This window comes from Sinohyriopsis cumingii, chromosome 17 (genome assembly GCF_028554795.1).
Source record: "Sinohyriopsis cumingii isolate HCF-2022 chromosome 17, ASM2855479v2, whole genome shotgun sequence".
NCBI lineage: Eukaryota > Metazoa > Mollusca > Bivalvia > Unionida > Unionidae > Sinohyriopsis > Sinohyriopsis cumingii.
Window position 1 is genome coordinate 64,138,014 of NC_142977.1, and position 144,179 is coordinate 64,282,192.

Sequence of the window (144,179 nt, forward strand, 5' to 3'; positions counted from 1 at the left end):
TGTAAATACTCCTAACTGGCCCACCACAATGGTTTAGCCTCCCTTAACAACTTCGGGTCGGTTAGAGAAAAAAATAAATGCATAGTGTGAATGATTACAATGTTTACTTTTATGATGAAAAATGCATAATGTTACCTGTTACATTGTGCCATAAATGGGTATAATTGTTAAATGGGTTCGTAACAGTGTAGGTACAGTAAGGGTATTAAAAAAGACATATACATATATGCCACGCATGTACATGTAAAACTAACCATCAAAGCATCTTTGAGCCGAGCTCTCACAGAAATCCTCTCAACTGACTTATGGACTCGCGTTTATATATATATATATATATATATATATATATATATATATATATATATATATATATATATATATATATATATATATATATATATAATTGCAATGCCAGTAGCTGGTAAAAGATAAATAGAGTCACGTCTACAACATAAGATAAACCCTGCCAGTTAAGGCAGACACGAAGAAAGCATTGAAAGCAAACAACATTCTAACAATTTTTAAAAAAATAATTGAATACATTTGGCTTCCATCGGTTGAAGGACTGGTGTTATGATAACATTATTACGATCAAGCAGGACTTGCCCAAGTGCTATAAATAGCTACGTAACAGAAAACCCCAAACATGTATTACTACGCTCAATTAAGGTTTCTGTTTTTTTAATAATGCAAACAAAATAACATAACGAATAATGGAAATTTCAGTTATAAGAGTCTAACGCTGTTTTTTCTGAGTTTACCGTGATATAAGCTATCAGTTGCCGACTCACACAGTTTACATAACGCCGTCATATATATATATATATATATATATATATATATATATATATATATATATATATATATATATTCACATATTGTAGATATTTGATATGTCCATCAATTGCGAAGCTCTGATGGTAGCAAGGACTTGCTTCATTTTTGGTTCATTTTTATTATCCGATATTTTCAACACGTTTTGTCCGAAGCGAAAGTTGTTCGAACTCACGCGTTTACGGTTTATGTGCAACCCTTATTGCTTACACCAGGTAAGGTGATAATACGACTTCCAATGCGCACATCAGAAACTATAAATTGTATTTAAGGGACATTGGTACTGCACAGCGCAGTACAGGTGGGTGTGGTGGTGTTCTGAAATGTGCCGTAATGCCTAACAATTATGGTAACAGTGATGTTCCATTTGTTTCAATAACATATCTGCAACATTTAGCAGTGGGTAGGTGGAAAAATAACTAATAATTACAATAACATTCCATGCCTTCCTATCCAGATACTTTGATGCAGTGAACAGCAGTATGAAGTCTGCATGTAGTTAAACACAGATGTCATTGTCACTATTGAATAATCAATTTAGCTGCAAGGAGAAGTAGAGTTTGCAAAAAGTCACGAACGTTGGTTGTGTAAGGTAATACAGGGTGTCGGCGCTAATGAGCAGTTAGATCATGGATATTCCCGAAATTGAGGTCTAGTTTCAGTTTCATTTCTACGTGACACTGAGAATGATTGCCATTTGTATTCTCAGGACGAACGAGTGCAAATTAGGATAGGGATTATGCCCATTATTTGCATAAGTTCTTGTATACGTGACAACTGTTTTGATTTAAATAGCTTTATAACTATTAAAATGGACTCACATAGTTCTCATACGCATGAGGAAGTAAAAATTTCTCTATATTAGTCTAACAAATATTGATTCGTTATTATCAAACGTATCTAATGTAAATACTCCTAACTGGCCCACCACAATGGTTTAGCCTCCCTTAACAACTTCGGGTCGGTTAGAGAAAACAATAAATGCATAGTGTGAATCATTACAATGTTTACTTTTATGATGAAAAATGCATAATGTTACCTGTTACATTGTGCCATAAATGGGTATAATTGTTAAATGGGTTCGTAACAGTGTAGGTACAGTAAGGGTATTAAAAAAGACATATACATATATGCCACGCATGTACATGTAAAACTAACCATCAAAGCATCTTTGAGCCGAGCTCTCACAGAAATCCTCTCAACTGACTTATGGACTCGCGTTTATATATATATATATATATATATATATATATATATATATATATATATATATATATATATATATATATATATATAATTGCAATGCCAGTAGCTGGTAAAAGATAAATAGAGTCACGTCTACAACATAAGATAAACCCTGCCAGTTAAGGCAGACACGAAGAAAGCATTGAAAGCAAACAACATTCTAACAATTTTTAAAAAAATAATTGAATACATTTGGCTTCCATCGGTTGAAGGACTGGTGTTATGATAACATTATTACGATCAAGCAGGACTTGCCCAAGTGCTATAAATAGCTACGTAACAGAAAACCCCAAACATGTATTACTACGCTCAATTAAGGTTTCTGTTTTTTTAATAATGCAAACAAAATAACATAACGAATAATGGAAATTTCAGTTATAAGAGTCTAACGCTGTTTTTTCTGAGTTTACCGTGATATAAGCTATCAGTTGCCGACTCACACAGTTTACATAACGCCGTCATATATATATATATATATATATATATATATATATATATATATATATATATATATATATATATATATATATATTCACATATTGTAGATATTTGATATGTCCATCAATTGCGAAGCTCTGATGGTAGCAAGGACTTGCTTCATTTTTGGTTCATTTTTATTATCCGATATTTTCAACACGTTTTGTCCGAAGCGAAAGTTGTTCGAACTCACGCGTTTACGGTTTATGTGCAACCCTTATTGCTTACACCAGGTAAGGTGATAATACGACTTCCAATGCGCACATCAGAAACTATAAATTGTATTTAAGGGACATTGGTACTGCACAGCGCAGTACAGGTGGGTGTGGTGGTGTTCTGAAATGTGCCGTAATGCCTAACAATTATGGTAACAGTGATGTTCCATTTGTTTCAATAACATATCTGCAACATTTAGCAGTGGGTAGGTGGAAAAATAACTAATAATTACAATAACATTCCATGCCTTCCTATCCAGATACTTTGATGCAGTGAACAGCAGTATGAAGTCTGCATGTAGTTAAACACAGATGTCATTGTCACTATTGAATAATCAATTTAGCTGCAAGGAGAAGTAGAGTTTGCAAAAAGTCACGAACGTTGGTTGTGTAAGGTAATACAGGGTGTCGGCGCTAATGAGCAGTTAGATCATGGATATTCCCGAAATTGAGGTCTAGTTTCAGTTTCATTTCTACGTGACACTGAGAATGATTGCCATTTGTATTCTCATGACGAACGAGTGCAAATTAGGATAGGGATTATGCCCATTATTTGCATAAGTTCTTGTATACGTGACAACTGTTTTGATTTAAATAGCTTTATAACTATTAAAATGGACTCACATAGTTCTCATACGCATGAGGAAGTAAAAATTTCTCTATATTAGTCTAACAAATATTGATTCGTTATTATCAAACGTATCTAATGTAAATACTCCTAACTGGCCCACCACAATGGTTTAGCCTCCCTTAACAACTTCGGGTCGGTTAGAGAAAAAAATAAATGCATAGTGTGAATCATTACAATGTTTACTTTTATGATGAAAAATGCATAATGTTACCTGTTACATTGTGCCATAAATGGGTATAATTGTTAAATGGGTTCGTAACAGTGTAGGTACAGTAAGGGTATTAAAAAAGACATATACATATATGCCACGCATGTACATGTAAAACTAACCATCAAAGCATCTTTGAGCCGAGCTCTCACAGAAATCCTCTCAACTGACTTATGGACTCGCGTTTATATATATATATATATATATATATATATATATATATATATATATATATATATATATATATATATATATATATATATATATATATATAATTGAAATGCCAGTAGCTGGTAAAAGATAAATAGAGTCACGTCTACAACATAAGATAAACCCTGCCAGTTAAGGCAGACACGAAGAAAGCATTGAAAGCAAACAACATTCTAACAATTTTTAAAAAAATAATTGAATACATTTGGCTTCCATCGGTTGAAGGACTGGTGTTATGATAACATTATTACGATCAAGCAGGACTTGCCCAAGTGCTATAAATAGCTACGTAACAGAAAACCCCAAACATGTATTACTACGCTCAATTAAGGTTTCTGTTTTTTTAATAATGCAAACAAAATAACATAACGAATAATGGAAATTTCAGTTATAAGAGTCTAACGCTGTTTTTTCTGAGTTTACCGTGATATAAGCTATCAGTTGCCGACTCACACAGTTTACATAACGCCGTCATATATATATATATATATATATATATATATATATATATATATATATATATATATATATATATATATATATATATATATATATATATATATATTCACATATTGTAGATATTTGATATGTCCATCAATTGCGAAGCTCTGATGGTAGCAAGGACTTGCTTCATTTTTGGTTCATTTTTATTATCCGATATTTTCAACACGTTTTGTCCGAAGCGAAAGTTGTTCGAACTCACGCGTTTACGGTTTATGTGCAACCCTTATTGCTTACACCAGGTAAGGTGATAATACGACTTCCAATGCGCACATCAGAAACTATAAATTGTATTTAAGGGACATTGGTACTGCACAGCGCAGTACAGGTGGGTGTGGTGGTGTTCTGAAATGTGCCGTAATGCCTAACAATTATGGTAACAGTGATGTTCCATTTGTTTCAATAACATATCTGCAACATTTAGCAGTGGGTAGGTGGAAAAATAACTAATAATTACAATAACATTCCATGCCTTCCTATCCAGATACTTTGATGCAGTGAACAGCAGTATGAAGTCTGCATGTAGTTAAACACAGATGTCATTGTCACTATTGAATAATCAATTTAGCTGCAAGGAGAAGTAGAGTTTGCAAAAAGTCACGAACGTTGGTTGTGTAAGGTAATACAGGGTGTCGGCGCTAATGAGCAGTTAGATCATGGATATTCCCGAAACTGAGGTCTAGTTTCAGTTTCATTTCTACGTGACACTGAGAATGATTGCCATTTGTATTCTCAGGACGAACGAGTGCAAATTAGGATAGGGATTATGCCCATTATTTGCATAAGTTCTTGTATACGTGACAACTGTTTTGATTTAAATAGCTTTATAACTATTAAAATGGACTCACATAGTTCTCATACGCATGAGGAAGTAAAAAATTCTCTATATTAGTCTAACAAATATTGATTCGTTATTATCAAACGTATCTAATGTAAATACTCCTAACTGGCCCACCACAATGGTTTAGCCTCCCTTAACAACTTCGGGTCGGTTAGAGAAAAAAATAAATGCATAGTGTGAATCATTACAATGTTTACTTTTATGATGAAAAATGCATAATGTTACCTGTTACATTGTGCCATAAATGGGTATAATTGTTAAATGGGTTCGTAACAGTGTAGGTACAGTAAGGGTATTAAAAAAGACATATACATATATGCCACGCATGTACATGTAAAACTAACCATCAAAGCATCTTTGAGCCGAGCTCTCACAGAAATCCTCTCAACTGACTTATGGACTCGCGTTTATATATATATATATATATATATATATATATATATATATATATATATATATATATAATTGCAATGCCAGTAGCTGGTAAAAGATAAATAGAGTCACGTCTACAACATAAGATAAACCCTGCCAGTTAAGGCAGACACGAAGAAAGCATTGAAAGCAAACAACATTCTAACAATTTTTAAAAAAATAATTGAATACATTTGGCTTCCATCGGTTGAAGGACTGGTGTTATGATAACATTATTACGATCAAGCAGGACTTGCCCAAGTGCTATAAATAGCTACGTAACAGAAAACCCCAAACATGTATTACTACGCTCAATTAAGGTTTCTGTTTTTTTAATAATGCAAACAAAATAACATAACGAATAATGGAAATTTCAGTTATAAGAGTCTAACGCTGTTTTTTCTGAGTTTACCGTGATATAAGCTATCAGTTGCCGACTCACACAGTTTACATAACGCCGTCATATATATATATATATATATATATATATATATATATATATATATATATATATATATATATATATATATATATATATATATTCACATATTGTAGATATTTGATATGTCCATCAATTGCGAAGCTCTGATGGTAGCAAGGACTTGCTTCATTTTTGGTTCATTTTTATTATCCGATATTTTCAACACGTTTTGTCCGAAGCGAAAGTTGTTCGAACTCACGCGTTTACGGTTTATGTGCAACCCTTATTGCTTACACCAGGTAAGGTGATAATACGACTTCCAATGCGCACATCAGAAACTATAAATTGTATTTAAGGGACATTGGTACTGCACAGCGCAGTACAGGTGGGTGTGGTGGTGTTCTGAAATGTGCCGTAATGCCTAACAATTATGGTAACAGTGATGTTCCATTTGTTTCAATAACATATCTGCAACATTTAGCAGTGGGTAGGTGGAAAAATAACTAATAATTACAATAACATTCCATGCCTTCCTATCCAGATACTTTGATGCAGTGAACAGCAGTATGAAGTCTGCATGTAGTTAAACACAGATGTCATTGTCACTATTGAATAATCAATTTAGCTGCAAGGAGAAGTAGAGTTTGCAAAAAGTCACGAACGTTGGTTGTGTAAGGTAATACAGGGTGTCGGCGCTAATGAGCAGTTAGATCATGGATATTCCCGAAACTGAGGTCTAGTTTCAGTTTCATTTCTACGTGACACTGAGAATGATTGCCATTTGTATTCTCCGGACGAACGAGTGCAAATTAGGATAGGGATTATGCCCATTATTTGCATAAGTTCTTGTATACGTGACAACTGTTTTGATTTAAATAGCTTTATAACTATTAAAATGGACTCACATAGTTCTCATACGCATGAGGAGGTAAAAAATTCTCTATATTAGTCTAACAAATATTGATTCGTTATTATCAAACGTATCTAATGTAAATACTCCTAACTGGCCCACCACAATGGTTTAGCCTCCCTTAACAACTTCGGGTCGGTTAGAGAAAAAAATAAATGCATAGTGTGAATGATTACAATGTTTACTTTTATGATGAAAAATGCATAATGTTACCTGTTACATTGTGCCATAAATGGGTATAATTGTTAAATGGGTTCGTAACAGTGTAGGTACAGTAAGGGTATTAAAAAAGACATATACATATATGCCACGCATGTACATGTAAAACTAACCATCAAAGCATCTTTGAGCCGAGCTCTCACAGAAATCCTCTCAACTGACTTATGGACTCGCGTTTATATATATATATATATATATATATATATATATATATATATATATATATATATATATATATATATATATATATATATATATATATATATATAATTGCAATGCCAGTAGCTGGTAAAAGATAAATAGAGTCACGTCTACAACATAAGATAAACCCTGCCAGTTAAGGCAGACACGAAGAAAGCATTGAAAGCAAACAACATTCTAACAATTTTTAAAAAAATAATTGAATACATTTGGATTCCATCGGTTGAAGGACTGGTGTTATGATAACATTATTACGATCAAGCAGGACTTGCCCAAGTGCTATAAATAGCTACGTAACAGAAAACCCCAAACATGTATTACTACGCTCAATTAAGGTTTCTGTTTTTTTAATAATGCAAACAAAATAACATAACGAATAATGGAAATTTCAGTTATAAGAGTCTAACGCTGTTTTTTCTGAGTTTACCGTGATATAAGCTATCAGTTGCCGACTCACACAGTTTACATAACGCCGTCATATATATATATATATATATATATATATATATATATATATATATATATATATATATATATATATATATATATATTCACATATTGTAGATATTTGATATGTCCATCAATTGCGAAGCTCTGATGGTAGCAAGGACTTGCTTCATTTTTGGTTCATTTTTATTATCCGATATTTTCAAGACGTTTTGTCCGAAGCGAAAGTTGCTCGAACTCACGCGTTTACGGTTTATGTGCAATCCTTATTGCTTACACCAGGTAAGGTGATAATACGACTTCCAATGCGCACATCAGAAACTATAAATTGTATTTAAGGGACATTGGTACTGCACAGCGCAGTACAGGTGGGTGTGGTGGTGCTCTGAAATGTGCCGTAATGCCTAACAATTATGGTAACAGTGATGTTCCATTTGTTTCAATAACATATCTGCAACATTTAGCAGTGGGTAGGTGGAAAAATAACTAATAATTACAATAACATTCCATGCCTTCCTATCCAGATACTTTGATGCAGTGAACAGCAGTATGAAGTCTGCATGTAGTTAAACACAGATTACATTGTCACTATTGAATAATCAATTTAGCTGCAAGGAGAAGTAGAGTTTGCAAAAAGTCACGAACGTTGGTTGTGTAAGGTAATACAGGGTGTCGGCGCTAATGAGCAGTTAGATCATGGATATTCCCGAAATTGAGGTCTAGTTTCAGTTTCATTTCTACGTGACACTGAGAATGATTGCCATTTGTATTCTCAGGACGAACGAGTGCAACTTAGGATAGGGATTATGCCCATTATTTGCATAAGTTCTTGTATACGTGACAACTGTTTTGATTTAAATAGCTTTATAACTATTAAAATGGACTCACATAGTTCTCATACGCACGAGGAAGTAAAAATTTCTCTATATTAGTCTAACAAATATTGATTCGTTATTATCAAACGTATCTAATGTAAATACTCCTAACTGGCCCACCACAATGGTTTAGCCTCCCTTAACAACTTCGGGTCGGTTAGAGAAAAAAATAAATGCATAGTGTGAATGATTACAATGTTTACTTTTATGATGAAAAATGCATAATGTTACCTGTTACATTGTGCCATAAATGGGTATAATTGTTAAATGGGTTCGTAACAGTGTAGGTACAGTAAGGGTATTAAAAAAGACATATACATATATGCCACGCATGTACATGTAAAACTAACCATCAAAGCATCTTTGAGCCGAGCTCTCACAGAAATCCTCTCAACTGACTTATGGACTCGCGTTTATATATATATATATATATATATATATATATATATATATATATATAATTGCAATGCCAGTAGCTGGTAAAAGATAAATAGAGTCACGTCTACAACATAAGATAAACCCTGCCAGTTAAGGCAGACACGAAGAAAGCATTGAAAGCAAACAACATTCTAACAATTTTTAAAAAAATAATTGAATACATTTGGCTTCCATCGGTTGAAGGACTGGTGTTATGATAACATTATTACGATCAAGCAGGACTTGCCCAAGTGCTATAAATAGCTACGTAACAGAAAACCCCAAACATGTATTACTACGCTCAATTAAGGTTTCTGTTTTTTTAATAATGCAAACAAAATAACATAACGAATAATGGAAATTTCAGTTATAAGAGTCTAACGCTGTTTTTTCTGAGTTTACCGTGATATAAGCTATCAGTTGCCGACTCACACAGTTTACATAACGCCGTCATATATATATATATATATATATATATATATATATATATATATATATATATATATTCACATATTGTAGATATTTGATATGTCCATCAATTGCGAAGCTCTGATGGTAGCAAGGACTTGCTTCATTTTTGGTTCATTTTTATTATCCGATATTTTCAACACGTTTTGTCCGAAGCGAAAGTTGTTCGAACTCACGCGTTTACGGTTTATGTGCAACCCTTATTGCTTACACCAGGTAAGGTGATAATACGACTTCCAATGCGCACATCAGAAACTATAAATTGTATTTAAGGGACATTGGTACTGCACAGCGCAGTACAGGTGGGTGTGGTGGTGTTCTGAAATGTGCCGTAATGCCTAACAATTATGGTAACAGTGATGTTCCATTTGTTTCAATAACATATCTGCAACATTTAGCAGTGGGTAGGTGGAAAAATAACTAATAATTACAATAACATTCCATGCCTTCCTATCCAGATACTTTGATGCAGTGAACAGCAGTATGAAGTCTGCATGTAGTTAAACACAGATGTCATTGTCACTATTGAATAATCAATTTAGCTGCAAGGAGAAGTAGAGTTTGCAAAAAGTCACGAACGTTGGTTGTGTAAGGTAATACAGGGTGTCGGCGCTAATGAGCAGTTAGATCATGGATATTCCCGAAACTGAGGTCTAGTTTCAGTTTCATTTCTACGTGACACTGAGAATGATTGCCATTTGTATTCTCAGGACGAACGAGTGCAAATTAGGATAGGGATTATGCCCATTATTTGCATAAGTTCTTGTATACGTGACAACTGTTTTGATTTAAATAGCTTTATAACTATTAAAATGGACTCACATAGTTCTCATACGCATGAGGAAGTAAAAATTTCTCTATATTAGTCTAACAAATATTGATTCGTTATTATCAAACGTATCTAATGTAAATACTCCTAACTGGCCCACCACAATGGTTTAGCCTCCCTTAACAACTTCGGGTCGGTTAGAGAAAAAAATAAATGCATAGTGTGAATGATTACAATGTTTACTTTTATGATGAAAAATGCATAATGTTACCTGTTACATTGTGCCATAAATGGGTATAATTGTTAAATGGGTTCGTAACAGTGTAGGTACAGTAAGGGTATTAAAAAAGACATATACATATATGCCACGCATGTACATGTAAAACTAACCATCAAAGCATCTTTGAGCCGAGCTCTCACAGAAATCCTCTCAACTGACTTATGGACTCGCGTTTATATATATATATATATATATATATATATATATATATATATATATATATATATATATATATATATATATATAATTGCAATGCCAGTAGCTGGTAAAAGATAAATAGAGTCACGTCTACAACATAAGATAAACCCTGCCAGTTAAGGCAGACACGAAGAAAGCATTGAAAGCAAACAACATTCTAACAATTTTTAAAAAAATAATTGAATACATTTGGCTTCCATCGGTTGAAGGACTGGTGTTATGATAACATTATTACGATCAAGCAGGACTTGCCCAAGTGCTATAAATAGCTACGTAACAGAAAACCCCAAACATGTATTACTACGCTCAATTAAGGTTTCTGTTTTTTTAATAATGCAAACAAAATAACATAACGAATAATGGAAATTTCAGTTATAAGAGTCTAACGCTGTTTTTTCTGAGTTTACCGTGATATAAGCTATCAGTTGCCGACTCACACAGTTTACATAACGCCGTCATATATATATATATATATATATATATATATATATATATATATATATATATATATATATATATATATATATATATTCACATATTGTAGATATTTGATATGTCCATCAATTGCGAAGCTCTGATGGTAGCAAGGACTTGCTTCATTTTTGGTTCATTTTTATTATCCGATATTTTCAACACGTTTTGTCCGAAGCGAAAGTTGTTCGAACTCACGCGTTTACGGTTTATGTGCAACCCTTATTGCTTACACCAGGTAAGGTGATAATACGACTTCCAATGCGCACATCAGAAACTATAAATTGTATTTAAGGGACATTGGTACTGCACAGCGCAGTACAGGTGGGTGTGGTGGTGTTCTGAAATGTGCCGTAATGCCTAACAATTATGGTAACAGTGATGTTCCATTTGTTTCAATAACATATCTGCAACATTTAGCAGTGGGTAGGTGGAAAAATAACTAATAATTACAATAACATTCCATGCCTTCCTATCCAGATACTTTGATGCAGTGAACAGCAGTATGAAGTCTGCATGTAGTTAAACACAGATGTCATTGTCACTATTGAATAATCAATTTAGCTGCAAGGAGAAGTAGAGTTTGCAAAAAGTCACGAACGTTGGTTGTGTAAGGTAATACAGGGTGTCGGCGCTAATGAGCAGTTAGATCATGGATATTCCCGAAACTGAGGTCTAGTTTCAGTTTCATTTCTACGTGACACTGAGAATGATTGCCATTTGTATTCTCAGGACGAACGAGTGCAAATTAGGATAGGGATTATGCCCATTATTTGCATAAGTTCTTGTATACGTGACAACTGTTTTGATTTAAATAGCTTTATAACTATTAAAATGGACTCACATAGTTCTCATACGCATGAGGAAGTAAAAATTTCTCTATATTAGTCTAACAAATATTGATTCGTTATTATCAAACGTATCTAATGTAAATACTCCTAACTGGCCCACCACAATGGTTTAGCCTCCCTTAACAACTTCGGGTCGGTTAGAGGAAAAATAAATTGCCATAAATGGGTAAAATAGTGTAGGTACAGTAAGGGTATTTAAAAAGACATATACATATATGCCACGCATGTACATGTAAAACTAACCATCAAAACATCTTTGAGCCGAGCTCTGACATAAATCCTCTCAACTGACTTATGGACTCGCGTTTAAATATATATATATATATATATATATATATATATATATATATATATATATATATATATATATATATAGATATATATATATATATATATATAATTGCAATGCTAGTAGCTGGTAAAAGAAAGTAACATTTCCATTGGTCAGAATGTTACCACGTGATCAAAATAAATTGCGTTTACTTCTGTATAAACTGTAAGGAGAACTACTTTTCTAAGAATACCCTCTTCTATAAATAGAATCACGTCTACAGCATTAGATAAACCCTGCCAGTTAAGGCAGACACGAAGAAAGCATTGAAAGCAAACAACATTCTAACAATTTTAAAAAAAATAATTGAATACATTTGGCTTCCATTGGTTGAAGGACTGGTGTTATGATGACATTATTACGATCAAGCTGGACTTGCTCAAGTGCTATAAATAGCTACGTAACAGAAAACCCCAAACATGTATTACTACGCTCAATTAAGTTTTCTGTTTTTTTAATAATGCAAACAAAATAACATAGCGAATAATGGAAATTTCAATTATAAGAGTCTAACTCTGTTTTTTTCTGAGTTTGCCGTTGTATAAGGTGTGAGTTGCCGACTCACACAGGTTACATAACGCCGTCATATATATATATATATATATATATATATATATATATATATATATATATATATATATATATATATATATATATATTGTAGATATTTGTTATGTCCATCAATTGCGAAGCTCTGATGACAGGTAGGACTTGATTAACTGCTCATTTTTGTTAAGTGCTATTTTCAACACTCTTTGTTGGAAATGAAAGTCGCTTGAATTCACACGTTAACTGTTTATGTGGATTTGTTTTATTGATTACACCAGGTTATTTGATAATACGACTTCCAATGAGCACATCAAAAACTATGAATTGTAATTAAGGGATATTGGTACTGTGCGATGCCATACAAGTAGGTGGGGTTGATACTTTGAAATACGTTCGGGCGTTATTAGCTGAGTCGGCAACTGACAGTTTATACCACGATAACCTCAGAAAAAATAACGTTAAACTCTTAAAAGCCTTTCTATTCATACACACATGAATGCAATGAACAGCAATATGAAGTCTTTAGTACAAGTGGGTAGGAGATGGTACTTTGATTGTAAAGAGATGGCTACAAATTATGGTAACAGTGATGTTCCGTTTCTTTCAATAAAGTATACTGCAACATGTAACAGTGAGTGTGTGAAAGAATAACTTAATTATGTAGCGAAAGTGAAATGCTATTGACACTAATGTATAATCCATTTAGTGGCATTGCGAAATAGATTTTGTATAGACGTTGAAGATAGTAAATATGTTCTCTGATCTGCATACACTGTTTGCAAATGAAATGGGTCCCAGTCAGTTCCTAAAAACCTTGACATTACGTTCCAAGAAAATGTACGAAGGCATGTGTTGGCTTTAGCCAGCAATTTATGATGACGACACTAGCATAACAATACGTGTATTTTGGAAATCATAAGGACACCAGTTTTACTCCCAAACAATATGATGATTATCCAAAATGAACAGTGTGAAATACATTTTATCTAATCATCTGTCTTTCAGTTCATTATGTATATCTATCTCTATGTCTATTCACTGGAATTGGTAGTTCATTTTTCTGTACTTTATGAATTCATGAGTTAAAATCTCTAGCCACTTTCATAGTATCCTAATAATGGGTTCGCGGCAAAATGTACAGAATGTAAGACTTGGTCTTTTCTATCCTCCTTTTGAAGACGACCAGCCACATTAAGATGCCTCCTGTTTTCTAATGCACTCCATTTTTTGTGTGCAAATGATACTCTGTACAACGATTGAAACTAATTTAATCAGTGTTTATGTATCATACGCCAAACGACATAAATATATATTTATCACAAATACTAAACATGTTACTAAATCACCATTAGTATGTATATATTTGTACGAAAGGTGTCAACTCTTTCCCTGTATGTGGCCTATTCGACACACCATATAATCTATTGAAGAAAACAGTATAGATATATACATGTATTTATTTAGGCTAAGAAGTTAATGTCAAGTACTTTCCATTGTCTTTAGACTGGTTTTAATATCAAAGGGCTGGTGATACCTTAAGTTAAAAACTTAGGTGGATTAATATTTAGAAAACTGTGTGATATAAAAGAAGAAATAACAGTAAAATGACAGAAAACAAACGTTTAAGTTTTGTGATAGGGAACAGCAGTACATGTAGGTTATTTAGTTACGAGGTAACTAGAGCCTTGCCATGGACGAAAGCTGGTTCAATGGTACACCTTTCCTCTTAATTTAAAAAGCCCCACTAAATCAATGAAAGGAAAATAAGAGCAGGATAATGTGACTGAGTGGTACATGATGCTACATTTCTGTGGCATGATGTCCCGATGCTGGACATCACTATAAACTGCCACACTAAGGACATTGTAGCCGTATGAATAAATTGTTAAAGCTACGTTAAAAATAATCTAAATCATACACCCATTCCTCGCTAAATACAACTTTTCTCTCATGCCAAATCAGCATTATGTTACAATACACAACCAAACGGTGATAGCTAGTTAAATAAATAAATCTAGCAATAAAGAAAAGAAAGAAAGAAATAACCCCGTAAGAAAATATTGATGAATCCTATTGTCATTAAATTTTCAACAACATCAAAACTGCATTCTTGTTTTTCCATTACTATACCGCGTAAGAATATGATAAAAAAATTTCACCTTGTCATGGCGAGTAAATGGGAGCTAAGCCGACCCAAGTTTGGTCTGGCCTGGCCTGGTATCGAACCCAATTACATTGGATTACCTGCCAAGCTTCCCTTGTGAGTACTGTCATACATGTACATTTTATTTTGATGAATGGTAGTTCACATCATCAAGATGGCCCCGGGTAGCCGATTCTCCCCAGACACTCTCCGTTACAGAACACTCACGTTTAACCTCCTCATGCGTTGGTTCAAGACATGACTCATCCAACGTTGGTATGTGAGGAAGCTTGTCAGTAGGAGGGCTTGCGGGTTCTTCAACAAATATGATTGGCTTTAATTTTCACCTTGTCATAAATGCGAGCTAAGTCGACCCAAGTCTATATTGATCTGAAAACCTGCTTTAGACCCCAGCCCATTCTCAAACCATATCAAGCCAAATCGATCATCAGATTAACTTTAGCATTTTTACATCATGTTATTTCACTGTACCCTAGAGTGTTATTGTATATCGGGTCGAAACGTTAGCGTTAGGCAAATAACTAAGTAAAAGCACACACTTTCAAGATACTATATATCTCTATATATGTCACCCAATATCGTAGTGAGACCGAAAATTATTTTGTACATAGCATATAATTGTCCTAATGATGAGAAATTTGTATGTGTGTATGTATGTATGTATGTATATATATATATATATATATATATATATATATATATATATATATATATATATATATATATATATATATATATATGTGTGTGTGTGTGTGTGTGTGTGTGTGTGTGTGTGTTTGTATGTGTGTGTGCGTGTGTGTTGCACACAGTGTAAGACTACTTTAAAAATGGGGAGAGGCACCCGGATTGTCGATCAGAGTTGACTGACCATTATTAGTACGAAAGTACATGTCGACTACAGACTGTTTAATCAACTTCAGGTTTTCCAACAAAATAAATCATGTACAACACAATTTTAAAGTCTACATCTGCCATTTTTTTAAAGCCAGCAGAAAATTACAACATAACATACTTGTATTTTCACTCTCATGAGATACTATCGGCTCGACCTCTTACTTCTTGATAAATAATAATCAAGTGAGCTGACTCTTTTATAACATCATTGAACATTAGCAGATGACAAACTGGTTAACCGATTTGTTACCGTGATATCGATTTTAAGACGATGTAGAATCTATCTGAGAACATAGAATACGGCCAGGTTTGGAAACAGTGATATTCAGGGGTGCAGTAGTGTACTCGCCAGCAATTCAGAAATCAACCGGTCATGTAGCTATAGTAACCTATGGTCATGTAGTGTATATAAGGTAAGCTGACAATAGGTGGATGCTATGCAGAAAATTGCCAACAACTTCGAATACCGAGATAATATAGAACCCGCGTTATCATAGGAAGGAAGGATACCACTGTAATATGTACTTACGTCCATAAAGTGTCTTATTTCAGGCAAGTATGAATGACCACAATTGTTACTCGCAGATGCCAGTCTGTATAGACTATACAGTGCTTAATGTCGAGTTCCAGGTAATGACAGGTTAAAAATAGCATAAAAGGCCATCGTTCATCGAGTTTTTCACTCTAGTATTTGTCTTGATCAATTTTTAACATCGTTATCTTGTAATAGCAGAATCAACTTTAAAGACAAAATTAACCATGCTAAAATTGGTAAAATTGTCTAATAATTTCGGTGTACATATATCATAGATGTTATTTTTCGATTTTTTTAAATATAAATAAACATGTTTGGACTTCTTTCTTTCGGGAATTTGAATAAAATCCGAACTGCCTACATCTTCATCTAACAAATGAATTTATTTTTTATATCCCTTTTATTTATCCTTCTAAAATCACTACAAAAGTATTACTTTCTGAGCGAAATTCTCACCTCTCTCCGTTTTGTAAAGAAGATTAATAGATAAGTAAAAAATATATACATTGAACACCCATATCAAGCATGACTCAATACTAACCATATTAACCCTGAATACAAGATATAATAAGATATGCGTAGTATTTTAATATTTTGTGCTACTTAGTTGCTTTAATGCACTTGCATGTTTTAGTTCTGTACATCTAAATTAAACATTTTCATGTACTTTCCTATTAGAGCAGCATGCGTGATTCTTACATTCCCGGCCTAGAACCTCCCCGTACCGTAATCCTGCACGACTGGCTTCTAAGGTCATAAGCCCAAAGACAGGAGGAGGTGTGAATTAATTGGCTGCCTAAGTGGGGTAAAAAGATTTGTTTTAAATTTTATATATATATATATATATATATATATATATATATATATATATATATATATATATATATATATATATATATATTCTCACCCATGCGACAGAGAAATTTACTTGTTTTGCTAACCTTACTTTTCTTGTCTAGTCATCTCATACCAATCGTCTCAGTCAAGGTGTCCACGCGCTCAGAACTACTTAAAAATAAAGAAACCCGTGTTGTCTTATACTCTGCCTGACGAACTTGTACTAAAAATCAAACGACAACAACAACAGCAACAAATCTATAACAAAAACTTAGTAACTTAAGGTAAATCCATCTTTGAGAACACACAATAAAAACCATTTCGCGAGAGACAAAGACACAAACGAACACGATGTCGAACATTTTGGTATTATGCTATTTCGTTCCACACAGCATGGTCAATTTTATCTATATGCAGGCCTAGCTCACTACATTTTTCAGGTCAGCGTCACTAAATGTAGCTAAAGCTACCTGACTAGTTTTAAATAATATGTGTAAAGAAATTATATACTGTTAGCTACATTTAGTGACGCTGACCTGAACAATGTCTGTGCTACAGATAGATTAAAATTCTAAAGACTATTGACCTATACATTTCTTAGCCTCCCAACTTTCCTAGCAACCAATGAAAACTTAGTAACAGCTAGAAACGTGTTATATAAAACATGCTTTATTCTAATTTTGTTAATCATATACGATGTGCCCCTGTTGAATAAAAAATATAACTACAATATTTAAAGACAAAGAATGCACTTACCAGCCAGAAGGAATCATTTATCCGCCAATGCCTTAATCGATAAATAAATTTCACTGTAGCACTTCCCATATTTCTACGACAGAAAAATAAATGTTCAATGAATCCGTGAAATTTAAAGTTTAGCACATGGTTATCCGCTAGAGTCCGTTTTGTTGAGGGTCTTTTTTTACACCGGGGGTAATTTTACAATCAATATTAAGAAAACACAAGTGTGTTACACACAGTTTCAAATCCTCCAAAGAAAAGACTAGTTATATACGATAGTGACGCAGATCTCTAATTACTCATGAATAATCTAAAGAAAGATGTTACTCTTCGTTGCAGCTTGTCCTAAGTATAACTACAGTAGAGCTGAGTAGCCAATATCGTTTTATTATTTACAACATAACTTTTCAAAATTTGAATTGATGAAGAAAAAAAAAGTTTCTTGCAATAAATATTAATTCTTTATTGTCAATTTCATATAACATCCATATATTAAATGTGATAATACCTCATTATTATTCGACGTTTTATGCTGTTATTTTTCTTTTGCTCACGCATATAAACTGTGTACTTCGGACGCAACGGTCACACCACAGCCCTTATTAACATATTTATATGAATGCGCAGCATGTAAACGCTAGTTCAGAATTCTTTTTACTTTAAAGGAAAATATTGGGTGAGAAAAATAATCTACGTTGGGATTTGGACCGAGATAAGGAAATTCCAGTCACAGGTTTATATTATATGTCTCCCCAGTCGGGCAAGCCTCGTGTTGAGACAAATAATATAAACCCTTGACTGGGATTTCCTTGTCTCGGCCCAAACTCCAACATAGGTTCTATATATATATATACACCATGCACAAAATACGTGAATTATTTCACAAGAGAGCATGGCAATTCCAAGATCTAATTTCTTACTTGTAGGTAGATGGGTACTATTGATAAAACATAATGTCATAGTGCTGTCTATTTTTAACATTTTGAGAAAATAGATCAAGTGATTCAATATACGTATATGCGCATTATCTAGTTTAGAATAGATCATTATTTAAACAACTACATTCGCTTCTCAGTCTTGTACGTTAAGCTTTAATCACGAGTTAACAGACAAAGTAATAAGAAGGAATTATCTGTTTATCCCGATTCGGGTAAATGTCGAAAAATTTATTTTAAATATAAAGGATGCTTATAATTCCCAGTGTTAATTAATTATCTAGGGGATGTTCTTGGCATCTGTCCGTCTACGGCAGACGATGGCGTAGTTGCAGAGTAAGCTTTTGTTTATCCTTCTTTCTAGCTCTCTTTTCAGCTTGTTTTATTCTCCTCTCTTCCTCTGCGTTTTGAACTCCCTGCCTGACAGCTGGACGCCAGCTGGAACGGTTGTTTGCACAGCTCTCCCAGTCATTGACATTGATGTTTGCAGCCTTCATATCCTTCTTGCAAATATCTTTGTAGCGCAGATGTGGACGTCCAGTTGGTCGTGCACCTTCTGTTAACTCCCCATATAACAGGTCCTAGGGGATAACTTTTATTAAAACATCTACTCAAACATTTTGTTAGTATCATCATTTGAAAAGTTTATTTACTGTGGCACACAAGAGCCCCTAGCATTATGCCATGCCTCAAAAGTACTCAGCGACTTATTCTTGCATTTCTGCTATTTTGAATCTCAGTTTCCTTTATAAGTCATTAAGATTTATGTCACTTACGTGTTTTTCTGAAACTGTGGCTGCATACCATCCTTGGTCTCTATCTCTTAGACCTTTTCCCAATCCATTTAAGAATCACCATTTCTTCCAAGAATGTCTCAATGCTTTTCAAAACATTAGTCTGGATCTGGTAGTTTCCATGGTTAGTGATAAGGTAAAATCCTTCACATTTCCCAAATTCCCAGAGCGTTGAATATCTGAGATCAGGTTGTGTCGTCTACTTCGTGGGTATGCCATATAGTGTTATTTTCTACTTCGTCAATTTTAATCATTGTAAGCACATTTTAAAATTTAACACTGGTTACGATTAATTTAAAATTTGCTATTACAAACTCGTGTGCAATTGTAGCCAGCAAGTACATTTCTATAATAATCTAACTACTAAGATCCAGTAATAAGGGAACTGTATCGCGTTAAGTTATTGCATATCCGTGTTTTAATATTTATTCCAAAACAAAACAGGCATAATACGTGACTGGACAAGTCTTTCTCGCCGCTTTTAAATATAAACCTCTTTCTTTGCGTTAGCATGGTTTTGCAAATTGACACTGATGCTCTATACTTTAATGTTAAATGAAAAGCAGACATAATAATGTGCAAAAGATTGAGTCAGTTAACATTTTACTCCGAGAATAAATGTCGTTTACTTGACCTTCAAACAACGTCAGGAACTACGTCAAAAATAGATACAGTGTTTCTATTATCAGGCATATATGGAAAGATTCAGGTCAAACTGAATTTTCTGGAAAATATCAAATTCCTAGTAAACAAAATTACATCACATTGACGTGATAAGGAAATAAATAGATTCCAAAACTCACAAAGAATCAAATCAAATCAAACACAAATTAAATCAAATATAAATCAAATATACGTAACACCCACTACAGCAATTTGTATCATAAAAGAATCACTCAGATAAAACCTCTTATGAAAAAAGGCACATGCACACTCTTAAACAATCATAATTTGATTAGATTATTTCTAAGCACTGACCAGATGATCTTGTTAAGGCGAATACATATTTTAAAAAAAGAAAAGTGCACACCGGATGTAGGGAAAACGTACTGAGATAAACATCTATACAAATAGCAAAACTCAATTAATAAAATGTAGGTTTAGTGAGGTATACATTGCTATGAGACTAACTGGAGAGTTCCACGGTATAATAAGGCTCTGTGTCTTATGTTATGGTAACTGTATTGTAGTTTGTTAGGCATTTAAGTGATCTGGAATTTCTGGTTCACCTTTTCGGTTATGGTAAGTAATTATTCCTATGGTATACCAAAACGGTTATATTACGTACATATCTTTCTCTCGTATTCTTGTCCCATTATTGATCGCAGTTAAGGTGCCCTAGTCGTTAGATCGTCCGCCTCAATTGCGATAGGTCACGTGATAGAACTCTGGTCAAGTCATACGAAAGACTTATAAAAATGCCATTAATAGCTGCATCGGTTGGCGCTCAGCAAAAAGAAGTTAGTCTTATGACTGGACGGCCTGGTATTTGGATAATGTGACTTGGTGGGACATCATACAACATGTCTGAGGCATGATTTCTCAATGTACACATCGCTATAAACTGCCACACTGCAGACATCGAAGTGATATGACTGTATGAATGTTAAAGCTAAGTTAATAGTCCAAATCACACACACACACACACACACACACACACACACACACACATATATATATATATATATATATATATATATATATATATATATATATATATATATATATATTGATCATATATGTTGTTACATCCATAGTTTAGTCAGACTTATTTATAACTTTATATATCAATATTATATGTTGATAAATTTCATACTTTAGTAATCTACCTGTTGATAGATCCATATATCAATCATATATATGATAATTTCCTGACATTTGTTTATATCCGTTGACATATGTTATCATTAGTGATTATTTGCTGAAATGCCTCTTTAATCGGTTCCAGTTGAAAACGATATCGGATTGTTATATCTCCTTTGTGCAAATGAAACTACTAACATTATTTTAATGAGTAATTAGTCAAGCTTTATATTTACTGTCAATGTGTCAATGTCTATAGCCATTTTGAGTAAATATAGCAATGACGTCACATTTTGCATCTGGGGATTACCCATTGACGGAAAGGAATTATAACATGTTCATATCGGTCATTTGGAATTAAAGAAATAAGCAAATGATATAACAACTACTTTTTTATGATACAAGGAGAACAGTTTTAATTGTTTGCGAATATTGCTTTTCGTCAGCTTGCTTGCAGGACGGAGAAAATCAATAGAGTTAAAAGAAGGAGTAATGAGGCCTACATTACTCGAAAATCTTGGGGATAGATCTAGATTTGTTTTCAAAATATCCATCAAACCATAATTATAACTTTCATTTCTACAATAGACATTGAAACAAGCAACCTTGCATTGAAAAAAATAAAAGTTGAATTATGAAAACAGCTTTTACAAATACATTCAACATTTTACGTGCACTTCATCAATATCTTAGATTTATTTGCATCGGCCAAGGAAACTGATGCGTATTGGGTGTAATGCCAGCGTGTAATGTAAAGGTTTTTGCTCCTCCAAACAAAAATGTAAGAGGATAGTTCCTGGGAAGAATATGTATTTGAGTTAGTACATAGCATTACATCATGGGGGTTCATTAAACGTCGATGCGCCATCATAGTGCCTCAAGAACAAATATATTTCCTGTAGTCACGTAATGCATATCGTAGAACTAAGAATATGCATATTGTCCTAAAATATATTGTTGAAATCAACCAATCAAAACTCGCTTATGTTTGATCCCTAACAAAATCCACCCATGATCTAGAACAAAACTTAATATGACCTATTTTAGATATTGCTAAACACTTCTCCACATGATCTCTTTTCTAAGTTGCATTACTGTACAGTTAACAGTCACAGGAACAGAACTGAATACCTATTACCTATTGTAGACGTCAATGCAACCGCTACATACAACAGCACCATTGGAAATGGTAACTGGGTCTTGTCAATTACTCACTTAAAACAATTCGTATTACATTCACGTTTATTTGAGAAAAGCATTGGACCAAGCCGATTCCTTCAATTGTGTATTCTCTATATTTGCATTAACTACATGGTGACTATATTGGAACAAAAAGATAAAGTCTTTAAAGACAAAACAGCTGCGCAGGCACAGACAATGGTTTATGTAAGTAAATGAACAGAAGCGTATTAGTAACACCCGATCCCCGTCTCAATACAGTGTGACGCACTCTCTCTCTCTCTCTCTCTGATATCTGACCCCATGATGCATTTCTGATAATATTAAAATAATAAGCATGACATTGTTACACAAAAATAATAAGCATGACAGATGTAAATAAGACAAACACATCAGCATCAGCTTTTGTGTATTTTACATATATACATATACATTCATGTCCTGTTGACAAAGATATGTTTTGATTTAAGAACTTTTATTCAAACTTCCATGTACAAGGACACATTTTACCTTTTCTAACATGGTACTTACAAAAGTACAACTAGGATGAAAGGGGTTCAGAAAGTAGATGAAAACAAAATACTAATGTCAAACATGACCCAAGTCTTGTTAAAATTAAACCACGCCCTAAGTGTCATTTAAATGTATGATGAGGGTCAAATATTACAAAACGGTAATAAAGCTCGCCATATGGATCATTTTGATATAAAAGAATTAAATCAGTCTGTGGGCAACATTTACAGTTACGTTCTCAGTAAAATTCATTACTCTGTAATGCGTGGAAATTTCTATCCTTCCAAAACGTCTAATAACTTTTCGTTAAACTTTAATGATCGCTTGAGATATTTGTGCTGATACATAATCATTTGGGATTTTGTATTCTAATTCTTCACCACATGAAGTATATTTACAGCATTCCAAGTGCTTCCAAAAGGCTCGCTGGTTTACCCTTTGATTTGTACTTCCTGAAAAATGAAACACGACATTTGTAATCCTTTGTGACAAGCATATAATGATAAATTAGGTCCTAAATAAGCAATTACAAAATAAGAAAGTAACAGGAAGTGTAATACTTAAAGAAACCTTCCAGCTTGTAAAAGGAGCAAATCGTGGCATCCTATGTGAAACTTCTGAGCTTTTAAATGCGCGGAGAGGGGAAGGCACGGTCATACAACTTTTCGTGAAACACCATATGGTCACAGAAAAAATCAAGACGACTATCAGCTTTGATATTTTATAAACACTTAACCCAAATTAAGCAAAGCTGACATTCTTATAAACGTTTCTTTTGACGACATCCGGCACTTAGATCTTTTAAACCGTTTCAAGTATATGCAGTCGTTTTCCTCGTTATATTTTTGTTTTCCTTTTTTGTCTGAGGAAAGTCCTCGATACATAATCCCATTAATTATAAAATGGATTAGTTTTCCATTAAAAGTATTTTACAAAAATGATGATCATGATTTTTACTTTGTTTACTTAGTGGAGAAAGCAATAATTCACACAGTATTTTGCTAGAAAATGCCCGTCAATGCCGCGAAATATCTTTCAACATGTTACAGTTGCCCAGCATCACTTTGAGCACGTGTGCATTTTGTTGAGTCACATGTCAATCGACATACTAGAAGGCCCAGAGGTTGTTCCAGACCGCAAAATACGCTTTCAGAGAATTATACTTGCTACGTACTCTGTAATTCACATCAACGTTATTTAGTCAAATTGGCTTTCATTTTTCATTTACAATAAACTGCATCTTGAAGTTTCATTTATTGTTAAGCTGAAGAAAAACATATTTTTCTGAGAAATTGTGAATCGAACTAGCAACATTCTCGTCAAGAGCATGGATTTATAATTGATTTGTCCACTGACACAAATTAGAAAGCAAATGAAAGCATAAAAAATGTATAATGTATATATTAAATGTATTCGATATGCTTAAAATTCTAGGTGGCCACATGGACTGGCTATTCATTGTGTTGCCCAGTCAGGCGTGAAACTGGATGACATATGACCGGCAACCAGCGCCACGCTGTTAGACAGGGTGGCTCATTTGGCCATCGTGTCTAGCCTCCAATTTCATGTACTTTGCACAAGGCCGGTACCTCCCAGAAAACTGACTTTATAAGGGTGCTTCATTTATTTCTTACGTAGGAATTGTTTTCTGAACCTGTCGACTACGAATTTTTATCTGCATTTAATGTCACCAGTTTTAACTACTAATATCGTATTACAGAGGGAAAATATTTTAGGCGGATACCGAGTTTAAGTCCATTAACCTTTGATTTAGAAATCCAAGGATTATATCACTGTCGCTAATTCAGTCAATTGCTATTACGTCATGTCTAGTGTATGTAAAGATTAGTTTTTGCTGTTCTACCGATTCCAATACAGCTGGTTTGATTTACACAGCTATCAATATTTATAATCTAACGAAAATAGGATGTCTGACTAGTATTTCCATAGTAGGGTACACAAGAGCTTGGCTTCGTTCCTGTGACATCTAATCGAAAATCTAATAGTAATGAAAATAACCAAGCCATTGTTATATTTCTTTTGTTGCTTATTCCATTATTATGGAAAATGGTTTAGCAACGAGCAAATGACATGTGGGGCAGTTTGCATTCCAGTTCATCAGCTAATGCATTTTGTTATATTTGTTGTACGTGGGTAGAGACCAGCCAAAATGTTCCTATTATTTTGAAATTAACTAGTGACCCAGTTTGTTTTCTTAGCATCTACTAATACATCTTGCCTACGTTGTGCCTCTGGTGTCAAACGATTGCTTTCTGAGATTGTTAAGTCGCAATTTTTCTACTCATTGCAATTACAGGGATTTCTACCCAATCCTCAGTATAAGTAGCTCTGTTTGTGATAAAAACATTGATGTGAAACTAATTCGTGGACGCATTATAGACGGCGTACGTCGACTACCGCAGTCAGCCATTTTGGCATTTCGAAACATTTCATATAACTACAAGTTGTTAGCTCTGTTTTGTAAAGCCCTTAAGAGCAATACATTTGATTGGCAAAGGTCTTAAAACATGAAAACAAACTTTAAAGACCACATTGTGCAAATGCTAATTTTTTTTCTCAAAAAATATATTGACAAAAAATGATATTTGAAGGATAAAATGAAGTAACAATCATTAAATTTTTATAAACAATCGTGATTTTGCATTATGTCCAAACAAACATTTAGGCAAAAAATGGCGTTTAATTTTCTTAAACGTCAAAACAGCACTTTACACCATAGAATATCATTCGCAAATTACCACTTGTGAAACACACACACACACAAACACACAACACATGCAAAATTTTCTAGAGAAGTACAAATGTAAGCTTGTGATGATATACAAATATATACTAGTCTCTTACTACATCGCCAAAGATAAATGTTTTCCTATATTGTTTTGGTGGTTATACTGCCCAAGTCTAAGGCAAAGGCAAAGGCATTTACTCTACCAAAGACGATATTTATGGAGAGATCGCAATAATAGATTTATTACAACCCATGACCATATGTGGGTTTATATAACGTCGGCGCTTGGAAATAGTGCTTGCAATAGGAAGCATAATCCATTTTGTCATGTTAAGCATCACGTTGAAGAGGGAATTTGGAATACTTGCCTAAAACATATATTTGCAGTCAGCCAATCGGAAATCGATTTATTATCATGTGACGTACTAAGCATTTGTGGAGCTTGATTCCTTACAATATCCATCCACACTAAAATAAATTCTCATTATAACCTACCTTCGCTAATGTTAAGCAAGTATCCAACGATCAATTTACCAAACACGTTTCATCGCTGTACATTTAACAGTTTCACAGAAATTCAGATGAATGCATACAGCCTAGCATATACATCAGTGCACTCCCTGCACACCACATAGCCATTGGAATGTAACATGTTATTCTAGCTGCTTCACAGAAAGGCAAATATACATGTATAGGAATACCGATTAATCAGTTACAACAACAATTTATTTCACACTCGTGTTTTTTTTTTAAAAGCATGTCATCATACCAAATCTTTTCACTTATGTAATCTTTGATATTACAATTCTATACAGGGTGACACTACTGAAACAAGGGGTGAAGTCTTACAAGTTACAACAGTTTTGCAAACATATGCTCCTATTTATATCAGATTGGAACCCTGTTGACAACTCCCCCATTCAATACATGGTGACTCCATCCTGTTTTCTTGCTAATTTGTGTACCTCTGACACGTTCAGTCTCAAGTAACAACTATCAGCTAATGAAAAGAAATTCATATATATTACCAGTGTATGATTTAAATACTATATTGGTTATTTTATTGTCCTTTACAGACAGTAAATATTTTGATTGGTAGTTGTTGTTTACTCCGGACTGGAATAGATAAGTGTCAACCAAAACAAGACATTAAAGTTTAAAGTAGCATAATTACTCTTTGATGTTCTGGACCCTTTTACTCTCAAAACTGGATTAATGTAGATAAAGGAAAACGAATCAAAGAAACTTTGTATTTTAAATATTCACCAAAACACTTGAATGGTAAATGGAGGCAAAGATCGTAGTAGTAAAGGTAATGGTAACGGTAGCAACAGCAGTAACACTTGGAATTGGCATTTATTTCTATCATTCTAAAACGTTTTCGTTAAACTTTAATTCTTGCTGGACAAATTGTGTTCGAAGCAGAATCTTTTAACATTTGCTGGATAAAAGGTATCGATACAGAATCCTCTTATCATAAGGACTGTGCAGCTGTCCCGCAACACAACATTTAATTTGTATATTATATGTCGTAAGCAATGAGCTGTACTTTATGTAAAAAATCAATTTCGCAGCACAATTAATCGGAACAATCATCACAAAATTGATATGAATTCCTTATGTATTTTTGTTTTCTTCAGCAAGAACATTATTCTGTTTAGCAATTCTTAAGTTACCTGATCTATTGTCGCTACCTTGTTTGAATTTCGTTATGCCATAAACACTACAAAATGCATTCTATTAGACTACAAAACAAATGCTTCGTTTGTTTGTTATTAATACTTTCTATAGTTTGAGATAAAACACACCAGAATGGCATGGCTGCTACCATACCAAACTAATAGAGCTTCTGAAAGAGGAGATATTTTGAAACTTTGCGTACATATGTTTAAACTCCTCAATTCTTAACGTTGTGGCACAATTGAGTAAACACTATAAGATTTACGAGATATTGAAATTGAGTCATTTATATACAGAGAATTATTCAGCTGAACAGTGTAAGACAATGGGAAGAGAGGTAGAGTTAACAACCAAATGGTCCATTTGTGCGACATATTACCACATGGTGCCTCACCTTTATTCTTTTTCAATCTCGCGCCTGAAAGAATGATTACTTTTCATCTGATGCATGAGATATGTTTTCTATGTGATATCGGAAAGGCTATTCTGCTTTGGACGAACTTGTACATAATTCTTTTTCTTTAAGAATATATGCAATAAAATCTGTTTAAAATCGAAACCGACCAAAATCACCAAGTTGACCAATGAAGTAGATTCATGTAGTTAGCAAACTGTGACTACGGTAAAGCTTCACAATTTTGCTAGTAAAACCTATTTTACTTTATAATACCAGAAAAAAGATTATTAAGTAATTGACATAGGCATGCACTATTAAAATTGCTTCAAATTTCAGTCACTTATGGTGAACAAAGTTTTTGGTATGCACTGGGGACATATGATGCCGCTGAGTTTTATTAAGTCTTTCCTCGAAAACAAATGATCCTGTAATATATATGAAGTTAAAAGTGTTGTATGGTCCACTGCATTTTATACTAAATATCAAATTATTAATGGTGATATATGCATTTCTTCAAACGAACGTGATGGTTCAACGTAGTATGGATTTTAACAATAATATTAATAATAGTAATAGTAATACTAATAACTACAATATTAGTATTAGTAGTAATATTAGTATTACTATTAGTATTAAGGTCATAAGAATTAATGTATGTTTACAAACTTTCGTCCTCGTCTAACAGTTTTCTTCAGTGCTTCCAACAGTATGTAAATATGTATAACTATTTCGTTTCTTTAAAGAGCAACATAATATAGTATAAATTCTGGAACATTTTATTTATAATCAGTAGATAATGTGTCAACTATTTGTGGACACGTTTGAAATTAAATAGTGTAAGGTAGTAGCAGGTTTATTTTACAACAAATGACGTTCTTGTCTGGTCGTTTGTTGTCACGTTTGAACAATCGGCTTGTTCCCTTAACCTTATTCGTGAATGGCTTTGGTAAAACAGGAATAGCATGAAGGTAATCATGCGTTTCACGCCAGACAATGTATGTAATAGGCGACATGTTGGTAGACAAGGTGATATGTGCATACGTTTAGGTAAGCTATTACTGTACCAACATGATGTGTCTTATTGCTCTATTTGTGTTTGTTTTGGTTTTTTATTCAGAATAAAATATATAACTGTGAGACCGATTTTATTATCTGGGAGATTATGTAATGTAAGTTAAAATATTTAACGGACAAGAAAAAAAACTACTAGAGACATGGCAATCGAATGCCCTCTAAAATGCAAGGTTGGATTGTATCTTGTTGTAAAGTTTGTTTTGCTTTTGTTTTAGTAAATTGGCGTATATATGAATTTACAGATTCAGTGATGGTTACAATATGAAACCTACTAACATAAACTCTCATAAATAACCCAACCAACACATTATATAGACAAAAACACATATTATGCAGCGGTACATACGAAATGTTGCAGGCAACAATTGTATAACTCTGTGAAAGAATATGTACACTAGTAGTTTTGGACCGCTATTAACCGTTTCAAAGAGGGACTGTAATGTACTGCCATAAAGGAATTAGACAAATTTCATGTTATTGATATAAATGAATAATGAGAATGGTTTTTAACAAATCTAGTGCTAGCCACGGTAACAGTTTAACAGAGACCTTGACGTTTAACTGCTTCATGACTTGGTATATACTGCATAACTGCATTTCGATATCATGGCTTTAGCAGGCAATGCTTGCTGGCACCATTTAGTCCTCTGTTTTAATGAATGCGCTGTCAAAATGTCGACCATGGGAACAAACAATGTATCATACCTACACTCCACTTTGGTCTCTTTCAACAAATGCTTCGACACAGCGTATATCGCTTTCCTAAACCCTTTATCCTCAAGGTAGACAACCCTTTTAATTCCAGACTCGATCATCAATTTTGAGCAATCGTTGCACGGATACAGTGTGGTGTATACAGTGCAGCCGCGTATGTCAGATCTCATCTTGTTGACGATGGCGTTCATTTCTGCATGGCAAACTACAGAAAGAGAAATAAGAAGCTGCTTAAAATGAATATATTGTGTCTTGGCGTGAATCCTTCTTAAGATAAGGCGTATGATATAAAGATCATATCTGTGGTTATTAATAAAGAACAAGGACCTCAAAATCAAAGCAAGACCCTAGTGGAGAAAAGTGTGTGAATTGCGCGAAAGTTTAGGGTAGTTTATAAATGGTTCTTCCTTTGATAGTTATCGCTATCACTGGAGAGTTAGGTTTTCTCTTAATAAGACTAAAACTATTTACAATGTTTGACTCGACCTGATCTGGGAGCCCAGTCTAGTACTTCTGTGCAAGACCTCATCGTATTAACCACTAAACCTCCATGTGCGACAATTGTTAGATAAACAACAACAGCTTGGTATTGCTCTTCTGAGCCCTCATTGAGGCATTTTGCTTCAATGGACTTAAAAGCTCAAGTATAGACATCAATTTTGCTGTTGTGCATCGGAAACGTACAGAAGTATTCTTGTTACGTTGGAATAAACCCGTTTATAGACATTTTGCATGAAAAGTACTTTTATTTGAACATTCTAATCTATAAAATAAACTACCCATTGCTTCGTATGCTTCAGAGGCAAAAAACTCCTTTGATTCAATTTGGCTAAGCCTACTTTAACTTATACTGCCCAATAGACCAACTGTTGGACTCTAGCACTATGTTTTTCCAGGGATCTGATCCTCCTATTTGCTACTTCATTAAAGGCTATCATAGTTCTTACAATAATTCACACAAAATTGTTATAAATAAGTTATTGGAAACTAGTTCGGTCTATTAAAGGGAGATTTTAAAATGGACATCTTCAGCACAGGTTTAATTGTCCAATCCTCACTTAAAAAACCTAGAATGGGTGACGTTTTAAGTGAACATTATTAATTTGACATTTACCTCTCTTGGTCAATTCCAGTTTCCATATCCGTAGAGGAGGTTTCATTAGAATGACCAGGTACAACGACGTATGCCAAATCGATTTAATAAACAATTTTCTGGCACGAAACTCTCATGATTAACGAATTATTTCCCTAAAATTGACATGAAAATAAAAATAGCCTAGAAACCCTGGGCCGTTATATAAACATGTGATTACTTGGAATGATTTCTAATTTAACCCAAACTTCTTGAGTCACATCATGGAGACGATGATGGTAAAACATGTATCGTCACGAATTCTGGAAGACTTCTGGAACAACAGGATAAGGTGACAACATTTCTCTTTATGAAGATGGTCGAGACATTTGGAAGAGTCTATTGGGAATACGGAGAAAAAAAAACATCAATATGTCCAGATTTTTCTAAGAGCAAATGGATAACCAAAATGAGCGTTCTCCAAAAAAAAGTCATATCTGACGGAGATGGTGGTAGTGATAGTATCATAAAAAAATATATAAGAAACCCCTACATTAGTAATGTTTCTAAGTTCTCATACAGTCTTTAAGGCACATGATGTTTTGATGCCGTGGTGATCGCCAGGTCAATACATATTGGTCTCTGTTAAACGTTCTACACTTTAGAGTCAGGACTAAAGTGTTGCTAAATAACACTAAAGTTGTCTTGTAGGCAACTTGAATAACTTTGCTGTCATTTTCGAATACGTAATCATTCTTTCAAAATTCATCAAAATGCATTTTAAAATAATTTTACAATCAACATCTCACTTTCTTGTCTATATTGTAGATTATTTAATGTCATTTTAAAAAAATAAAGGCAAAATCTTTTTTATTTTCCTCATTATTTCCTCGCTTTATTAACGAATGTACACGCGATACTATTATAAATAACATTTCATCGAATTGGTATACATTCTACCCATTTTAGTCGAACATGTTCGACGTTAAGAAAACTCGTGGGCCACTGGCCATCATAATTGTGTGAAATAAACCTTGGTCTACCGGCTCCTTTGACATTCTAAATACTATGAAAAAATCATTGGTCAGCTAGGACACCAAGATTGAAAGAATATCTGCTACAAACCGTTGGTATCTACACAATCGACCTTTAAAACTTGTTTATGAAAAGCCTGGACCAATAGTCTTCACAATTTGATGGAGAAAAAACTCAGCCCTTCAAACCTTTTGGTTATAAAATCTGAAGACTCATGGGTCAACAATCCCCTGACGGTTTCCAGGTCATATGACTATTGATTTTAACCATGGCATCTGCTTCTAAAAAGAGTTCACATAGCAATTAACATCTGAGAGACTGTCTATGAAATTTTAATAAAACCTGATCCACTGGCATTCAGAATAATTGCTATAGCAATTAAAATCCTGAGCCATCTAGTTGAGTGGGAGTCTATTTTAATGAAATAAATCTGGGACTACAGATGTCAAATATGAACGCATAACAGCAAAGACACATTAGCTGATATAAACCAACTAGTATTATACCTTAATCTGGTCATGCAATCCAGCTGAACACAATATTTATTTTACAAATACATATAGTAAATAAATTTCGCGAGAAAAAGATATATTTCGCAAAAAATGAGAAGCTGTTATTCATTTTCTACAACTAAACCATACTATTTGATATTGCATATTGAATCGAAACGTACAGTGCACAGTGTGGTATGATTTAGCAAAATCGTTTAAACTAAACAGTATTTATGGTAACATCGGAGTGTGGAATATCTTGTTGGCATTAAATAGATGACAGTATGCAATAGTTAACTTAATCAATATACAAGTTTCATATATACCTTCAGATAGTTAAACTGTTGTCTGAATGCACAATACTAATACAATATTCTTAATCACTTAATCGAACAAGCCACACCCCACAGTTTTGAATAAATTTATATTTACTTGTATTAACATTAATCTACCAAAGCATGATTGGAAATACTTAAAACAGAATAGTTTAAGAGCGATTTGGTCCAATTGTTTATTATAAAATGTAAACTAAAACAACATGAAAAGAAATTACTATAAACTAGACAAATGGCGGAATAGGAAATGGCATTTACAATAGAATAACGTGTACTATTTCTCTCAAACGATAAAAGAAGATGAAGTTTTGTTCTTTCTTCCAGATGGTAACGCAATAAGAAAGGCACAGAACCTTTAAATCAAAGTAGTAGATAATATATTGTTACAACCCAGGGGTCTTTACTTGACCGAGCGGAATAAAACCCTGGCGCGATTCCCGCTAGAAGTCACAAGTTTACCCCAAATTTCCAAAGACTTCTATACATCTTAGTTGTAAATTGGAAACCCCGACTTGTCCGTTCTATACATAAATTTAACTCTAATCAATGCAAGACCACATACCTCAAAACTTGCCAAATATATATCAACCGCACCTCTGCATGGTTTATATTCGATAGGTTTCCGTACCGCCAGCATTTCACGCCGTAGAAACTATACAACTATCCTCTAACAAAGGGAAATGGTTTACCTACGCTACCTTAGGCCAGTCAATCCACGGTTTCCAGGCACATTTCGCAAATACAATGCATCACATTTGTCACCATGGCGACATTAACGGTATCTACTAAGTCTCCTCTTGTTGATTATATTGTGTAATTTACAGGTTTCCTACCGTAAATACTGCCACTGCAGCAACACCAACAATGTTCACCACTAGATTTTAATAGGGACTATGGTAAGGCAGGGTCACTCCTTCGGTTTTGACCTGAATTTACTGATATCGAACCATGGCATAATGGAAACCCACTAACATTTTACTCCGTGACGTTTGCTCATAGTAATTGACTAATTATTTCGGGCAAAGGGATATTTATATTGCACCTAATTCAATAATCAGACAAGTAATAAAAAAAAATCTAAGAATTCATTAAAACGGGGCGCTATAACCAAATGCGCATACTCCAAATTTATTACAATATGATTTCTAGTTAAGGTACTCAAGTGTAAAATACAACAAGCATTTCACGTTATGTTTCTACTGTTCGAGACAAATACAAAATACATTTTAATATATTTTTTAAGTGAAGAAAGGTATGAATCCGAACAACACACTACAATTAGATATCACCAATATATTTCAGATTCAAATGTTACACAATAATAAACAATTGGTGTAGGAGGCATATATTTGATGCTCAGTAATCATGCTTGTTTTTATTTTGTTTTAACTTAGACAAATACTCGGCACTATTTTCCATACACTTTTTGAATTTATTAATATACGAATCCACCGTGCCATTTGTTGTAGCTCCTACCTGCCCTAATGATAACCAGTTTATAAAATGTTATATGGTTTGGTGAAGATTTGTTGCTATAAGCTGGTCTTAACCTTTCACCGACTAGTAAATTTTCTATATCTTTTAACTCAATGTTATTCATATTTTCTCTGATATTATTTTTATATATGTTTTAAATGTCCAATTATGTGTGCTTTCTCAACCTCATGACTGTGTTATACCTCACTTAAATGAGATTGTTAGCTGGTGCTTTTTCTTTAAGAATATCATCATTCGTGTTCTATATATCGTTCCCATTCATGCAAAGGTCGGTTGTTACGGCTAATATTTGTTTAAAAACATTCAACTAAATTTCTTAATTTTGTAAAATTATAACTGAGAAGGGAGCTCCAAAATTATAATATTAAAGATGCTCGTAAAGTTTAACTTGGGAAGCAGCTTGGAAAATGTTCACAGAGATTACAATCCAAAGCAGAAATTTTCAAAACTATTATGGCAATTTAGAAAACAGAATATAATGAGCTGAATAACCGTTACATGCATGGCGTTAAAATATTCTACAACAGTTATTACGTGATAGCTGTTTTTATAACGGTATGCGTTATAAATTAGAAATAAATACTGGAAAGTAATCAGACACGGCAGGCCCTTCTAGCACGTGCACCAAAGAACTAAATAAAAGAAAACGATTTCCAGAAACGTTGATTAACAATTTTACCTTTTGGTAAATAGGTTAGTTAATTCTCGAGTAATGACAGTTATATTAGTAAAACTCAGTGAACAAAACAACATAAATAACACTCATTAACGTGCGATATTTAAATAAACGTTTTAGCTATTCTTTAAATAGCATATACATGGAGGAAGTACTAAACTTGGTTTTTCCAATTTCTTTGAGCCAGCTTAATATTGACTATCTAATGGTACAAACAATACAGACAAGATAATTGAATATGAAATGAAATGGTAGATAAATCACCTAACGGCTATGGTATTTAATTAAAGAAATTTAACATTAGAGAGGTGTAAGAAAAAGGTATACAAAGCGTATAATTTTTTAAGCTGCATGGATGTTGGGATGGCAGCTTTTCCGGTAGAACTGGTGTTGCAGCGACTAGTTTAGGTGCTGCGGCTACCAGCAGCCTTAGATTTATTATACCTATGACGTTTACAGGGTTTATCATAACTTACCTAGAGATTCTCATAAATGTGCGCATGTCGATGTTGCTGGAGGGGGTGGTCAGCTGCCATTTCAGTGGTTGTTGTGGCGAGTAGCCTTGGACTTATAATACCTCTAACTTGTATAGGGTTTGGCACCACTTTTCAATGGTTTCTTGAAATTGTTTTCTTGTTGCAGCTTCTAGTTTATGAATGCGGCGACCAGTAGCCTTCGGTATCTTATACTTCTAGCTTTACAAGGTTTGAGGCAACTTTATTACGGTTTGTTGCAAAAGATTTAGCAAACAACTATACAATTAATCTCGAAAATGCCCCTTGCTAATTTACTTAAAGCACTGGAAAATCACCATAAATTTGCCTCACCATTTTTGCTTTATATTTCTCTAAGCTATATATATATCACTCATTGTTATTCTTGCAAATGAAATATCCTTTTGGAGTTTAAAATATTTCATCATTACACAGCTTTTTGTTTTATGTCTGTCTAAAGATTTTCAAAGACATCACCATTTACTGACTTAAAATCCTTTTTGCAACTTGATGGTTACTTTTTATCTCAGAGATATGTTTAGTTATTTACATAATTTTAACCACTTCGTTTGATAGAATGTACTTTGTCTATGATTTGCTTGTGCTTTAATCCTAACTGCATATTCAAATTTAATTAGTGTATGACATCTGTTTCTACGTGCTTAATAATTTGGCACTGAACGTTGTGTCCCATTTTTACGATTCGTCAATTTATTTTATAGTAGAGACACATTATTCTCATTGGAAATTAGGACGATATTTCAAATTGATATAATTATATAAATCATTCGCTTTGAGAATCGTCACTCCACGACACCAATTTTCTAATTCCTTCTTCGTCTATCCATTTAAAGTTTGTAACTGTGTTGGTTGGCATATGGCCCAGTGATACAAACATTTGATATTTTGGTACATAAATTATGATATACTCATTTAATTAAACGCGTGATCAAGACTATTTCAACATTATATGTTCAATCTCTATCTCTGTATCACACACCAAAATTGGAACTAATTGTGTGTCTTCCTTCATGTCCGCTTGTAGACATTTGTATACGCATCACTCAATGTTTTATAAATCACAATTCGTTTTTAATTTAGTTCATAGTGCAAAGCTAAAAATATTTTTGGAGGGAAGAACACGTTTCATATGTCGTATGAATTCGTCTCGGCATGGGGACTTCATCATATCCCTACGCTATAACAATCTCGTTTTTCGTCAAACTCTAAACAAACAATGTATGAAGTTGTGTGTTCTTGGCCTTGATGTATCGAGGTTTTGTTATCGTTATGGTACTCATGATGAGCTTAGCATATCTATTAGGCGTCATGTCCATTCCGCTCTGATTATTGATTCGATCATATCATAATCCCTAACCAAATCCTAATCGACTTTACCTTTTTTCAAGCTGGCTTCATGAAGCTGTTCAGGTGCTCAAATATTTTGCTACATCTACTGTATAATTCCACATACGCTTTAAACATTTTTTGTATTCCAAAGTCACTGTTGGCACTTTGTATTCTCTGACTTTGTCATGTCCTCCCGCTAAAAATAACCTTTGCGGTTTGTTTATTATTTGCACATCGTTTACATCATGAGTACATTCTATTTCGTCGATATATTTGATCAAACGCATAACATGCAATTGTTTCTATGTATATAATGTAAATTTAATATGTTGCATATTAATATTGCGATGTTTTAGGGATAATTAGTCAAAGGCTGCTTTCGTGAAACAACTTTTTCTTTGGGCTCCCAGTTATTGATAGATTCGTCATTTATTTTCTTTGCTGCCAGCACATAATTTTGCCATATATAGTTTTACCTTTTAAAGTTTTTATTGATTTTCAAGAGATCTTGGTTATTTAAGAGAAATTACTTTTGGAAAAATATTCCATCATTTTTTCTCCTTAAAGTCTTTTAGTTATTATACTATTCGGTCTCGGTAAAATAGTTCATTGTGTATACAAAAATCTCTTCCATGAAATTATAATATACCATAATATAGTTATATTTTCAAATCCCCACTTACTCTTCTATTGTAACAGATGAACGTTCAATACGAATCTATAGCTAATTACGTCAACTGATATTAGTTATCCATTTTCCTCCTCCTTTGCTTTAATTGGCGAGATGTCCATAGATCATTGATATCCTCTAATATATTCATTAATAAGATTTTGCTATTATATATGTTCTGGTTTCATCTTTTTACAAAATGTTCAAGAACCATATTTAATTGTCCTGACAATAAGATATTGTAATCACGTCTGAACAATTGTCCATTACTATGCCAAAACAGACAGAAGGTTGAATAATGAAATATTTGCAAAACAGAAATAATCAAATGGAAAACACCATGAACTAAATGTTTTTGTTAAGGACTGATTACATAAGACCTTGAAAATAAAAGTACTGTGGTTGTAAATATGGTGCATTTGTTTGTTTTAATAATTTAATACGGATACTTAAGAACTTTCAAGTGATGAAATGTATTGAAAGCAAGTGTGTGTGTGTGCGTGTGTGTGTGTTTGTGTGTGTGTGTGCGTGTGTGCGTGTGTGTGTGTGTGTGTGAGGGAGAGAGAGGTGAACGAGTGTATGTTTGTCTTAGATTTGTAACGAACCTTTAACAATTTTGCACTCATATCGCTACGATGTCTGCATTGTGGCAGTTCATACTAATGTTCAGGACTGTGACATCATGTACCACCTAAAAACAGGCCGACCAGTCCTAAAAGTAACCTCTTAATGCTGAACGTACATTCTGGCAGCTGCTAGTAGAATTTGTATTAGTCTTTGGTATGACTCGGACTCGATTCGAACCCGAGATCTTCTGATACCGAGACGGGCCCTCTAACCACTTATGCTACCGGAAAGGTCGACACACACACATACATACATACATACATACATACATACATACATACATACATACATACATACATACATACATACATTTAGGACTTGTCGATTAATGTAGCTGCTACGTACAGTATTTAGTTCATATTGTGTTTTATATATGTTGTGGACTAATTCTAATTTATGTTAAAGTGTTATTGCATATGGATCATTTTACAAATTGTAGATTTGGCACACCTATGATATTTAGAAAGAAACAATAGTGTGTGTGTGTGTGTGTGTGTGTGTGTGTGTGTGTGTATAAAAACTAGCTGTTATATCGCTGGATCAAATACTTCTCTTATCATGCCAGCCTTTTTGAGGACCACTAATTCTTGTTTATTTTGTTATAAGAACTAATTTATGTTCTAACAACAAACTTGGCAATCGCTTGCTCGGTTTTCTGTTGTTATGGAAATAGTTTTACTACCACTAGCCCAGGTTTTTCTCACACAATTGGACGATCAACGGATTAAGGTGGCCCGGGTATTATGTGTTTATAGCAACTCTTTTGAAGGAAAATGTCACAGGCATTTTAATAATTAGTCCAATGAATCAAAACTGAGAAGGATAGTGGTGCTGCATCGATGACCCTGTTGTTATAACTACTAAATTTGAAAGTCAGTGGCCTGGGTGGAACAGAGATTTTTCATAAATCATTTTATATCCGGTGGCCAGGTTTTCTCATAAAAGTTATAATAGTGGCTATGTATGAGGTAAAGAGTTTTTATTAAAACTATGAAGGACAGTGACCTAAGCACCTCGGAATTTGTTCACAATATTCTGAAACAGGTTCCTTTTTGTAAAATTTTGAAAGCATAAAATGTAGGCTAAAAGCTGAATAAAATTTAACACTTTCGATGAATAATTTGCTATGCTAGGGTTTGTGGTAAATCTTTGATGAATATGAGAGAGAAGGGGGGGGGGGAGAGAGACAGACTTACCATACAAGTGTTTGCTTTTCTTTTTAGGAATCTTCACCCAATTAAATTTTTCATCATTCTTCACTAAGCCCTGATCAGGCATTCCATTATACCCTATTCCAACAATGCGTTTGTTAGAATTTACGATGCACGCTCCAACCTGTCGAGAAGAGATTGTTTAAAAATATTTAATAGTATCGTATTACATCATGGCATATTATATCATAACATATCATACCATACCGAGAGCTCGTTCATCCGATCGACGATAGCGATCATTTTAAAGCTTAGCAAAAATGAAAGCAAGAAATGGAAAAAGGTTATCTACGACAGAGTGAAAAGCTACTCAAGTTACAGATCTACCTTTTTATCGGGGTCCTTGCTTCTCTGTGCCGAGATGATGGCCACACCCATAAAGTATTGTTCCCAGTCAATACCAGCTTGAACTTTCTTCGTTGTAGCTAATCCGGATCCAAAAAAATAAGATTTAAGAAAACAACGATGAATATCACGTTATAAATGTTCACTTTTCATTTCACATTCCTTAGTATTCAGAGCTGACATACTTTTAAAATATAATGTCTTTTAATTTTTCTTTCTTTTTATAATTTTCTAACTAAAGACAATTTTAAAATTATGTTTCATCTTAGGATTATTTTTCCAGTTTTCTTTCCTTCCCGAAGGATGAGGACTTCGAATTTATTGCATTCAATGGTTCTTGTTTATGCCTCTACTATTTTTCAAATTGTATATGAAATTAAAAGTATGTACACTACCGGGACTGTTTTGGACGCCGATTTTCAAATAGAGCTCTGAAACAATGTATTTCCCTTGCTACGATAGACAAAACAAATCAAAGTAAATTATATATATATATATATATATATATATATATATATATATATATATATATATATATATATATATATATACACAAAGCTAGTTAGTTATTTACTTAGTGATAGTTATATATGCCCATTGAATTATATTATTTTGGCACTACTGAATTATTCAAAGGAGTTCTGATCATTGCCATTTTAACAAGTCTTGAAAACAAATTACAAAATGTATAGATATGCATCTACCATTATTGTAATTTGTATTAATGACTGTATATTGTAATAATTTGCTATAGCTGGTGTTGGTGTACTTACATAAGTTATATTGTAACATGTTAAGATCGTAAAATTGCGTAGGCTCTAAAATAGATGATTAGGTATGTGTTTACAGTAACTAATAATATTATTATCAGTGAATATCTTGTAAAGATTCGTACTTTTTCCCATCGGACATGTCGGTCAGGTGGTATCTTAGAAGAATTACGTTAATTCCCATTGGATATGTTAAATCATGTGAGTTATACATGTTGGAAATTTGCGATTTCGCACGTAAGTAGTTGAAGTGATGTGCGTTCGAGACCCTTCTGCTAGCATAAAAAGTATGTGTATCTGGAAACCTTTAGTCATTTTTATTTCTTGTGTTCTTGTTGCAAAATCAAGTCTGCAGGCATATTGTATTTTGTATTTACATAATATTTGAGAGGTAAAATATTTTATGGGTTATTAAGTGGAAACAGAAGGTTCCCATCGGACTCTAATATTGGTTTGGTACTATTGTGAAATACTCAAAGGAGTTCTAAACAACGCAATTTTGGCGGACCAATTTATTATTCGATCTTAAATTTACGAGAAACATTTCAATTTTTATACTTTGTTACAACCCTTTTCAGGATTATTTTGTGATCAATTTAAAATAATGTATGTTCCTCTGAAAGTTTTATTTTATAACATTCATAATTAAATTGTTTGTTAAGTTTTACAAAACTTGTTGGTAATTGTTCCTTTCTTTTACTTAGTATATAACTATAAAGTCGTAACAATGTATATATGTATATATATATATATATATATATATATATATATATATATATATATATATATATATATATATATATATATATATATATATATATATATATATGAATTTGTGCTTCTACTGCAATAAATAACATGTGTATGCGCGTGAGCCCGAAGATTGTAATCAGTGAAAGTTATCAATGTGTGACCGTACAAGAAGACAACAGACATGGGGTATAGGAGGCCATGACTGATATCAGTAACCTACAAAACCACCATTATTACATACATTACAGTGGTACATTATTCTGAGACTGATACGTTACAAATATAATACTTGTTTTGGTGTTTATATTTATTTTTTATTGAGGGAAATTACTCGAATTTTAAATGATAAATAACACATAGATCTATATAGTATTTTGAAAGAAATCATGGAAATATATACTGATGGCAATATTCTATCAGATCCGTCGAGTATATGTAACGTTTCAATACATAAAAAATTGCTGTTTTGTTGGAATGTATCAAATAGACTTGTCAGAGGCAAATAATATGTATTTGATCTTTCGGGCTTATATTCTGAATATTATTTATGAATTAAATAACTTTGGAACTATCTAGGTGCAGGAACGCTATAAACCTGGCCAATATTATCCAAAAAATGAGATCACGTTTTCTGATACTGTGCAAGAAAAATTAAAGGCGCTAACCTTGTAAAGATCAAAAAAAAAAAAAGATGAATAATACAACTATTATGATGACGTCGACATTGAAATAACAAGCAATGACAGTAAAGATTACCAAGGAAAGTCAATTAAATAGACTTTTTTATTGTTACTATAACAATGGCATCTGAACTCATCAATCTGCAGAATATATATGAACCTTATTACAACAATAAAGATGCAGAGCAGTTCAGGCACTCGAAAACTTTTCAGAAGCTGTTGCTGAAAACAATGAAATAACAGCTATTAAGGATATTAATATGGTCGAAGACATTTCACGTTCTTGGATACACACGTACAAAGTCTGGTGGAATACTGAATGAGTCACTGGGGTTAATTTGACCTTACACACTGTTAATATATATTTTATTCCGATGCTGATTTGATCACAAGTACTATCGCGATAGTAAATTAAGATTTGCTGAACCTATACGTGTAATTGCTGAACCTGTCATTACAAAATCTCCCGACACTGGTGAGGAAACGGATGCCGAAATAAATCAAATAATAACACGGATTGACGTGATTGTAGTTTCTGATTCTGGCAAAATAATTTACACGATTCCTTGTCCGAATTTGGAATTAGAGAATGTTTTTAGTATATCTAAGCATCTAAACAAGACGACTGTCATTCAAGTAAGACAAAATGCCCAACAGCGTGGAATATGACTACCAAACCGTCAGTGAACATATTTATGTTATTAAGAACCATTTTTGAATCGGATCAACCATAGCCACAACTAAATGTCCCAAGTATTCTACAATCTGTTGTAACGGCACAACAACTCAAACAGTCGACATAATTGCCTTATTAGGTCATACAATTGAATTGTGTCCAAACGTGAGGCAGATTCATAAAATTGCAACAAGATTAAATAATCGAAAATCCTCTATGAGCTCTGAAAGTCGAATTTTCACGAATGGTCGATAATGAACAAAAACTGTCGTCGTATTGTATATGTTATTGCTGTTGAGGTTGCCGAGTATGTTTGCTGTCGCCATATAACACATGCCGATGCTGTAACGGAACCCAAATTTAAGATTCACAAGCGCTGTGGTGAATTAGAAAAATTTGGTTGCTATCATCACACAAACATACAAACCAGGCAAAGGCGCTAGACAACTTCTATCAAATAAGATTCCTAGAATTATATCTGTGCTACAACGCTCTGATACCTCAGGAATTAAAGTGGATATTGTTCTCAATGCGAATTTAACAACGCCGCTTAATGGTGATAATGATCGATTAAGATCACAAGGCCGTGGTTTCATTATCGTCCTCTCATGATCTTAATTCGCTACGACAAAGAGGCTTTCAATGATCAAATCAACAACAGTATTTAAACATTCTTAACCGGTTTGAAAAATACACCAACATACAAACAGGATGGACTCATAACAGATGCTTGAGTGCTGAAGTGCATATTTCACAGTTACAATTGATACTCTGATCGAGTTATATTCCAACGCCAGCGAATATTTCACTACGTTCATTGATAAATGAAACAACTAGGACCAGCGATGTTTTGAAATGGCGAAGTTGTTGCCGTTATATCTTACAAGCGAGAGAAGCCTGGAAAGAGCACTAGGATGAATTCAATCTTGGTAACACTGAATTTACTCTACATATTAGTAAATTTGAATGACACACCATTGATATAGTTGTTAATGTGTTTGTTTGGAATAAAGATCTCCCACCGATTCAATTATTTCAACATGCAAAAAAACAATGCTGCTGAATATTGATTTCATTTTTATTATTACATGATTCAGAGTCCGAGTATCAATTTGTGTTGATCTAAACTTTCCAATGAATGAATATTTCCATGCAGACGTTGCATACACTTATGGAACACTCAACAATTGCTCTCTGACAACGACTTTTATGGCGGTGGAAACATTTTAAGGCCGCAACGTACATGACTGTGTAGATGGGACAAGTTTGCCGAAACTCTAAAGTCTCCGATTGAGGCATTTTATTCATCATTGTCTAGCGACAATATTTACACCAGCGATGGTATTTCCACCAAGGACGATTAACATGCGTATAATGTCTGATAAGCGTTTAATTGCATAAACATTCGTGACTATGGTGATCTGGGCCCGGTATCACTAAACATCTTAAGTGTGTTTTTCGACTCAAATTTTGAGATTTTCCTCAATATTTGAGATTTTTCTCAAATCCGGTTTCACAATGAACAAATGAGAAAAATCTAAACTCAAAGTTGAGAACTGTCCTCATTTATCTGAGGTTATGGTTATGCTCCCTCAAGTGGAGACGCTCAAATATGGCGCTTGAACGACGTTATCGTCGACGTCATCAAAGGATTCGATTAGAAAGGAGAATTATAAGGGATAGAGGTAACCCAATGGACGTCGATGACACTGTTTTGTTCGCTCGCTATAGATTTACCAGACTTACCACCCCTCCACAAGGTGCTTGTGGCCTTACGCTTTTTCGCCACTGGCGCTCACTTCAGGCTCATCGGAGAGTCGTTGGGTGTGAGTGTAGCCAGTGTAAGCAGATGCATATTTGAAGTGGCAAGAGCATTAGAGAGACAGGCAAAGAAGTTCATAGAATTTCCCAGACATGAGGCAGCATCAGTTGTCAAGCAGGGGTTTTACAGGATTTCTGGTTAGGTATTTTCCATTTATTTTATTTTACTCAAAATATTTTCAACTAAAAATTATTTGTATTTGGGCACGATATGTTGTTGCTCTCGGATGTGGTTGAATAATTTCGTTACACTGCTACGCACGTGTATAATTAGACCCTGCACATTATCTTACGTCAAAAGGAATGGATATTGTATAATTTTTCCCCCAAAAAAACTAGAGTTAGAATTGCTCACTGATATTAAAATGAATATATTTATTGTGTGCTGACATCATGGCTGAATGTCGATGGAAAGTCATCGATATATGCGAGCTAACAATCCAAATAACAAAGGTGGGTATACCCCCTCTGACTCAAATAGCTAAATAATCTATATTGACTCCAATAAAACTGATGGAAGGGCAATAACGTATCCGTTACATGTTGGACATCACGCGATTGAATTATTCGTATATGGGATGCATATACGTTAACGCACTGATGTGATCCATACCCGTTCACGCAGTCAAAGAGATTCTGGTAGTAGTTCAGTATTTCCATGAAAGAGTTGCAATTCCTCTCAAATAAATGGATTTCTTGAAAGAGCATTCCGATCTGATATTATAAATAAATCAATGGACTATAGTGGGTGAGTAGCACGACTTTGTCCTCAATCTAACCTAACCGGATGTTTATAAATATCGAATAAAATTATTTCCGATTGGTTCAAACCACGGTTGTGAAAGCATTATATAAGAAACGCTTCCAGTACTTTGTCGACTGGTTTTCATCCAATTACACTTGCCAGTTTATTATTTAATACATCTATGACTAATGAAATTCATATTACCTATTCACGAGATCTCTGTGGACTTATTAACAATTCTTGTGCGTATTGATGTCTGAATAAACGTTCTGCATGTGTAGGAACTGTACCACAAGAGCTTGGTCGCTATGTATCTTAACATGTTGAACATGAACCCGTGCTTTATGTTCTGCTAACAGTACAGCAACAAATCCCAGAAATTCTTTACCTGGATCAGCTTGTATTCTGTGTTTGTGTGTGTGTGTGTGTGTGTGTGTGTGTGTGTGTGTGTGTGTGTGTGTGTGTGTGTGTGTGATTTGGATTTTTCCCCTAACTTTAACGATTTTCAGTCATATTGCTACGATGTCTGAAGTGTGGCATTTTATAGTGATGTCTAGCACAGGAGCATCATGCCGCAGACAAGTCACATCATGTCCCACATAGTCACAGTATCCTCTTAATGCTGAGCGCCATGTGAGGCAACTGCAAATACCGTCTGTATACGTCTTTGGGATGACTCGGCCGGTGTTCGAACCCACGACCTCTACTAGTACTAATCCTTGCCATGATAGTGCTGAACGTGCATAAATACATTTAAGTGCATCGGTGACACTTTAGAAGCTAATGGCTCAGCTTCTTTACATCTTCTTGTCATGTGTACAATGGTTAGTGCTTACTTGTATATGCATCCACCTATACGATTATTTGAATGAGAAACTGATCCGCCTGATGAACCTCATAAGGTGTTTCTACGTTCATGATTAATTGTCATGGATGAAATCTATTACACCATGTTGATGTATACGGATATCGTTTTGACGTTTATACATCAAGTGATGACGGTAACATGCATCAACAACACAATTTATATGTCCTCCACAAGCGTCTGGTTGGGTGTTAAAATCAAATCCTATATCAGACCCACAGTAATTATATTCTTGAATGTGATTTCACTCTGGTATTTTCTCAATGGAATTCCTGGTACTTTAATCAATACCGCAGCGACACAATCACCGGTGTCTTTAATGAATTTAATTTTTCCTCCACATTGAACAGACATTTCCTTCATCGTGGCTATATTATTATGCGGTTGAATCCTGGTTGGATTTGTACTTCGATTTGTCATGCGACATCTCACACAATATAAAAACATTATTGTGTTTTATACACCAAATGTGCTGACACTTAAGATGGCATCACAAAAAAGGAAATTCAGCGTCAATGACATTGCAAGTTGCGCATAAACTGTTACAGCATAGTTCCGGTGAAATTGGAAGTTCCTTGTTTCCAAACTCAGTTCGCAAACTCGTCTTTGGTTAGCAAAATCTAAACTATCGTTGAATATAATTTTGAAGTAGTGAATATTGAATCGATTGAAAGGATCGCACCGTCAGAACACGATCGACCGAGTTATGTTATATTCAGGTATTTGAGAAGGAATGTGTCCACGGTTGATTTCTATTACACGATCGATGAAACTCCTGCCATTGATAATCTTGATTCAAGTGAGAATAATCCTGAGCAAGTTTTGAACTCCAAATCTTCCTGGGAGAATTTTTCCCGAGGCCGATAAAAATATACCGTTACGATTTATTTAACACAACCATACGATATGTGCCTGAAGTGATCCGCAAGCACTATAACATGTTGATACAATTTCGTAGTATTTACTCGAATGGACTCTCAAGCATCAATTGGACATAGTGTGCCACCGATTACGCGTAAAGCTGGTCGTGAACAATATGAACTGATTCCTAATGCTATAGCCGGTCATAAAATTGTCAAAGGTATGTTATATTCCACACAAATTGCACGAGAAGACCTCACTGTGGGCTTTGAGCACGCTTTTTCACCACTGAGTAAACCACAAAGGAAATTGTTGAACATTCCCATCTTATTAAAAATTCACAAGTATAACCGTGGAACATGTGGCGGAGCATGAAATCAGAAGAACCGGTACTAATTTGTAAGATAGCTAAATGCACTAAGGCTACTAAACATTCCACGTGGACAGCCTCAGAAGCTATTAGATGATTGCCAAATGCAATTGTGAAAATGAAAGAAGATATCTGAAAGACTGTGATATTATGAGTGTTATAGCAAATGGCATCCGTGTACTTGTTGAAGATGTTAGAGAGGTTATTGACAGCATACCAAATGTGTCACGTAAATACAAGTCGCAGATGCAAACACCATCTCAATATTTTAAAGAACAAGTTCGCAAAGAGATTTTAGTGAATCTTATGCATGTCACTCATTACAGTCCCTACAACTAAAAAGATGATCTGGTAAAATTATGATAAGCACACGTTCACAGAACGGCCTAAAATGATATTTAATGAATTTACTTGAAAAATAAACTGAATGGATGAACGGCGGGATCGCTATATAAAAATATTTACTGTGTTTATGAACTGAAAAACTGTAGAAATTGGGAGACCGTTTGCTGGTCTTGGTGTAAATAACTTGTGTGTTTTCGGTCACATCCTGAATATTATTGAAAAGTAAATAACTCGTTTGTAGTGGTGACACCCTGAATTTATTGAACTTCCCAAGGGAGCACGTGACATTGCGTCGATCATTGAAGACATTCAACTAAGAATTAAATTGCTAACCCGCAAGGAATCTAAACTGTTATGCGTGACCATCTACCCACACTGAGTTATGTCATGTCAATCGAATCTACACCGAATACGATGGACATTAAACGGTCATTTCTCGACTGGCCTTGAATATATTTCCGATGACAGCAGATTTTTACTCATGGAATATCATATCATCTAACACTGTCAAAATTACCTCAATGGTTCAAATCAATTTACCCTGTGCTGCCATCAGTGCTTGTTATGACAGTGAAAACTCCTCAGGTGTGCACTCTCTAGGCTACATGCTTGTTTGGTCTTTTACTAGATGCGGAGCCAGATGACCTATCATCACTTTTTGCCATTTCGCTATTTTATCTTCCATGCCATAATAGTCGTTTGACAGATATTTGTTTAACCCTTGTAGATCAGAATAGGCAATTTGTGGGTCTTCGGGGCAAAACACTACCGATACAAATGTACATTGAAAAACGACCTGATATTTCAAAATAATGACACTCGTAGGTGGATGTGTGATACAGTTTGTGTTGTTGACGCGATTATTCCATTTTAAACAGTGATTACAGAAATGGCCTCATCAATGTAATCAGCCTCTACACCAGTCATTACAAACGTTGCAATGCTAGTCGTTGATAACATGAAAAACGTTTCTGTTGATCGGTTAAATAATTTGAGATTGCAAGCCGTTTATCTAATCCGAGATCGACTACGAAAATTTGTGACTTGACAACCAAAAGTTGAATCAAAATATTATTAAAATATCCATCAACAGAATGAGAGAATCAGTTGTTAACATCACCATTGAAGACGCTCAACAATTTTTGTCCGATTAGGTAAATGCCAATTTAGCAATAGAGAGCGGATATAGTTTGTTGCGCAAATGGTATTTGGAAGAATCGATAACGTACACCTTCACCATAGTTTAGTTCTAAACCTCCGATTTCACATTTGACATGTGTGCGCCTGTATCGGTAGATCGAAGCAAAAACGATTTTCAGTAGTATTTCTAGGGTCCCTGATCAACAGAAAATAAAGTTAAAGTACAAGAAACTTATATTCTTCTTTGATGTGACGATTTCTAGTAAATTGAGTGTAAACGTACACATTTAAACATCTCCGGTGACGATTACCCCACAGTTTGATTTGTTAACAATGGCGTTATGAAGTTGTTCAACCGTGCACGCATTATATAGACGGAAATGAAATTGGTTCAATTCTCGACTACGATGCCACGACAATTATTGAACTCACCAGATACAGTGATTATTATGCAAGATCCGCTTGCCCAACTAAGATGTTCATCAATGACACATCTGATAATGCAGATTCTCAACCATATACAATTTGGCGACCTCTACACCTTGAACGCAACGTTGATGCATACATACACACTATAGTCATAGGTGCTAACAACGCTTTTAACAATGGAATTTGCGCAAAATCAGTCACAGCATAGTTGAGCTTCATTGCAATTTCCGTTTACGATTCCTCTCATCCATATATTCATGCTTTGCATGGATGTTCGCATTTTTATTTCTGGAGTCTAACGTACAGTCTCGAACAGTGCAGCGATGCAGTTTGGCAGTGCGCTCGTATCGCTGCTAGTTGAGTTGGGTTGTCAACATTAACATTATGATGCCTGTAATATCCACTTCACTGATTACAGAAGAATGTGTGTTCTCGCTTGTGAAATCTGGAACTTTGGCAACGGTGTCATTTCTCTATATACCATAGATTCGCGCCCACCACGCGATAATGACATTCAGTTTGCATCGCAAATAAGTACTCAGCATGGTCTTAGTGCAACAAACACGTGTTCTTGGCGTTCAAACTATAGATTGGTATGAAGACACAACCCGTAGCAAGATGACAGTTGACTACTTAACAGTGACTTAAGTTTCTCTGCGGTTAAACGGTCATCCTGTACGTCTAAGCAACTTTGCTTGTCTATGCAGAAAATTATACTGTACCGGTAAATCACAATCGGTGGTTTCACATGGATCGACATCTAACCGTTCGAGCTTGTTTGCAAATTTTCAGCACGACTTCATTACGTTGTTCCCAATTTATTTATTTTCATTTTAAGATCTGGATTTGTTTATACAGTCCATTAGCAGCATGCATTTTCATGTACTTGTATAATTTGCCAGGCATGTCTGCAGTGAGACAGTTTATAGTGATGGTTAGCACTGGGACATCATGCCGCAGACATGTAGCATGATGTCGCACCCAGTCACATTATCCTGACACCAGGCCGACCAGTCCTAACACTAACCTCTTAATGATGAGTGCCAAGCGAGGTAGCTGTTAGCACCTTTTTTTGTAAGTCTTTGGTATGACCAGGAGTTCCATGGGATAAGTATCCAGGAGAAAAACATCTTCCTGGATATAATTATTGTGGTCCTGGAACCCGACTTGATAAGCGACATCAACCAAGACATGGAGAGTATCCAATAAATGATATTAATCAAGCATGTAACGTTCATGATGTAGCCTATAAAAATACATATCTACAACAGTGACATATTGCAGATGTAAAGTTGATTCACTCGTTAAATTCCATACCAAATAGCTCTCTCCGAGGAAAGCTTGCTGGCTTCCTAGTAAACATCTCCGAAGAAAGGTAAATTATTGCTAGGGGTCGGTAGTTAATCAACCGATTATTATAATGGAATCGATTTATTATAGTCCAAGAGGATATTGGAAAGGTAGAGCAACGATTAATAAACTTGCTGATGCAGTGAATGTCACACGTTATGTTGCTGCAAATTGGTTAGCACGACAAGCAATATAGCAAATTTATCAATCACCACCTAAACAAATTTAGTACTCACATTATGATGTCAGCACTCCTAGTCAAGTTCATCAAGCGGATATTTTGATTTTACCTCACGATACTTTTAAATTGGTAGACGTTAAGTTTCGCGTATTTGTATGTGCATGATTGACGTCAATTAGTCGTAATCATGTAAACTGTTGAACGGTTTAATCGAACACTTGCTGAGCGGTTATCTGGATATCAGTATGCGAGGGGAAAAATTCACAAAGACAAAAGATCTCGTGAATGGTTTGCAAGATTACCAAGTGTGATAGCTGCGTTAAATAATGAAATTATTCGTGCGATTTATATGACACCTACCTATTCACTAACAGCAACAACAAAAAAAAACATGTACCAATACAACGACATAAATTTTCAAAACAACCATTACTAGGTAATATGACTGTCAGATATTTATATGAACCTGGTGAACTTGAAGATGGTATAAATGAGCGACTGATCCTATTTGGAATATTACGACACGTAAAATTTCCAGCGTGGTTACATGTACGGTAGACCGGCAATCTACAGACTAGATTCAACTGCTCTTCAACGTAGATTTGTACGTGAACAATTACAAGTAATTTCTGAAGACACAATTACCAATGCATTCACTTTTGTGAATTGACACCTCGACGTCGATTACATTCAAGACAGGTCAGCGTCACATTCTCGCTTGTGTGACCAAGACTACTATTAATTCTATCTATAGTAAATTTTCTTGGATTATTTCTTGAATATTGCCACAACATTACTGTGTTACAGCTCTCACACTGATTATTATATTGTTCTTGCAGCGTCTTGATACATTGAGCATCGAGATCAAAGTTGCGCTTACTTTTGTCACACTGTTTATAACTCGTTGTTTTTTTACTATATCATCGTTAGTTTCTTGAGTTTCATTATCATATTCTTTGAAAATAGTAACCCCCGCAGCTGAGATATTCTTCTAATTTGAGACACGCGAGATAAACTAAATTTGACCACTCCATACGATCATCAATAATCCAAATTGTAGTATCCGACATTGTTAATCCTTGTGACAAATGAATCGTTATAGCAAACCCTTGCGTCCATTTTGCCCATTGCTAACGCGCTCACAACAACACTGACACGAACTAACATAATATCATTTAACACAAAATTTTGTTTCTCCGACGATCCAGTAATTTCAAGGTTGATATTTTGTTGTCGCGTATCTGCTGGTCGATAACACAATGGTACGGGTAAATTTGAAAATTTGTCTTTATGTAACAAAAATAATTGTTTCTGAAGTGTATCACGAACTATCTTTCTACTTGCAAATATCAAATCATCTGGTCTCCATAAATTACAATGATCGTTTATAAGAATTTCTGAAATTATCTCACGCATTAATTCACACTGAATTTTATTTGGTTGTAGTCTGACTAATTTCTTAATCTCTCCTAATTCTGGACAAAGTTCTCTATGATCATCATTTATTTTTTTCATACTAATCAACAAAATTCTTTAACCATTTGTGTGGAGACGATCCAACAAAAGGTGGTAGTTGACTATGATCGCCGCACATTATTACAGAAGTATTTTTTTCTTCTACAATCAATAAAAAAATGTTGTTAGTGTTTCTAGCGGCACTGTACATATTTCATGCCAAATAATACTCCTTGGAATACATGTTACACTCATTCGTTCACAAGTCCATGTATCTCCTTCCATCCTAAGAAGCTGTGATAAGCAGGATATTTAACTCTTCGTTCGTTCATTTCTCTGGCGAGTCTATTTGAAGGGTTTAACACAATTATGTTAACACATTACAAAGTACGGCGACGAAATAATTCGATGTCACGTGTTGTTTTTTTTATAAATATTTTTGAATTCAACGTCAAAAGATTCAGAATAAATAAGTATATTTTCTTGTTTTATTCTCAATTCGCCCCATGAATCATAATCGCCTTCATGTAGTTGTTCTAAAATCCTGCATATTTTTATTGCTAAAAATGAAACTGTGGCGACGCTAATAGCAGCATCAGAAAATCTGTTTATCATCGATGATAAATTTATCGAAACGTACGCAAGCATTGAAGATCTCAAATGAATAAACTTCGGCGAGGACTCACCATTAAAGTAACTAACAATTATACCTAATTTAGTTCCGTCCGATAATTTAACATTATTTCGACTTATAAACGTATTTTTCTTCGTTGTATCAACAATTATAAACTCTAACTCAGTATCATTGGCTAGTTTATTTTCAAAATCAGTTCTATCAGGATTTTTATCAAGGGAATATTTCTGTTGCTTTGGTAAACAAACATACTTGTTTCTGCGAACTGTATTATATAATTACTTCACTTACAACTAACGATAATAATATTTTTGGCATGTGCATAAATCGTAATAAAACTATTGGTGCCCACATTTTTCTCTGAAAAGTGTTTGCCAATCCAAATATAACAAATCATATGGATATCTTCGGCAAATTTAAATGACCTGATACAAGCGAATCCAGTCAGTTCAAAATCTGGTAATGGTCCGTTAATTGCAACTTTGGTCATCTCGTGTGTTGGATGTCCAAATAGTTTAAAATATTTCGAACATTCTCCCATTCCAATAACAATTCCGGGATAAAATGCAGCCAAAGCAATCGAGATAATATCTTTATAATAGTATCTGGTGTTATACAATAGACCGCGTCCATATTCGACACAACTCGATATTGGATCATCGAGACAATCAAACCTCGTACGATTCCACCATGTTTTCTCTCTTCCAAAATAAGTCGCGACTGATGTAATCGTAAAACAATTACTGAGCTTCTTTTCATGATCGTCATGTTATATTTCAGCGCAAGATTTTTCATTTCTTTATGGAGAGATTCTCTGCAATGAATATCTCCATTGATCATAATTTCCATTATCTGAACTTTGAAATAACTATACTGATACAGAATCATTCTTATTTATTCGTTAATAAAATCAAATATATCTCCTTGGTAAACTCTAACGTTTCTATCTTTTGGAAATATTTTTATAGCAGAAGTCCAAGCATGTGCATTACGATCAATTATATTTATATGAGCTCCGTTCGATAACTATTTTGGCTCGTATATTACCTCTCCTGTTATTGTTTTTGCTGTTATTGGAATTCATTGGTTTTAGATCATGAACGCTGGGTTTATCATTCAGCAGATATACTGCATAAATAACTGCAGTCACAGGATACGCTTGTTAATAATACGGTTTGTCAATACCATTCGACATTCCAGGTTTGGTAGACACGCAGTTAGGTCTTCTCTGTGAGGTTGGGGTTGTTCCAGACTCTCTGGTTAAGTCTGGCCATCACTGCTGATGCTTTGGCAATCCTGCCGTTCACCTCAGAATCAATGGAGAGTGAGCTGGAGATGTTAGACCCGAGGTATGTGAAGTTCTCGACAACTTCCAAGTTGTACCCATCGATGGTGACAGAGGGAGGGGAGTCTGCGTCCTGCGCCATGACGTTTTCTTCAAACTGATGGTCAGTCCAAATTCCTTACAAGCATGGGAGAGGCGGCATACCAGCTGCTGCAGTCCATCTTCCGTGTGTGATGTCAAGGCTGCATCGTCGGCGAAGAGCAATTCACGGATGAGTACGACAGTTTTATTAGTGTTACGTTAGCCGCATCAACTGTCTTGGGTCACTAGATGCTTTTCCTGCAAGTACCACGGTGAGTTTAGCGCCAAATATAACTTTTCTAACATTTCTACAAAATCCAAATATATGCGATAGTGGAATTATACTTGAAGAAATTTCAAATAGATTAAACATTGATTTGTGTGTCGCGAATTCTAAGTTGAAATCGTCATTCATCAATGTAATTGCGTCCCCAGCTGCATTTAGTCTCACGTTGCTACTTTCGGGGTGATCAGTGGTATCCTTTGCAAATATTATTGACGGACCCCCTGATCTCGAGTAATCATCGCTGTATCTTGCAAGACAAAGTATAGTCGTGGCAACATCAACATTTTTGAGACACGATTCAATATTTTTTCCGTCAATCAAATATATGGCGCTGTTAAATAATGCCGTAACACCATTGTTAACAAAACCAGGTCGATCTAAAATTCAATATCTTCTTTTCTTACTTTTGGTTTTGTTGCAAGATTTTTTTTTCTTCATTTCACCTGCATCAGATCGAACTTCGCCAATACCTTCATGATTTCTTCTTCTCTACCAGGTGGCTGAGCATCCACTATTTCATTTGGAAGTTCTTGCAAGATTTTTTTGTTTTCTTAGTTCTTTCTGCTATTTTTCTAGTTTCTCTAGCAGTTTGCTCTAACGTCGGAAGAAGACCTTCGGTAGCCTCTGCAACTCTTTCAGTAACTTTCAACACAGGTTTAAATAATTGTTCTGAACCTTCTGCAAACTCAACTTGAGATTCTTGACGTTCTTGTAATTTTCATCTGACAGAATCACGTACAGGTAGATTTTTATGCATTGCATCTATTTCGTAGTATAAGGTCCCATTATTGATATAATGATGATTTAATTGATCACACACACTTCATCAACAGGGCGGGTGCGACCACAAATGAACATCACGGTGGGTAAACAAATCATATACAAATATAGAAAAACACGAACGACAAACAAAATAAGCTAATTAAAGAAACTCTAGATTATTAGAGGCTTCAGTTTGACGTTATTGAACTTGTATTTTCCCTTTTTTGTTTTTGGAGAAGTTTTATTTTTCATAAATGGAGTTTCAAACAAGTGGTATGTCCACTCTCCTTGTATCCCCGCTGCAAGAGATATATAATGGCTTCAGAAACTGTCTTAATTACATTTTCTTTTTTTAAAAGCGTGTTTTGTGTAGTTTTGTTAAAGTCATAACTTTGTCTTTAAACATACGTTGCAGTTTTCATACTTATCTCGTGTGATGATGTAATCAACGCCCGCACGCCAGTGCAGAATTCGGAAAAGGTTTTAAAAAGAACAGCTGACTGCAATGTATTTGTATAAACTAAACTATACCCGCAGTCATGAAACAACACGAAACTTAACTTACTGGGGCAGTATGAGTCTCTGAAAATTGTATTTCATTCCCCTAATGTTGACCATATTAATTTTAAAGAAAATGGTTAGATTTTAATTGCGGAATTACTGTTAAACGAGCATTGATGTGATGTTTAATTTGTAAAGTCTATTGCCGGTAATTTACAGCTTCTATCAGAAACACAATTGAATTTAAACATGTGCAAGAAATATATATAAAGTCGCATTTTGCATCCGTATTTGTATACCTGATCAGCTGCATAATCTCTGAACATAATACAGTAGATAGCAACAGTGACGCGTTTATCGCAACAATTTACAAGGTGTGTAAATTTTGTTATTGCAATTATTTTGCCACAAAAATGAGTAAAGCATAAAATTAAATGTCGATTTACTTTATGATGCACATATTATTAAGAAGAGTTGAAAACTGTTCATAGTTGAATTAATTCCGGGATGTGTTGACTTTGAGACGATTTGTTGTATGAGGATGATAAAAATCCAGTTTGGTTAATCAGATATTTGAATTCCATCTGTACCATGGACAAATATGCCTCTATAATTTGAGCATTGTTTAGTATGCTGTTGTTGATTCAATTACAGTTTTGCTCTCATGGAAAGGGAATAACTTACATGTACATTTATACGTTAAAGTATAGAAAACCTGAAGCAATTGCCGCACGGAACCAATTAGGCCTAGCGCACGCCAGTCACATATTCAAGACTCTTTGTGGTACAATCTGAAATGGCGGAACAACTAATGAAAATCCAATATGTATTCAATTTCATCTCAGCAAGCATTTACGATAGTACGGTAAATGCTACCTTAAATCTCAAGGGGTTACATCAAAATTGCAATAATTAGAAATGGAATGGTTAGTTAGGAAACGAACTTTGAAATAGGTATTTATACTGATTTGGAAACAAGTAAAAAGCCATATCTGGTGTAGCTTGTCTAGCATCCGAAATTTTTGACAGAAAATGAAATCCTAGTGGCTACTAAATTGTACAATAACTTGTGTAATGATCATATCAAGATACATAGACCGTATTGGATGTGGCAGAAGAAATAGCAGTCTAGTTGTTGGATATTTCTATGACTGGAGCATTGCTTGATGTAAAACTACGCTGGATGCTTCATTGGGCGGGGAGGCTGGTCTGTTTGTTTTGCCTTTCTGTCTGACGTTGACTATCATATGGTGCACTACTAGTAGTACTAGAAACCTTTCGTCATTGTCCTTGAGATTATATGAATCTAGAAGTTACCATTGTATTTGTCTGCTCAAAAGGAACTATACCAAAAGAACATCTGATATGATTTGAGAACATACTAGACACAAAAATCTTAGATTGGCCGATTTTTTCATATCGATCTATAATATTTTGTTTGGTAAATTCTTGAAAAAAATTGATTTATTCGGATGGATTTCAATCCGGCAAACCTACATTTTCTTCCTGATGAACACTTTCAGCAATATTTATTTTCCATCTGCTTCCAGACGGTTCACATCGGTGATTCGGGGATACTTCTCCTATGCTGTGTACGCGCGTGTGTGAATGTATTTGTGTATGTGTAGGAGGTTGACATGGTGACTCATTAAATATAAGGAACTCCATTTTACGTGCCATAAACATACATTAAGAATAACATGGCATTTAAAGTGTTGGTATAAAGTAAATTGATATACCAATACTATTGGTATATCAAATGTGATCCGCCCATGGCGCAATAATACGAATATATAAACATTCTTTCAACCAATGATCAATTTCTACTCATTCATTAATCATAAATGACATAAGAAAATAACGAAACAAAGTATTAATAGTCCCAGTTTTCTAAAGGATATTAAAATGGTGCACAATTTGTCGGAATCCTTTCTTTTTCTCATTCCCCTCTAGTGCGTAAATGACAAAATAAGCACAAACCTGGAGTGAGAGTGGAAAACATATTGCGCTGGACGAAAACATTAAAACTGAACTTGTATCGAGTATCCTACAGTAATCTGATTCGGTCATAACGGTATGTTTACGTTTTCCTCAGGATCTTTCTACAATGTTCATAATACCAATGATACATAGTTGCAATAACCAGTGACACTATGCCTATATGTTAAATTTGTCGGTTACGATGCACATATACTGTATTGTTTTAATCATTTGTTCTTGTTTCTTGAACTATTATAATATTCTAAAAATCGATTATTAAATATTACATATAAAGCTGTCAAAATGGTCGCCTTTCTCTCTCTCTCTCTCTCTCTCTCTCTCTCTCTCTCTCTCTCTTTATATATATATATATATATATATATATATATATATATATATATATATATATATATATATATATATATATATAATCGTAGCTAGATACGGGCGAAAATCCATGAAAATACGAACGTTTGGGATTTCCTCTTGTGTCATACTTCTGGTCCTATGAATGATGGTAATGTTAGTCAAGCCGTCCAAAGAGGAGAGAAAAAGAGAGAGAGAGAGAGAGAGAGAGAGAGAGAGAGAGAGAGAGAGAGAGAGAGAGAATTGTATTGTATAGTCAATATATTAAAATATTTTAATAACCTCCTGTTGGTTCGTCATTTCACTTAATATCTATCCAACGCTAATTTCCATATGCCAGTACGTGAATGCTTGACAGTACAGGTTCAGTGCACTAGAGGATAACCGTGTTTGCAGTGCACTACTTTCTTCATAAAAAAACATTTTTCATGTTCAAATCATGAGTGTGTCTTATATTGATTTCACAAATGTGAATAAGAATAGAAATAGAAAAAGAAATCAATCAACTTATCACTTTTCATATGTGATTGTGAACAAGAAGAAAAATCGTAGAACTACACTTTTTAGCGGACACACTCGCAGGGATGTGAGGCGTTCATTCACTCGGTCAAAGTGCAAAAATGTGTATATGTGTGTGATATAAATAATATATATATATATATAGTATGTACGCTGTATCTATGATATACCACTCGTTGTATAATTTGTGTCACTAAAAGGAAATCAGGCAAGCCTCGTTTCCTTTCAACGAAAGATTTATACATCTCGTGGTATATCATTGATACAGCGTACATATATATATATATATATATATATATATATATATATATATATATATATATATATATATATATGTGTGTGTGTGTGTGTGTGTGTGTGTGTGTGTGCGCGCGCGTATATAAATACAGGTTAAGAAGACATTACATTAACCAAAAATAACTAACCTCTGAAAAGAGATCGGCTTACAAAGACACAGTTTCAAGTGACCTAGAGTTGTCTCTAAAGATTCCAGAGTGTCCATGAGAAGGATTGCCACGTCCCCACAAAAATTCCCAACTTCAGCATCCTGGGCGGTTTAGTGGATAAGAACGGGATATGAACCTTATATCTAGATGCAACTAATAAAGGTCGCAATGTGGGGGTTCATCTGGCCGAGGTTCGGTCCTAGGGTCGGGCCAATCTCATTAAAAAAAAGTTAGTAGTTTGAGTCGCGTCATCTATTCCTCCTCTATTCTACTCAACATCCCGGAGTTCATTCTGACTACTCCGCTTGCCTATGAGCCTCAGCTGACCAACTCGATGTCCCTCCTGAGCTGGCTCGTTTCGTAATTTTCCTAGAGCTTATCTACAAGCTCCATAATTTCTTATCCTAACGAGCTAAAGAAAAGTATCATATAATGCAAAGTCAATTAAGGGCATCGGTTGCATCATTGCCTATTCGATCAGGTTGTTCTGTTCAAGAAACATTATGTAACTGTTCGGTTCATTCCAGACGTATCCATTCACGTCTGGGTTGTTCGAGCAATAGGTTCGGTAGATCGCCATGCTATAGAAATCTTGCTGCAAATATCAGATTCGATAAAATCAGTCTTGGATTTAGACAGCAGCGTATCCCAGGCCATTACCGGTGACAGGTCGTAAAGTGTAGCATCCAGCATGCATGTTCGCATAGCGGTATCGCGAAGAGTTTAAAGGACATCCATAAGCAATAACATATCCGTGCACAAATGCAAATCGTGGTAGTCACCGAAATTTTGACAAACAAATGCGGATACGTCGGCGGAAATGCCTGCTCGGTCAGCCACAAATCAAAGGCCACAGTCGGTGGTAACATAGTTTCATATAACATCTCCCAATTTTTCATGTATTCGTCGAGATAGACTCCATTTCGCGTAAGCAACTTCATAGCCTCTGGCAGGACCACAGAGCTTTATCGGCATGTAATCGTGCAGTGGTTGTCGCTAGAAGCTACGCTACTTAACTCAGCAAGATTGGCAACAAATTTATCTAGTCTGGAATTCAAAAAATGAATCGAGTCAATACTCGTATTGTTGGAAATGGCATTTGATGACATTGGGATTCTTTCATTGATTAAGTGACCATTTTACGATGCAGCTTATGAAGCACAAACGGAAATGATATTACGTTAGGAGAATTCGCAGCTGAAGAGTGAATGCATTGTGTGTGGCTCCAATGTCAGTGGCAGTGATGTGGCAGTTATCGCGAACTCACGAAGCTCAATTTCCTGAGACATCTTCGACTAATTTTTAAACATAGCCATCATGGAGTCACCGTGGAAAACTCGCGAATGATGCTTTCACATACCTTCCTATTTTTTATAAAGGCTGATTCCTCTCCCAAATATTATGCCAAAACAGAAAGTTTAAAAACTGATTGACAGTATTTTTCTATATGGAGAGAGAGAGAGAGAGAGAGAGAGAGAGAGAGAGAGATTTCCTCACCTGCGACCAAAGGTGCCTTGCCTGTGGTTTTCTTTTTCCTACTCGAACGAGTGGCTTGGATAGATTTATTGACAGCAGGCCTCCCTGTATATAATAAATAAACTCATGCAACCTCATGTAATTGCTTATTCGGCATTAAATTTTAAAAGTATCTTTTTACTTTATGTTTTCGATCATATATATTATTACACGTCAATAGTGTCGGCCAAATACTTTTACTAAGACAGTATTCCCGAGTACGTGTATATTCAGAGCATCTGATGATGGCGGAAATGGAAAATCACTGACATCTCCGAGACCAGATACGGAACGAGGACATTAACGGCCATGATCAGCAGGTAGTGAAAATCGACTAAATGAGTACTTCTCTTATATGCTGACACAGTTATGGTTTCGGGATTTCGGATAATAACCATTACGTGCATACTTTCGTAATAATAGCAAGATAATAGCGGTTTTATTCGGGGTACTCATCATGACGTTATCGTCATATCGCAAGCGAGACAGCTAAACAAAGTTGACCTAAGATGCCCTTGCACACGAATGTACAGACATCTTTAAGAAGAAGAAGAGGAATATGACAAGGAGTTGGAGAGAAAAAAAAAACATTTAATTGTGAAGCAAATAAGAAAGGGAGTGAAAACAAGACGCTGTGTGCTACAAGACATTTTGGCGAGGTTAAAGAATCTGTGACAAATGTATAAGACTTCTTTAGCTAAACCAAGAGAAAGAGACCTCCACGTACCATGATTTCTAAGCCTTCTATTACTATATCTACTCTCGAATAGATGCCAGCATCAGCAGCAGTTACATTTACCATTACTAAAGCAGCAGTAGCAGCCACATAAGGAGGAGTAGGATTTAGTTGTGGAAAGAGATTGAGGTAGTTAAAAGCTGATGAAGTCAAATCAGTACTTTTTAGACCTAAAGTCCAATGTATTTTAGCCATATTTTAAGACACCACGACAATCAGAACCACAACGAAAATTTCATAACACATCACAAAAGCTAATATTCTTCTTATTTCACTCTCTGTCTAGTTTCTTTTCGAATTCTCTTCTCCGGCATGGGTTCTTCCTCTTCACTGTATTCAGTTAGTATCGTCTTCGTACATTTCCTGACGGGGATGGGTTCCTCTTATGAAGAATACTCATTCTGTTTGTTTTCTTTTTTCTTAAGACATTCTGATGACAATGTTCTTTTTTCTGACAATGATAACGTGCATCTTTACCATTGTCTCTCCTCTCTCCTGTCATTCGTTGGTTTGATGTTGACATGGTAGAGCCAATCATCCTTTCTGTTATAGCAAGTATCTTGTCTTTTAGACGAGTATTCCTTATCTGAAGTGTACTTTCGAATAAAACTCTGAAGAGAATGGTAATAAGATGTTCTTATGTCGAGAAGCTCTCTCTGTATATGTATCAAGTGTGTGTTGAACCTCGTATTTTGGAATCAAGATGACGCGGTCACACTATTTCATCAAGGAATAAAAAAGAAAAGAGTCAACCCGAAGTGTTAGCCGAAGCACATGACAATGTTTGTTAAGATAACATGAGTGATCCAGAACTAAAAGTGTGTACTTCTGCACAAGACCAAGAGAGTGCTAATCCACCAAGAGAGAAAGTCTTTCAGTAGCTCCCATATATCCTTATTGTATTCAAGAAACGCAAAAACCTGCCTTAAATAAAAGTTTGAAACACGGATTACACACAAACAGGGTGAAACGGATGACGTTCGAGTCTAAAGTGATATCCAATATTTCATTATATATTTGTGGGATTCTTTGTTTGAAACACTGAGAAGGCAATGCCAAGCCAAAGACCACTAAAAACTATTGATGACAGTATGAAGGAAGTTTCCTGTCTGGAACGAATTTAGTACACTAGCAGAATCAACATCCTCCAAAGTCATTGAAAAAATTCAACGTCAAAACAATCCAATGACAAGTTTAACACGACTTAAGGAAAACCCACTCATCACATGACATGACCCATGTTTTATCTCCTAGAGGTAGCGGACTACACAACGTTATTGATGGATGACTTTCGCAGTTTCAAACGCAGTATCGTGCTATGTTCGTGTCGCGAACGTATGAAGAGACGAATGAGAAAACAGAAAAAAGAGCAACGGAGAGCATTAGACAATCAGAAAGAGCTAAGCAACTAATAGAAGCGGAAATCATTGTATAGACATGCATGTATGACATTCTTGAAATGCAGTAACTTCAATAGGTGTTGGTTTTTCGTTATATATTGAAAGTATCTTCTAAAAAAACACCTTCGTGGAGCCCTGGAGTTTCGAGGATCTGATTTAACAGATGGAAAGTCGATTTACGTGCATTATCATCAAGGGCATTTCAATTCTATTACTAAAATCAAGGGATTGCATGCGTACGTTTACTATTGTGAGAAATGTGACCAAGGTTTTTGCAGTCGAAAGCAATACGTTTATTACGAAATGAGATATCCTGGGTGTTTAGTTTCCAAACCATATATTCATGAAGAGAAAGATCGAATTATTGTTTTCCTACCACCAACTTTTTCAGTCCAACAGGTTGCGAACAACATTGCAAGAAAGAAGTTTATTAACACAAAGGTGCTTGCTAATTATTGAGATTTTACTACACCTTCGTTCATCTTATTCGTCTTGTTTTCAGGAAGCAAAAAATGTCGTTATATGACCAAACCGTGCAATTTGAACATCAGTCCTACATTCAAAATCTAAGAATGAACTGGATAAAGACTTCATGGGAAGCCTAGGACAAAGAAGAAAACGAAAGACTTTAAATTTACAGAAGAGACTGGTATTTATACATTTACTTTCTCTGAATCTCATCGTACTTGTGAGAAGTGTATAGAAGAACCTATTTTTTCGCTGTCCCAGAAGAATTAAGATTCCGGGATGAGGTGAAACAATCTTTCGGAAACCACATACTATTCACGAATTTTGAGGAATGGATCTTAGACCTAACAACATATACAGCGTTATGGGGAATTAAATCTACACTCGCGCCTCCCAATTTTGCAGGATACGATGGACAATTTATTTGTAAATATTATTCCGAGTGAGGCCAACAATATCACACAGTCTTCGTGAACGGAGTCGAATTCAACTGTATGAAAGTGGGACAAGTACAGTTTAAGGATTACATGAGTTATTTGGTCATGTCTTTGAGTAGAATGCTTAAAATGTTGGGAATGACAGAAATGGCCAAAGGTTAATTTCCTCACGTTTTTTAATGCCGAAGCTAATGAACAAGTTGTACTCACGCATCGTTCGCTATTACTACACAGAATGTATGCAGAGAGAACAACGTGAAATATTGTATACCTGGTATCAAACTCAAATATTATTGATGCCCGGATGTGGACATTCTATTTTGAGACTTATTTCACAAGATTTCGACACGTTTCTATTTCTGAGGTACTAATCCTTTGAAGGAACCTTTTGAAATAGCTGTCGTATGTGGATTGATCTATCACAAAGGTTCATGCCTTTTGAACAATCCAGCCACTATACTCCCTTAATCCTATCTCTTGGTCAGCAATCAATAATTTGCCAAATATTTACGTTGGCTCCATTATTTGTGTGAGTGGAAACAAATGGATTCAACATACTAAAATCGGTGAAGAAATATAATTGTTGTTTATTGTGGATAGGTGGAAAATCCCTGGGTCGTCTAAAAATTTCAGTGGTGCGTATTTCGCAGATAATACAAGTGATTCCCTGAACGAAACCTGAAGTTCTTTCTCTAAGTAGAAGAGTTGTACACGAAAACATACCAACGGCGCCTGAAGTTAGAAAGATAAGGAATTAAATGATAGTGTTCAGGACTTAGGGATTTATAAGCACTTTTAAAAGAACTGCTTGCACCTATTACAATCACATCTATCGGACCACGTTTGATATGCGTGTAGGTAGCTACCTTTCCCGATTTAGTTTATCAGCAGATTCATTTTGGACTATTTGTGAATAGTACATGCAGCAGAAACATGACCACCAAAGCTTCAGTTGTGCACGAAATATTTATTGCTAAAACTGTTGAGAATATTATTGAAAACAAGTTGTGTACATCCGTATGAAGAAAGCATTTCCTGAATACTATCCACGCTTCATACTTACCAATAAATGTGCATAGCAAGTTGGTTGTACGAGTAAATTAACAACTAGATAGCTGTACATAACCAGAAATGTCTTGGTTTCGATGCCTGGATACAAGACATGGCTGACTATGCCAAGGACATTAGCGTGTGTGTCACTAATCAAAGAAAACAAGCTAACTTAGAGCTAGTGCAACATGTGAACATGAACTTAAAACCAATATTGAATCAATGGTAGAAGAACAGAGTAAGAGATATTGCAAATCCACAATTAGAAACGTTTCAGGAGGAAATAACATTGCTGGAGAAAAATGAGACCAAGAATTTCAGAGACAAGAAGAGCAATATTAGTCTTTGGATCAATATTATATAGAGTTCTTCCTAACCAAGGAACTTTTTCACTATCAGGCGAAGGAAAATAAAGTTTTTGGTTGTTAATATATATATATATATATATATATATATATATATATATATATATATATATATATATATATATATATATATATATATATATATATATATATATATATATATATATATATATATATATATATATATATATATATATATATATATATATATATATATATATATATATATATATATATGCCATACCACGGGTATAATTTTCGATATTCTGGATATTTAAGAAATATGTTTTGGTCTGTATTAAAATCATCTAACTTAGGTTCTGGTGGTTCATGCTACTCTGTTGGAATTTCAGGCCGTCCTAAAACAGATCTGATTGATGATTGATAAATATCTACAACGTAATCTGGAGAATTTACTTCAATCGTAGCCGATGATATTGGTTGGTGAACTGAAATAGCTATTTTCGCTTCTTTTCCGGTTATAGGTTTGATTCTGAGTTGAAATTCATCATTCATTTGTTCGATTTGATAATTACCTGTAGGGGTAGAAACAACATTCCATTATGTTGTTCCATCATCTTTATTTCTATCTGCAAATACTAGTGAATTATTCGCCTGTAATCCACCAAATGATTTTGATCTGATATTTGGCCAACTGTAATATACCCGTAATTGCGCTAGTGCGATTTTCTTCACGAAATTGCAGTTAGAACGTTAATACTAAATTCTGGATTAATTGAACTTACCGTTATCATTGTTGTTTTTGACGGAGTCGTATTATTTACAATCTGTTGTATTAGCTCGCTTGTCGATGTCAGTGGAGTTGACATTGTTATTTAAATCCTGATTTTCTGAATCAATCACTGTCACTGCTTCTTTGTAGATTTGAACCATCTCCATGAATTCAAAATCTGATATTTTTCTGTCACTAAGGCTCGTTGATAATAACGAGGATAATTTGGAGTATGATGGCCTTGCTGTATGTAATTGTATTATATAATCTTGCAATTTTCCATTTGTACACGTACATATTGTTTTGGCAACGATGTTGAGAATACCGGCAATCGTTGTTGCAGTTGAAACACAAATTGTTACAAGTACTGGTGCCATCATTGTTATTGTTGATAATAACATGCCGGTTCCAGCAATAACAGCAGACGCTGAATAAACAATTATATCAACAATAACTACACGTCTGCGATATTTTTTATTTTCACTACATTCTCGTCAAAGATATTTTTCAAATTTTTTTACCATTCACGTGCTTGATTATATCTATAATGTTGCGCTGCAACATCACGTTGAACGTTGATTGGAATAGTCATTATATTTTATTTAGTAATCAATTGAGGTGTTTCAGCCACAAATTCCAGACACCACCAGTTAGACGATGATGTTAATTTTTTATCAGATGCTTCCAGTATAAATGTTTCTTCGTTTCCTTTATTTAATATAATAGACACAACTCCAGAAAAATTATCGGTTGAATGACGCCAGGGATACGTAGTAAATATCTTAAATTTTTCAGCGCTGAACACGGACAGTCTATACACACCAGTGATTTATGCAATATGTTTGAAAGTGTTTTTCTGCTGTGAACATTTTGAGAATCCTGATGACACCGTGCATGCTATGGGGGATTTTGATCGTGGGGGATTTTAATTAGGTTAATTTTTTAACCATCTCAGGAATTCCACTTATAACATCTTCTAGTCTTTTTCTAATCGTTTCAATATATGATATAGCTGTTTTAATATCGCCAAGTTTTGTTTTAATATCAACGAGTTTTACGTTAACAGACAACGGGGTGTCAAAGAAATCATCTGCGATTTCATTAAGTTTTTGAAAGTTTCTACGAAGTCTTGTAAACGCGCTTACGTGAGAATCAAGCTCAGTTCGTAGCGTGGATTATTTATTATCTACTGTGTCTACATATTTTTTGTTGCAGCATCTTCATCAGATGTTGGATCTCTTAAAACAACTATGTTATTTCCGTTCATGCTGAGTTCGCCTGTCATTGTATCACCGGTGTTCCCCAAATGATTAGCAACGTTTCTTGCAATTTCATTTCTAATGATATATTTGAGTCTCTGATTTTACTGCAGTCAGTAAATAATGGAATGTTATCCGTATTGGCACCAAGAACTCTACGAACTATACCATTATATTTTATGTTGCCCGTCCTTAATACATCGTATTTATCCTGAAAAATAACAACTTCATCTCGGTCAACTCCAGAGAGGTCAATAATATCGACGAGTTCATCTTTAGTCGCGTAATTTGACAAGTCAATGTCATCTTTTTTTTCTTGCCCTTAGTGGTAACACATAGAGAAGATCTTCCGTAAATATCAACCATTATACCTTAAGATCTGTTTAAAACGACGCGGTTCCTTGTATAATCGTGCACGTCTTTATGAGGTGCATTGGAAGATTTTGATATAGCGTAAAGTACATTAATTACTTCACAAATAAATATCGGTGGATCAGGTCGTGTTTGTTTTGGTAATGTTGAAAACCAGACTGGTTTGTTTCTGGCGTATTTTAAAAATCTATTGGCAGAGGAAGCCCGCATGCATTAGAAAAAATGGAGCCACGTGGTTCAATTGCGTATGCCACCCAATGAGTACCAGACCCTGAATTATTACCAAGATTTATTATTCCAGTCTCAAAATTGTTTGGTTGTTTTGGTAATTGGTAAAGCATAAAAACACTTCTGAATTTTTTTTATATTTAATTGTAACAGCATCAAGTAAATCAAATTTGACATAGGCAGAATTAGCGGAGTGTTCCTGGAAGTCCCAGACCTTTTCCGTACCGATAAGGGGTTCCTGGTAATTTTAGACCCCTTCCCATTTTTATATCCTTTTCCTGTTATTTTATCAACAAGCATACTACCAACCTTTCCGGCAGTACCGCTTAAAACACCGAGTGCAGCTCTTTTTGCGATGACTGGGGCTGTAGCGGCTATTAATCCTGGTATAGCTGCAAGAAGTGGAATATACCACCTGTTTTAATTGTGTCTTTAATAGCGCTCGGAGAAAGATGAAGTTGAACTCAGGTTTTTGATTCTAAGGCCTTATTAAAATGTTTGAGTTGAGTCTTGGTTAATGATAATTTGTTTGGACCATCACTAGAAATTTGATATTTTCTGAGTGATATTTTTATGCCGCATTTATTTGCAACAATTTTATTGTTATATTTTGACCTGACCGGAAGTCAGAGTGACATTAACGTGACTATACGACATTTTAATAATATCATGAGCGATTTAATTACTGGTGTGTCAATAACTCGCATTCTTCCACCAGCACCTTCACGTAACGTTGCTTGGTCTGAAAGAATAACTGCAATTGCTCTATACTCTGGAATAACACCTCTATTTACGCGAGCTCGGAGGTGTATATCAACGATAGTTTGTCGTGCTAAATAAAGATTGTTCAGCGAAAAGTAATATATTGGATACAGATTTCTAAATTCTAACTGATATTTGTAAACCAGTATCTATATTTTGATCACGTCCCATAAATGTCATCACAGGATGATATGCAAGTGCTATATGATTTGTGGTACAATCTAACAATATATCCTCAGCTGGTTCTTGATGTCCGTTTATTCTTAAAGAAACTTCACTAACTCCACGTTTGTCAAATGCCATTTGATTTTGTTCTTGTGAGTTTAGTGGTGCGGTATTTTGAAAGCAATACATATATGTCGTGGAGCATAAACACCTTGCTGTGATGCTATATGCCATGTAAATAAACCATTAGTGTTACTTTGAACACTGTCTGTGGTCATCGTCAACCATGACAACAACGATTTACCACCTTGGTCGATAAAAGAAATTAATTTTTGTTCTTCAGCAATTGTTGGAGTCATTACTGGCATCCACAGCGAGAGTTTTTTCAGTATTAATTTACCAACATCACCAGCAGCGTGCAAGATTGCATCATGGTCAGTAGCCTTTCTTACAAGTACAACTGTATGTTTTGCTCCAAAAGTTACTTTTCTAACATTTCTACAGAATCCAAAGACGTAGGTTAATGAAATTGCCCATGAAAATCTTCTACAATTAAAAGCTAATGCTAGATTTTGATCTAGATTGACAGACTGTAACATCATAAATGCTGCGCCGGGTAGGTTTATCGCTCCAGGTGGTTGTGGATTAGACGCAGTATTTTGTTCTAATTGTACCAAAAGATGAGGTCTATGGTCAGGGCGGTCATTAATGACCTTTGAAAACATCATTGATGGACCAGTTGATCTTGTATAATCATCTGAATATCTCTCTAGAACTAATATCGTTGTAGCAACATCAACGTCTTTTTGAATCGTTTCAATATTTATTCCGTCAATCATGTACGTTGCATAGTGAAACAACGCCACAACACCGGTATTAACCATCCGCAGATTCAGTATTATCTGCTTTTATAATTTCGCCTTCTACTTCAATAAATGCTTCAGCGGGGAAGAAATATCTGCCAGTATCCTGAATTTGTAATTCGATTCTACCCCGCTGATTTGGTTCTCGTGCGTCATAAGAATGAAATTGATAATCACGTATCGATTCATCTTTGAGAACTGGTGCGTCTATATCGAACGCTGGATCGGATACATGTTTAAACATTTTATTATTATTGTCATCGTCTTACACGAATACCACTTCCTGCTATTAAATTTACCGTTATATTTCTTTTTGCTTCACCAGCCAGCTCTGACAATTTTTGATTTGCACCTTGGTTTATTTTTTACTCACATTTGCAGGCATAACTTCAGTGTTGGGTAATTTTACTAGTTGTGGTTTTTTCGTACTAACCGAAATGTTTTTCTTTGACCGATGTTTTACCGACAAAATTACCAATAGCATTAATACCTTTCTCACGAACAGCATCAATAGCCTTCATTCCTAATTCTTTTGCAATAGGCCATCCTTTTGAATACACCCATAACAGTATCACCAAGTCCATCTCCGTAAATCGCTTTGTAAGTTGGCAATCGTGAGTTTACTACCCTGACCATTACAGGTACACGTTGTGCATTGTGTATAATCATTTTTTTAATTACATACTGATTAATTAGTTGTTTGTTTAGTCGCTGTGATAATCATCAGCAATTTCATCGATGAGAGAACGATAAACATTGATATCCATAATACCACTAGTAAATTATATTCGACAAATCTCTGATATTTCACTAACCCTATCTCCGGCGAATTATTTCTTGCACGTTTTCCTTCAATCAAAACTTTTAATCTACCTACGTCAGAAAGAACACTGTCAGGACAAATTTCTTGAGTAACAAAACCACTTCCAGTTGTTTCATCTTTCTTGTTGTTTCTTCTGCTTCCTTCTCCCATTTTCCTGAGACTGATTTCCATTTTGATTATATCTTATCTGGTGAAGAACGTAATTCCTTCCTTCGTCTAGTTTCTTCAAATTTCTGATATTCTTCTTCACTTAGTTTCCTTTCTCGTTCAACCTCCTTACGTTTCGACCTCATTACCCTCTCTCTTTGTTTCCTTTCTGTTTTTGCTTTTCAAGTTGCAACTTCATTTCTTCTTCTTTTTGTCTCCTTTTCAGTATTAATTGTTTAACACGATTATTTACTGTCTGTTTAAAAATACTAAAATTGTTAACATCTTCCACAGATCTGATTTGTGGAGTATTAGTAGCGATGCGAAATACATCCCTAACCCAATCGGCAGATCTCTTAGTTCTCACATATTCGTTTTTTACATACTTATCTCTTTCATGATATCCAAACGCGGCAATATCAATAACTTGGTTTGGGTCTTTGATAGCGGCAATACCCTCGGACGTAAATTTATCTGCAATATTAATTCTACCTCCTGGCAGAGGTGGTGGTTAAGGAGGTTGGGGTGGTGGTGGTTGACCTGCTCGAAGACGGCCAGCAATAAAAACAAGCAATGTTTCAAGAGCTTTTTGTGTTGCTTCAATTGCTGTAACAATTTTCTTGGTTGGTTCGACAATTGGTTTAAATAATTTGTCTGTGTGACGGTCGATTGGTTCTATTCATGTTTTCATAGAACAGAATATGTTGCGATTATAATGTTTACACTGAAACGGAATTAAAAGATTAGAACGTGACTTTTACATAGCAATACATTTAATTGGTGTATTTCATTCTCTGTTGCCGCCAGTTAGCATTTAACAGAAATTTTCATTGATCACTATTTCACCAGACTGTTTATTTACAGTGTATTGATTACTATTTATCAACAAAAAACTTACATAATATATGATATATTATTTAGAAATTGCTAATTTCACAATAAAGATTCGGGCATTAATCACCATCTACGATGATAAAACGCGGGATATATCAATGTTTAATTTATTTAATTTATTCACATTCAGGTTATTTTAAAGATATTTAAAATATATTTTCATTGGGGAAAATACGGGAGCCACGCCAGAAAAGGCATTATAAGCGGGATTGCGAGTTATCCGGGCGCGAGTTATGAAGGGAGTGGTATGACTTACTAGTACCCTAGTAGTTGCTTCTTATAATGTTTCTAACTTCTGTTACATAGTAAACACGTGAATGGGTTGTTGATGCAACCAAATACTGATTATCCTGATTCCTTGGAAGATATAAACATTGTGCTTGATAAATGGTAATTCAAATAATGAAATGATGTAAAGCACAAAGTTTAGGTAAAAATGACATTCAGCTTGAATAAATGGCATTCCAGTTAATTGGTTTAGATGCAATCCCTTTGATTTTAATGACCTCATTTTACATATTAATAGTTTTTTCTTCCCATTGCAATCCAATATTTCTCATTGTTTTTAAAAATAGCTGGAATGATGATGTTGTCATTGTGCTATCCAAAGTCTGTCCGATTATTTTGCAGTTTTGTTTTGTTCATTCATATGTCCTTTTGCTGACATTTGACCCAGATATGTATCATACTTAGACAGAGTGTCATACACAGCGAAACATCTTCTGTATGATGTGTTTTATGTCTGTAGCCCGAAATAAAATACTGAACACCAACTTAAAGCATGACTGAAAAATCCTCTCAATTACAAGATTACATAAAACTACTTGAGCTCAGGTCACTATTAGCATTTTCTAATACCTAGTTGACAACAACCTTCTAGAAAGATCCCGATGCTTACAAAAATAAAAATGTTAGTTATTATTAGAAAGCAGAACCGGGACTATGTGAATTAAACTAAGGGAATTTCAAAACCTAGACCCAGACCCAAACAATCACATTTACTTTTTCTGTTAATAATAATCCTGATATTAAGTCTCTACATATAGAGAATATTTTAGCTCTGTATTATTTGTTTACAAAATAAAATTTAAAAAATATTAGTTCAGGTCAAGCAGAAGATGAACTCAATTTTGGACAAGGTCATGTCCAACATACAATGTTACTTTACAATAGCATGTAATGAAGTTCAAAATTTTAAAAAAAAGTTAACAAGCAGTGCAAATTAAATTTACATAACAGCAGCATTTGTTGAAGATAATATGTTAAACTTCTTGCCCCTGGAGTTTAGCAGTTGACATAAATTGATGTGCAATGCTTTGAAAAAGTCCAGCTGTGATCATAAAAACATTAGGGCTGTGAATTCCTTTCTTAATGCTTACCACAAAAAACTAATTGCAAGAACCCGTGTTAATCTGCATTGGAAGACGAGCCTACTCAGAAATATATAGAAGTTGAAATTACATGATTATAACGTTATTTAAATGCATCATACTAGATTGCTTGAACTACAAGCTTTTCACATGAAAATAAAGAAATCACTGTTAATGCTAACATCTGTACTTTCAGGATTGTTTAACAAAAATTGGTGATAACTACTTCTCACAATATTAAACTGAGTTCATCTTATGTCAAAACTAATTCGTCCAGTATATGTAAATCATATTTAGTTAATTATGCATTATTCCATTTTTGATTTTATATGTTGCTAGAGATGTTAACAATCAAACGTGTTTGCTTTCTTTTACTGGCTACAACTCATAAACGTTATATCTGTGATAATGAGGTTAAAACTTTTACATTTACTGTGCTTGTAGAGGATATTCACTGGTAGCTGATTTTGTTAAAAGAAATTAATATTATGTTACAATAATATATTTGTCAGTGTGAACTCAAGACCCTATTGTTATTGTTTCCTATTGTCAGTATTGGTTTCATTTACATTGCTTAGAGTTGTTCCATTTAAACATACATGGTACCCAGGTACTTTGAATTCACAGAGTTCATATCAAAATGATGAGAAAATTCTAAATTGTATCTGGGGGTGAGTAACCACTTTAAAAGTACCTTCCCTGGGTTCCATGTATGTTTTAATGGAACAGCCCTTACATGGTAAACCGTTGAACAATTCTTTTTTAAAATGGTATCAATGTTTGGGGAATGTAAGTTCTGAAAGTAAAATTCAATATTTTGTTTTCAGTAAAAAATGAAAGTCAAGTGCGAAAGCAAAAGGGGAGAAAATGACTAGAATACCATGGTCTAAGGAGGAGAAGGTAGCTGTATAAAGACAACTGGGACAATTTATAAGAACTGCTTCACTACCAGGAAATGCAGTATGTGAAAAGGCAAAGAAGGAACTTATTATGGCAAGGTATCCATGGAGCCAGATAAAGGTCTATTAAAAGTTCAAAATCTAAAGCTATATTAAAGCTAAAAAGCTATACCCTTTACCAGCAAAATTCAAACAGATGATAAATATTTGCTGGCCTTTAAGTTGTTACTTTTGTAATAGAAAATCTCGGGGTTTTTGTAACACTCCAAATCAACACGTATATGGATTATGTAATTAAAATCGTGTAATTTTTTGTTACGTAAAAATTTATTTATATATATCTCCAAAAGAATGGAAAATAATGTGTCAAATGATCATCATTTTGAAAAGAGATCGCGTACTAAAAATTTAGCAGCCGACAGTGAGTAGGATTTTAAAATATCCACATGATTTTCTATATTAAATTCATGTGCATCAGATGTAATAGCGCTAAATCAGTATGTGCTAGTACTATATATTGTTTTAATTTGATTACACATATGTGCATTCAAAAAATGACTAACCATGACAAAGATAAGTATTCCATCGCATTTTTTTTTCTTGCACCTCATGATCAAATAAAATAAGCCCTGATATGAGAGAAAGGTTTGTGGACAATTGAAATTTGTATTGTTAAGTTAGTTGTCAATAGTGATCATACTACTGTACAAAGGCAATGCTACGTTCCATTATTAATTGATACCACGGTGTCAACAGCTCTTTCTAGTTTTAATTATGATATCCATTGTCTCAGAAACAAAACAACTTTGCAGTGTTATTAACATTTTGGGGGGAGGGGACTCTCCGTTGATCTTTCCAGACCATTTAGAGAGACCCTCCTGCCGTACTATTATAATTTGTGTCTGCTATAGTTTTTTGTATGTTCTATTTTTATTACGGTATAATTTGTATGTTTTTATTTATTTATTTATTTATTTTTAAAAAATAATCTAAATCAACTGGCTCTTATATACATTCACCATCTTGCATAAAATAGGCTTCCTTCATTTGTTCTTCGTCTTCCTATATTTGTTTCCTTCTTTTTCCCTTCTCCTTCTTCTATCTCTAGCTAGCTCTGTTTCTATACTTTGGTTTCCAGTCACTTGGGGTTGTACTATTATATTAGATTCCAATTGTGTCGATTTGTTTACCTCCTCTTGTTCTAGTTCTTGTTTTGCTGTCTCAAGCTTCTCTTTGCCTTGATGTTTTTGAGCTTTTGGTTGCGGTTTTTGGCGTTGTTCTTCCTGTTTCTGTATTTCTTGCTGCTTTCCCGGTGGTTGTTGTTGGTGTCTCGCTTCTTTTTGTTGTAGATCAGGGTTATGTTTTCCCCTTAAATTTTTATTGTTGTGTGAGGTTTCGATTGTGTTGACTGTATTGCCTGCTCCTGCATTTCTTGCTGCCTTCCTGGCTGCTGTTGTGGCTGACTTTGTGGTGTTTGTTGTTGTTGCTGTTGTTGTCGTCTCACTTCTTTTTGCTATTGTAAGGGTTCAGTATAACGGTATGTATTATGTGGATCTGTTTCTTTAACGGTTTCTGGTTTTCCTGACTTTGCTGTTGTTGTTATTGTTGCTGTCGCTTCATGACTTGGGGTTCTCCAATCTCTGCTTAAGGTTTGTTGGGCATTTGAAGGGTGTATGGCCTGTATTTCCACATCTATTACATTTCCTGTCGTAGATACACCCTTTGTACAAAGATTTAGCTAAGAAACCATGAATAATCTTTTCATGTCTTTGAATTTGTTTTTCTCGATTTATAGCATTTGCATTCCATTGTAGATTGTTGTTAGGGGGATAGTTGCCAATCTGGATGAAATCACTTTGATGTTGAATTTTTTTCAAATTTTGTTACTACATACTCCAGTGGGATTTCTAGAGGAATGTCTGACAGATATACTTCTCCAGATTGTTTCTTTACTTTCCTTAACATGGATGTTGTTTTTTAACTATAACTCTCCATACGGTAGAATTGGTTATTTCCATCTGGTATAATTATGCATCCTTTATATCCTTTGGGGTTAACTGAGTACAAGATTTTAATGTAGTCTGGATTATGTACTTTCCATGCAACCATCATCACTGCTGTTCCAGGTATTATATCTCTTGGTATATGGGACATGTCTAGCTCTTGCGTTCCATCTTTGCAAGCACATTCAATAAAGCTTCCTTCACTAGTTTCAATTCTTTTGGTTTGAAAATGTTTCCTAGCTTCTTCAGTTCTTTTCTAACTGCCGCCATTTGTTTCGCGAGTTCACCTCGTTAGAGTAGATCTATTGAGTCCTTGTATTTTTCTTTGCAGTTTTGTAAATTCAGTATTCTGTTTTCAGATAGTCTTTTTTCTTGCTACATACTTCTCCAATGTTGAAATATTTTGGGATGAAATGGAATAGACAAACTCGCAACTGCATCCGAGGTGGACACTAACCATTGAGGCCTCCGGAGCGGTCTGCCCCGTGTATAGCCTACTCCTATGTGTTATTTACATGCTAATTAAATACTCTAATGCTTGAGTCTAGTCGTTCCAGTTAAAACCTGTTTGAGGTTAATGTTCTGCAGACCAGGTCAAATCGGGAAATGAGACTATCGATAAGGTATTATGAATACAGTACCTTGTAATACCAGGTGCTTACTTGTGCACGTTTCTGAACCAGTGACACATTTTGTACTAGCTGACAGAAATGTCAGTCAGGATAACAACTAGCCTGAGCAAAGTTGAAAACCACATGCCACCTAACTACAGGAAGTGTACATGTGCATACTCTTATTTGTTGGGAAAGGAGAGGTCATTGTGCATACAAAGAAAATTACACAATACGATTCAGTTGTCATTTTCGGCATTTTACCCATATGGAGTCTATATGGATATAAATATTGTGAATATTTAAATTTGAAACTGAAGGATTATGGTATGCATTTTTATTTTTACATTTACTGTTTAGTTTTTTTTTCTGTTTTCTCTTTCACAAGTTTCAGATAAACAGGGCAGTAATGTACAAAAATAGCATGAAATACATACCATTAATATTCCTAAAAATGGAAGTTGCTAAAGTGCATTTCACACAGTATTGCTAATTTTAACATATCTGTAACTCATTAAATTTTCAGGTCATCTGTAGCCAAAAGTAGCTAATTTGTTTTGTATGGAAAATTCATGATGCTATGTGGAACAAACAAACAATTGATGTATTGCTCTGGCCTTGTCTTATACTCAGCATTTACTATTATATGGATGATGGATAGAAACTGTACAAATAGTGCAAATTCGACTTAAACTTTGATGTGACTTATAGGCCGACAAATATGGTCGATCTTCCAGTTGTGTTTACAATGTGTTCTAAGATTTCATTTTCGTTATTTGATTAATTTGCATTCAGAGCAAGGAAGTTTAAATTGGTGTTCAGATTTACAGTTTTGTTATTTATACCTTTTCATATTTTTCTTAAGCAATTAATTTTCCTGTCAAAGAAGTAGTTCTTATATATTTGTTATTCATTGAAAAGGCATTGAAAGTATTACCAAGTTTCAAACATGTAAATATGAATATTTCCATCAGAAAATAGAATGTTGTCTCTGAAGTCAAGATTGCTTCAGTATAATTATTCATTACGGTTTCTTAACATGCTGTTTAAATTTTGCTTCTTTTTACAAATATGTTCTTCCTGTACATATTTTTCATATTAGTCTTAAAGAAGTTTGCATTTTAATTTCTTTACCCATAGTAGATTGAGATATGTTTACTTTCGTAAGAAGTATACAGTTTTTAAATGGGACATTGCATACATTAAATGCATGTATAGTACAATTTTATTGCTCCAACCTAAGTTTGTCTGAATATTCTGAAGGCAAAACTTATTAAATATCTTTCAGATGAATCTGTTTATGCAACTGTTCTGTTTGTCAGACGTTTACCATGTTAATCGACGAGATTATGTCACATCCATATTCTTGACTTGTATTATGCAACCTGCTTTAAGTGTGTTCAAAGGTCTGCTACCCACGTCTCATTTTTATCATTCTTTTGGTCTTGGGTAAAAATTCGAATTCAAATAATGGCGCAGATAACTTAAACTTTGCTTCCTTCTCTGAATATGCAAAGATGAAATTATTTGAATTACTTTACAAAGGAAATTGTATTGCTTTTTGATGTTCCTTCCAAAAACAAATTGACAGTGTGACGTTTCATCAAGTTTGGAAGGAACTAGCATATCTGATTATAATAGAGATTGTCCATGGAATCAGTAATGATAAATAAGATGATGTTTTCATGTAACAATGCTGCAGTATTGCATATGTTTTCCTGTGATTCCATTTTTGTCAAGACTCCTCCACCTTAGATGAAAGATGATGTCCTTTTGTTCGTCTGTCAACACCCTTTGATTACCCTCAATGGTACAGGTTTTTACTTTCTTTCGCTTTAATATCATTGTAACCAACATTTTGAATGTTATTCACGAGTGGGCTTAATATGAATGCTGTGGCCAGCTTATTGTATTTATTCAATAATGACATACATATTGTATGAAATGACTTTATTTGGGATGCATCTTTTATATTAAACATTTTTGTGGAGATCAATATTTACTGTATGCAGTGAAATATGTGTCATATTCATCCATGCTTATCTGGCATTAAATTTATAATGCATTTTAATCATTTAATGTGTTTTTCTTTTTCTTCTCAACTTCCTACTGTTATTTATTTTTAATTCCTTGGTTTCAAACAGTATTGGGTAGGTGGCCATGGCAGCTCAGTAGGCGATTCACTGCGTTTTGTAATTAAATGATCATGAGTTCACTACACTGGAGAGATAAAAAGCCTGACTTTACATCCTGAATAAGAACACTCTGACCAGATTTTTTCTCAGATACAGGTAATGTACCTGATAATAAAAGACTCTGAGAAGCTCATGTGTCCCTTAATATTTTAATCGGAATAGGTTTGGAGAATTGCCCACATGTGATATAGAACCTTTGAACATAAATGGCTTATAATTCTCAATAATAAAATCAGACCGATTTGTTTGACCCAAGAAATGTATTGCTTTCAGTACAGGACTTACCTTGGCCTCTTAAAATATTAGCCTTTGGAAAGTCTATCTTTATTATGTTGCTTATTTTTCAATCTTTAGCAATCAGAAATAGCATGCACTTTCTTGTTGCAATATTGGTCTATCCAGTTTCCATTTAGAAATTTCTTACCTGTGTTAATATACGTCAGGTACCAGCTAATCACCCCTCAAGATATGTTCCTTAATTACATCATAATTAACACTTTCTTGCAACGACGAATGAAGTGTAGATTTCATTAGTTTCGCCAATGAATACACTTTGTACAATTATAGTTCAATGCTGTCTTTGTCATATTGATCTACTTCCTCTTCTCTAACAATTGATGCTAACCTATTTTTTATGATAGCATCAAAACACAAGTGTGCATGTATAACAAGGTTCACTTTACAATTTTCAGTTCTAATATTTTAAACTAAATCGCATTTCCCCTTTTTCCTTTTCTTTTTATATTTTCATCTCTTCTTTATTATTTCCATTAGCCTATAGATCACTACTGTGGCCTAGTGACTAGAGCGCCAGTCCTGGATGGGAGAGTTTGCTGGTTTGACCGAGTCCTACCAAAGACATAAAAATGGTACACTTCCGCGCTAGGTGCTCATCATTAACAGTTTAATGTTGGCACTTGTTATCCTGTTGTTAGGATAAGGTGTCTTGGTAGGACAGCAGCATAATACCCCAGTGCTAGACATCACTATCTACTGCCACGCTGCAGACATTGTAGTGATAGGACTGCAAAATTGTTAAAGCTATGATAAATATCCAAATCGCACACAGAAACACACTCCATTTGCATATCTTCATTATCTCTCTCTTTCCTCTTTCTGCAAGTCCCTCTTCTGAAATTGCGGTTGTCTTTCTCTTCTTCAAATTAATTCCAGTAGTGATGCAAATAAATTCCAATATTGAACTTGATATGTTAATAGCCTCGAATGTGCTAATGTGCCAACAGTATTCATGTATCGAGGTGATATAATCCAAAATGTCTTAAATCAATTCAGTATAATTCCAAAATAGTGATTTAGTCTAAGAAGTAATAATGAGTACCTTGAAATTCCAGTGAATAATTTAAAGAAATGAATCCTCTGAAATCTTAATTGAAATGCAACCTAAATTGAGTCCTAAAAAACTGATGTTAAGACATGCAATAAAGAACTTCTATTACTTCTCCCATTGTAAAAAAAATTAATAACAGAGCCAGGTTGAAGTTTATTTTGAGAATATTTTAAGTTTAAAACAAGGTCAGGTTTCTTACTAAAACTTCAGTTCAGAACATGTAATGCAGCAAGTACACTTGGAATTCCCAAGAGGAACACCAGTGTCCTAAATTCAAACTCAGGTAAACGTTTATCTCAAGTACGGGTAATACTGATCTTAATTTATAATCTAAAATCATAGATAAATATTAGTTATGTATTATATTGTTTGTACTAAAATAAGAGTTTCGTCAGGTAGGTATTAAACTCAATTACATACCAAGGTCAATATCACAATTTAGAGATACGTAACAAATAATCATAAAGGCCAATAAATACAAATTAAATATACATCACAATCATTGTTACATGTTTTTAAAGTTGCGTTTTTATACGCCAGCGGTATCTAGAGTTTTGGCTACTTCCCACATTTATATTAAGAGAAAAAATCCTTGCACTGTACCACCTGTATAATATGTACAAGGACAAACCACCACCAGTTTTGCTTTTATTGCAAAATACTGCTATAACAATGGATATTTTGAGAACAGTTAAAAGGAACCTGAAGTTTACAGTATTATGGGATTCCCATGCTACCATTGGTCTAAAAGTGTATTTCAAACTGAAATAGAGTATGTCTTTAATTAAGGAAAGCTCAGAAAGTGAATGGAAATGTACATCTGTACCGAACTCCGCTCCCATCCTTAGTCCAAATATAATTCGTGCATAATTTAGAACAATGAGGTTGGGAATCCCTATCACCTGTCATATTCTTCTCAGGTAATGCCTTGTTTCCACGGCGGTATTTTACAATAAAATTCAATGAAATTGTTCAGATAGTCACATGCACGATGACTTTAAGTGAACTATGCGCATTTGATTTATCATACGAAAATGTGAATATAATTAATTGTAAAGAAGCATTGTCTGCTGGTACGACTTGACCTTGAGGATTGCCATAAAAGTTTACCACACGTAGTCTAATTGGTTCTAAATGACAATGATGCCACTCAAACATTCAACATGGCCTACACAGCATCCATCTTGATAATATTGTTCTCGCTACTCCTGAGTGGATAGTTGCACCAATATAGAAACAGACTTATTGCAATGTCTTGGTCCTAAATTAAAATGGTGCCGATCTGATGATAAGTATGGCCACCATGGTAGACATCTTGAAAATCGTTTTGCTACCCCACAATAGAAAGTTATATAGCCATCGCGTCTTCATGGAAAAAAAAACGTATGATGTCTAGTCTGTTCTAAAATGATGGTGCTGATCTGATATCTAATATGGACACAACAGTGTTGCTTCGGTCCTATTAGTTTGATCTTCTTGGAGGAGAGATCATGAACTTGTTACGATATGTGATCTGAAACTGTTTCAATGCAATATATTACATGTAAACAATTGAATACTGCTAATGTCAGATGTTCAGAAAGTAGGAATAAAAATAACTGAATCTGATTTTATACTCTTCCCCTCACCTATCTCGTGCAATTGTTGTAGTTGTAAATCACGTCATCATTTAATAGCACAAGTCATCAATTTGATGCAGAATATAATAAACACTCGTATCATTGTTATTCGGAATTTCAGAATCTACTTGCCTGATGCCGGGAAGAAGTTCATATTATTCTCGGGCAATATCCCGTGCGCAAGGCAAAAAATATTAAGACAGGTTGTGTACAGTTAGTAATTCTTTATGATTTGCAATATTCAAAATTCATCACCTTTGTGTATACATATATCGCAATCTTCTTTTGCAACGTGGTCCACATTTACTATAATCAGTCTATCCCTGTTAAAGTGTATAATTTCCATTTTGTAATCCGTGACATAACATGAATATTTGAAGCAAGTTTTGACAACAGGTACTATATATTTATATTTTATCTTGTAATGTTGGTATATCAATTTGGGATCCGCCCATGAAGCTATGCATATATAAACATTCTTGCAACGGCGCCTTTGCTACTGTGTTTTGTCCACTTATAAATCACTAGTGCGTATGAAAATACCGATGAAAATATTAATAATCCCCGTTTTCTAAATGAATACACAATTTCATTGCAATCCTTTCTGCTTTCCGTGCTTAGAAACCTGGAGTGAGAGAGATAAAGAATTTGGGCTGCATAAAAACTTTGAAATTGAACTTAAACAAAGTAACATACAGGTATATGGTTTGTTGCAACGGTATGTGTGCACTTGCCTTGGGATTTATATAATCAAAGATAGAAAGTGACAAACCCTGTCGACATTATACGGTAAATTTCTTGGTTACGTGGTACTCAAGCATTTACTATGATGTGTGTTTGTGGTCTAAATTTTTAACGTAGCCTTAGCAAGTTTTCAGTCATATTCCTACGATATCGGCAGTGTAGTAGTTTATAGTGATGTATTGCACTGGGGAACCATGCCGCAGACATGTAGCACGATGTCCCCCGCCAGTCATTTTATTCTGACACCAGGCCTACCAGTCCTAACACTAACCTCTTAATGATGAGCGCCTGGCGAGGCAGCAGTACATTTTTTAAGTCTTTGGTATGATTCGGCCAGGGTTCGAACCCACGACCTCCCGCATCCGACGTAGACTAACTCACCACTAGTCCACCGAAGCGGTCCTGTTGTGTATAAAATGTTTAGTTGTTGTTTCTTAAACCTATTACAATGTTCTAAAGTCGAATATTATTAATTAAATATGAAAATGTCCGCCACCACCCTCTCACTCTCTCTGGACCATACTAGCAAGATACGGGCGAAAATCTATGAAAAGACGAGCTAACAGGAGGATTTTTGTTTGTGTCATCCCAAGATGCCTCTGGAATTATGAATGACGGTAAAAGTTAACTCAATCCGACTAAAGGTGATATATATATATATATATATATATATATATATATATAGAGAGAGAGAGAGAGAGAGAGAGAGAGAGACAGACAGACAGACAGACAGACAGAGACAGAGAGACAGAGAGAGAAACAGACAGACAAGAGAGAGAGAGTTATGGTGTTAATATTGTTATTAAAGCAGATTAATGATTTAGATCAACTTGAAATATATTAAAATATTTTAATTACCTCTTGTTTGTTCATCATTTCGCTTGGTTTCTATTCTATACTAATTTCCATACGCTGGAACCTGAAGGGCTGAGCGTCCATGTCAATGATTGAGCTAATCATGCGTTATAACCATCTTTCATTTTTAAATCATAAATGTGTCTTATATTGATTTTATCAATGTTAAAACTAGAAATTCAAAAAGAAAACAATCAACTTATAAAATTGCGAAGATGATTTTAAAAAGCAACAAAAGGCACATGCTGCATTTTGTAGTTGTTACACTCGGTAGGGATGTGAGTATTTAATTCACTCGGTCATTACACAGATGCCTGTAGTCAATCTTAAACTCCATTCAAAGTGCAAAGACATGTATTTGCATGAGATATAAAGAAAATATATGTACAGTATGTACGCTGTATCAATTATAAACAACTCGTATAAATGTTTCATTAAAAGGATATTCGACAAGACTATTTTTATTTTGATTGAAAATGTATACATCTCGTGGTACGCGGACTTCAAGCCTTAACACAACCATGTAAAGATTGCGGGCTGCATTTTATGCCGAGATTCCAGACCCTAAACAATCGGCTTCTCAAAGATTACTTTGATGCATGCCGCCTATTTTAAAGTAATTAGATAATATTTGTACATGTTAATAATGTAACTCGTGTGAGATTTACTTTGCAGGCATGCTTAATAAAGCAGGTATCCATAATTATTATAGCCATTTCTATTTCTTTAAATGCATAATCAATGAACCTAAACACTAGCAACCCAATCGGTGTTTACCATCTATTGTATGATTGTGTACATGAAAATTACAGAAGGCTGACAACTCTTTATCGTTTGAAAAAGAATTAAACAAATTAAAATAAGTGTACTTAACTCCTTCTCAAAAGTCAACTCGTCAGAGAGAGTTTAAATGTATGTCGCCGACTTCATGGTGACTAGATGATTATTGTTAAGCAAATGGTAAGAAGGTGTTCTCAAATCATTTAGTTTTAAGAACAAAATATTATTCCATAAAGTCTAGCTTTCATTACTGTACATGTTGATTTGGTAGCATATCTAGGCGCAGAAAAGTGAATTTAATAACGGTTCCAAAAGCAAATCAGATCAACCCTTTATAAGAAAAATTATTTAATGTTTCAGTTCAATGTATATTAACTACCGCCACCCCTTCTATCTATACTCTCTCAATTCTAAATATTTCAAAACCATAATATATTTATCTATGTATATAGACATGCATATATATGCATTCTAACCCTACCTTTCCTTCTCGCGTACATATGTATCTTCATTTATTATTTACACTCATCTTTTTGATAACTTTAATTATGGGCATATGATTTTAAGGCATAAACAAAATAAAAATTAACTGTAACACGAATGGAACGCAATTTCCTTAACTTCCGTTTTATTCTGCCTAATATTTAAACTTTAGTTGTGATATATTGTCATATAATTAGTCAAGGGCAGATTTCCCAAAGGCAACTTCAGTTCAAGTGAATTTGCATTGGGCAAACTGACTTATGACATTTGTGTTGCTTTGGTGACAACCTACATTTTTAGAAAAATCATTTTTTATTTTAATAGATGAACTGACAATTTAGATATTTTTGATATTCTTAAGCTTTTTTTGCACTATCTAGACTTGATGCATATTTTTGCTATAATGCTACTTCACATTTCCCAACTGGATGGGAAGTTTTGATTGTGTCAATAAAAGAGGTTACAAAGTTGCAAAACAGTGCCTGAGATTTTGCTTTTGGCAAAAAAACTTAAACTTATATTTTAATAAGATTGGAACATTTGAGCTCCTGTATCCGTCTGTCTGTAGTTTTAATTGCAGATAAATTAGTTCCTAAGCTTTTAAATAAATATCTTTTCATGTTTTTGCAGGACAGGCGCAATAAGAAAAAAACATTCAGGTTCTCAGGTTGATGGAAGTCTTTGATTGTGTGTAATTAGTCATCACAATGATGATAAAGTAAGAGTAGTCCTCATAATGTTTATAGAAGTATACGGCAAAAATGAAGTGATACAGATATTGCCTGGCTTACAGTTAAGCTTTCTTTCAAATTTCTAAAAGATACTTTCATTCCTTCTTATGCTCCTCGAAATGTAGTCATATGTCAAGGTCCACACAGGTATATGACTACACGCATGTTTGTGTGTGTGTGTGTGTGTGTGTGTGTGTGTGTGTGTGTGTGTGTGTGATCTAGATAAAATACAGGGTATTAAATAAGACTATTATGACATATAATCTCAAAAAATCGGATCTTATGACTTTGGCTCGGTCTATTGCGAGGGACAAGCAATCTGAGTACTGTTGGTGAATATATTAACATATTGTTGAACGCTTAATATATTAAGATAAATAACATTGTCAGTGTTTATAATCTTAATGCAAATGTTCAAATAAGATAAAGCGAACAAAACTGATTGTATCTGTATTATTTTTTGTTTGGAACACTCGTTTTACTTACCGTTTCTTCTAGGAGTAATGATTCCACAATTTTATACTGCAGGTTCAGACGTATTATCTCGACTGTGTACAGAATTACACATTTACCTGTACAGTCATATATATATATATATATATATATATATATATATATATATATATATATATATTAGAACATGTGCAAAGCCTATTATTACACAGTGTGGTAGAAGGATTGATTTCAGTTTGTAATGCTCCTCCATATTTTTTTATGTGTCATATTACAAGTTTACGATTAAGTTTACCTCACAGTAGAGCACAGTATGCCTTTTAGTCATTCAATGGCGATATTATTAGTTGTAAGTATGTCTATATTTAATGTCATTGCGTTGAACTTGTTTGTGTCAAGTAGAACCTTTCCCACATATCTGTAAAATACGATCTTCGTTTCATGTTTCGTCTTGTCGTGTAAGCAAGGAAGCATTATTTTAATTTAAACGCGCGTTTTAAAGCGAGCAAGTGCACTACGAAGTATTAGATTGCATTTTCTCCTCTTATTCGACCAAATACGCTATCTACATATACACCTTTTATAAAAGCAACAATTTTATTATTTTTTAAGATGTTTTGAAACTTTTAGCTTCTGCGCTCTGCCTGAAATTGAGTTTTGAATTAAGTGTCAGAAATGTGATCCCAACCAGAATATGCGCTGCCAGCATGACGGAGGTAGTAACGGTACTTAGTGACATCATTCTCAAGGCGCGAAAATTTTTCACTGCAACTTTTTATATCAACTTTTGACTAAAACTGGCACGCCACATGGTAGATTCATAAATTTGTAAACACTAGATACGCAATTTTAATAGGACTGGTCACCAGCTTACGACTGGATCACTACTTTGGCGATTTTCATAAATACGACTTAAGCGTTCGCCGTCTTGCCGAAGTGTCGTTAAGTATATTCTGAATATTTAATTTCTTACTGAGTGTTTTGGAAGATATGTCGTGAAATTGAAACAATGCATAGTACCGGGCATTTTGCATTTTTGATTAACTGGGATTGTGCTAATAGATTGATAAAAATCAAACCGATGTGAATCCTTATGTAACATTAGAGACAATTTTCTCCAATTACCTTACGTAGAAAAATAAATTTGAATACATGCTTAATTTTTATTTTATTTAATCGTATAAATTCATAAATACTTCAACATGCATTTAGTTGAGGGCATTATAAAACAATTCCATTTGTTACAATTTTGCAAATTCATGATTGTTTACGAAACAACTTGATCTCCAAAAGTCGAAAATTTTGACGACCCTGATAAATCTAAAGAAGTTATTGTAAGATCTTGAAAACGCGTTTTTCAAATACCTTGCGCATAGCTATTTTATGAAATAAGATTCTTTCATGATTTTAGTCCACTGCCTTTATGAAAGAAAATTTTATCCATCAGCGTTTACGAAAAAGATTTATCCATCAGCTTTTATGAGAGAGAGAGAGAGAGAGAGAGAGAGAGAGAGAGAGAGAGAGAAATGAAGGTCAAACTCTCTTGAAACAGGTATCACTCTGACAACGAAGATATGGCTACATCTTGGGGGAATTTGGCGAGCGGAGGTACGGAATTCTGTAAATACAGAATTCTCCTTGAGTTTCTTACGAGTGAATCTTTTATTGAAATACTCAACATATCAAATTACACTTTGACTATTTTATCATTTCAACATACATATATAACGAACAACACGACAACATCAATCTATGTCGCCTAACCAGAGAAGGAAGCACCTCTTCTGTCTGGTTTGAAGGTTTTAGAGCCGTTTCTATGGCGTATTCGCCGAGACATATTACCATAAGGTATACATTTACACGATTCGCATGAAAACGTGATAGAGAAACCTCAATAACATTATCGAACCCTATTGGGCTGACAAAATAAACAACTTCTGCGTCAACATGTTTGAGACGGTTAGGCGGAATTTACATTTCACCCTAAGATAGGTGAATACGGTAAGACATTGTTATATGTGATGGCTGCGAAACATGTATGCGGTGGTTTCCGATTTCAGTACGAACATGTTTTGACGTAAAAGTTTACTCTGCGGAATGCAAGTTTAAATCAGTAGGTACATTCACACTCTGTAGTAAAATCTTTAGCAACCGCGATAAGTGTTACTGAAGTAGGTACAGAAACGCTAGTGTTACTAAATAAGAAAATAAATACGGTATAAATTATATCAGTTATTTCGAAATATTTTAAAATTAACGCATTAACAGTGTAATTTTTGTAATTCATGATACAAAATGCGGCATAGCAAAAACATACTTGTGTGAGAATTACCACAGTCCAGAAATATTCTCCTTATGAAATGAATTGTATATTAAATGAATAGTAAACAATACTCGTATTGTCTGTAATATAGAAAGAGTTCAAATTGTAAAAGTTCAAGTCACTATCACTGGAAAGAAAACTGTCATTGCGGCTGTCGTTGACTCGGGGCATGATGGAAATGTCGCTGTTGGACCCAAGGAAATCTCTGTTTATGGCATGGAAAGATGTATGTCAGCCTAGGTTGTAGGTAGCACGAATTTGGGGCTGGAGTAAGTATAGCATGCATTCAACGTGTCGGGAAATTCAGGTGTTACTGCAAGAATTCTCATCGGCGATTTATACATTTTATACTGGAAATCGTCTCCGTTGTAATGTGTTCGTTACCTTTTACATATTTCTGGTGCTGACATTTGAGAACAGATCCCTCTTGTGGGCGAAAAGTACGAAAATCACAGAAGAGTTGTCCAGTCGTTCCGGATTTGATGTAGCCTAGCTGGGCGGCGTGAAGTCTGTTGGTCGCAAATGTTTAGTGCGAGTCTCTCTCTCGGGTCATAATTATGCGGAGTGACACCTTTATTCATGATATTTTCCACTTCGTCTTATCCTCCACCTGCTTTTATGAAAGAAGATTTATTCATAATAGTCGTTCACTGCTTTTATGAAAGAAAATTTTATCCATCAGCTTTTACGAAAGAGAAGATTTATCCAGCAGATTTTCTGAAACTTATTGTCTCGTAAACTCTTAGTCAAGCTGTTTCCATGACCCGAGAGAGAGAGAGAGAGAGAGAGAGAGAGAGAGAGAGAAATGAAGAAAGTCAAACTTTCTTGAAAGAGGTGTCACTTTGACAACGAAGATATGGCTACATCTTGGGGTTATTTGGCGAGCGGAGGTACGGAATGCTGTAAATACAGAATTCTCCTTGAGTTTCTTACGAGTGAACATTTTATTGAAATACTCAACATATAAAATTACATTCCAATATCAATCTACATAAACTTAAATTACTGATATGAGAGATACATATAAAACTACAACATTCATTCACTTACCACCATCATACATTTGTCTAATATCTGCATTTTAGAATATAATACAGATAATTAAATATCGAATAAATTCACGATAGCTAAAGAATCTGAAATTCAGTATTTCAGACGAATGTTGTTGACACATCGGATACCACCCCCGTGTTTTCCTGACTAGCGATATGTCGGCCTGTTCTGCTCACAGTGTTGAAAAGTTGTAATATTCATTAATCGGGCAATATAAATGAAATGCATTACTTTGGACTGTTTCTGTCAGAATTTCGGTCGAGTAATTAGGTCAGGTTTTTATAGCTTATTTTACAGAATTCATCGTAATAATGATAACAAATATCAAGATATATTAAGCAAACAAAACCGATCTTGTAAAAAAGTTATAAAGTTCAACATTTTATATTTAAAAAAACTATTATGTGGAAGAGAAACAATAATGAATATGATGTAATGTGTTTATAGCGTCTTGCTGATGGGGAAAAATTACTAAATAATTTAGAAACATACTATACGCCGGTGAATTTCTTGACAATTTATATTGTACAGTCAAGTTGACACGTTGGGTAGCAGACGATTTTGTACTTGTGGGACAACCTCTTGCAAAAATGAAAACTTTGATTAAAATGCAGAATATTTTAAGGCATACATTTCCATCGTTTATATAATGTATGTATTGGTACGATTCTAAACGATGCATAGTAAATCGGATTTTCTGGGTTACAGGTTCAAAAAGGTCATGGAGTGTGTCTTCATGTTGACATTTACAAATCATATTTTCATATGCATTTCGAACGTTCCGGTGGCTTAGTGGTTAGAGCGTCCGCCTCGGATGCTGGAGGTCGTGTGTTCGATTCCCGGCCGAATCATACTAAAGACTTACAAAAATGGTACTAACAGCTACCTCGCTTGGCGCTCAGCATTAAGAGGTTAGCGTTAGGACTGGTCGGCCTGGTGTCAGGATAATGTTGCTGGGTGGGTCATCATGCTGCATGTCTGCAGCATGATGTCCCGGTGCTAAACATTACTATAAACTGCCACACAGCAGACATATTAGCGATATGACTGAAAAAATGTTAAAAGCTAAGTTAAAAAATCCAAATCACACACACACACATATGCATTTCGAGTCGAAATGCTAGATATTTTTGTACACTTTATGAATATCACTTTTCTTAATTAAATTGCGATTGTTCTTTCTTGATACAAAATGGATTTTTGACCCAAAATTACACGTGATCTAATGTTTACAGGAATGACGTATCGTTGCGCAGAATTACCCAACGCGCATAATTGGCCGACATGGTGGTACATCAGGGAAATGGCGATCATCTTTGGTTATCAGTTTTGCTTAATATTACTCAAATAATCCATCTAATACTACAAATTGCATATTTAATGCTCTCAAAATAAGGAAAATAAAAGGAATAATAACCCATATGATTAGTTTTAATGATAAAAATTTTACCTAAGCTATCGCTATTAGTTCCGTTCGTCCGGGGTCGATTATTGTTTGTCCTGTCCATTCATGGAAAGCACCTTTTACCTCGTACCAAACTAAGAAATTTCAGGGGATTACAGAAGAGGAAAGAGGCATTTAACTTATAAGATATATATTGTAACTGGTTGAGACATAGACAGGCGACGATATGAGAACTCAGAGGAATAGAGTATATATTCAGGAGCATAAATGAGTGAACGTACTGTTTTTAGAAGCAACAATGGATAGGCTAATAGTCGAGACTCAAGCCCAAGACAACTGGAAGTCATAGAAACCGTAAAGTGGAAATCTAGGTAGGCCTGATGTTGGTACTCGTATCCTTCCATCATCGACCAATCCAAATATCAGTCATATATTTGAACGTATTGATAAACCCTTTATTCATGCTCCATAAACATAGTATGCTACAGTAAAATCAGTGGATTCACTAACTGGTATAAAGATCACTCAATAGAACCCATTGTGACATCAAAAAATCTTTGTTGCATGAATGATAATTATATTGATCGATATTGGAAGACTATCTTCATTGCTTTCTCCTTTGGTACAGTGGAGGGAGGTATGGCTAGATTCATCAAATGAATATAAATTTAGAACCTACCATTAGTGACGAAAAATGACGTTACCTTCAAAAAAGGTACTCACTTTTACACTGAAGCTTCAGACCAACTGCTTTTAAAATAACAAATTTCCATATGATTCAATAATAATAATAATAATAATAATAATAATAATAATGTCTTCATTTAAAAGGAACACCCTCTACAATCTCTCTATCTATCTTTATATATATATATATATATATATATATATATATATATATATATATATATATATATCACGATGGCCAACTTTTCTGAGAAAAGGTAGTACAGGGCAGGATACATAACCTCAACAACCTTCATAACACACAGTATAATATTATGAACAGAAAATTTCCAATACTGAGTAACATGCAAAACCTAGATGAACTACAAATTATATACACATATGTAACAAATAGCCCCTTTAACACATTCCTCCGAAACTAATTCCAGAAAGTCGCATAAAGTTCTAAGAAGTAATGAATAGTTGAGCTGATGCTAGGTTGTACAAACCTTTGTATGGGCAGATCTACAGGCTGTACAATAGTTCTCTTCTTCAAAGAGGCAAGCTAGAATGTATATATGAAATGAATTGCTTACATGCGTCATGAATAAGGAATCTTCTCAAGGAAATACGGTGCAGAGCACGTTTGGGATACTGCATATCCTAAACTTTTTGTTCAAGTCCTTTATTACTATGAGCTGCTTTAACTGCAACGAATGTTTTTACATCGGACATCTATCACCCCGTCATAGGTGTTCTGATGAAATCTATATGAATCGAATCTCTATATTTGCCCTGCACTCATTAAGTTTTCCATTTGAGCATTCGTCCAGTTCGACATAAAGCACAGGTTGTTACCGTGAATTACAGAGAAACCCACCAAAATCGAACACCTTCAAAACCAAATTAAATTTTTGGTTTTTGTAAAATTTACATAATTTTCCTCCTTCTAAATTCAGCTGAGTACATAGTTATTTATAATAATGTTTTGTCGATATATAAGCAAAATTATCAAAATAATAATCTTTATTAAATAATTTATCATCATGTCTTTAGTTGTTAGAATTTACCTAACAGATGGCCCTTCTTTACAATATATAGATTTCAACTTAATATATTGTAGGCCATAAACAGTCTGTGCGCATGTTAAGTATTGATTTTGCCTCGCATGCCCTTAGGACACGTACGAGTGAATGACTTACTGATAAGCCTTCTACAGTATTTGCCAACCGTAAATAATTTGGTCCATCATGTGTCAGGTGTGTGGAATACTTGGAGCATAACCACGCGGTATTTCGGGACCATACATATCAACCATTCATGTAATATAGCAGTTGTTTATTGGGGTCGGGGTGTCAAGCTGCAATTTGAGACCTAAAATTGGTTGTAGTTTTCAGAGAAGAGGGACATAAGTTTAATATGGGAAAATATGATATTAAAGAAGAAAAAGTACAGGACCAAAGAAAACCTGTTGCACTAACAACACTACAACTGATGTAGTAACAATACTACACAGCTCTAACGCTAACCCCCAAAACCCATGTAGTAACATGTCCAGGCACTGATTTGTGACCTCTAAAACTTTGATGTAGTATCAATACTACATAGCCATCACAGACATCCCCCAAAACCCATGAAGTAACATTACCCTATTTCCATGCACTGATTTCATGATCTCCAAAACCTGATATAGTAACAATACTATATAGCTATCCCCAAACCATGTAGTAATATGACCCTATTTTCATGCACTGATATTTTGAGCTCCAAGACTTGATGTAGTAACAATACTACATAGCGAACCTACCAACCCATGTATATGTAGTAACATTACCCTATCTCCAGGTACTGACTTTGTGATCTCCAAGACCTTATGTAGTGACAATACTACAACTGATGTAGTAACAAATCTACATAGCTCTCCTGCTATCCCCCAAACCAATGTAGTAACATTACTCTATTTCCATGGTAGCAGTCATTTAAAATATGTGATGTATTAAGATTAGTACAGCTATGCCTCTCACTGTCTCCAGAATATAAAAGAAACTTCAGTGTTGTCTGTCTTATAGGATATTGCATTTGTATTTAATATTCAATATCATTACTACTTGCAAATCCCTTCTTCACAGTAGTATTGCCATTCTGGTGGCCTAAGTGGGTAGACGATCTGTCTCAGATGCAGGAGGTCACAGGTTCGAACCCTGGCTGAATCATACCAGAGATTTATAAAAATGGTACTAACAGCTACCTTGCTAGGTGCTCATCATTAAGAGGTTAGTGTTAAGACTGGCCAGCCTGGTGTCAGGAAAATGTGACTGAGTGGGACATCATGCTACATGTCTGCGGCATGATGCCTCAGTGCTAGACATCACTATCAACTGCCACACATACTTCATAGCCATATGGCTGAACAATTTTTGTAATCTACATTAAAAATCCAAATCACACACACTTTCTAATATTACTCTACTGATTATCAACTGTGACTACCTTCCCAAGTCAACATTGCCGACCTCCATGCTCAGTGATAGAACCTATCATATGACTTCGTGTAGAATAGGAAAATTCCATTTGAAGCTTATAATTTTAAATCATACACAATGATGTGCTGAGTGTTAAATGCAAATTTGTAATCCCAAGGATGGAATTTTCATTTCTACAATAAAGCACAATGATGGATTCTTTTTCTCACATTTGTTAGCTAAAAGGGGTAGTCAGGTCAAATAGGCATACTGTGAATACTCCTGCAACTTTCTAGCTGCAAAACAACAATTGAAAATTTTCTTGCATAACATATAGCATAAAACGTTTGATTTGCACTGACATTTCAGTGACATTTAAAAACAGTTCAGCTTTCAAAGAACAGTATCAGTAGTTAAAATGGCTATAGTAATTGCAATACATAGATACTTAGTTGTGTACTGAACATAGCTTGTGCAATGATACAGATACCAACAGATCACAAGATGAAGTCCACTTTTATTGACAAGATTAATCAAGACAGACAAATAATAACAACAATTTTCTCAATTCAACACTGAGCAAGAACTGATTTAAACTTCAGAAAAAATAAAACAAAAATCAATTAGAAGCAACACCTTTTTCATTAAAGAATTGGATTATAAATGCTGTTCATGTAGCTAGGTCGATCAGCGTGAAACATTTTTGTGGGACTTAAAACACTGCTCATTTTAATATGTAAATGTGTTGCAAATACAATGTTTAATTTGATTATTGTGAAAAATTTCAAGTGATGGTGCAAACAATTTTTTGATATTTTGTGTGCACTTTAAAAGTCAGATTTGAAGCATGAACAAGCCATCATGCACTGGTTTTCTAAAGTGGAAAATACAACCATACACATATGAATTTGAGAATATTGCTACATTGCCTAGTAGGGGTCAGCTCTGGTGATTAGGATGCATGCAATTTAAAATCAGATTACTATCATTATGCTGGGATCAGCCTGGCATAGATAACTTGAGATCAGCCCAAAATACACTCTAATGCTAGGATCAGCCTAGCATAGATTGGAAATCATCATTATCCTGTACAGTGTTTCATTAAGATTCTAGCTCATGTGTAACCCCTATATAGAGAGAGCCAAAATTTTATTTAAGTATTACTGTAGTTGTTGTTGTCGGGTTTAGTGCCATTTTTTCAGCACAAGATAGGTTATGCATGGCGGCCAGTAAAAATGGTGGAGGAAGAAATCGCACGGGAAACCCCGAAAAGAACCACATACCCACTAGAAGCTATAGACAAGCTTTCTCACATACCCACAGTAGCCGAATCTGAGACTCGAACCGAGTTTAAATAGCGAAGTTAATGTATATATATATATATATATATATATATATATATATATATATATATGGATATGGATATATATATGTGTGTGAGTGTGTGTGTTCTTAGTGACTTGGTGGTATATCTGATATTTGTTATCATCAATATAGTTGAACTGAGAAATAAGTTAGTATGCTCATGTAGTCTTTATTTTTCTCACATGACATGTATGAAAAATTTATTTATACATGTACATATTTGTTTTTAATAAATTGGGTTTATAAGGGCTGACAAAATGAACCAGCTGTAATGTTCTTATATTACTACATAGCAGATACAACTTTGTCAGACTTTATCTGTCTCACAATAATAAATAATATTACTAAAATGTAGATCTCTAAAATCAGTTGAACAAGATTACTACATAGCCTAGATGTATATATAAGACTGTAAATCAAACTTATTTTAGTAATATTATATTTTAATAGAAGGTATAGATATTTCAATTTATAATTTCATAAACAGCTGTTTAAGCATCTACTATCACCGGCATAATAATGCAAACTTCTAAAATGATAACTTGACATTCTGTAATCAATTACTATAAATCATTTTATCCACTGACAAGATTTTGTATGCATGAGTGTAAAATGAAGAGACAGGTAAACAATTCCTTACTGCCATTTACCTTTATCATGTGTCCATAGAAGTTGACCATTGATTTTGTTACCACAATAATAGAACATGACAAATCATATCAGTACATGTTTTATGCATATAAAAAGCATGTAACCTGTATGAAAACTTTTTAAACATGTTACATTCTTAATTATATTTAAGATAATTCCTGAATACATGTACATAGCATTTAATATTTACAGGTACAATCAGTTACTTATGTCAACTGCGACTGGCTATTGACTTAATTTTGAAATCACATCTGGATACAAGAAATATGTCATTTGTACATGACGTTTGTCGTCCTCAAGACCATGAGAAGCCTTCTTTGCATGATCAAAGCCGAGAGAGATACCTAGGCATTGTGGCACTCTACACTGAATAATATACATTTCTGTTGACAGTAATGGTTACCATTGTGAGATCCAATATTTGTAAAGAAGCAAAATACAGAAAGTTGTTGGTGTTGTAGAGTTTAGTGCCATTTTTCAACACAAGATAGGCTATACATGGCGGCCAGTATAAATGGTGGAGGAAGAACTGGGGGGGGGGGAGAAGCTACTGTCAAGCTTTCTGACATACCCACATTGGCCAAACCCCGAAACTTGAGCCCACGCAGACAGAGGTGAGATGGAAATGATCCATAATGGTGAGCGCTTTATACCACTCTACCAGTCAGGGCCCCAACTACAGCAAGTGTCAAAATACCGTCTTGACAAAATATAAAATAATTACTATATAGATTATGTCTTGGTTTGTTTAATTTTACCATTAAAGGTTTTAAATATTGTTCAAAATAGTGACGTCTTGCAAGAATCAAACTGTCCAAAGGAAAGTACAGCACACAAATATTACGAATCTAATTTGATTTATATCGTATGGTTAATAGCCATTTTGCAGAGTTTTGTGTCACATGTCAAAGGCCATTTATGGAGCCTGTCACAAGATTGTTAGCCATATGTTATATAATTTCTTATATCAGTTGTAACATATCCAGAAAATATATGTAGCTGATAACCAAAATGTGTTTCTTTTTGTCATTTGTATCAAGTTATATTGTCATTCTGCTGGTGTTGTATACTAAGTCATTGTTTTGCATTTTTCCTGTTGATGCTTCACAAAATGTAAAGATGGTTTCGTCTGAAAATATGCCCATATAAAATTGTCTGCTGTTATATTCAACAAGAGATACCTCTTGATCTCTCTCCTTCCTGCAATGAAATAGAAAAAATAAATTGATTGTTACTACTAATATGAAAACTAGCTGCATACCAACTGTGAAGATAATGTCAAGTATGTGACTTCTGAGAAACATACACATTATAGCATATAGGACCGGATAAATGGTCCCTTAAAACACATTTTCTTAATATATATGTGGATTATGTCATAAAGAAAAGTTACAAGTGAACAATTTACACATTTATAGTGCCTACACACATTTTTAGCATTATATTTTGTGTCGAAATTGAATAATAGCATGTATAGTCAACTCAACAGGATTATAAGAGTTGGAAACATATGGATTTCTGCTTTACATAGCAACCTGATGGAAAATTTGATTGTGATATTTCTAACACTAATCCACCAGTTTTCTAGGAATTTACTTAAGATCAATTTCTACAAAAGTTGTGCCAATGTAATCTCTCTACCAATATCCGGTATTTATAGCATATGTAAGTGATTTTCTTTACTCATTTATCCTCAAATACTTCCAATGTGAACAAAATGTGGTAGGACCGTTTCACATTGCATGTACACTGAATGTTCTACCTAAATTGGGCTTCTAAAGACCACTATTACAAATGTGTGGCTATCATAATGATAAAATGGAGTATATCATTCAAATCACATTACCCAGAGTATTCTACTATTTGTCTTTTAGACTAAAGTAAGACAATGAGTGTTAGGAGGTCTACTTTGGCATCTTATTGTGTTACTACTGTTACAATACAGCAAATTCATATTTAAAATGCTATGAAAGCATATTTATTTTTGTCTATAGAGGCATTATTGATTTTAAGCAAATTCGCAGCCAAGTCAATACATTTTACATACATAATTGATAGACTAATCAAATATACTGTTTAGAATTTTTTGAAAATGCTACATGAATATGATCTGGTGAATCTAATATAAAACATTCATCCTAATTTGAAAGAAAGTAATTCACTAATTTATGTTAACCTGTCTTATTTCAATTGTATTTTTGGAAATTACTTTATATTAAGGTTATAAAAAACAACCAAAAACCCAGCTATCAAATTAAAATAAACTATTAAATCAATTGATTCAAATATTATAACATGGAAAATATACCTTCACGTTTTGTCTTACTGCTGATGCAGGTATATGTAGTGTCTTCTTTTCTGTCATCAAAACAAAGATGTCTTTGGAAATAAAAACATTGTTTTTTTTATCTCCCACTTTTGTTTGGGCTCCATTTTGCTCTACAGTCTCACTTCTCTGAGGATGAAGTTTCAGAAATGACCAGACAACCGATATTAGTTTTCCTTTAGGAAAGACCCAATTACTGGACTCTGGTACATGAATGATATCTATTTCAGAACTATCAGTATCAGTTTGCTGGAATTCAATTAAATATAATTGCTACAAAGACAAATGTGTTGCTAAGTGAGTGTGCAATTCTTCTTGTGCAACTGTGCATGTCACATGAGTGTACAGTTTTTAGACTGTTTTTGAAAAAAGATCTTATCACAATTAAGCAAAAATATTTGGAGAAGACAAATAAAATATAAATAATTGTATATGTATTGTATATGTATTGATATGTAATATTATGAAATAAATAACACCAACACGCACGTATAATGTGTGACCGGTTTCGCTTTAATGCTTCATCAGACTGAATTCAAACTGAATTCAATATCATTGCTTAAGTCATTACATATATTATTTCTAAGTAATCAATGAAAAAAAGAATAAGACATAAGCAAGATGACATCATAGCTTACATTTTTAACCTAATTGTCTTATACTTCAGCGAATAAATTACATGGAGATATGCATATACGAAACAGATTAATGATATCTTAATACATACAAATTCATAAAACTGGATCTTAAAGATACGTATATCTCTATTGACAACTATATTTAAAATGTATGATTTAATAGAGATAAACAGTTTTGATAATAAAAAATTATGGTGTGCATGATGCTTACTACCAAGTATTTTATAAATAATTAATCATATTATAATGAGAATTAATTTAGAAATGCAATTTCATGTTTAAAGAATTAATAAACTTAATTTTTAAATTATTGATATGTAAGTGACCTATTTAGATGTTCAGGCCATTACAACCTACTTGCATTTATTTTACACATTTGTTAACATTTTGTACTTGAACTTGCTATTTTAAAATTCCAAGCCCAAACATTTCACTATATTCTATCTATGTCGTTATTGACAGTATGTGTTTGTTTTAAATGTGCATGGGAATGTGTATGTATGCATGTATATATATATGTATGTATGTATGTATGTATGTACTATCACCCAGTAGCACCGCTCCGGTGGCCTAGTGGTTAGAGCGTCCACCTCGGATGCAGGAAGTCGTGGGTTCGATCCCTGGCTGAGTTATACAAAAAGACTTACAAAATGGTACTGACAGCTGCCTCGCTAGGCACTCAGCATTAAGAGATTAGTGTTAGGGCTGGTCGGCCTGGTGTCAGGATAATGTGATTGGGTGGGTCATCATGCTTTATATCTGCGGCATGATGCCCCATTGCTAGACATCGCTATAAACTGCCACACTGCAGACATCGTAGCAATATGACTGAAAAATTGTTTAAGCTAAGTTAAAAATTCCAAATCACACACAGATTCACCCAGTAAAGGGAGTTGCAGTTAAATTCAGTTGACACGGAATCATACTCTTAATCCTAATATTCACTCTCTGTTACTTACTCAGGCCAGAACTGTGCCAACTACTTTGGTGTGTCCTTGAGAAAAGTGTTTCACTCACATTTCCTTGGAATGATATTGCCAATAATATGCTAAAATGTGCTGATAAAACCAACAAAAAAAAAACCCGAAATAAATCATCCAATAAAATCTGGCTCCTAGGGTTTGATAATAGTATAGCTACTGAAGGAGACTTTACGAACAGTTACTTAAAATCACAAGGAAAGCAAAATTTACCTCTGGCTTTTATCAACTCAATATAGTACCTACTTTGATATCAAAGAAAAGAAAGTTCTTTTTATGCCACGTCTTATCATTGTGGTTAGCGTTTTATTGTCATGCTCACTTATATTTGAATTTAAATGTATAATAATTCTAGTTCACAGTCTCTTCTACAGACTACCTTTTATTTTCATTTCATTATAATTAATACACTGCATACAAAACTGACCATCTTCAATCTGCATTCAAAAGAAAGTGGTTAACCTTTCAGGCAGCAAGGTTCCAAGGCAGACTCTGTTCAACACTGACCCATGGGAATTAATTAGTGAAGATAGGTTTGATATGCAGTTGTTTTACTTCAGCTCTTAGTGCAAGTGTTCTAGAGCCCACCTTAATTATAGGCAGTCATTGCTATTTCTTATCTGTGTTAGTGAACAGATTTGCTGGTCCTTGTTGACCAATGATACATCAATCTCTGTTAATTAACAGATCACCTGCCTTAGTTACATGGTGAATCAAGTATCAGAGCTTATAGTACGGAGCCAGTGACAGTTTAGAGAAGATGCAAATAAAAGAAGTGTAAATATAATCAATAATTTCATGTGAATGGCTCCCCTACACCTTTAAAATTGTACAATATTTAACAGAATGGAACTTGCAGTTTAGTAAAAGCACTCAACAAAAAAGGGTAAAAAACTCTTATAGTCAAAACCATGAATTTTGTCAAGCAAGTATATCAAGCATAACCATGTACATCTAGAACTTTGTCTATTCTAAAATGATTATGAGAATTATTTTCAAGCTGCAAACATTCTGCCCTCACAATTTGTGTATTCTCTCTCTCTCTGTCTCTCTCTCTCTCTGTATCTCTCTCTCTCTCTCTCTCTCTCTGTCTCTCTCTCTCTCTCTCTCTCTCTCTCTCTCTCTCTCTCTCTCTCTCTTACTGACCTATAGCACACACGGTACTAATGGTATGGACAAGTGGGAACCAGCCTGGAAATGGGTGAACCTAAAATAGAGTATATATGGGTTTAGCTGACCAGGACTGGTTAATAGTGTAAGTTATATTGTAGGACAAAGAACCTTTTGCGCGCTTATCCTAGGTGTAAGTGAAACCAATATAGAGACATTGTTTTATTGATGGAATTTCAGTCCTTTAACAGTCTTGAGTTTGGAACACTCATTACTAAGATTAGCACCTGATTCTTTGGTGCGGAATTGAAAGCACATGTTTCGAACACATGCAGGTTCAGAAAATGCCGCGGCTCGTATCCTTTCCTCTACACAGAAGCTGACATCCATGTTTCATCTATATTGATAAATATAGGTTTTATCATGAGCACTCAAAAATTGTAAGTTATTGAATTTTTAATAGCATGTGGTTTGCATAGGTTTACTATGGGAACTGAATTAGTACCGTGAGTCCTATACTGAGCCTCCAGTGTATAAAACAATATATAAAAGTAGTACTCTAAATATATGATGCTGTAGCTTTTATTTTTTCAAAACCCGTGTTAACTTATGACTGTTTCTGCTGTTTGCTCTCAGCATACTCACTAATGTTTCTTATTAATAAGTGATTATATTATGTAGTAATTTTGATTGGTTTGGTTTTGTGAATTAAAACTATTTTACCACAAATAGTGCTGTTGTCAGAAACTACTGGAAAAAACACTTGGTTTAAGATAATAGCTTATCACTTGTGTACAGAAATCATTGATCACCTCTCTATCAAAATGTATTTATTGTGTAAAAATTATATGAAACTATATAACAAGAAATTCAATCTGATGCCACTGTACAAATATGTTTAAATATGTGGTTATATGTGTGATGCATTAAATAACTGATTTAATTCTAATTTATTTTAATTTAAAAGTTGTCAGTTTAAATTTTAAATTCTATTTTATGCTATTATAATGTAAATATATATATATGGATATATTTTTCCAGAAAACTGGTTGACCTGAATCACTCTTTTCATAAACACCAGGTGTTGGCCTGCATGCTGACCTTGATTAAAAATTAGTAAACAAAGTACTATTTTTATTTTAAAATGATTGGATGCTGTCAAGGTCATGGTGGAGCTTTGGGTTTATTTTTATTTCTTAGAGAAAATTATTGGTATAATCAAGGCCATATTCTGTGTACGTGACATAAACAAGATCACGTACCCCCCCCCTTCTGATTTCGCAACTTGGGGGAATTTCGAAACTGCGTCTTATGATATAATATAACTAATATAATATAACCTTTGTTTAAGAGAGAGAGAGATCTCAGTTTTAAGGCTTTTTATACTGATGTCAAGTTATTTTGTTAAAGCCAGATTTTGAGTTTTAATTGTCTTCAGAACAGTTGGACTTCTTTTTTCTCTGGAAATATTTTGAGGAGTGGTCACACATAAATTTTGGAAAGACATTGCTTACAAATTTAATTAGGATTTCCAACACCGGAGTGCCATTATTTGTATTTCTACAAGGAACTGTAGATAAGCACAGTACTGACATCAGCATACGTCATCGTCATACATCTTGGATTTTCCATCAGGATTCGAACTTGAAATTATTAGAACATTTATTACAAGGGTTTTTGCAATTTAATTCGTAGATTATTCTTAGATTATTTTTGGATTTGATTCTTGAAACCGTAAGTTCTTCTCATTTTTTCATTTTTATATAATTTTTTTCAGGAAAATAAATTATTTGTTAAATTTTAAAAAATCTTGTTGTTTTCACTCTTTCTGTGTTACTGTTTATTCGAGCCTAAACACGTAACAGCATATAAAGTTATGAGCAAAAATATTCTAATCTAACAATTTACGTTTGGTTAATTTATTATGGTTCACTAATTAAGGAATTTAATCGATGCAGTGTGTATTATGTACGCATGCAAATGTCATTCTTATAGTTCATCAATCAGAGGGATGGTTCCTGGTGGCACTGGGCGATTCTAGGTCTTAGGTGCCACCCGCTGACACCTGTTGCACGACAGACAAAACCTCCTTTCATGCCCATACACATATGGCCAGTAGAATTTCCTCATTAACCTGTCTCTTGTCTTTGCTACGCCCATGTGACTATCAAGTAAACTCTCATGTGCTAGCCTAAGTGCTTCTTCTCTCTTGGATCGAAGTACAATCACTTGCTTATACGTCTCGGATCCCTTCCGGGTTTATCGATACAAGATACCCCGTTTCAACACGAACTCTACCTCACCGTCTGGCAAGTTCCGTACGGACTCCTCCTTTGCCAACACGCGTATCCTGTTAAGGGTAGAATCTTCCTCTTGAAGTCTCCTTAATTCACCAGGAAGCAAATTATTTATTGGAGAAGTCGAGGGTTCAGCGGCTTCGACCCTGACCTTCACTTCATAGACCTCGTCTCTATGGACTCCACGTGTACAGGTGTACGCATCATAGGATTAGGCTGTGGCAACACATACCTACATCCTAGAATTACGTCTTGCGACAATTCGGACAAACACGCTGATTGAATTCGTCATTTCACATACGGTGAATCAAGATCGATGTAGATAACTGGGAGGGAATCTTTAGTTCTATTCCCAAATTGGACTTCCAGTGTCTCACCTGTATAATTCCTTAGCTACAAGATTATCCAAGGATTAGAAAATCAGATATAATTAGGTAATTATGGTTAACTCACGATGATCTGTATCGTCCTAACAATACGGAAAGATATTTCATATAACCATATGAAATCCTACACATGTAAACATTTGGGTCGCATGCAATCGATTCTACCAATGAACTAATAACTGTATACTTAAAAAGGTAAATTGCATAAGAATTATATCATCAACACTTTCCATGAAATTGAATAAAATGAACTGCGTAATAACAATAGCATCAACACTTTCCATGAAATTGAATAAAATAAATTGCATAACATCTGCATCAACACATTCCCATGAATTGAATAAACGATACATAATATGGAAACCTAGTCATAGGAAACACATTTGCATAAAACAAACAATCAAATAATAGAATATTACGTGAAACTAAAATTGCGTACCTTGTCGCTGTTTCTTTCAGGACTTGTGCGTCCTAGCACTAAACATGCCTTTCTTTTTACATGACGACCACCTGGTCCCTTCCTTGTTTCACGAAGAAAGCACTGATATCCTTATGCCTCCCCGGAGTGGAGACTAAGTTTCCTTTTCTAGGAGATTGTCAGACTAAAGATTTTCGACTAGAGTCATCACTTTAAAGTCAGATTGCTCTAAAGTGTACGCCCTAATTTATTCTACCCAATCGTAGGCCGTGGTCCCTAATCTTTCCCAAAGAAATAATTCCATTCATCAGGTTTAGACAGCTCAGAATATGTGTACGACAGTGCGTGACAATTTCCCTTTGAAACTATGATAAGCGGACATAGGTTCCTACCAAGCGGTCAGGGTTGGTGGCTCAAATGTTTACTTTCTAAGGACCATAATAAGATACCCCGGTCAATTTCACTGGGACGGAATTCTGTTTCTTTGAAGTTTACACTGACATGGAGTAGATGAAAGAAGAAAGGTCGAAGTGACTCCTTCAAAAAAATATTTATGGCCTAACTGCGATAAAACTTTAATTGCTCAATGCATTCAACTTTAAAATTTTATGTAATTCAAAATTCGACACTTCACAAGAGGAAATATCAATGTAGAATGAACGAAATGGAACTGGCAAGTGAAAAGCACATTCATACTTCAAATTCAAATTTAAGTTTTGATCTTGCAAAGAACATTAGATTAGTGCCCCCTTTCAAAGAAAAAGAAGTAGAGAAATATTTTCCTTATTTTGAAAACGTTGCTGAAAATTTGAAGTGGCCAAGAGAGCATTGGACTCAATTGTTACAATGTGTACTCGCTGGTAAAGCGAGTAATATTTACCGTTCACCAGCAGTTCAACAAAGTGGTGACTATGATACGGTCAAAGAAATCATCTTAACGGTTATAAATAAGACCCTGAAGCTTATCGGTAAAAATTCTGAAACTATGTAAAAAAAGCTCGACAAAATCATGTCTAACTTGCTAGAGAAAAAGAGCACTTATTTGATAGATGGTGCTTTGCCAAGAAAGTTGAACAAGATTATGAAATTATTAAACAACTTATATTACTTGAAGAGTTCAAAAACTGTGTGCATAATGATATTAAGTCTTATCGTGATGAGCATCAGATTGAAACATTGGAAAATGCTTCTCGCGCTGCTGATGAGTATTCTTTAACTCATAAAATTTCTTTTGTAAATAAGACTTCTACTCAACAGTCTTTTGGCAGAATAGTATTTCAGCCTCCCTTCTAAAACTTAAACTGGCACAACTTCTAAAAATCAAACTTCGGATAAGCTTGACTCAAGATCCTTGTCTCTTCCTACGTGTACCTATTGCAAGAAAAAAAAAAGGACACGTTATTTCTGATTGCTACAAATTGAAAAATAGGCACCAGAATCAAGAAAAACCTATGGCAAATGATCTTATTTCTAAGAGGTCAAGGTCACGGTCATGTATTGAAATCAATACATTTGTTGGGTCAAACAAACCCCATTCTGATTTGATTATGGATAATTATGAACCATTGATATCGAAGGGTTCTAAATCACTCTTGGGTGATTCGGCCAATCCTATCTCTATTAAAATTCTAAGGGACACAGAAGCTTCTAAGAGTATTTTATTGTCGGGTACTTTGCCTTTTTCCGAGAAGCCTTCTTCTAATGAGAGTGTCCTTATTCAGGAAGTAGAGTGCGGCTTTGTTAATGTTCCTCTCCATTGTGTAAATTTGACTTCAGACTTAGTTTCAGGACCCGTGACAGTCGGATGTATTTACAGCTTGAGCAGTTACCAGAGCTATGGCAAAGAAAGCTCTTGAGAATGATGTTGATAAGGAAAGTATTCCCTTAGCTGACACATGTAGTGGTCAGGCTTTTGATGAGGTCACTTTCACTCCTTGTTTGGATCAATCAGAAGGTATTGATCACAGTGATCATCTTTTAACGACTCATTCTCTTTATTCTAATCGGGGTGATAAACGACAATCACTTGTCGTCGAACAGAAATAAAATCCCGAGATCTCCTGTTTGTTTCAGAATGCCATTAGTGAAACTGAAGCTACTGAAGTTCCAGTCTGTTATTTCATTAAAAAAGAAATTCGTATGAGAAAATGGAGACCTCCCGAGATACCTGCTGATGACGAATGGTCAGTGAACTATCAAATTGTAGTTCCAAAACCTTAAAGACAGGAAATACTTACCGGTGGTCTGGCCAATGAAACTCCATTGGCTGGTCATTTAGGGATGAATAAAACTTAACACATTATCTTAACTCACTTCTATTGGCCAGAAATCAAGAGTGATGTTTGTAAATACTGTAGATCTTGTCATACCTGTCAAATGGTAGGAAAGACAAATCAGAAAATTCCCAAGGATCATCTACAACCCATTCCTTCCTTTGACGAACCATTCAGTAGAATTATGTTGGATAGTGTTGGTCCCTTACCTAAGACCAAGTCAGATAACCAATACCTGTTGACCATTATGTGTGCGTCAACAAGGTTTCCAGAGACTATTCCCTTGAGGAATATAAAATCTAAAATAATTGTAAAAGTTGTGATAAAGTCTTTTACTCAATTTGGCCTTTCCAATTCTATCCGATCGGATCAAGGGTCAAATGTTAGGTCTGGAACTTTCCAGCCTATATTGCTTGAACTTGGCATTCAGCAATTTAAGTCAGAAGTGAAATTATGGTTTGATAGAACTAAAATAGAGAGAACTTTTGAGTTTTGTAGTAATGGAGTTCTGTCTCTCTTGCTCATTCTTTGGGTTTTTCTTCAGTTTAGATATTACGGCCCTTTCAAGGTTAAGATGAAAATGAATGAGTTAAATTATGAAATTAGTGCTTCTGTGATCTAAATAAATTATAGGAGTACCATTATATTGAAAGCTATAGCCAGGTTAAGCATGCAATTAACTTAGTTGTACCTGTCCCACTCAGTGAAGATTTAAGTGTAGGAATGTCGTCACATTCTACTGACATTGGAGTGACAAATCTTCGGAATTCAGAAATTATGAAAGATCTGGACCAGAAACTTTCACATTAGCAAGAGCAAGAAAGAAATGAACTTAAACGGTTATTATTTGAATATGAGCACTTATTTCCAGATGTTCCTACAAGAACAAACAAAACTTTCCATGACTTTGAAATTGTAAATTCTAAACCTGTCAAACAACACCAGTACAGGATGAATCCTCTCAAACAGGAATACTTGAAAACAAATTCAATATTTGCTGGAGAATGATTTTATGGAGCCCAGTAAATGTGACTGGAGTTCACCATGCATACTTGTTCCAAAACCAAATAAAACTTTCCGTATGTGTACTGATTATAGGAAGGTGAATAGTGTGACAAAAAAACATTCATTCCCATTACCAAGAATCGATGACTGTATTGATAAGTTTGGGAATTCCAAGTATGTCAAAAAATTTGACCATCTGAAGGGATTTTAGCAGATTCCACTAACGGAAAGAGCAAAGGAAATTCCGGCATTCGTGACTCCAGATGGACTTTACCAATATAATGTAATGCCGTTTGGGACGAAAGGGTCGCCAAGTTCATTTCAACGCCTTATGAATATGATTCCCTCTTGTCTAAACAATTGTGGTCTTATATTGTTGATGTCATCATCTACAACGACACTTGGAAAGAACATTTAGCAGCAATTCGGAAATTCTTTGACAGACTCACAGATGCATGTTTGACAATTAATTTATCTCAAAGTGAGTTCTGCCATGCTAGTGTATCTTTTTTAGGACATATTGTGGGACATGGACAAGTTAAATCTATAGATGCTAAGGTCAAGGCTATCTCTGAATTTCCGTGCCTGTTAATAAAAAGCAACTGATGCAATTTTTGGGTATGGCCGGATACTATCGAAACTTTCGTTCCAATTTGTCTAACATTGCGAACCACTGACCAATTTATTGAGTAAGAAAAGCAAGTTATTTTGGATTGGAAAATGTCACGATGTTTTTGACAAGTTGAAAGCCATACTTAACAGCGTCAAACTTCACCATTCTTTAAAACCGTATGTTAATGCAAGTGATGTTGTGGTTGGAGAAGTTTTGATTCAAGAAGATGAAAGTGGTATTGATCATCCAGTGTGCTATTTTTCCAAGAAATCAAATAAGCACCAAAGGAATTATTCAACAATCGAGAAGGAATGTTTGGCTTTGATATTGGCATTACAACATTTTGAGGTTTACCTTAGTTCAGCTCCTTCCTCGATTGTTGTATTTTGTGACCACAACCCCCTCACTTTCACCGGCAAGATGAAACATAAAAATCAAAGACTATTAAGGTAGAGTATTTTGTTACAGGAATATAATCTTGACATCAGGCACATCAAGGGAAAAGATACTTTAATAGCAGCTGCATTTTCTCGTGTATAGAAGGTATTATTTCATATACACTTTGTAATTCATCAGAGTACTTCTATGTTTTTCTTAAAACTCGTGTTAATCTATGGCAAAAAGAAAGCTTTATCATATAATTCTTTCTTTTTTATGGGGGAAGGTGTTACTTATATCTAATTTAATTCATATTTATTTTAATTGAATTGTTTGTCAGTTTTAAATATTTTATTATAGTATATGCTATTGCAATGTAAATTTATTCATTGGATATATTTTTCCAGAAAATTGGTTGACCTGCATTACTCTTTTCATAAACACCAGGTATTGGCCTGGATGCTGACCTTGATTCAAAAGTAATAAACAAAATTCTATTTTTATTTTAAAATGAGTAATTGTTGTCAAGGTCATGATGGAGCTTTGGCTTTAAGATGTAAACAACATTTTTTATTTTTTTTTTCTTAAAGAAAACTTATTGGTCTAATCAAGGCCATATTCTGTGTACGTGATATAAACATGATCACGTGACCCCGCTTCTGATTTCGAAACTGCGTCTTATAATACGATATAACCTTTGTTTTAGAGAGAGAGAGAGAGAGATCAGTTTTGGGGCTTTTATACTGATGTCAAGTTATTTTGTTGTAGCCAGATTTTGAGTTATAATTGTCTTCAGAACAGTTGGATTTCAAAAGGATTAATTATTTTTTATCTGGAAATAGTTTGAGGAGTGCTCACACAGAAATTTTGGAAAGACATTGCTTACAAATAGAATTTGGATCTCCAACACCGGAGTGCCATTTCTTGTATTTCTACAAGGAACTGTAGATAAGCAAAGTACTGACTACAGCATACGTCATCGATATCCATCTTGGATTTTCCATCAGGATTCGAACTTGAAATTATTAGAACATTTATTACTAGAAATTTTGCAACTTAATTCGTGGATTATTCTTAGATTATTTTTGGATTTGATTTTTGAAATCGTAAGTTCTTCTCTTTTTTTGTCTTCATTATTGCAGAATGTTTCCAGGAAAATAAATTATTTGTTAAATTTTAAAAATCTTGTTGTTTTCACTCCGTCTGAGTTACTGTTTATTCGAGCCCAAACACGTAACAGCATATGAAGTTGTGAGCAAAAATATTCTAATCTAGCAATTTACGTTTGGTTAATTTATTATGGTTCACTAATTACGGAATTTAATTGATGCAGCCCTAGTGTGTATTATGTACGCATGCAACTGTCACTCTAATAGTATCTCAAAAAAGTTACACATACATGGCCATGCATTTAATTAAAAGTGTACATACCTAGCTAACATTAGCTTATGAATAATACAGAATTCATGAAATGTTTGCTAAGTGAAGCGTTCTGTATACAGAATGTAAATTTTAAAAAAATGAAACAAGAAAAAAGTCATTGCCACTGTCACACTCTGATAACTTGGTGATAAAATCTCCATATCTTCTAAGGAAGAATATTTCTTTCAAGCGTTAAACAGATTGGTACATCCGTGTTTTAATATAATAATCCTTCTTTCCATTAAGTCATTACAAGTCCAACAAAATAAGACTGCATTTTGCCCAAATCTTATAAAAATATAACAATTATGTACATTTTTCCAAAGACAATCAATCTGGTTTTAATTTAAAAATGTTACATTTTTTGAAACTTCTCCCAGGTTTTAATCAGAAAACAAAACGTATTGAGTACATGTGTAATATGAGGAATCACTAGCCAAGATGATACCCAAACATTTATAATGTGTAACCTCTTGAAAATTTCTTTCAGTTATGTATATTTGAATCCATACGGGATGGTTTGGGTACCATTTTTATATTATCATTAATTCAGTCTTGTATGTATTAAATGTAACCAGCCAAGTCCGAGTCCATTAACTTTCCAAATTAATTGAGTTTAAAATTTCATAATATTTACTTTCTTTTAAACAGGAAAGAGACAATTTTTCAATTAAAATATATTAAAATGAAATAGTTAAGATTCCTTCTTTTATTTCATCCATTAGAATATTATGCTTAAGCCATGTCCCAACAAACATCGTTGCTTCAGACTTTTTCATTTTCCCCAGTATCAACTTTCTTTACTTTCAACACATTATTGACTATATCATGCTGACAAAATTGGAGCTAATAGCTTTTTCCAATGACTCACAGAGACAGATGACCCAGGCTAGCATAGGCATGTACCAAACCCACAAAACTTTGATTAAGAGTCCTACACTCTTCCAACTAAGCTCACTCAGTATATAAAATCAAGTTTACGTCATAAACACTGTACATTAAAGTACATAATATCAATGATTTCAATATAGTTCCCGACTTTGTTTAGGTTATATCCATAGTTACAAAGTAGGCTACTAATCAACAATACATCAAAATGACAACACAAAACATTGCTAGTAAAGAAACATATATAACTGGCCCAAACAAATAACTTTATGTGCATCAAAATCATATAACCAAATAAATGGCTGTTAACACTTGGAATTACACTGTACTTATCACCTAATATATTTCTAAAATATTATATGTACAATGAAAGAATTGTTATATTGTCATAAGAAGGTGATCTCAATACGTGTATAATCCAAGCTAAAACCGTGCACTAAGAAATGTCAAATGGTTTTGTGTATCAGTGAAAGTAGATTTGTGCAAATATGCCAAGAATTCAAACAGGACAGTTTGGGAAAGCAGGAATATTATTAATGCCGAAAAAGTGCAAATTATATCATGTCAGTGTTTTCTTTATGACACCACCGCGATAGCAGAAAGGGCCATTTTATTTTGCTCATGTCCATCAGAACATTTCTCTGTCCTTATATTTGTACATCTTCATGCCCATTCCAAATCCATTTTGGCACAATGGCAAAATAAAAATATTCAACTAAGAATCATTTGAAAGTTATATGCATTTTATCATGGCTTGATTTTAAAAATTCTTACTCTATTAGCAAGCCCTTCCTGAGATTTACTAACATGTTCACATAAGTCACCTACTTATTCTTAAAAAAAACATAAACTAAAGGCTAGAAGTAAATTGCCTACAAAAATTGTCGAAAGTGTATATGTTGTTTATTATTATTATTATTATTATTATTATTATTATTATTATTATTATTATTTCATCTGTGCAGGAAATTGTTTTCCAGTAGTAACAACATAGGCACTTCTAAGCCATCATCGTCGGTATTGATCACTGTTCCAGTATATTAAGATAATTAAAACTTAAATCTCTAGGACAGAGTAAATGTATTAGCTCATTATAGATTAAAGATGAAGAGCATAAACCATACTGTAACTGGAATTGTCTGACCACAGTTCATACAGTCCCTACTGAGTAATATGGTCATTTTGAGTCCATACCATGTCGGCTTTCACATGGGGGCAAGGAGGGTCACTCCCCACCAACCGATTTCACCTCTAAACATGACTTGGCGTCCATCTGTAAAACTTAATAACTGACCAATACATGTTTATCCCCACACAAAACTAATTGGGGGGGGGGGGGCGAGTGGCCGAGTGGTCTAAAGCGCTCTCCGTTACGGATCACTGCTATCTCATCTCTGTCTGCGCCGGTTCGAGTCTCGGATTCAGCCAATGTGGGTATATGAGAAAGCTTGCCAGTAGCTTCTCGTGGGTCCGTAGTTCTTTCCGGGTTTTCCCGGGTTCGTCCTCCACCATTAATACTGGCTGCCATGCATAGCCTATCGCGTGCTGAAAAATGGCGTTAAGAAACCCAACCCAATAAAACTAATTATGTGGGTGACCCTAGTCCATACTAGCTTTGTAAGCTGGTGATGGTGGTACATGATAGGTGCTCAGCAGGTGTTTCGCAACAAGTGTGGCCTTTATAAATTATTTAATATCTGATCAGTTTATTTAAACAGAGAGAGAGCATGAGAAGAATACAGTAATGTTTTCTGATTTTAAGACAAAAATACTAGACACAAATATGTTGTTGCTTTCCACAAGTTCATATAGTGAACTAACTAGTTATCCACATGTTTAGAAAAAAGGGCCAGGATTATGTGACTATTCCAATTTCACGTTTGTTTTTATTCAATTCACCCTCAATACAATAGCATAAATAGCCAGTTGCTTATGTCCATCAGTATGTGTCTTTGTCATTATGTATGTTTGTTTATATGTCAATACTGAATTCATTTTAGCACAATGGCAAAAATCAAACAAAAGCTACAATCATATAACTTTTGACATGTTATCATTGTTATAAATAACTGCACTTTTTACATTATTAGAATATTATGCACTTCTTCAAAAATGTTTTTCACATATTAGTTTAACGTTTTAGACTCGGATTTTTAACTTTTAGACTTGAGACCTTTTGGATGAAAACCTTGTTAGCACAAGAACTTGATTATTGTTAAATATTATCACATAAGTTACTTATTCTTAAAAATATCATCTTGCTGGCATTAAATATGTATGATAAAAATAGCTAAAATAGAAATTATTATCATTATTATTATTATAATTATTATTCATTTTATTATTATTATTATTATTACTATTATTATTATTATTTATTATAGATTTCATCAATGTGTAATAAATCAATATTCCAATTGCAAGTTCATAAACATTTCTATGCTCTCTTTGTTTGTTTTGATGATATTATATTACACACTTTTGTTGCAATAACTGTCCAAGCAATTGTATAGTTTCTAATTTATATTTCATTTCTAAAGTACAGGAATTATATTAGGAAATGTAAATCCATGGACTAGAGCAAGTGTTTGAGTTTTATAAAGATAAAATATAAAGAGTGTACATATAGTTGTTATTCTAAAAATCAGACCCCTATTAAAACAGTTTTAATGAAATATTTTATTTGTATGTAGTAGAATTTTACAGCACCCAAGAACAATTATATTGTAATTTGTAGAAATGGTCAGGTACTGACCAGGTTTCACGCTATGCACAAGTATGGGTCTTAAGATAAAAATTTGATGTCACTGGGTTGGTCTCTCCACCCCTGCAGTAATATAATATTTATTTTAAAAAAATAACGAAAATAATTTTATGATTGACGAAAATAGGGGAGTGAGAGGAGATTTCTGGAGAAACTCGACAAAATGTAAATGAAGAAACTTGACCCTGCTGGGTACCTGGCAAAAATTCCCTACCTGTCCATCTCTAGCAATTTGTTACACGGGAGCAAAGATTTTAGGACACAGCATCAAATTTAGCTCTACTTGACACAGACCAAGTGGGCTTATGTATGTATAATCATTCATGAAAGCCAAAACACAATGCTAATTAAATATGGATAACAATGTTCTTGTTTATGCATTCCAATTCCAACCGTTCACTAACTCCAAAGATAATTTTGGGCATTTTTTCTGCTAATCAAATAATAAGTATCCAGGCCTAAATATTCCAGGCACAATGCACTGTTTTTAAATAAAAAAATATTGAGCTATATAATTTCTAATTATACAACTGTTGTTTCAAGATTTACACCCATGGTAAAATTCAAATTGACTCTTATAAACTCCTATTATCTTAAGGGATGATTCTTTTCTTAACAAGGTAGAAGTTGAAAGAATTTTCCTTTTGCTTGTGTACTATGTTTGAAAGATAATAGAAAAACTGTATTTCATAATTTAGAGCATGTTGAATATTATTTTAGCTTGGACGAGCTAGGTTAATTTGCTATTCAGTAAGCATTTGTTTATTAATATATGACTCATTGCATCATTTGGTAATGGTGTTATTTATTTGTCAGCTTTAGCTAATAGGACTATGTGTCTTCCTTTCATATGGCAGCTGGAATATTTACTTTTTAGGAAGTTGTACTTTAACCATAATTGCTACAAAATTAACTTGATTCTATCTGGTGGTCATAATTCTATAGATGTGACATACATACATACATACATACATACATAACCTACATTTATTGAGTGCAGTATACCAGTACATGCATATATACGGTAAACACTTTTCAATCATGCTGCCCAATTCGGTCTCAATTTCATTTTTAAATCAGGGCATTACCAGTGAATTGCATAAATTAGCTGACATTACTATTTTATATGATCGTCTATTTTGCTTACTTCATCGACTAATTGTTATCACAGGGGCTCGTATCGTTGCTTAAAATTGACCTGTCATACATGTACTATATAATAACTACAATGGAGGACACTTCTCTCCTTTCTCGGGCGACCAATAAAAATAAACGCTGTTATTTCAAGCCACATTTCGCGTAGCGTAATAAATTTGGTACCGATGTTTAGCTCAGCCATTCTACTGTGTATCCCTATCAAACGTTTGACTTAATATCATACCTTTAAGGAATACCAAATCATTTCCCCACCTTACCGTTGGACATGTACCTGATCGCGCTCGCTTAATATGCAAAACAACGCCCTGAATGGAATACTACCTTCTCATTGGCCAACTGAAAATAAGTTATAAATAAATGCAGGACGTCATTTTCTTTTAACCAATGAGAGAACAGTACTCGATAAGACTTTAATTGCTCAATGCAGTCAACATTAAAATTTTCTGTAATTCAAAATTCGACACTTCGCACAGGCCCCTCTTTAAGAGTAAAATCAGGGATTGTGCTCTCCGAATTTTGAAGCTGTATTTCCAGTTATTGTTTACATGTCATGAAGTGGCCCCTTCATCTCAGAATCAAGTAGTCCACTCAGACAATATGCTCACTCATTGGCGCTTCCCTTAATGTAAAGCAATTGAACTTGATATTGCTGGAGAAATAATGACCATTTCATTAAACGCCCATTTGCCAATCTAGCTTGGGCCAAATAAGCAAGTGGTTGGTGGTCAGTTTCCAGAATAAACTTTCGCCCATACAGATAGAGCTGAAATTTAGAGATTCCAAAGATAATCGCTAGGCATTCCCTTTCGGTAACATAATAATTACGATCTGCTGGCGATAACTTCTTGCTACCATAAACAAACGTAAATAAGTTCCCGTCATGTTCCTACAGTAAACTGAACCACGACCTCTGTCAGAAGCGTCGGTAAGTAAGACAAAGTCCTTTGTCTTGTCCGGTATTCTCACTTAGGCTTCTGACGTCAACCTATCCTTCAACGTCTGAAATGTTCTCTCACAAGCGTCTGTCTAAATAAACTTCGTCGGAGCCTTCTTCCGTGTCAAGTCAGTCAACGGACTACCAATAGCGTTGAAGTTTGTGATATACTTACGATAATAACCTGCAAGTCCTAAAAAAGATTGCACCTCTGTCTTCGTAGTTGGACGTGCGGCATTCCGAAGTTGATCGACTTTAGTACTGTCTGGTGTTATTGTATCTTCACTGAGTGTGTGTTCTAGATAAGTCAGTCTCCGAAATCCGATGTGACATTTAGACGGTCGGAGAATGAGCCCTGTCTGTCTAAGTCGTTCCAGAACTTTACTCAGTAAGACCACGTGTTCTTCCTAAGTAGGTGTAGCCAATAACACATCTTCCATGAAATTTGAAACTCCGGTCACTCTTAAAGGTTCTAGCAGTTTCGTCATCATTCGGGTGAAAATGCTGGGTGCATTCTGGACTCTGAACGGCATGACTACCCATTGGTATGTCCAAACTGGTGTTGCAAAGGCAAGTAGTTTTAGTCGGTCTTCCTTACGAACTGGAATTTGCTAATATCCCTTGGACAAGTCTTTTTTAGAGAAATATTTGGCGTTGTTTACTCCGGCATATGTGGACTCTGGATCCGGTAACATTTCGACTTGATCCTGTTTAATTTCCGATAGTCGACACAAAAACGGTGATCACCATCCTTCTTCTGGATCGAAACAACCGGTGAACTATATTCAGATTCGACTGGTTCAATGATCCCCTAAGTGCGAATCACTGATGTACTTACATTGTGTGAATCGCTGATGTGTATACTTTGTGTGAATAGCTGGTGTACTTATTTTGTGTGAATCGCTGATGTACTTACATTGTGTGAATCGCTGATGTGTTTACTTTGTGTGAATAGCTGATGTACTTATTTTGTGTGAATGCTGATGTACTTACATTGTGTGAATCGCTGATGTACTTACATTGTGTGAATCGCTGATGTACTTACATTGTGTGAATCGCTGACGTACTTACTTGGTGTGAATCGCCGATGTATTTACTTTGTGTGAATAGCTGATATACTTACATTGTTTGAATAGCTGATGTACTTATTTTGTGTGAATAGCAGAAGTAAGTAGTTTGTGCGAATCGCTGATGTCCTTACTTATGAATGAAATGGAACACAAGTTTAACTGTTTTACTGAATGCATCAACGTCTATGAATATCGTTACCTTTTAAGTGGTTTAAGATGTTGTATACCTGTTTTAAAACTCTGTTCTTTAGCTTCTTAATGTAATAAAAATCAACCTCATATATTTCAATCATCACTCTTTTTATTCATATGTGATGTTAATTAACTACCCAGCTAAAAGATTGCTCATACTGCAATTCGTCTATCATGTTTTCTACAGTGCACTGTTTTGTTGTTTAACTGTAATGCTTTTGGGATGTTCTTTCGTTTGCATGCAGTACATGTACACATTATATGCATGCTTTAACTATATTGTGCTCCAATGGGCTTTCATTCCAATGTTTTATATAGTGTACTGACCACTTTCTTCATTTTGGAAACATCCGGCCCTTGGCGAGGTCTGAGCAGAGCGGAACATCTCAGAACGAGATGTATGTTTCGATACAGCACATGTGTTAATAAAACAATGATTTTAGTTGGTTTCCCATTTTAAATCGATTCATTATATCTTTTTCATTCACGATAACATGTATTTCATTGTTGATATTTGTCTGCATGACCCTTTAATTTTGGACAAAGAATATTACCGTCATAAGCTACAGGATCATCTAAAACTATTTGCTTCATTTTAAATAGTTTCTTCGCAACGACAGAAAAGTATCATACGCAAACATTATTTGTAGTTTTTAAATTATCTTTCACCAGTTGTCAAATAATTGTGTTAGATTAATCTATACTTATCATCTTTTGTATTCCTTACTTGCTTCAACGGAGTCAAGTCTTTTGATCTGTAATGAAAGTTACTTTATCAAAGCATTATATGTTGTGAAACATACAATCATTTTTGGTTTTATTTTCTGTCAAATGTTTCTATATTTCAGTCATTATGAATCTGCTAAATATTTGTATTACATATTGTTTTATTATAGCATGTTGAATATTATTCGTTGTTTCCTTTTCCAACCAATCCTTGATATGTTCATGAACAAATCGTCATCAAACTGCATCTTTGAATCTTTCTTCTTTAGAAGATTCCTCTAAAACGTGATGCATGTCATCTCCTGTGCTCGCTTTCTCTTTTCATCCCAAGATATTTGATGATATCTATCTATCTATCTATCTATCTATCTATCTATGTGTGTGTGTGTGTGTGTGTGTGTGTGTGTGTGTGTCTGTCCGACACTGTCATCCACGGAACTTACGTATAATCATCTGCGGTAAGCTTTTATCCTCTCATGCTTGCTCAGTATAGAGACTGTTCGGCTGATCATTTGCTAAACTCATAGTAGTTAATTTTTGGCTATTATTAATTTGATCCCATATTTGGTTGATGTATGTATACAACAAACAACGTTTAGGATCAAATCACAGTAATGATATGTTAAATTTTAAAAATTATGCCTAGTTCTAGAAAATCCATCCTTGACAATCTGCCTTGACTCGGTTTAATAGACTGGGCTCTCTCCAAAGTCAGCCCTTTAAACGGTTTGAAACATAAAAATAAAAATTGTCTTCAGAAGCCACCAATAAACCGTTGAGCCATCTATTAATTGAAGGATTTTGTTTATTCCCAGTAATATGCAACGTAGCTTGAATCAGTTCAAATATTTACATTATTTCAGAGTTATGTCAGTTTGCTTCCTATAAATTTGGTTAAATTAATAACAACTACTTTATATACTAGGTAGCTATGTAACGTTTAAATTGATTGTTGTTGTAAGTAAATATGTCTATGTTGAGATTAGGTCCTTGCAGATTGGCCTTGTGAAAGTTATACTAATATCATGATGTACTGTAACTTTAGATGCAAATAGATGTTTATTTGTCTACATCAAACACGTCATTACTTTTGCTTTTTTAACCACCTTAGTTATCAATGCTAATGCAGTTTATCTCAATGCTATGACCATCGAGTGCAATATGTTACTCTACGCCCAATCTGAAACCTTGTTGAATATCTCTTTTATATTTGTCATTGACGAATCAAAATAATTATTATTTAAGACGTCCATATACATTAGCCATATTAGTTTGCATTTGTTGCGCTACCTCAGCCTCGTATTAGAAATACATTCTTTTATTAAAATAATCGCAAATATGATACGTCTTCTTGGAAACGTATGAACAATGCAATATGAATATAACCGTTTCAGCTATTATCTAGTAGTTTTTGTTGCAGTCGCATTTATCTTCCTGGTTAGTATGGACGGTATTATTTAGAATTATTTACAATCTTGAGACGGTCTGCCCAATGTACAACTTACGAAAAACACAAATGAGAAGTATAGCGAAACGGCTCACCTTGTACAAAGTGTATCAAATGCAAAAGAACACGGATTATATGGAACAACTGCGGAGTTTCAGCAAAGGAGAATCATCTGATTGTTTCAACATGACAACGTATCTATATTTAGTTACTAGCTTTTTAACATGCATTGGATGCCGTTACATAATGTCTGGGGAGAGAAATCATAGTAGACAAAGAGGGGCCGAGCATAGGGCCAGAGAAGGATGCACTGAACATTAGTTAAACTACATTTAAATAATTAAATTATAATTTAGGGCCTATACCGTGTAATTATTGAATTTTTGAAATGTTGAAGGGGCACAGAAAACACAGCTAATGGTACTTTAAACAGTAAACTGCTCCAAAAACATGTGCATAAATATATAATCATTCTGAATATAAATTGTATTGTTTAATAGACAGCAATAATATCATCAAAATATACGACAGTTTATGAAAGATATATTTTTGTATGAATATGTCTATCGTATTTAAGCATGCACACGCACACACACACACATATGGGGTGAGGGTGGGGTGTATCTCTGTCTGTCTGTTTGTATGTGTGTGTCTAAATTAATTTATTTTGAAGAAGAAAAAAAAACATTAGTGAAAGGCAAATTAATGATTTAGCACCTTAGCAAAGCCAGATGACCCAACTATCCAACAAAGAAAACACTGCACAAAAATTTATTGGATACGTGAGATAGTATATTGGTACGATTATATTGTTATCAAAGAGATTAAAGACTTATTCATGCCTATCATTTTGTCGCACTTTAAAGCAATTTGTTTTAGTAGATATTGCGTGTCTTCATCCCTTTGTTCAGTCATTTAGATACGGTAGATTGTGTGCAATATAAGCCAACAAATTTTATATTTTATGAAAAATCAATTTAAGAGGAAAGGGCAAGTTCATGTATTGTGTAACTTCAACAAATTTGTAACAAAATTACATGTTTGTAGGGAGACCGGGTAACCCAGTGGTCTGAAGCGCTCGCATTTATCGATCCTTCCCATCACACCACTGTCCGTGTGAGGCTGAATCTCAGGCTCGGCCAATGTCAGTTAGGGTAAAAACTTGCCAGTAACTTCTCGTCGGGCGATGGTTCGTCCAGGGTTTTCCCTGGTTTTGTCCTCCATCAGAAACATTGGCCCTGTACAGCCTATTGTGTGACGATGAATGGCGTTACAGACTGAGAAATAACATTTATATAACATATACATGTGTGCCAGCAGTTCCACTCAAAATACTAGTGACCTAAACATACGATGCAACTGTATCCGTATTGTTGAGAAGCAATGTTGAAAAAATCGTCTTGTCCCACGAGCAGCCTTTAGCATGACCTGAGGATAAAAACACTAACACATAAAACAACTTCGTCTTATTTAGAACATAGTGCAAGTGTGTTGTTGTTGAGAGTTGATCTTTCGGTAGCAGTATGTTTAGGACACGGCACCTTTCGTTCCTGTTCCTATTTTATCGACCATTCTATGACGTTATTCACCCTACCAATACCACCTCCCCATCGATAAATAAGAGAGAAGGTATCATCTCCTTACCCCCCCCCCAGTCCAATTCCACATGAAAAGAAAGAAAATTATCAATAGATGTAGCTCTGTATACCTTTCTGATTTATTCGTATTACGTACCCACCTGATGATGTCATCCTCCCTCCTTCTTCATTACCCCTGCCTCTGTAGTTCATACTCTGTTGAGGCCTCTAGAAAGCTAAAATCAAATTATTCTTCCTCATTTGAGATGCAGAAGAACTAGATATATTCGTTATATTACTTGACAATATGAAAAGAAAAATTAACTAGAGGTAAAAGGAAAAATATCCTGGTTCGAAAGAATATCCCAGCTCTCCCGACACTTAAATCGTCATTTCTTAATTTAACTCATTTTCATTATTGTTTGATATATAAATCACAGCTGGTTTTATTTTCTAATGTATAGTGTCAGTGTTTTCTTTTGATTTTGGTTTTGTATCAATCTTTTACATCCAATAGGACAGCATGTGCTATACTGATCTAGAAGATCATTCGAATCACGTTTTTGTTATATACATGTTGGGACATCATTCAAAGTAAGGTTACTCAGACAGACCCGAGTTCAAAAATAGACGCACTGTTTACATTTATTACCTGTGCATTGATATCGTGAACTCACACAAACTAAACTAAGACATCAGGAGATTAGAGAATTCCATCATGAAGAATCAAGCGTTAAAATAATTAGTAGCGGGTGGTGGTGGGACTCTGGTGAATTAGATCACATATATTCCCAAAACTTACATATTCCCAAGTTTACTTGAATTACAAATATAAGCTGACTGGTTTACATTTATCACCTGTACATTCATACCACGAAAACAAATTACCTATGTGAAAATGCATTTGCAAATACACAAGCGTGATGGCTACAGGTGATATGGTTTCCCAACTGAAATATCGGGCTGTTTTATAATTAGATCGTGGATGTTCCAAAACCATCGGACCTATTTTAAATCAAATTTGTCCCTAATCCCTTTTTGAAGGTAATATATATATATATACATTTATGGACACATCTGGCTGATTACAAAGTAAACTGGGCTCGTTCCACCTCAATGGCGTTACCTTAATTGAGGTTTGTTTTCTCTTATCGACCGAATGATCGGACGATGCATAGTATAATCATTTATAAAAGGAAATAATAGAGACACAGAATCATTAAAACTATTGTGCATACAAATGTGTTACCATCACCAATTTCACATTTCAAAATGGATAAACACCCAATTACCCGCATTTTAGAAATTGATCGTTGAGATAGAGCAATCATTCTATATAATCTGCCACTTTTACAAAATTTCTGGTTTTGACAAATCTTCTGCCTAACCTTCACATACTAATATTTCCTTTTGAACACGTTTGCATATACTGGTCACTGTAATTTACCATTCTAGCTTTTTTGTTGTTGAGGTTTCATCCATAGTTGTTACATATTATGCACAGAACGCTCCTGTTGCCTAGTGGTTAGAGCGTCCGCCTCGGAAGAGGGATGTCGTGGGTTCGATACCCAGCCGAGTCATACCAAAGACTTACAAAAAAATGGTAATAACAGCTGCCTCGCTTGACGCTCAGGATTAAGAGGTTAGTATTAAGACTGGTCGGTCTGGTGTGAGGATAATGTGACTGGATGGGACATCACGCTACATGTCTGCGACATGATGCCCCGGTACTAGACATCACAATAAACTGCCACACTGCAGACATCGTAGCATTATGTCTGAACAATTGTCAAAGTTACGTTAAAAATTACACACACACACACACAAACACACACACAATCTTCTTTTGATGATTTTCGGTGAACAATACAATTCGATAATTTGTTTTAAACGTTTAGGAAAGTTCGATACAAACATTTTCTTTTCTCCATAAAAATGTTCAATTGTTGTCACAGAAACAATCATAAACGCACATTACGAGATATAATGGCTGTCAGAATAAAAAAGGAATTGCTTGCTTGTCCTTTTTAAAGGAATTTTAAACCCTGTACACACAATATCAAGTTTAATAAGAAGAAGCACAAGAAGTTGTAAAGTGAATCATGTTGTACTAGTGAACATACTAGTAACAATACTACATGGTTAATTCCCAAACATATGCATTAACAATACCCTATTTCCCACCACTGATTTTGTGATTTCTAAAATCTGATGTAGCAGCAATACTACATAGCTCTCCACCAAACCCATGTAGTAACAATACCCTATTTCTAGGCACTGGTTTGTTTTATTCAAAATCTGATGTAGTAACAATACTACATAGCCTTCCACCAAACCCATGTAGTAACAATACCCTATTTCTAGGCACTGATTTTGTGATCTCCAAAGCCTGATGTAGTAACAATACTACATAGCTCTCCACAATACCCTATTTCTAGGCACTGATTTTGTGATCTCCAAAACCTGATGCAGTAACAATACTACATGGCTCTCCACTAAACACATGTAGTAACAATACCCTATTTCTAGGCACTGATTTTGTGATCTCCAAAGCCTGATGTAGTAACAATACTACATAGCTCTCCACAATACCCTATTTCTAGGACACTGGTTTTGCGATTTCCAAACCTGATGTAGTAACAATACTACATAGCCTTCCACCAAACCCATGTAGTAACAATACCCTATTTCTAGGGCAGTGGTTTTGTGATTTCCAAGCCTGATGTAGTAACAATACTACACAGCCTTCCCCCAAACCCATGTAGTAATATTACCCTATTTCTAGGCACTGATTTTGTGATCTCTAAAACCTGATGTAGTAACAATACTACATAGCTCTCCACCAAACACATGTAGCAACAATACCCTATTTCTAGGGCACTGATTTTGTGATCTCCAAAGCCTGATGTAGTAACAATACTACATAGCTCTCCACAATACCCTATTTCTAGGGCACTGGTTTTGCGATTTCCAAACCTGATGTAGTAACAATACTACATAGCCTTCCACCAAACCCATGTAGTAACAATACCCTATTTCTAGGGCACTGGTTTTGTGATTTCCAAGCCTGATGTAGTAACAATACTACACAGCCTTCCCCCAAACCCATGTAGTAATATTACCCTATTTCTAGGCACTGATTTTGTGATCTCTAAAACCTGATGTAGTAACAATACTACATAGCTCTCCACCAAACCCATCTAGTAATATTACCCTATTTCCATGTGACATTGTAAAGCAGAGTCTGTGATCTCCAAAATATGATGTAGTAACATGTTACATTGTCAATCACCAAATTTGTGTAGTCAAATTACTTTATTTCTAGGTCACATTGTAAAACTGATTGTCTTTATTTCCAAAACTTGATGTAGAGATAATACTACATTGTTCATTTAGTTGTATTACCCTATTTCCATTTAACAGTGTAACACTAACTTATTTGATTTGCAAAACCTGGTGTAGTACAAATACTACATCGTTAATTCCAAAGCACAAATAGCAACATTACCCTATTTCCATGGTAACAGTATACCATTCATTTGGTTGTTTAAAATATCTGATGTAAGATTGCTAGATCTATGCCTCACACTGACTCCAGAATATAAAAAAATGATGTGTTGTTATTCCTATATGACTTGAACTTTGTGTTTAATATTAGTTGTAAATGCTTATTATATTATTCTATTACTCTACTGATTATTAAATGTACTACCCTCCCAAGTGGAGACTGCCCATGGTAGTAATAATAGAATCCATCATATGCCTATGTGTAAATTATGAAAATTCCATCCTTGGCTCAGAATTTAAAGTGGTACACAAGGTTGTGCTGAGTGTTTGGTGCAGATCTGTAATCTCAAGGGGAAAATTTCTATCCCAGATCAAAGCACAATGATTATTTTCTGACACATTTTAATCAAAATGGGAGTCCATGTCAAAAAGGCACACTGTTAATATTGCAGCAACTTTGAAACTTTCATTATCTAATGATAGAGCTTAAAAAGTTAGATTTACACTGAACTATTCAGTGGAAACTTTCAGTGATGTTCCTTTTAGCTTTCAAAGAACACAAACACAGTAGTTAAATGATACACATATGAAGAGGTCACAAAAATAAGTCCACTTTTATTGATAAGATTAATCAAGATGGACAAAAATAATGACATCATTCAGCTTTGAGATACAATTGATTTACCCTTCAGAAAAGATACAATAAGAATGTATATTTTATAAACAAAACAACAATTACAACAGCAGCTTTTCAGCTTAAAATGCTTGTTTTGACTACTGGGAAAATATGTTGAGGTGATGATGCAGATGAAGACATATTTGATATTTTGTGTGCTCCCAGTAAATGTGTATATGAATGTGATAATATCACTATATTGCAAAACATACCATATACCTAATTAAATTTAAGGTGATTCCTGAATACATTTACATATCATTTGATATTTGCTTATACCAAGAGGTGCTAATGTTAAATGTGACTGGTTATAGATTTTGTTGTGGAATAATATCTGGATACAAAGAAAGATGTCACCCCTACATCAAGTTTGTCATCCTAAAAATCATGCTAAGCCTTCTTTCTATGATCAGTGCACAGATATATACCTGACAAGTGTATCACTTTAAACTGAATAATGAACATTTGTTCCAGATAATAAGGGCTTTTCCATTAAAACATACATGGGACAAAGGGAAGGCACTTTTAAAGTGGGGTACTCACCCATAGATGCTATTTAGAAATTTCTTATAATTTTAATATGAATTCGTTGAAGTCAAAGTACCATGGCATATATTTTTTAAAAACTGCCTTCCCTGGGTACCATGTATGTTTAAATGGAACAGCCCTAATGGTTATAATAGCCCAATCATATCTTTGTAAAGAAGCAAACAGTAACAAGTGTGCATATACTGTCTTCACAAAATAGTACAAAATACTTCCTATAGAGATTGTCATAAGTTTAATATTTTAGCATTAAAGATTGAAAAAGTTTGTAAGTTTTGCTCAAAACTGTGATGTCTTGAAAGAATCAAATCGGTCTCAAAAGGAAAATAAATCACACAGATCGTACAGCAATTTACTTTTGTCATATGGTTAATATCAATTTTGCAGTCTTGTGCCACAGTGACAAGATTGTTAGATTTATTTTAAATAATTTCCTATTCTAGTTTCCAGCCACTTCTTGTTAATATTTTTCATTGAAATTATATCTTTGGTGACATGTCCAAACAATTTACATGCTAGATAAGCTGCATATATAATATGTTTGCCCTTTTTTATCAAGCTTCATTGACATTTTGCTGTATGCCAATATCTTTTTGCACTTTTGCTATTGGTTCTTTACAAAATATAAAGTGTTTTCATCTGAAAAAATGGCCAGATACAAAAATTTGTTGGTGTATTCAACAAGAGCTAACTCTTGGTCTGTGCTTTCTGATCCTTTTCCTTCCTGCAATCAAAGATAGAAAAAAAATAATTTGTTACTTCTAATCTAAAAACCAACTGCATAAAATCTGTGAAGATGAAATAATTAAGGATATAATCTTGAGAAACATACACTTTAAAGAATATAAATTTTGAATTTTCGGTCACAAATGTCCTAAAGACAGAAGCCTCATAGACCCACTACATGAATGAGTAAACCTCTGTAAACTTTACATCAGCATAAAGATACATATCATGGGGATAAATGTTAGGCCTTATTGATTTGTACTGAATTATACAATGGAATTTAATAACGTTAGTCAGAATCATGCCAAAATATCACTAACATTTATTTGCAAAAATATAAGCTTAATAATAAGTGTGCATTTGGAATTAAGCTAACAAAGTACACCACTCCCTCAGTAACTAATGCCCTGATAACTTGCAAACCTGCTTATTATTAATTCCAATTAATTAATTTGTAACACGTGATAGGTTGTCGAAACCAGTTGGAATGATCTTTCATATGTTGGACATTTTGAAAATAAATGTTATTTAAACAGAATAACGAACAACTTCATTAGAAAAAGCACGTTATTAAAAATTAATATCGACATGATTGCAAAATGAGGAATTGGTCAATAAACAGCACAGTTCCATAACACCGCTCCCCCCCACCCCCCAGTTTTCTTGATATCAAAGGGATTTTTTTCTCAATTTTTGGAGTTCCCTTGGTAACTCACATCCTGCTTATAGTGTGGTCTATGTTTGTGGACCTCGTTATGAAGTAAGGACTTTTATAATCAGTTATCCAATATATATAAAATTGTGTCTTTTGTATTCTTCCTACCAGTGTCCAGTATTCATAGCATATATTGTAGAGGTTCTATTTGCTTAATTCTCCACAAATGCTTCCAATATGAATAAATATATGGTTGAAGTATTTAACATTACCGGACTTGCAACTGTGTATCTTTCATAATGACCAAATGGAGAATATCTTCCAACTCTTATCACCCAGCCTAATGATGTTATTGTCTTTTAGACTAAAGGTCTGCTTGGGTTATTATTGTGGTACTAGTCACAATACATCAAATTCGTATATAAAATACCTTGAAAGAATATTTACTGATATCTATAAGGCCATTCTTAAGCTTAAACTCAATCTGCAACTCAGTTAAAGCCAACACATTTTACATACATAACTGATATAGCTAATCACATCTACTGTATAAATTGAAAACAAAAATTATGACTTGGAAAATCTCATAAAATATTCATCCATCTTTAAAAGAAAGTAATTTACTAGTTTAGAATTAACCAGTTTGATGTCATTTTGTTTATGGAAATTACATTATATAAGATTAAAAAAGTCAACTGAAAATATAACTATCAAATTAAAAGAAAATATTAAATCAATTGTCAAATATTATGACATTGAAAACATACCTTTGCATATTGTCTGACTGCTATTGCAGATATCTGAAGTATCTTCTTTTCTGTCATCAAGACATCTTTCAAAACAAAAATATTGTCTTTTATCCCCCACTTATCTTTCTGTGCCATTTGGCTCTGATGTGTATTGGTGTGATCCCTCTCTGACTTGTATCATAGAAGGGACCCCCTATGTCACTTCACTAAGGATGGAGTTTCAGAAATGACCAGGCAAAATGATATCAGTTTGCCTTTTATGAGAAACCCAATTACTGGACTGGAGGACATGAAGGCTATCATATTTCAGATTATCAATGTCAGTTTGTTGGAATCCAATTGACTGTAATTGCTACAAAGAGAAACCTGTTGATATGTGATTCTGCAGCTGTTCCCCTGTAGCTGTGCAGGGTCACCTGAATAGGGAGTTTTCAGAATTAGATTTTGAAAATGAAAACATTTTAGCACAATTAAGCAAAAACAATTGGGGAAGACAGATTATATATATATATATATATATATATATATATATATATATATATATATATATATATATATATATATATATATATATATATATATATATAATTGACCCAATTAGATGTTCAGGACATTATAACTTCATTGTATTTTATACTTTCCACACTTTGTAACACTTTGTACTTGAACATGCTGTCTTACAACAATTCCAAGTACAAGAAATTCCCATATTCTGTCTATATCATTATTGGCTATGTATGTATTTATGTAAATGTGTTGTAACTGTGCATGGGAAAGACTGTATGTATGTATGTATGTATGTATGTATGTATGTATGTATATATATGTATGTATGTATGTATGTATGCTTGTATGCATGTGTATGTGTGTGTGTGTGTGGATGGATGGATGTGTGTGTGTATATGTATGGATGGATGGAAGGATGGATGGAATAATGGATGTATGTATGTATGGATGGATGGATGGATGGATGGATGGATGGATGGATGGAAGAATGGATGTATATATGTATGTATTTGTGTGTGTGTGTGTGTGCGTGTGTAATTTCACCTAGTAAAGCAACATGTGATGGCTCATTTCATAGGGAATCAGACTCATAATCCTAACATTCAAGCTTTGACAGTCTCCTCAAGCCAGCATTGGGCTAACCGTTTTGGTGTGTCCTTGGGAAAAGTATTTGGTTATAATGGTGCTGACAAAACCAACAAAAGCAAAACAAAAAATCCAGCTCTGTGGGTCAACAATATAATAACTAATGAAGCAGAGCCCAAGAACAAATGCTTACATTAACAAGGAAAACAAAATTAACCTCTGGGTTTTTATCAACTCATTATAGTACCTACCTTGATATATAAAATCAAGTTATTGTATGCCATGCCCTGTCTTATCACTGTGAACATCATTTCATTGTCAAGATAACTTGTATATGAATTTTTCTACTTCATAATTCTTGTTCCCAATTGTTACTCTTCTAAAAGATTTGCAATGGTAGTTATATTGATTATTCTCCGGCTCATGTAAAGTTACAAATGGTTACATTGTTCAAGACCACTCTTGTGGCCTAGTGGTTAGAGCATCTGCCTTGGATGTGGGAGGTCATGGGTTCGATCCCCGGCCAAGTCATACCAAAACTTACAAAATTGGTACTAACAGCTGCTTCGCTTGGCACTCAGCATTAAGAGGCTTAAGTGTTAGGACTGGTTGACCTGGTGTCAGGATAATGTGACTGGGTGGGACATCATGCTACATGTCTGCATCATGGTGCTGCAGTGCTAAACATCACTATAAACTGCCACACTGCAGACATCATACATCATAGCGATATGACTGAAAAATTGTTAAAGCTAGGTTAAAAATTCAAATCACACACACACATAATTTGTCACACCAGCATAAGTTGTCAGCTGAGTGATATACCATACCTTTATTCAATTCATTGTAATTAATAAACTGCATAGAAAACTGATCATCTTCATTCTATATTCAGATGGAGAGGATTAACATTAGAGGCAGCATGGTTCAAACACTGACTCTGTTCAACACTGACCCATGGGAATTAGTTAATGAAGATATCCTTGACACACAGGGTGTTAGGCTGAAAATTATTTCAGCTGTTAGTACAAGTATCAACTACAGTTATCTCTAATCTTGTTACTAAATATATTTGTTGGTCCTGATTGTCCAATGATACATCAATCTCTGTTAATTATCAGAGCACCTGCCTTAGTTGCATGGTTTTCAAAGTATCAGTGCTTGTAGTTCCCAGTCAGCCTTTGTTTAGAGAAGATGACAATAAAGATCTAATCATAATCAACAATTTCATGTGCAGACTCCCCTACACCTGTGTAAAAGTGTACAGTAAATAACAGATTGGAACTTGCTGTTTAGTAAAGGCATTCAAGTAAAAAAAGTAGAAAAAGCTATCAGAACCATACTGAATTATTTTCAAGCAAGTATGTCAGGCATAACCACTTACATACAGAACCATGTCTAGCCTAATATGACTATCTTTGCTCATACTGTATGCAGTGGTAACATGATATCTTATGGTTTGGGTGTCTACTAGTCATTTTAAAACTAGACAGGCACAAGTTTTAAAACTTTGCAGTGATTCTGAAAATAACGGTATCATTGTTACTTATTATTGCATGCAATGGTTGATAAACGGCAAACTAATGCTTAGGTATGATACAGAGTAATATTAATAATATTAATAATATATTAGCTCATGCTGTATGCAGTAGTATGTAGTAATATGATATCTTAAGGTTTGTGTGTCTACTAGTCATTTTAAAACTAGACATGCACAAGTGTTATAACTTTGCAGTGATTTTGAAAATCATGGTATCATTGTTACTGATTATTGATAGCAATGGTGGATAAAACGGCGAACTAATTAAAGGCATTATACATGCCTGAACTTCATGCAAACACAAGAGTATATTACATTTGTGTCAGCAGGAGTAACATATATGTTTCACTTGATTTTAGAAATTGAATTTGCTGTAAGTCTCACCATTTCACAGTCTGTACATGTTTTGTAGATTGCAATTAACCATTTATTGTTTTCTAATGAATTATGGACTTCCAGTTAAGTAATTTACTGCAAGCTGACTGTTACTCTTAGTACAATGTGACTCACTCTTTACTGTACACTGCTCCGATGGCCTAGTGGTAAGAGCATCCGTCTTGGATGCGGGAGGTCGTGGGTTCAATCCCCAGCCGAGTCATACCAAAGACTTACAAAAATGGTTCTAACAGCTGCCTCACTTGGCTCTCAGCATTAAGAGGTTAGTGATAGGACTAGTCGGCCTGGTGTCAGGATAATGTGACATGATGTCCCAGTGCTAGACATCACTATAAACTGCTATACTACAGACATCGTAGCAGTGTGACTGGAAAATTGTTAAAGCTACATTAAAAATCCAAATGACACACACACACACACACACACACACTTTAGTGCAATGTGACTTTCACTCTTTACTCCAGTGTGACTGTCACTCTTTACTTCAAGGAGACTCGCTCTTTACTGCAGTTTGAACATCACTTTTTAATGTGTGACTGTCACTTCTGGTGCAATGTGACTGTCACTTTTTACTGCAGTGTGACCCACTCTTGGTGCAGTGTGACTGTCACTCTTTACAGCAATGTGACATACACCCTTGGTGCAATGTAACTGTCACTCCTTGCTGTAATGTGACTGTCACTCTTTACTGTAGTGTGACTGTCAATCTTTACTGCAATGTGACTGTCACTCTTGGTGAAATGTGAGTGTCACTCTTTACTGCAGTGTGACTGTCACTCTTTACTGCAACGTGACTGTCACTCTTGGTGCAATGAGACTGTCTCTTTTGGCAGATACACATACCTGGTCATAAATTTACTTAAAATAGCTATCATTTACTTATGAAAATTACACAATTCATAGAATGTATGCTCTGTGTAGCATTCTTTAAGTTCAATAAAAACAAACGCAAAAACTGAAACAAGAGCATCAGTGGCACTATTACATTCATATCTACTAAGGAAGACCATCTTTATTATGCTTTAACTAGATCTGTATATATGTATGTTAACACAAAAATCATTGTGTCCATTAAGTCATTATTAGTTCTAGGTTCAACAAAATGAGACTGCAGTTCAGCCAAAACTTGATAAAATATAACCATTGCGTACATTTTTCCAAGGAGAATCAATCTGGTTTGTATTTGAAACTTTCTCGAGTTTTAAACTTCCTTGCAGGTTTTATCAGGAATATATTGAGCATGTGTGTACAATTAGGAATCACTAACAAAGATAACACCCCTATGTTTACATTAAGTAATTTCTTGCATGTTTGTTTCAGTCATGTATACATATTTGGATAGTTTGAGTACCTTTTTGTGATACTGTATTAGGTTTAATTCAGTCTTCTTTGAATTAAATGTAGCCAACCAAATTTGGGACCATTCCTATATCCTTACACATTAACTGAGTTTAAGTTTCAAAACAGTGATATTCTTTTATTCAGGAAGGAGAGACTTTTTCAGTTAAAATCTACTGAAATGAAATGATTAAGTTTAATGGATTGGGCTATCTCTATACCAAATTCAAGTTCCTCCCAAGCAGTTATGTTATAATTAGGTGATCATCATATTCATGCAGCTACTACCTTCTTCCCTGTATCATTTAATTCTATCCATGTACATTCAAGGTCAGAAATGTCCAAGTCACACTGTAGAACAGTCTGAATGTTTTTTTTTTTTTTTAATGCTTGCATCACAGTCAAGTGTAACCTTTCCTTCCTGTATTTCATCATTTAGAATAATATGCTTAAGCCACATCTCAGCAAAAAGCACTACATTAGGCAAGAAAAAGTAAATATGAGTGTTTCTGGTTGGCTGACCGTCTCTGTTTTTTGTTGCTGACCCCTATTACTTTTTCCCCCTGGAGTATTTTTTTTAAATCCCAAATTTATATATATATATATATATATATATATATATATATATATATATATATATATATATATATATATATATATATATATATATATATATATATATAATAGTGCAATATTAAATATACTTTTTGGGTCTCAGACATTATTGTCTATATCATGCTAACCCAGGGTGGCATAGGCCGTTTATCCAACCTGCAAACTAAGCTCTCTCTCTATATCAAATCAATGTTACATCATAGATGGTGTACATTAAAGTACATAATATTACAATAATTTCAACATGTTTGCGAACTGGGCTTAGGTTATACCAATGTCAACAAAAGTAAGATCCTAATAAAAAAAATACATTACTATGACAATAAAAAGAAACATTACTGGTAAAGAATGACCTATGTAAAAATAAGTTTATGTGCATCAGATCAAATAACCAAACAAATGGTAGGTAACATTTGGCATTACAATGTGCTGATCACATTATATAATTTTAAAATATATTAAATAATTAATATGAATAATAATAACATGACTGTAAATATTGTCCTAAGATAGGGAACTGAACACATGTAGTATCCAAGCTAAAACCTTGCATTACAAAATTTCAAAACTGTTGTATGCATCTGTGAAAGTTGATTTGCACAAATGTCATACAATCTTATGCCAACAATTCTAACAGAACAATTTGGGAAAACACCACTGCCATAAAAGGAAGGGTCATTTGTTTTTATATTTCCCTGAACATAGACTACAGTTGTTCAGGGAACCATCTGACGAACTACATCATAATTCATTGTGGCACATTACTTTACAGGGAGTATTGGTTAACACTACTATATAGCATTATATTCTAAGCCCAATACAGAACTTAATATTGGCTACTGTACAGAAGGAAAAAGAAAGAGGGAGACAAATATGTCAGTCTCTTAAGGAAAGAGAGTGCAAAACAAAAAGAATAGAGTGAGAGTGACAAAAAGAGCATATGTTTATTATAAGCATTTTCTACATGTACACATATTTAGCATACAAACATATATCAACACAAACACTTAGACAATATATACACATATATTTATATGGTCATGCACATGTTATCACTAGATTAAACATACTGTCAATAAGATACTGAGAAAAGAGAAAAGACAAGAAGTAAACAAAGTCATAGGTGATACCTAAAACAGAAATTGTCCATGTTGTTAAGTGAACTATCTAAATGTTTTTAAAATGGTAAAACCAATGCCCAGCAATTTAATAAGAGTATTGATGTGACTTGTTTGTCACTTATTTTTTAACTTTGCTTTTTAAATTTCTTTTTATCAAAAATATCTTAGCAATCCAAATGATGCAACCTGTGTAGTCTGCTTCATTGCTGTTCATTTGGTATTAGTGAAAAATCTTGCTTTTGGCTTACCAATTGTTAACCTTCACCGACCCCCAATCCCACCCTCAAGGTATTAAAGATGCAGTGGACATGGCAAATTTTTTAACTTAAGGCTGTGGTGTGACTTTTTTTAAAAAAATATTATTGTTTAATAATTAAAGATATGGATATATTTGTTAATTAGGTCTTTAAGATTTGTGTTGTTTTTTTTATAAAACTGATGTGAGGCATGTACACCTCATATAATCACTGCACAGTAAGTAGCCAATGAAACACCCAAAGTCATCTAGGAAGCAGAGCTAGCCAGTTATAGCAGTAGACATGTTGGTTCAAGGCAAGTAGAATATCTCAAAAATTGCTTGCATGACAAAATATTTTGACTTGCATCTAGCTATTAAGTAGGCAATGTTCTTCAGAATTATTAACCAGGGAAAGGGCTGGTGTTTGCACTGTGAGCATCACAAAACATTGCTCTCAAAAATGACAGGCCTTCGAACATGAAAAATGCATGTAACAATTTGGGGATAAGGTGCAAAAACATTTTATTCTGTGAATTTCCATTGACTTATCAGGCCAAGTGAGTGATATTCTTATGTTTTGCTTTATTATGCCTGTCCAAAAGTATGGCCCTCTTTGACCTCACTGATGTATTGTTTAATTTAAAAAAATGTATTTGGCAGGTTTATGCAACATTAAATTTTATCATAAAAACTGTACCTTGCACCCATGACCAATTTTCGTAATACATGATCAGCATCAAAGAAGTGGATTTTAATTGCTCTCCAGTCTGACAGTAAGCCTTTAGACGATTTGTAGAAACAAAAGCAGACTGGTTTTCTAACTCTTCTTGTAAGTAAACAAGCTAAACTCCAGTTATACTAAATAATGACTGCAAAAAAATAAGTAATTTGGGGACATCCATTACAGTTTTGCATGGTTAACAATAGGTATCTTAAGATAGAAAGAAGGCTAAATGTGTGAGTGTGTGTGATTTGGATTTTTAATGTAGCTTTTTTTAAAAATCAGTAATATCACTATGATGTCTGCAGTGTGGCAGTTAATAGGGATGTATATCACTGGGGCATCATACAGTAGACATGAAGCATGATGTCTCACCCAGTCACATTATCCAGACACTTAAGGCCAACCAGTCCTAACACTAACCTGTTAATGCTGAGTGCCTAGCAAGGCAGCTGTCAGTACCATATTTAGAAGTGTTTGGTATGACTTGTCCAGGGTTCAAACCTGCGACCTCTCTCATTCGAGGCAGATGCTCTAACCACTAGTGGTGAAATAGGTAAAAAAGCTATTTTACAAACAATTTAATTTAGTATCAAACATAAGACAAATATTGTAGGAAAGGAACACTTCCATATATTAAATTTTAAAAAGTTATATGATACTAATTTATAAGTTTACTTACATACTTGGTCAGATAGCACTATGCTGTAAGATTTTACTTGGGAATGTGGTCTTTTAGTTTTGACAGGTTTTCTCTCATCTAGAATCTGAGTTTTAATCATTATTCATGTTCCCATTATTCTTCCATTACAAAAATGACAGTTTACAAAGATTCATGTTTTACTTTTACCGTGAAGTCATATGTTGCCTTCATTATATCTTCCTTTATCACATAGTTCGAGCCCTTAAAAGTCTTCCTTGTGCCTTTTTATTTTGCTTGTGTCTTTCAGGAAATTTCTGTCCTTATATCCGTATATCAGTATGCCCATTACAAACCCACTTTAGTGTGATGGCAAAAAATTGTTCAACTAAGAATGATTAAAATTATATACATTTGAACTTTTCCAACATGCTGACGTGATGGAAAATATGCTAATCAGAAGAGTTTCTGGTGTAATTTTACTAGCCACCTTGGAAGGCTTTCCACAGACAAGATGATTTTTCTAATGCAGTTTTTTGCTTGAAGGTGATCTGATGTCCTTTCAGCCAGCACATCCTGAGATGGCTTTTCCAGGGAGATATACTATGTTGTTTTTGTTGTCGTGGGTATCAATATTTTTATTGTAGGCAAGGTAAAGAAAATTCTGGTTTCAAAAGTTTCATTTGTTCTTATTTCGCCCTATGTTTAAGAATTAGTTTGTAATTAGTGCTCTATTTCTTTGCTATTTTCTGTTAATTCTCCCCTGTGGTATTTTGCATGACTCACTCGTATATGTCCTAATGTTAGATCCTTCTGTGTTTATCATTCATCATTAGGTTGCGTGTTTATGTGGGCGTACTTATCAGTCTTGTTTGGTAATTTGATTTCGGCTTCACCGCCTGTTGTCTTCCATCTGTCATCAGCTGGCGGGATTTCGACACACTTTCTCCTGCACATTGTGTTAGACGCACTATGTGTCTAAATTAGTTTCTTATGATCTTTTTTTAAGCATACAGTTACATCACAAAACACACAAACAGCACCACACCGGACTTTAATGACTATGGCAATTCACTTCAAAATAATAATGATAACAATATGGGGATGGGAGCGGAAACTTTAACCCTGGACTTCTCCAAAGGAAAAAGGAGTTCGATCCTAAGTTTCATGCATGTTGTTGTTGTTGTTGTAGTGTTTTATGTCATTTTTCAGCACACGATAGGCTATATGATAGGCTATACATGTCGGCCAGTATTATTGGTGGAGGAAGAACCCGAGACAAAACCCGGAAAGAACCACCAGCCCACAAGAAGCTACTGCTTTAAGGCAAGAAAACATTCACAAACATTAGTAGATCTCACAACCAGCATGCAGGGACAACTCAAAAAATACGACAAAATGAAACAAAGAACAACCTGACATGAAGGAAAAAAATGCATACATGAAATTCAAAATTGGGAGAACGAGGAATACATTAATTACAATGACCTTTAGAAACGAACAACAGTGTGACACCTCCAACTCTTTACCAGCAAATGCTGGAACGGAGTCATGGGGTGCTAATATAACTTTAGTACATGTGTTTGGGTTTGTTGGGTTTTAAATAGCGAATTTGGGCCACTGCATGTGGGGGGGGGGGTAGGTGCTTGTGTCCTTATTACTAGTTCATTGTAAATGGCTTTTCCCGGGTGGGGGAGGGGTAGTTTCTTAGAGTTATTTGGTTTCTTTTTCTGGTGCAGTTTTGCTAGCTGCATATTGGCTTTCCAGAGTATAAATTATAGTTCAGTAATCCAAACCTGCTTTCTTCTACTTTCCATAGCATTATAAATGAAGTCTCCTTACAAAACTTTGTTTTTTATGGGTATAAAGAAGATTTTTGGGCTCAAACAAGCTATCACTGTAAACATCTGATCCATGCACTCTCCTTACTGAGGAATTTGCTAACTGTGAGCTCATAATTGTTTAGCAAGCTGATGATGTTAGCAAAACACAATTGGATGCACAGCAGGTGTTAACAACCAATGAGGCCTTTATATTAAATATCTGGCCAATCAAATAATGTAGAGAGAGAGAGAGAGAGAGAGAGAGAGAGTTGTAAATATTTTTAGTATGATGAGAATAAAATATTTTCTGATTTAAAGAAACATGGTTAATATGATAATGCTTTCCACAAATTCATATAGTGAACCAACTTGATATCCATATGTTTAGAAAAAAGGGCTGGGATTATTTAAAGATTAACATGAACAGCATACACCAGATTGTTCTCCTCCAAAATAGAAAGTAATATCAACATGGGATTTCCACCAAAAGACTTCTTATGCTTCTTGTTGGTCCTAAATAATAATGATGCCAATATGGATTCCAATATGTCCACCATAGCAGTTAAATTGAAGATGGTGTTATTGTTTAAGAATATCAGAGATGGTTACCACATTCAGCAGTTAAAAACAAGTAATGAAATTGATTTCAAAACAACATTTCAGCCTAGAGACTGTGACTGCCTTCATGAGAATATTTGTTCGAGGTTTTTTTTTACACATTTACCTTTTCAACATATATTTTATAAAAAAAAATATTTTAGCAAGATTATTTGAAAAAGATTAAAATTTATTTTAGAATCATATATTTTTTTAATAAATTTGTTGCTTTGCTGGCCTTAGTTTCCCAGCAGAAGTGTGTGAAAAACCACTAGAGTTGAAATATATTCTTAATGACAGAGAGAGAGAGAGAGAGAGAGAGAGAGAGAGAGAGATTCATTAAGATGTAAAAACAAGTACACTTTCTGAATGAACAAATATATGTCCAGACTTGGAAATGTTACTGTTTTCCAAAACAAAAACACAAAGTAAATCTACTAGTTATCTTGAGTATTTTGATGAAAGTTTAGGGATTATGCAATCCTGGATATATGGATGAGTTGATTTATTAATAATATTGCACATGTCCTCCAAACTTTTCTTGTCTCTAGGCTTTGAAGTTTAGGATATGATTGGAGATGGTCTACCTATATGAATAATAGTTTTAGCATGATGAACCAACCCTGACTATTAGGGCTTGATATTGAGTTTGGAAGTTGTTTCAAATGCAATTTAAATATACATTCAATCAGTCCTAAGAGCACCCACGTGAATTTGCCCAAATCTGAGAGTGGATTATCTCATCAGTTACAATTATCAGCAAATTAAACTTAACAAATATTACTACCTAATTAACCTGGCTCTGTGTACTGGCTATGATAGTGCAGATGTGCCATTGTTGCTGTTTTTGTTGTTGTAGGGTTTAACACCATTTTTCAGCACACGACAGGCTATACATGGTGGCCAGTATTAATTATTTAATTAATTAATTAATTGACCCACGAGAAGCTACTGGCATATGTGCCATGCATACACACATACATACATACATACATACATACATACTCAAAGTTCTTGTCCATATGATGTAATCATTATTCTGTAGGACAGAAATGCAACCCCATTTCTGTCTTCATCTGTTGTAAAAATTATTCCATCTTAAATATACTTCTAATCAGAGTGCATGCAAGGAAATTGAGTGTTTCAAGAATAAAGGAAAGCATATCCCCCTCCCACTTGTATTATGGAGAAAACTCAGGTTTGGCAAAGTTATTTTATAATTACTTCAAATGGAGAGACAAATCCCTTGTGTGAAAAGATCAAAGTTTACAGTTGTTGAGATAGCAGTTACAGAGAATGGCAGAGCAGTTCTTTTGCCTGACATAGCAAGACACATGTGGGTTATGTTGGACTATATTTGTACAATTAACTAGTGTCTGAGAACTGATGATGGGAGTATCAAACTAAATGTCAGCACCTGTTGGGTAATGAATGAGATCCCAATTGGCTCTCTAGTTGTAAAACAAAGCAGAGGGGTAAGGACTGGAGAAAAATCCAATTACTCACATTAGCTATGCTAGATGTGATTCGTGCAATGCCCAATGCTTTGTATTTTAACTGCTAATATCTAGCAGTAAATGTAAACACATCGCTTATTAAATGGGTTAGTATTATAAGCTGCCTGAAGTAAATCCTTGAATGTATTGCCATATAACACTGAAATGGTCAGTGAAACAGACTTGGGCTTTGATGAAGTAGGCAATTCCATGGAAAACAATTATGAAACTGAAAGTAATAATGCTTTAGGAACCTCATTAATGGAAAATTATGTGTGGCAGGATAATGCTATATCCAAAAGTATTGAAGTTCTTGGTACAGCACTTATTGACAAATTGGGAAGTTCTTTGCAAGAAGATCTGTCAAAAAGTCATGATGCTTCAGATACATCAGTTGCAGAGGAACACAACACTTTTCAAGATGACAACGTGACTAAGAAAGATGATGTTGATGGATTTGGATCATCAATAACTTCTACAAAACCAGCATATTCAAGAAGTTGCGTCATGGATATCCAGATGGAAAACCCATCATTTACTGAAGGTATCAAGGTATGTAGCATCTTAAATGTTATACCACAAAATATTTATAAACCTTAAAATAAATGCAATGTATTTGAGGATTTTATCTATTCTGCTTGTAATTAATTGTAATATCTACCATTTTTTTTCTTCAGATGTAGCAGTTAGCAATTACATTATTTTATATGATTCTTCAGTATCCTACTTCTGATTAAAATTTAGTATAATTTATTATTTAACCAGGTGGTGTGGAACAATGCGTTTCGTAGATGTAGGTATGTGAAGAATTTTTACAGTTCTTATTGTGCCATTAATATAAGCACATCACAGCACATCAATACAGAAATAAATGTTAGTCTGTTGATGTATCTTCCAGTTCTAGCATGCAATTTAAGCCTCAAAATGGGGAGAGTGACACAACTGAATGTACTTATCCACTTAAATGTTCACTTCATCATATAAAGATGTTCATGATCTTAGTTATCCTTAGTTTTCATGTGACATCAAATGTATGCAAGTTGCCGAGTGGTCGTAAGCGCTGTCCGTTACGGATCACTGCCATCTCACCCCTGTCTGTGTGGGTTTGAGTCTTGGATTCGGCTAATGTGTGTATGTGAGAAAGCTTGCCAGTAGCTTCTCGTGGGTCGGTGGTTCTTACCTGTGTTTTTCCGAGTTCTTCCTCCACCATTAGTACTGGCCGCCATGTATAGCCTTTCATGTGCTGAAAAATGGCATTAAACCCAACAACAAATGTATGCACTTTATCCAGAATTGCATTTTAGCAAGAAAAATGTTTGTTAATTAGTTATGACATTATTTGCAGATGGAAGATAGGGCATGTGGTGATGCTCAGTGTTTTAGTGTCATTTAAAAAAGCCGAAACAATTCTTATTTTCTTGTATTTTGAAGATAAAATGTTCATTGTTGAATCATTATAGCTATAAAGAGTGTTTTACTGATGTTTATGTTCTTGTACCAAAATATGAAGTAAAATAAAAGAACAAAAAACAAATTTAAACTTATACATTTTATAACACAATTTAACTCTAAAACCTATGATTTAAGCATATGCATCTATGATTTAAGCATATAAAATTGCATCTTTGATGATACATGCAAATCTAATAAGAGCAAACAATTAAGAACTTACAGTAACTCCAAGCTGCTGGGAAAAGCTATGCAAGATTTAACAACATGCTTACAGAAAGAAAAACAATGTGTGAATTACTGTCTAAAAATGATAACAGAAACTGATATCAAGCAAGCAAGATATTGATACTGAACAATTGTTTTGAAAGCAGAGTTGAGTGCTTTTGTTGACAAAATAGCTGATGGGAAGGACAAAAAAGGAATGTTTCTTATTTTACTGATGGTGGAAAACGTGTGTGTGTATGTATGTGTGATTCGGATTTTTAACATAGCTTTAACAATTTTTCAGTCATATCGCTACGATGTCTGGAGAGTGACAGTTTATAGTGATGTTTAGCACTGGGGCATCATGCCGCAGACATGTTGCATGGTGTCCCACCCAGTCACAGTAGCCTGGCATGCAGGCCGACCAGTTGCAACACTAACATCTTTATGCTGATCGCCAAGCAAGGCAGATGTTAGTACTGTACCATATTTGTAAGTCTTTGGTATGACTCGACCGGGGATCGAACCCACGACCTCCCGTATACGAGGCAGATGCTCTAACCACTAGACCACCAGAGCGGTTGATGGAAAGCATGTTTGTGGATTTGCTTCAGATGTTTGTATAGGATTGACAAACATTTCTATTACAAATACATAAAGAAATCTAAGGGTGGCACAATTTCAGCTGGATGCAGAAAGAGAATGGTAAAGGACAAGGAAGAGAACATGTAATATCTTGGCTTCAGGATTATGCATACCACCATGCTGACAGAATGACAGCTAATGGTGATATGATGCTGCCTTACAAATCTAAAAAATTAACAATATACGAGCAGAATCTGCATGAAAAAACAAATGATCCATGCAGTTAGTCGGTCAACATTTTTGGACATGTGGAATCAAAGTTTCCATCACCTGAAGTTAAGACAGGTTAGGAAATTTTCTTAGATCATAATTTAAGTAACTTGACTCCTTGTATAATTGCCATAGTTCATATGCAGATTATGTGATAAATCATCACTGCAATGACTCAAACTCTCACATATAATGTTCATCATGAGAGTATGGACATTACTGTCCATGTGAAATCTGAAGTCTATTGGCCTTAATATCAAGTCGTTGTTTTGCAATTGCATGCAGTTTAGTGTTTATCATTACTACAAAGTAGTCAGGAACTTGACACAATCTTTCAACTTCTGGTCTAACAGATACTGAATGTAAACTGGGTAAATCAAATAATTTAATATTAAATCGATCAAGGCCATCTTGAAAATATTCTCACTACTAAATATTACAAAATATTTTAGAAGTTTATATTCAGTTTTCATAATAAATGTATCATTCTGCTTTTTGTAAAGGCAGATATTGTATGATCCTGCCAAGACATTAAGAGGTTAGTGTTAAGACTGCTTGATCTGGTGTCAGGATAATGTGACTGGGTGGGACATCATGCCCCAACATCTATACAAACTGCCACACTGTGGGCATTGTAGCGATATGACTGAAAAATGGTTAAAGCTACTTTTAAAATCCAAATCACACACACACATTTACGATCCAGCCTGTCCATCCATCTATATGTATGCTGATACATACATACATAATGTAGGTTCTTAAGAAATGCAGTCTGAGATCTGAAAGATGGCATACGTAATAGGCTTCATAACTACACACTTGGGTCTTCCCATTATCCAGTGATGCCCTTGGGTAAGCTCCTGGAAGCTGTTGAGAGCACCCTATAACCATATATAGTTTTAAAGGTCAAATTGTATGCTATGTGCGTGGTGGATCAAAATAGCATTAACAAAATTTCCATGCTAGTGTCAGATGCAATGTTTTCAAATAAACTATTTTATCTTTTCAGAAAATTGATGAGGGCAAAACTCTGTATTAGTGGAGACAATGACTCTATGCATAGGCTATATGTTGAAAAGAGATCGATGGAAGAGCAGAACAGAATTTATATGAAACTAACAGCCTCCTAAGGAAAGAATTACCCAAATATCTGCCTTATATGGAAGAACTACCAGAAATAACAGCATGAGATGCTAGTGACATTTTAATTCTATTACATGAGAAAGAAATTGTGCATTACATTACTGTTGAAAATAGCTATATTTCATGATGATTAAAATGTTGTGTGCAATTACTTCAATATACTGAATATCTTATATAAATAGCACCTTCAACAATCTCCACTAGACTGTATTATTACTGGCCATACTATTAAACCAGGCTTGTTGATGACAGCTTCAGAACAATGCAGTCTCCTAGGAACAACATTTTTACAAAAGGATTTCAAGTATAACAATGTAGAAATGCTACATTTGCAACTAATATTATGTCATCGGAGAGCAATGTAGTATTGTTACTACATCAGGTTTGGAAATCACAAAACCAGTGCCCTAGAAATAGGGTATTGTTACTACATGGGTTTGCTGAAGAGCTATGTAGTATTGTTACTACGTCAGGTTTGGAAATCACAAAATCAGTGCCCTAGAAATAGGGTATTGTTACTACATGTGTTTGGGGGGTAGCTATGTAGTATTGTTACTACATCTGGCTTGGAAATCACAAAACCAGTGCCCTAGAAATAGGGTATTGTTAATAAATGGGTTTGGGGGAGAGCTATGTAGTATTGTTACTACATCAGATTTTGAAGAAAACAAATCAGTGCCTAGAAATAGGGTATTGTTACTACATGGGTGTGTTGGAGAGTTATGTAGTATGGTCACTACATCAGAATTTGAAGAATACAAATCAATGCCTTGAAATAGGGTATTGTTACTACATGGGTTTGGGGAAAGGCTATGTAGTATTGTTACTACATCAGATTTTGAAGAAAACAAATCAGTGCCTAGAAATAGGGTATTGTTACTACATGGGTTTGGGGGAAGGCTATGTAGTATTGTTACTACATCAAATTTTGAAGAAAACAAATCAGTGCCTAGAAATAGGGTATTGTTACTACATGGGTTTGGTGGAGAGCTGTGTAGTATTGTTACTACATCAGGCTTTGGAGATCACAAAATCAGTGCCTAGAAATAGGGTACTATTACTACATGGGTTTGCTGGAGAGCTATGTAGTATGGTCACTACATCAGAATTTGAAGAAAACAAATCAATGCCTAGAAATAGGGTATTGTTACTACATGTGTTTGGTGGAAGGCTATGTAGTATTGTTACTACATCAGATTTTGAAGAAAACAAATCAATAACTAGAAATACGGTTTTGTTACTACATGGGTTTGGTGGAGAGCTATGTAGTATTGTTGCTACATCAGGTTTTAGAGATCACAAAATCAGCGGTGGGAAATAGCGTATTGTTAATGCATATGTTTGGGAATTAACCATGTAGTATTGTTACTAGTACGTTTACTAGTACAACATGATTCATTTTACAACTTCTTATGCTTCTTATTATTAAACTTGATATTTTGTGTACAAAGTTTAAACTTCCTTTGAAAAGGACAAGCAAGCAATTCCTTTTTTATTCTGACAGCCATTATATAGGATTGTAGCGCGCAGTTATTGAAAGAGGTGTATTCTTTACACGAACGTTGGATGTGTTAGGTAATACAGAGTGTTGGCGCTAAGGAGGAAGGGTATACATTGAAATCTTTGTAAAAGCAGAATGCTTTATCCAGTTTTTAAATAATTAGCAAGCATACATGTTCTGATGCAACTCCGTCAACATTCGCGATGACATTTGAAATGACATATGCGCCTTGGCCGTGGTAATCTTTGCTTCCAAGGAACGAAATGAACAATTGAAAATAAAAGTTATACATGCTTGTATTTTCTTATCAAAATTTCAGAATTCGGAATATATTCGAAATATGTACTATGTTGCAAAATACTTTTGAATTGTAAATAACCATTCAATCAACAAACAAGTCTAATGCGATTGTAAAACACATATAATGTACTGACAATTTGTCCTTCGGAAAAAAGGTGTAGGGGTTGCCCTTTTAGGGAGAAAAATTCAAAGCTCCAGATAAGCTAAAATAAAAGTCTTGCACCAATTTGAGAAAGAAAGATTTGACTATATCCAATATATTACTTAATAAGATGGGTTCGATTCTCGGGTACGGCCTAAGTGGGTATGTGAGAAAGCTT

General features: G+C 34.4%; 1 protein-coding gene across 1 annotated transcript; it reads right to left on the minus strand.

Annotated features, from left to right (window-relative positions):
• Positions 1-22,433: 22,433 nt before the first annotated feature.
• Positions 22,434-85,493, minus strand: LOC149779115 (deoxycytidylate deaminase-like). The gene is made up of 6 exons (XM_089938565.1): positions 85,435-85,493; positions 60,591-60,674; positions 39,775-39,872; positions 39,433-39,571; positions 29,981-30,194; positions 22,434-23,827 (listed from the first exon to the last, which is right to left on the minus strand). Exons 3-6 carry the CDS (start codon positions 39,823-39,825, stop codon positions 23,770-23,772), a joined length of 462 nt encoding a protein of 153 aa, XP_089794691.1. The 5' UTR covers positions 39,826-39,872; positions 60,591-60,674; positions 85,435-85,493; the 3' UTR covers positions 22,434-23,769.
• Between the last annotated feature and the right edge of the window lie 58,686 nt (positions 85,494-144,179).

Bases quoted from the DNA above. Each gene is read 5' to 3' on its own strand.
- LOC149779115 (XM_089938565.1), bottom strand. From the start codon at position 39,825: ATGGGTGTGGCCATCATCTCGGCACAGAGAAGCAAGGACCCCGATAAA. The intron at 39,572-39,774 runs GTAGATCTGTAA...TCTTCTCGACAG, and splicing joins GCAAGGACCCCGATAAAAAG to GTTGGAGCGTGCATCGTAAA. The intron at 30,195-39,432 runs GTAAGTCTGTCT...CTCTTTCTGTAG, and splicing joins GAAAAGCAAACACTTGTATG to TTTGCCATGCAGAAATGAAC.